The sequence below is a fragment of the Balaenoptera borealis genome (genome assembly GCF_965194805.1).
Source record: "Balaenoptera borealis genome assembly, chromosome: 14".
In the NCBI taxonomy this organism is placed as follows: Eukaryota; Metazoa; Chordata; class Mammalia; order Artiodactyla; family Balaenopteridae; genus Balaenoptera; species Balaenoptera borealis.
In genome coordinates this window covers 27,039,787-27,153,220 of record NC_138875.1, presented here as the reverse complement: position 1 = coordinate 27,153,220, position 113,434 = coordinate 27,039,787, and the positions used below count along the sequence as shown (strand labels likewise).

The 113,434-nt window shown below is 51.2% G+C and overlaps 1 protein-coding gene across 4 annotated transcripts; it reads left to right on the top strand.

Moving 5' to 3' along the window:
• Window positions 1–4,471: 4,471 nt before the first annotated feature.
• ARK2C (arkadia (RNF111) C-terminal like ring finger ubiquitin ligase 2C) lies at window positions 4,472–112,945 on the top strand. Of its 4 annotated transcripts, none has more exons than XM_082354649.1 (8): window positions 4,472–4,745; window positions 92,554–92,869; window positions 94,546–94,656; window positions 98,976–99,165; window positions 100,887–100,934; window positions 101,245–101,340; window positions 106,075–106,181; window positions 106,702–112,945. In XM_082354649.1, exons 1-8 carry the CDS (start codon window positions 4,685–4,687, stop codon window positions 106,817–106,819), a joined length of 1,047 nt encoding a protein of 348 aa, XP_082210775.1. In that variant the 5' UTR covers window positions 4,472–4,684; the 3' UTR covers window positions 106,820–112,945. The 4 variants fall into 4 exon arrangements, with proteins under 4 accessions (XP_082210775.1, XP_082210774.1, XP_082210776.1 ...); XM_082354648.1 differs by having other exon boundaries at window positions 100,830–100,934; XM_082354647.1 differs by having other exon boundaries at window positions 4,597–4,745; window positions 99,036–99,165; window positions 100,830–100,934.
• Window positions 112,946–113,434: the final 489 nt, after the last annotated feature.

Sequence of the window (113,434 nt, the reverse complement as noted above, 5' to 3'; positions counted from 1 at the left end):
ACTTCCATCTGACTCACTGTCATGCCTGGTTAAGCCCCACTTGGATCCCTTTCTTTTCTTGTGTTTATGTCCAGATCCCCCCACTGATCGTCAGTGCCGGGGGCCATGCCTCTGTCCCCAGCAGGCTGCATCTAGCTAGACCTCCTGCCTTGTTCGGCACAGGAGCTGTTGTGACACCAATCATGGGGGTGCATTGATTGAGGCACTGCTGTTGTGCACAGATTTTGAAAGCTGTGTCTACCTGTTGCCAACACAACCTGGAGAAGAGCAGGAATCTGGTCATCAGTCTTGGAAAATTTTTGATGTCTACGTGACTGAAGAGGTGGATTTGTTTTCATTTGTTGACTAAACGGCAGTGGTGGTCATAACCCAGATCTGATATTGGGCTTCAAAGGAGTAGTTCTTGAAACAGATGCTTCTGGGCTCCAGAAACATGATGCTCTATAGAACCCTTTCTGCAGGTGGCCAGAGTGGAAACGAGAGAGTGAGGAATCAAAGTGTGGGTCAAGGTTCAAAGTGACAGTGCTATTTCTACTTTATAGAGTCAAGTTTCTCCATTTTGGATCAGGAATTATAGATTGACCTTCACTTTTCATTTTTAATATTTCTTCTTGAGTCTTACATGCTAAGCCTGCAAACATGCTCTAGGTATTGATTTTGGCAGTGGGTGGGAAGAACATAGAAAGAAAAAACCACGATGAATGAAATATTTCTATAAATCTCTCTATTCTTAGGAACCTGCTTTACTGTACTTTTGTGGACTTTATGTAATGGGAGGGGGAGTGAAAACAGTCATCCCAGCATAATGGGAAGAAAATGGGAAGTAGGACAGTACTAGGCTGTATGCTGGGAAAAATGGATTCTGGTTGTAACTCAGCCTTGAATTGTTCTGACCTTGTTCATAAGCCCACTTCTGAGCCTCAGTTTCCTCATCTGTATAACAAGGAGATGGACAAGACAATAATCAAGTTTCATTCTTGGAGACACTACTGTATCTATGCTTCTAGAATTCTCTATTATTTACAGAATCCATACCTATCTTCTCCTTTGATCCTCACAATAAACCTTTAATGCGGGTTATTATTACCCATATTAGACAGATGGGTGCATTGAGGCTGAGAGATGGTAGGTTTCATTACAAATGAAGCTTGTCTTCCTGACGCACAGTGATTCCTTCTTAGCAGGAGACGTAGGCCTGTGAGGGAATGTTGGTATATTGGTGAATGGCGGCATCTGCCTGTTATGTTTCTCTGATGTGTGAATATGCAGGTATGAAGGGTATGGTTAGTAGGTGGATTTCCCTAGTTATAGTGCTGGTCTGTTCCTTGATGATTGCTTTCGTCTGATGGATGTTCCATGTTATGGTACAATGTCCACTAAACACATTAACTAGGCACTCATAAATAACAACAGGAGGGCAAGAGGTAGTGGGCAAGGAGAGATGGACAAGTAAAGGGGAAAGAACTAAGGGCTGAAGAGCTAGGCACCATTCTATGTTCTCTACAAGTATTAACTTACTTGGTCCTCACATCAATCCTATGAGGAAGGTTGCTATAATCATGCTCATTTTACAGCTATTGAAACTAAGGCCTGGAGAAGTTAAATAACTTATCCAAGCTAGTAAGTGGCAGAGCCAGAATGTGAAGCCAGGCAATCTGATTTTGGAGTGTGTACCCAAACTACTCTGCTGTCAAGGTCAGATTGGGCAGTCTTAGCCTTTGTGAGCTGCTCTGGTATAAAGTAAAATAAAGAATGCCCACCCAGGGAGATTGGGATTGACATATATACACTAATATGTATAAAATAGATAACTAATAAGGACCTGCTGTATAAAAAATAAATAAAATAAAATTCAAAAATTAAAAAAAAAAAAAAAAGAATGTCCACCCAGGGACTTCCCTGGCGGTCCAGTGGTAGAGAATCCGCCTTCCAATGCAGGGGACACAGGTTCGATCCCTGGTCAGGGAACTAAGATCCCACATGCCGCGGGGCAACTAAGCCCACGCGCATCAACTAGAGAGAGAAAACCCGCGCTCCACAACTAGAGAGACAGAGAAGCCTGCGCTCCGTGAGGAAAGATCCTGCACGCTACAATGAAGATCCCGCATACCACAACTAAGACCTGACGCAGCCAAAAATAAATAAAATTTAAAAAATAATTAACTAAATGTTGAAAAAAAAAAAGAATGCCCACCCAAAGCTAGCCAGGTTGCAGAGGAATTGGCACACTATATATTGCTGGTAGCATTGACAATGAGTTTTATAAAGCTTTTAAAATGTGTGGCAGGCAGCTTTTAAAAGTTTTCCATACTTGTCTATTTAATAATGCCAGCCAATCCTAGAGGTTTATTCGAAGTTATAGTTCAACAAAAGCAACAAGCTAGAGGCATGAGAAAGTTCATTGTATGATTTGCAGTAATGGAAAACTGGGAGCAAATTAAGTGCCCAAGAACAGAATATGATTAAGTAATTTCACAGTACATTCACTTGTTGGAATACTATGAAAACATTTAAAATGAAAATTAGGAAGAATTATGTAGAAGGATGGGAAAATGTTTCTGATAAAATGTTAAGTCTAAAAAGCAGGGTAAAAAATATGCAGATTATGATGACAAAACTCATATATAAGCATACTGGCAAAGCCTGAAACAGAACGGGAAAAAACTCTGGTAGTTAGGTGTTTAAGTTCTTTTCATTTAAAAGATTTTTCATTAGTGGTGGCATTATGTTTATTCGATAGATAATGAAGAAAGGAAAGAGCTGGGCAGGAGTGGGTTGACAGGATTGTCAAAAGTGGGGCCTGGAACTGTTGGTGTGTTCTTCCAGTTGCCTTCATCCTTGAGTTCTCTGAAGGCAGCAGAGGTGTTCGGGGTGGGGAAGAGGTCTCAGGGATATGCGTGCACTGGGATCCTGCCCTGCTGTGCCCACTGGGAATATGGTAGGTGTCTCGGCAAAGCCAATCTGCAGTGTTCCCTTTGCTGTCTTCTTCTTCCCCTGACCTCACTTCTCCCATTCTTCATTCTTCAAGTTGCACTTAAAAGTCACTTTTCTGGAGTCAACTCCTACTGCCCTCCCTACCTCCCACCTACTCAGCTAGGTGCTCCTCCTAGCTGTCCCCTTTCCCAGCACCCTATGCTGATACCCATCTCTTCCATTTCTGAGGCCCCTCTGGGCTGCAAGCGTTGGGGCCTCAAACACAACACAAGGTGTATTCACTGAATGGGCCACCTTTTCCTTATCTCAAAAATGGAGGCAGGTTTGGTTGATTAGATTTTTTCCAGCTCCGCATACTGCAATTTTACCATCTAGTTTTCCCAGACTCATTAAATAAAGGAGCCACTGAAGGCAAGTCTCGGTGTAGGAAATGTCCTCTGTCTTTCTGCGTGTGGAGACCAAGCAGACCCTGGTCTTGCTGAGGACTGTGAGCCTGGTCTGAGGGTCGTGCTGGGATTTTCACAGCAGGTGGGCTAAGTGTGTAGGAACTAGGTCTTAGCAGTCCACCTGACAACTGGGCTGCGGGATGAAGGCTCTTTGCTTCTGTCTTGCTTGTACCTGGCAGGCCAGTCACAGGCCACGCGAGACACAGTGGCTGTGCCTCCACGTGTGAATCTGAGGAGCTTCCTAGCCCTGATGTCATATATGTGCCTGTGGGCTGTGGAAGTGGGCGTGTCTGTGCACATGGCTAGTTGTGCCTGTGTCCGAGTGGGGAGAATGGTGGTCGAATGGTTTTCTGGGTGAGCGTGCCTCTATAGAACGTGTGCACACACCTCAGTGTATGAGCGGTTTTCAATTCGGCAAATAAATGTTGTGAGCTTTGTGCTCTGCAGAAGCAACAAAGCGGTGCGAAGGCAAGGAGCCTGGGAGTGTACATATCTGCATTGTGTGTCCTCTCTGTGTGACTTTCGGAATGCGTTCTTGGCACGTGTTTGGTTAACAAGGCTTTCGGTGTGTGCAGGTCTGTGTGGCAGTGCCTGGGTCCCGTGTGCCGCGCTTGCTCTCTTTCCAGCTCCACTTGTGCCCGCAGTCGGGCTCTGCACGTGTGCCAGCCTCCATGCGCACGTCCCCGAGTGACCCGGGAGCGCTGTGCAAGGACCTCCGGGTCGTGTGCACTTGGAGCGCTCGAGCCTGTCTCTCCTGACGCACGAAGGCACCTTCACATGTCTGGGTGCACGCCGCCCGTGTCTGTGTGCTGGGCGCTCCACGCGCGCGCGTTCCGGCCTGCGGGCGACCAGGGACCCGCGCGGGGCTCCACGCGACCCGCGGGGCTGACCCCCTTCCCGCGCCCGGCCACGGGCCACCGCGATTGGCCGCCCGCTCCGTCTCAGCCGTCACCCCTCCTTCCCTCCCCCCGCCACCCGCGCTCCCGCGGTCCCCGCTGTCCCCCGCGGTTCCGGCGAGGCCGCGCCGCGCTGCGCTCCGCTCCCATTGGCTGCGCGCGCCTTTGTGTGGCGGCAGCTGCGGCCCCAGCGCCTTTGAATGTCGAGAGGGGCCGGGAAGGGAGCCTTTCCATGGGCCATCTGTCTCCCCGCCAGCCGCCGCCCCACCGCCGCCCGCGCCCCGCGCTCCGCCTCCCGCCCCGGCGGCTCCCGCAGCCCCGCCGCCGCCCGCGCCCGCGCCCCGGAGCCGCGCCACAAAGGGCCCGCGCGCAGCCGCCGCCGCCGCCGCCGCCGCGCGAGGAGCCAGGATGGTCCTGGTCCACGTCGGCTATTTCGTGCTTCCAGTGTTTGGCTCTGTGCGAAACAGAGGTATCGCTTTTTCCTTTCGGGGTCCGCTTCGGAGCGTGGATCGCCGCGGGCACCGGGGTGGGGGCGGGCGCCGAGGGCGGCGGAGGGCTCAGGGCACACCCGCGAGGACGCGGGGCGAGCGGTGGCTTCTCCCCTCTCCCTTTTGGGGGGACCCCCAGTGTGGAGGTGGCTGCCCTCGTGGGAGCTTTTGCAGTGAAGTTAGGATTTGGCGATTTGAGTCCCTCCCTCCCTCCCTCCCCAGCCCCACTATTTATTCTTTGCGGCGGACCGGTTCCCCCAAATCATAGCCCCTTCCCCCAATACCTAGCCCTGTGTGATCGAAGGACGGAGAGAGATACAGGACTGCGTGTGTGCGCGCGCGTGTGTGTTTGTGTGTGTAAGCGTACTTGGCTTCCTGTGATTTTTTTTTTGAGGTGTGTGTGTGTTTCGTGTCATTTTTGTTTGTGTTTCTCCATCATTTGGTCGTTGATACCGATGGCTGGTTAGCTGGGACCTGGCATCTGCATCTCCCATCTGCCCTATGCCATGCCCCAGCCCCCGCATTCTCGTGGGCACTTGCACGATTTCCCGTCCCATCTTTTCCTCCCCTTTAACCCTTTTTGTGTATCGCCCTTGTGCTACCCCTCCCACCCCATGGTCTTTGTATGACAGTTGCATTTATGGGTTCAAGATGCTCTGTGTGTGTGTGTGTGTGTGTATGTGTGTGTGCAAGTGTGTGCGCGCCTCGGAGAGTCAGACGTGCACTGCTGTGCACCACTGGGCCGGGCCAGAGCGGGGTGCCGGCCCTTGGCTGTTGCACTGTGTGTGAGGATGAGGTGGGACGCTGCCCCCAAGCCAGGCCTTTGCCCCGGGCAGGCGTTGACAAAGCAGCAGGCCGGCGCCGGCTTTGTTTTTAACTGTGATATATGGGGTGTGTTTGCACGGTCCCCTGCCCCACATCCCCTTTCCCTTACATTCTGCTACAACAATAGCTTGATTTTCCCCTCTTCTCCTCCCTTCACATTTCTTCCATTTTCTTTTAATCAGAAACTCCCACCTCCCAAAGCAAATCCGAGATGCATTTAGATTCATTATTATTATTTTTTCTTTTTGTACTCTGCCTCTGGACTCACATTTCTCTTCTTGGAAATGTTTCTGCTATCCTCTCCCACTCCACGTCTGCTTAAATCCCTGCTGGCTGAGGCCCTCCCCCACTCCCCCTCCCTCAAGCTCAGAATGATGTCTTCCCTTTGCGGCCAGGGCTGCTCCACCAAGTCAGAGTGGGGGGTGGCGTCGCAAGCCGGCGCTTTAGTGCGCCCCAGGGGCCCGACTGGGTAAGAGAATGAAAGCCCAGCCCTCCTTCTTTCAGCCCAGCTGTCCCCAGCCCCAGCCTCTCCCCAGAACCTAAAAGGCAAGATTGGCCCCCTTAGGCCTGTTTGAACCACAGTTTTTTCGTGTGATGATAGAATGATGACATTCTGCATTTATCAAATCTTTTTTTTTCTTCATTGTGTAGCTCAGTGAATGGTCAACTCGCTGCTGTGTGCGCTGTGACCCTTCTGCCTCCGCATTTAGCTGTATTGTGACACCCCTCTTAACCATCTCCTGTCTCCATCTGAGGAAGGCATTGCTATTTAAGCGGCAGTATCCCCTATCTCAGGCCAGCCTAGCAGTGGGGGGTGGTGGTGGAGTGGGTGTGTGAAGAATAGGAATGGGGGGGCTGGGTGAGATCTCCCTTGAAATGCCAACCCCTCCCCCAATACACAATTATATCTTATTACTTGGCATTTCCTCTTAAAACGGGTGTGGAACATTACACTAGGCAGAAATTCAAAAATGATTAAGAAGGATGTTGAGCCTGAAAGTATAATTATCCTGATTAAATCATTATCATCCTCATTAATACCACCAATCTCTAAATACCATTGCAGGATGCTGATTCCATGTTTTGAAATTCAAATTGCTCAGCTGCCTTTAAATTTTATTTTTAATACATCCCCCCTCAAAAAAAAAAAAAACACCCAAGAAAACAAATTCTGCCAGTCAGTCAAAGTTTACTTCCATGGCAAACACGCCCATAGGAAATTCAAGGGCTGAGGTTTAATTGGGCTGTGAGTAAAATTTAGCACAATGTGGTAAGAATTCATGACCTTCCGATAGAGGATACTAATGCTTAACTCAACAAGGTCCTAAACCACAATCTTCTTGTAAAACTATTAGAGAGCTTGCCAGCTTAAATCTGTTCCTTTTAGTTTCCATTGTAGTAGTATAGGATGTAGGCCATTTCAGAATAGATGTAGAGAAATAACCATTTTTGTATCTCATCTTGTTTAGCCGAGTACATTGCACTGTAAATCCCTGTTAAGTGGATTCCTTTTGCCTTGGCTTGGAGGCTGTAGCACCCCATTTCCCACTTATCTGGGTGGCCATCAGCTAGCTTCCTGGTAGCACCCAGGCATAAGTGAAGAGATTACAATTAGTCAGAGGCAAAAAATAATAAATACAGATGTGAAAAATTTTGATGAAATGACAGTTGCTGCTACCCTGAAAATTTGGTGTAGCAAGGTCCTTGACTTAAGGGGGAGCCATAGCCATGGTGTCTTAATTGTTTAATTGTACAATGTCAAGAGCATCTTTGGACATCCGCCCTGGCCCTCAGAGCTGCCCCTTTAACAGCCGGCTCCCTTCTGCTGCCTTGCTGGCCAGACCTGCTTGAAAACTGAAACAAAACAGCAGCAATAAAGAATAAGGCCCCTACTTCGAGGGCCCTTCCAAAATAAAGTCCCAAGTGGCCTCCCCAGATTGCCATTTGGCAATCTGAAAAGAAAGAGAAGAGAAAAAAGAAAAGAAAAGAAAAAGGATCCCCAGCAAAATGGTTTTCCATTAAACAGGGATAGCGTGTTCTGCTGTGCTGAATTACTTCCTGTTCTTATTTTGTGGGTAATTTTTTCTGTATCAAATATCCTTTCGGTTGTGTATCTTTTTCACCTTTTCTTGTACTAAAACTAAAGCATGATCTGTATTTTTTTACATCCCCCAGTTGACAATGTACAGCGCTCGGTTAGAGATGTTACCCTGCTGAAACGTACTGTGCTCGTGTAGCCCGGGCCATCTGCTCATTGTACGCTGCTTTTGTTCTGTTGCCCTTCCGAAGCATGGTGGGCCCAGCCTTTTTTTTTTTGTATCGTGTGCATGACGACATTGTTACACACAGAATCCACTAATACTAATATACAATCTCTCAATAAAGAACTAGTTTCCTATATTAACCTAGTGTGCTTTTTCTCTTGCTGTTTTCCCATTTATTGTTGTATCCTGCTGTTTAGATTTTCCCCCTTGCTTTTCTATCCCCACCCTCACCCACCCACCCACCCACCCACCACTCCCACCTCCCATTGTAAGATTTGAGTGAATGCCTTCTGGTTTTTTTTTTTTTTAACTTTTGTTTTGTTTTGTTTTGTTTTGTGGTACAGATATGGTGACTTTAATCTCATCTAGTCCATATCTTTCTACAGTAGATGTCTGGGGCAATGCGGGGGTGGGTCAGTTGTCCTGTCACACCAAAATAGCTCTACTGCATAGAAGGAACTCCTATCTTTGGCTACCTGTGTACCCACCCAATAGCCTCCACATTTCATCTCAGTTTCCAAGTTACATGGGCACTCAGTTTATGATGCTGGTGAAGAGATGGGGCTGTAACACTTAGGTTGAGAAAAGGGATACTGTTCTTAACTAGCAATCTTGTAGCATTTCAGACTCGCCTGAAAAACCCATTTTCAGTTGTGTTTTAACTTTTCTTTTTACTGTTTTATTGATTTACTGTCCTTATAAGTCATGCTGGGGGTGACATGTTACATGCAGTTGAAGCCATGATCTGGAATTTTAAAGTACCCTCTTCTGTGTGCATATTTAAATTGTTGGGACCTGTGATGTAAGTTTTACATTGAGATCCTGCATAAGGAAGATGTTTGAAACAGAAACCAACTCAGACCACTCCCACCTTCATCCCAGGGCCAGCAGCCTGACCTGTTACTGTAGGAATAAGAGGGTCTGTGCCCTCTGTAGGCTGTGAGCCAGTTAAAGCTGATTACAGCCTAGTTTCCTGACAGCTGCCTCATCTGTGGCTGTAGTGCCCGTCCTGAGAAAGAAAGCCAGGTCTCTGCCATTGTCAGAGTGTGTTGGGGAGATCAGGAGGGAAGTCATGACCTTACCCCAAATTGAATTGGAAGAAGAGCCCTTAAAATATGTCTTTTTTCCATAATTATATTTGAGGAGCCAGTGGAGAGGTATTTTTTTCCCCAGAGTGGAACCCAAATTCAAGCATTTGTCAATTACACCTATTCAATTTCAGCTCAGAACAAGCCTTGACAAATGAGGCGTTTTAGTCACCATGGAAATTAGTTGATTAAAGAAATTCACGGTTCCTTCAAAGGGTCATCGTTCTGGAGCCGCTCCTCCTTGGGCCAACGTGCTTCCTCCTCGCTCCTGTGGGCTGTCTCCTGGCCCGCCTCTGCCCCCTGCCAGCGTTCCTTTCCCAGGCAGGCGCACCCCTGCCTGACCACAGCGCTTCCTTGCCTTCTTTGTGGCTTGGTGCGGCTCTCCTCTCCCCCCATGGCTGCCCTTTCTGCTCTGGCCCTTTGTTCTCATGCTCTCTCCAGCCCAGAAGGGAAAGCTGAGCTGATTTACTGTGACACATGGACACACATGCAAGTTCCCAGCAGAGGCTCATGCTGTAGTTTTTGTAAGAAGGGATATGCAAGTCTTCAAGGATTTTGTTTCTCCCCCTCCTTCTTCTCCTCTCCTTCTCATTTTATTTTGGTTTTAATGAAATGTTTAATTTTGTTCCTAGTTTGAGAAAGCAAAATAAACCATCTTCTAACCAACCTCAACAATAAGGAAAACTACCCCAAATCAGGTGATTGCTGTCATTTTTGTCCTAGAGAGCAGTAGTTCTTTAGATTGCTATTAAGCAACTCTAAGATTTTATTTCTTTAAGTGAATGTTATGTATGTTGGAATTATTTGGTCAATACGTTTTGAGGATGGTTTAGTAACCTAGTAATAACAAAGAAAGTTAGTGAGTTAGTGGGAAGTCATGTTTTAGCAATTTATCAAATGCATACTATGTTTTCATCCAGATTGTCAGAATAAACATATTTATCTGAAGGAGCCTTTTCCTCTGACTGGATGATCCAGTCATTACAAAGCCATTGTACTTTATATCTACTCTCTCAGCCAACAGATGTGTACCTGTTGTAATAAAGTTTAACTCTAAAAGATTTTGGAAAAGTCTTCTGCTCCATAGATCCTACACCGAACTTTGTAATAAGATGGAACATAGTTCTTGTTTATGGCTTTTCCTTTTGAATAAGAGAACTTCTTTCCTGAAACTAGCACCAGATAAGGTCCACCTAATTGAGGAGCTTACTTGAATAATAGTTTCTCATAAATCAGCAAATACTATTAATCACTCAAGGTTAGGGGAAAAGACCACCAAGAGTCTCCATGCCCTAATATGCTGATAACAGAGACTGGGCCACCTCTCACCTCTCTTCCTTTCGTAATTTGCTCACTTCCTGCCCTACCCACTATGTCCTTCCCATCTTTAAATAAGCAGCCTGGGGTGTCCATTGGAAACCTTAATGCTTTTCTGGGCTAGGGAAGCAACAGCTCTGTGCTGGATCCAAGTGCAATGTGAAACCCCTTTCCTGGCCAGGAGACACAGGCCCTTGACTCCGACTCAGGGAGTGACTTTGGGTGTCTCAGTCCTAGCTGACCACGGTTGCTCAAATGTGCAAGACACTTGTGCCTTGGTTTCTCTTTGAATCTAAATAGCTCTCTAAAAATTCCTGGCTTAACATAATATGAATGTGAATTAGTTTTTGTTAGTATGGTATGGTTTGGCCACAGATGAACCAATATATTTCTAAGAGAATCAGAGGGGAAAGCTTACCTTAGAGAGGCTCAGATTTTCTGGATGATTTAAAAACTAAAAGCGAACATTCAGAACCCCACAGCTGAACCACTTGCAATGCCTGTATTTTCATGTATTCAGTCATTCATTCATTCACTGACTCACTTCTTTGTTCATTTAGTTAATGAGTGTTCATTGAATTCCTACTTGGGGCCAAGTGAAGCAGTGTAGGACCTGGGTGCCTGCCCTCCTGAGGCTTATGCTGAGGCTGGAAGATGAATGCTTAGGAAACCAGACGCTGAGATGTTCTGTGCCACAGCACCCAAACGGATGGCAAGAACGTCCTGACTTGAGGTGGGAGGAGCTTGGAGCAGTCCAGTGGTCGAGTCCTACGCCAGTCTTGACTGGGAAGGGTGAACTTAGGCCGCTGCTCTGAGCATCATCTAAACAATGCCTATCATTATACCTACCTGATAGGGTGTGTGGTGTGCAGACTTTTCAAAGGCACCTGGCACAGAGCGGGTGCCTAGGGCATGCTAGGTGGCTGCCCCCGTCCCCCCACACCTGTAGGAATTTACTGGCCAAGGGATCAAATAAAGTCAGGGATGACTTGCTGAGGAAGTGGGGTTGAGATGTGCCTCAAAGGTTGGTATGTATACAGGAGGAAGAGGAGCGAGAGCTCCAGGTGGGGACCGGAATGGAGTGAGACTTTGGCCAAGGCCAAGTGGCTCTGCTGATTTGCCAAGAACAGAAAGTGCTTATGAGGAGGGGTGTGTGTGTGTGTGTGTCTGTGTGTGTGTGTGTGTCTCGGGGTATGTGTGCAGACCTGTTGCCTTGCACATCTTCGGGAGGCACTGGGACCATTGTCCTGTCTTTGAATGGTTCTCCTGAGAGCACAACTCCAGGGGATAAGCAACATGAGGTTGGGAGAATAAGGGAGAAAAGGCTGGAAGATGTTTTGAAGTCAGTTTCTGAAGACCTTTGGAAGCTCCGGCAGAGTTTGGACTTGCTCCTTTAGCCACTGGGGGCTGTCTGGGGAGAGTGGTGCTTCAACAACTTCTTATTCTGGCAACTGATGACAGGGCGTGAGCCCAGGGGGCTGAGCCGGGGAGGAGGCCGTGGTGGGCATCCAGGGCTGTTGGAAGCCCAAACCAGGGCTCCGGGGGAGGAGGGCTTGCAAGAGGGGCCTTCCCATTGGAGGAAGTGAGCAGAACTGAGTCAATGGGGAGGGGCTCAGGGGCGGGAGTTCTGGGGGTGCCTGGGAAAATGTAAGACCATGAAGACAAACAGGGAAGATGGGAGGAACAGTCAATTTGGGGGATAGGTTAGTTCAGCGTGCAGATAAATAGAATTTGAGGTGCAGAAAGTGGCAGAGGGAAGGGGACCATGGCAGTGTCCTGGGATTTGAGACTTTTAGTACCCGGATGGAGTAGAAAATTAATTTTGATGATAAAAATGTATCATATTTACATGACACACCCTCAAAAAACTCTCCCTCCGTGCCTTATTTGGCTATACAGATACATCTTTAGTTATGCAGGTCACACTTTCAGCAACCTCTCTGCCGACACTGACCCCCTCAGGGAGCTGTGCCCCCATATCTCAGTTTGAACAACTTTTATCAAACTTCACCCTTCTTGAGCAGAGAGAACCCCAAGGCCGGCAGGTGGCAGGATCACTGCCTCCACAGTTTTGCAGAAAAGGTCGGCCCTCCCCACGTGAGGAGGATAGCAGAGTCGGGGAGAAGGATGGGGCAGGGGTTTGGCAGCTGGGGACAAGGGCAGGGCGTGAGAGGGGGGGCCCGGGCTCCGACTTCAGGATTCGTCCTGTCTGCAGAGAGTGGATTTTCCCTAATTCAAAGCTCTTTCTCTTCTGTTATCTTATTTCCTCCTCAACACAGCCCGGGAGGAGGTAATTGGGGGCCAGAGGAGGCAACTGAGGCCAAGGGTGGGGAAAGTCCATCCCTGCCCGCCCCCAGCTAGGAAATGGCTGAGCCAGAAGTGGATGCCAGGTGACTAGCCGGCCGGCTGTGGTTCCCTGCACTGCCTCCATGGCCTGTACACTGTTAGGAAACCTCTGGAAACCAAGACAAGCATTGGAAAGGAATCCCTGCTTTTCCTCCATGTCTGGGGGCATCAATTTGTCCGCATTGGGAGAGGTCTCTGTCCAGCTCGCAGACGACCATGCTGTGAGGCACGTCAAGTCCCCAACCTCGAGCTCTCCTCCTGGAAGGGGAGGCTGAGAGCCAGGGAAGGTGCATAGTGGACCAGAGAGACCCCTGGGTAGGAATGAGCAGGGCCTGGAACTCCGTGGTGAGTCCTTCAGCCTGCAGACTCTGGCTCGGAGGAGGCCTGGCCGGCTTAACTGGGGGGCACTCTGCTCTGATTGCCACCTAAATAACCAGGTGTTGCCCTTTGAGGACTTTGGCTCCCAAGTCATGAGCACATTTCCCAAGCTTCCTTAGGTCATTGCGATGCCTTCGCAGATTCTGTCTGTGTTATATCATCAGGTAGTAGAATCACATTTTGGAAAGTTTAGAAAATAGACCAAAAGGAAAAAAATCTCTTAGGAGTCCACCTCTCTGTGATCACTTTAGTGAAAGGCCTTCCACATTTTTGTTCATACTCATATACGTCTTTTTTGTAGAGCTGTAAACAGTAATATATGCTTCTGCATTCTCCAGTTTTTCACATTTAACATATCGAAAGCCTTTTCATGTTTTGCTAAGCTGTTTTCACCAGCATCACTTTGAATGGCTTCACCATATTCCAGTTGAATGGTGGCTCTGCGTTCGGGCTTGGTGGTTTGTGAGGCACCCAATGGCCCTGGGTCACGGGCCACTCCTGCTGGTCTACCTGTGACCTCCCGCGGGCTGATGTTTGGCCACTGGAGGGTAGGGGGTTAGTGGAATCTGACAGCTTCCAGGCCTCTCTGCTCACCATCAGCCCCTTCCATCAATGGGCCCAAAGAGGCGGAAGGAAGGGCAGGAAAGAGGGTGTGGGGAAGGAAGATTTGGATAAATTCTTCTGAGATCTGGGTTCTGGTCTTTGTTCTGCTACAAATGTCCACTGTGATCTTGAGCAAGTCTGCTTCCTTCATGGGGTCTCAGTTCCCCCATCGGTCAAATGGGGACGATGGGTCCATTGTTTCTGCCTTACAGGACTTGTCACGTGAAGTAATACACATGAAAAGAAGGAAGAAGCCAGCCAGAGACAACAGTAACAATAATGGCCCATTATTCAGGAGGTAGTGCTCAGACAGGCTGTGCAGGACGGTGGGCGCAGCCCTGCTTTGAGGCTGCCCTGCCAGTAACCCCCCGTGTGACATGCTGGCGAGTCTGACTGCTCTGGGTCTGTACCTCCTATCTGCCAAAGGAGATAATTGCCCCTAATTGCCCCTTCCTGCTCTAAAAAACTGTGATTTCCTCTTGATGGGAATAACTTACATTTCCATTGTCTTTCGGCCTTTTCACTGGGCAGCAGCCATGAAGTTTGGTGCTCAGTAGACAGGCACCTGCCCTCCCACCGGCCGCCCTAGGAGGGACAGAGGGGCAGCAGGGACTCCCGGCCGTGAGCTCTCCCCCTGGGAGTCCTGAGCCTGGGCTCCATCCTGCTTCCTGGGCTGCTGCTCTCGTTCGGCTCGTGAGCAGGAACTTCCCTGGGGTGTCGTTGCTTCCTCCCGCCATCCTTTCCTTTAAACCTCCCCCTGAGGTGTGCCACTTCGGGGCAGCAGGGGGGTCAGCCCTCCGGGAAGTCGCCCACGTGGAAGGGCTCAGCTGCGCCTCCCAGGAGGTGGGGACGCAGTGGAGTGGAGGAGAGGAAGTGGCGGCTGCTGACTCAGCACCAGCCTGCGGGAGGAGAGGGGGTGGAGGAGCTCTCCGAGGCTGGGAGGAAGTGAGGACTCAGCCAGCACCTGTCTCAAGGAAGGGCAGGAAGCTTTGGAGCAGCTGCTGTTCCTTCTCTGGGGCTGCGAGTGGGAGAGAAGGGGGTGGAGGCCCGCTCAGGGCTCCCCGTCCCCCCACAGCCTGTTTGCTTGGCTCCAGCGCTCCTCCCCGCATCTGCCAGGGCCGCCAGGCCACCCCCTCCCCATTGCTCAGGGGCCCCTCCATGCTGCCTGCCCCCAGGACCATCGTGCTGCCTCCTACAACAACGACTCTGAGGGTGCTAATGGGTGACTGTGGCCACCCGGCCGGGGCAGGGGGCACCGGGCTTCCCTCCGCCGAGGGGTGGCCCTTCCCGCGGGGCCCTCAGTCTCCCTGGCACTCCCTGGAAGGGGAGCTGGCCTGGGCGGGCCTACTCCTCCTCCAGCACGGCCCTGCCGCCCAGAGCTGAGAGGTCCAATTCTGGGGATGGGGAGGCGGTGATGGAAAGACCTGGGTCCACGGGCCGGTTCCCTCCCTCGAGGCTCCCTGAACTGCTGGTCACCCCTGGCCCAGCGGCGTGTGCGCCTCACTTGGTACTGAGGGAGGGAGCCAGAAGAGGTAGCTGGACAGGACTTTGGCCCTGGTTCAGTTGGTGGTGGCCAGAGCCCCTCTTGGACACCAGGGTGGGTAGGCCCAACCTTGGCTTCACCTTTGGTGGACTCAAGTCCCTCGGGGCATAGGAGGGAGTCAGGCATGAAGAGGAGTTCAGTCAGCTGGTCCACAGGGAAGCTGGGCCTGGGAGGCGGCTCCTGCCTGACTGCTTTTGGCTGAGGAGAAACTGAGGCTCCCAGGCAGCGGTGCCAGGAAGCAGGGTGGCCACAGAGCCACAGCCGGAGCTGGAGGGGGAGGGGAAGGTAGGTAGTAGGAGGCCCCGAGAGGGAGCTTGGGCCCTCTGGCACCTGCGGAATCCAGCCTTCTCCCCACCGGGAGGAATGGGGCTGCAGGAGGCGGGAGGGGAAGAGAGGTCATGTGGGCCTAAAAGGAGCAACAGCCATGAGCCCCCACCTGAGCAGGTGAGCTGGGAGTGTGATGGCGTAGGCGGAGGAGGAGCCCAGACATGAACCTGGGACGGTGTTTGCCCAGCCCATCCCCATCCCATCCTGAAGGGTCCCCCCCAGCCCAAGCTTCCCGCAGGAGAGAGGCGGAGGAAAGAAGGAGTGAGAAGGATAGAGGGTAGGAGGAGGAAGTTAGAGACGCACTGTCTCGTCACTGAGCCTCGCTTCTCAGCAGGAAGCACCCATCTCTTGGGTACTTACTAAGTCTGTGCCGGTGCCTGCAGAGTCCTGCCTTGTGTTCGCATGGGTGGGTGGGCCTGGCTTGCCCACCAGACTAGACGGGAGACTGGACAGGTGTGCAACGGACAAAGGGCAGAACCCTTGACTTGGGTCAAAAAAAGGGCCTTGCCACACCACAGAATAAACACAGGGTGGTTTTCAGTTTTCTTACTAAATTTGGATAAAAGGAGATCTTTATATTAAACTAAGCAAGGAACTCTTATGCCACCAGTTACAAATTTTGCATGGACTTTTGAGTGAAAACATAGGACTTTAATGACATATTGCATTCACGCACTCCAGGCCAGTCCATACCCCTACGGCTGGGGGGCTGGGGTCGTTTCACACCCCTCTGACATTTGGGCCCTCCTGGGGAAGAGTGTGAGGGGCGCTCCTGGGTAATCCAAGGCCTCCTCTTTGCAGAAGTGGGAACCCAAGCCTGTCCAGAGGCTGGAGTAGCTAAGCCAGCTCCCAAGGGGCCTGGTCAGGACTGGGACCCGGGCCGCTTGACCCCGAGGGCCAGCGCTCTTCTCGGGTCTTGACTCTAGGCCAGCTGGAGGCAGCCCAAGCTCCAGTAACTCCAGCAGGATGGCCAAGGGGCATTTTGTGGGGGACAGGACTGGGCAAGGCTGAAGACAGCATGGGGTTTAACTGGGCAGAGGGAGAAAGGTGGCATTTCAACATGGTGGCCGATTCACATATACTCCTAGTCTGCAGAGCCAAGGCCAGGAGTGGGAGCCACGGTCTGAGAGGAGAGGGCAGCAGACGGAGACAACCCCATGAACTGGCGTGGGAGGAGGGCCTTCCTGTGGGGGACACTCAGCAGAGGGCTGTCCATGATACTGTAAGGACTCTTTTTTTTTTTTTTTTTACAGTGATAAAATATACATAGCATAAAAGTTGCCATTTTAACCATTTTATAGTGTACACTTCAGTGACATTGAGTACATCCATCATGTTGTGCCACCATTACCACTCTGTACTTCCAAAACTTTTTCATTACCCCCAACAGAAACTCAGGGCCCCCTTGACCTTGAGGCCTGTTCCCAGGCAGGGCCAAGCTGTGCTTGCTGGGCCCCCTCCAGGACGGTGGGGGAGATTAAGCGGTAGCAAGGAAAGCACAGGTTTTGGCCTCAGGGAGGGTTCAAGCCTGGGCTTGCCACCTACTTTGGGTGACTTTGGACCTCTCTGAGCCTCAGTCTCTTCATCAGAAAAAAATGGAGATAATTGCTATTAATACTAGTGTCATGGGGAGGTGAGGGAGAAAGAGAGTTATGATGCATTTAAAGTACAGGCACAGGGACCTCCGGGAAGTGCTTAGCAAAAGGTGGTCATTCTCAGCTCCTCACTCACCCCGTCCCCTCTGAACACACATCCCTGTTTGTTTGGGCCTGGAACAGTCTAAGGGGTCCAAAGGGAGTGCAAAGGGAACAGACAAGAACTGGCATGTTTCAGCTTCACTGGGTAAGCAGTTACTGAGACTCTACTTTGGGCTGTGAGCAACCGAGGCACAGATAGCGTCTGGCCCACAACCTAGCTGGGGAGACCCCCGAGCACCCCTGGAGTGGGGTGGAGAATGCAGATTGGGCTACACTGAGGGCCAGGCCGATGGTCATGCTGGCTGGAAAGTGTGGCCCAGCCTGGAGCAGCTGGCCAGGGTTGGTGCCCGGGTTGGGAAGTCACTGAGGCCTGGTAAGTCAGGAGGGCCTCCTGGAGAAGACAGAACTGGAGCTGCTCCCCAAGGAGGGAGTGATCTGCAGCTTGCTGCCTGGGGGAGCTATCAGGTCTGCCCGCCCCCTGCCCCTCTCCCACATAGGCCCAGATCTGATCCAAGAGGTGAATGTTCAGAGTCCTGTGGCTGTTACCTTGTCTGATTTTTCTTTTTCTTTTCTGGAGCATTGGGCCCTCTCATTTCATTGTCATCCCACCCACGCTAGTCCCCTTCTTCCCTGCTCTCCCCCAGCCCCAGCCATTTCCCCTGTAATCCCCTGCCTCCTCCCACCCCTTTGCCTAGCTGGACTGCCTGAGTGCTCCCATGGGTCCACGTGCCACCCCTTGGGAGGGCCACACAGAGTGGGATGCTGCCTGGAGGAGCTGAGGGTTTGTGGCCTCCTCTGAAGTGGGCAACCCTCTCAGGCACTGGTTCTTCTCCCTGCAGAACTGGGTACTATTCTCACCTGCCAGGCTGAGTGAGAGTCAAATGAGACGGTGGATAGAGAGCACCCACCATGACACCTGGCACAGAGCACGGGGCTACGCTTATTGTTATACGCGGCTACCTGCTAGGTAGTTGCCACTTACAGGATCCCCTGACTGCTCCTAGGAGGCGCTTTGAATTTGGTAAGGGGAACAAAGCGTAGGGGAAAAACTTCGCTGAGTCTCAGTGTTCTCATCTGTAAAATTGGGACAATCCTAGTAACCCCTGCAACAGGGTTATAATGAGGCTCAGATTTGATCTCTGACCACACAGATGTGTACCTTGTGTCGGCCTTCGACCAGGTGCCCTGCCAGGCACTGGAGGCACGACGACAATAACAACAACATGAGTATCAGCAAATGCTCACATAGCACTTGCTCTGTGCCAGGCGCTCTCCTAAGCACTTTAACTGCCCTAGGGGTGTCGTCCCGTGGGAAACAGACCCTTGAACAATCAAGAAAGTGTGGTTCAAGGTACATGCTGTGTGCTCTCTCAGGAGGAGCTCAGGCTGAGCTGAGTCTTAAAAGATGCGTGGGGCTGACCAGGGGGAGTTGGGGGGCAGGGTGTTGCAGGCAGAGGGGCTGCAGGGCACAAGGACTGCAAGGCATAGGGCGGGCTGAGGAGCAGAGTACTGCAGAGGGGACGTGGGAGGAGGCTAATGTCCTGTGGGGCAGCTGGGCCCTTGTCACTCCGAATTGTCACCATATCAGCGTTGCCTGCTAATCAGCATTGCTGGTGGCTGATTGGCCTTTGTCAAGAATGAAGTGCACACGGTCTACGCGGAGCTCTGGAATGTCCGGTATGAAATAAGGGCTGAGGGTGAGACCTGGGCGATGCCTTTGAAGGTCCAGAAAACAAGATGGAATCCTGACAGACCCCCAGAATAATAATAATGGGGCATAATAATAATAATAATAATAATAATAATAATGTTATCATGGTCTACTGCTGAGATGGAGCAGTTCAGAGGAGGGGAAGGGGAGGGGAACGTGGTATCTGGGAGACCTGGAAAATGTGGGGATTGAGCTGACCCTTGACGCAGGGGTCTGGGGCAGCATTTCCGAACACACTGTCCAGCCAAATCCTGGGACCTCTTGAGCTGTTAAAAGCTGTTTATGCAAAAGGGTTATGTGTTGCAACAATTTGAAAAAATGCTACACACTATACCCCTGTCTTATGTCTATTAGCTTATTAAAGGCTCTGATAAGTCCTGTCATAAAGAACCCCCTTTTGGTTCTGCTTCAGTAGCATTTCCCCAAACTATCTGAACACAGAACTCTGTGTGTGTGTCTGTGTGTGTGTGTGTGTGTGTGTGTGTGTGTGTGTGTCTGTGTGTGTGTGTGTGGGTGTGACTCCTAGAAATATGTCTTGAACGTGGAGCACAGTTTGGCAAATGCTGGCCTGGGAGCCAGGTCATCTAGCTCAAGACTGGCTAAAAGCAACTCCTTTTACTGAGGGGAAATGGAGACTGAGAAAAAGGCTGCAAATGATGGCTCATCAGTAGGTGACTGCTTGTCTCAAAGTACCCACCCCCTCCAGCCCAGTCTTCCTCCCGGGAGTGCCATCCTTACCTACTCGAGAGAACACTCTAAGATCAGAAGGTCAGTGGGGAGCCGGTCACTCACTCCCAGTGCCACCCTTGCAGGCTAGCCGGGGAAGCTCTGCCAGCAGCCAGGGAGCCGAGGTGGCCCCGGAGGGAGCACCTGGCCACTGGAGGGACTTGTACCCCACTCTGCTCAAGACTTCCTCCCACCTTCTTATATTTATGACCTTGCCCAGGTTCCTCGGGTTGGGCTTTCTCCCTACCCACCTGTGAGCCCCTGTTCTCCGGAACCCACAGCTGCGTTTGACACACTGCACACGACCCGTCTAGCACGTGACGTGCACATAATAGTGCACCTGGATGCTCAGGCTGACACATGCCCATCTGTACACAGTCCCTGAGTCATACACATTTACACACTCGCACACAGGCCACACACCTGCGTGACGTCAGCAGTCCACTCATCGACACTCATAAATATCTGTACACACAGAACATTACACAGTCACATGCACAGGTGACAATAGATGCACACAGCCACTTGCTGCTCACACATGTGAGTATACACGGCGACACCATGATACCCACGCACGTTATCTCTGGAGATACAACTTAAATGTCCACTTCCCCTTCTTTCCACTGACATGTCTCCTGAACCCCATGAGGTGGACACCATCACTGGATTCACACAATTAATATTCCAACAAGCCTTAAGCCAGGATAACGCCACCGGGCTTGCGCATGGCCACGTGCCCCAGCAGAGCCTGTGGCCCCCAGTTGTCACCGTCCTCAGGGCTCCACTGTCTCCATGAGCCCTTGTTGTGGCCTGGGAGGGGCAGTGGCCTGTGTGGGCTACTGAGGGGGGCACCCCTGATTTGCCGTGGTCTCTGCTATAGCTGCCTGGTGATGGATGAGACAAACATCGCCCAGCTCCTTTGGGATGCTATGTGGCCTGGTGGGCTTTGTGGAGGAGGTGGGCCTAGAGCTGGTGTTGAAGGCTGAGGTCCCAGTGAGTAAGAAGTGAGAAAGGGGAGGGCACCCAGGTGGGAGGCCGCGTGAGGGGCGCGGGGAGGACTGAGCACGGCTGGTGGCCCCTCAACCCTGAGAACCCTGGCAGCGGTTATGAGGACAGTTTGGGCAGAGGTGGAAGAAGAAGCAGTGGGGCCAGGAAACGGCCAGCAGCCCTGCTCGGCTGGGGTTTCCACCCGCCACCCTGGGTGCTGGTCCTGACACCTGGGAGACTCCTCAGCCGGTGCTCAGCCTCTGCGCAGGTGGCTGGGGGAATTAAACAGACCGTGCGGTATGAATGGTGCTGCCCTGTTTTATAAAGTGCCCTAACAAGCTGGCGAGCCGGGCACACTCAGTCTTATTTACGGCTGCTATTATTTCTCTGACATTGAGATTAATTTGACGACAGCTGATCATAAGCTCTTCTATCATCAGATGGGCCCACTACCTGGGAGGAGAGGAGGGCTGGATTTAATTTGTGAATAGTGTGCTGGGTTCTCCTGTTCCTGGAGTGTGTGTGGGAGTCTCAGCCATAAATCACGGAAGGCACCAGCAGCGCTGAGCCCAGAGGCCCGGGAGCTGCCCGATCCGGCCACGTGCTGGAGAGGGATGTCCCGGCAGGTGGGCGGGTCTGTAGACCCATGGAGCCTGGCGGGATGCACACCGTCCGTGCTGCGAGAGAGATCTGGGGCGTCACCTGGCCAAGCAGCCTTCAAACTCTAGAGTCTACACCAAGTAAGAATCATCTGGAACTTTGTTAAAACACAGATTTTTCCAGCCCTACAGAGTCACCACCTCTGGGGGGTGGGGCTTTTGACTTTCCCAAGTCTGGAGTTTTCTCAGAGGAGGCCTGCCTCGGTAGGCCTTGGCCTGTGAACAGGCTAAGTGGCCCCTCCAGGTTCCCCCTGCTCCAGGCGTGGCTTCCCTTCCCTGGGTGTCTGACGAGAAAGACACAGGAGAAGGGCTGGCAAAAAATAGGCCCTGAGTGGAGAGCTAAGACGTTGGGTCTTGAGCAGAATGGTAAAGTCGGCAAAGCCTGTCTCCTTCCTGCCATGGAGCCCCCAGCACTGTCACGCCTCAGCTGTGAGCCCCTCCTGCCGGGCAGGAGAGAAGCATCAGCTCATGAACGTCATGCTGGGGCTTACAGACACCATCTCTCTGTCTTCTTATGTTGATCTTTGGGTTACCCTTTATTAAACCCCATTGAGAGATGAGAAAACCCAGGCAAGGTATGAGGTGGTTTTAAATTTCATGGCCTAGAAACTGAGGCTGGGACACCTGGTCCCTTCTATGACCCGAGGCAGTATTCCTACCCCGGGGGCAGGGCTGCACACACCAGACTTTGCATCCCTCGGCAGACAGTGAATCTACGGGGTGTGTGGGGACAGGGTCCATGAGAACTCGAGGTGTTAAAGAGGTGCCCCCGCTCCCGAGCAGTCTTCCTCTCCGATGGGGGCTACATTCCTTGGGGCCCCTGGGCCCAATGCAACAGATCTTTTTCCACTCGTGGCCTGGCAGACTCTGTCACTGCAGGTCGGTGGGGGACATGGTTGTGGGGCAGGAGGGCCTGACTCACACACATGGCCCCTGACTTGCCTTGATGGAAGTCAGTGGCCCATGGGCAGCGACCTTGCCCCTTGCCTTTCCTTGCATTTCCTCAGCCTGTCCCAGGATGCCAGCCTGTGTCCTCTGCCTCCCAGGCCCTGGCCTTTCCTTCCCACCACTGACTCTCCTCTTGGCAGCCTTTGCAGGACTCTGCTAGGCACTTTTGAGAATCCTTCAGGCCAAGCATCCCTGGTTCCTCCAGTGCCTTTGGTTCCATCCAGATGCTGACTTTGATGAACTCCAGCTGGTCAAAGTCCATAAAATGAGAAAGAAGCCAGTATGGACTCCATCAGATGCCCTCCCTTCGTTGAAAAATCTATGCTTCCATTAACGCAGCCTAAGTTTGCATCAGATGTTTTGAGTACACGTCACCCTATTATTGAGCTTAATTCATGCAGACCTGAACTCTTGAATCTGATAACACCTGTTTGGAGACACTTATGTTTTCACCTAGTGGAGTCGGTTTATTTGGTAGGGTTTAGTTTGGCCCTGGTGCCAGAGACTCAAAATAAAGGTGGCTTAAAGGGGGTACCAACTATCTCAATCAGCCTGGAGTTAGTGGTCCTGGGCAGGTGCTGATGTCAGGGACACAGGCATCTCTTCTCTTCTTGCTCCACCCTCCCTGGGGTATGGCCCTTTTCTGCGTGTCCAGGACAGGTCACCCTATGTCCACTTTCTAAGCAGCAGGATGGAGGAAGAAGAGAAAGGGCAGGAAGAGAATGATATATTGCCGCCTGGCACCTCCACTTGTATCCCATTGGCCAGAACTTGGTCTCATGACCACACATGGCTGCAAAGGAGGCTGGGAAATGTAGTTTTTATTCTGGAAGGCCATGTGCCCAGCTAAATTTGAGGGTTCTATTACCATAGAAGGAGAAAACAGATGTTGGGAGACAGCTCATCACCTCTGCCTCAGTTGGTTCTTAGTACCCACAGATGAAGCCTTACATTGATCCTATTTAAAGACTGTCCTATGAGAGAAACTTATGGTCTCACAAGCAAACTCCTTGCCTATGGAAATTAAAAAGAGATTGTCTGTGTCCACTCCTCTCAGTTGAGTGTTGCGGTGGATGGGGCTAACATGCCCGCCATGGCTTCACCTAACAGGCAAGGACCAGACATCAAGACAGGAAGTGAGAAGCCACTGTCCAGGTTGGTGTCAAACCACTGACCTGTGTTGATAGGATGTGCTCATTCATTTATTTACAAATTCTCCTCATTGCCCTGGTGACTAGGTTGCCTTTTCCATCTTGTCCACAAGAATACAGTAGAATGTGTGAGCTAAGAAGGAGGTCATAACTGTGAGTGCCCAGCCAGGGGTGTGGTGTACAGACCCTCAACAGAAGCTGTGTGTCCTCAGGCAAGGTATGTAACCTCTTGGAACTTTGTTTTCTCATCTGAGAAATGGGGATGTAACCATGACCTGCCCCTGGTTGTGGGCGAGATTCAGTGAGAGTCCACAGGTAGCACCGGCGCAACGTCTGGAGCAGGAATGGAAGCTGCCACAGCAGCGGGGTGGCCTGGGGGTCAAGAGCATAGGCTCCAGGTCAGGCTGCTGGGAGCGAGTGAGGCTTAGTACTCTCCGGAGAGGTTGTTTTTGTGAGGATTATGTGGGGAACGGACAGCGTTAGCACAGTGCCTGGCAAGGGGTGGGCACTCTGTGAATGCTAGTTTGTTCCCTGTCCTCTTCTCTGATGCCATGGGCAAAGGGTATCACCCCATTCCCCCCCAGATGGTGGGTGGAGGCAGGGGGAGGACTCTGAGAATCAGAGCAGAAGTGACGGGCCAAGGAGACACGAGCTGCTGGCAGGCAGAGACCCAGGACTCTGGCCCCTCAGGCCAGGATGGTGCCCACCGCCCCAGGCTCCTACCTCAGGTCCTCCCCGAGGGAGGGTGAGGGAAAGGAGGTTTGAGTTCCGGAAGCAGCAACCGGACACGGATATCCCATGTCGAGGGCCCACAGACCTGGGGGCCTGGCTGGACCCTGTCCACCAAGACCCAGCTCTCAGGGTTTTTACTGGAAGCCTGGAAAGGCAGGGCTGGAAGGGACCCCAGAGAGATCCACCCCTTCCAACCAGCCCCATTTTGCAAAAACAGATACCCAGAGAGAGGAGGGTACGTGGCCAAGGGCACCCAGCCAGGGTGGAGACCCATGCCCCCCCCCCCCCACTCACTCCTGGACCAGGAGGGCAGGGGCCACAAAGCTCCATGTCTCCCACTTTCTTTCTCTTCTCTTCTTTCTGCTCCCAGTTGTGAATCAGGTCATTCCTTCCCAGTGCAGTCCTCGTGTCCAGTCTGTGGGAGGCCAGGGAGGGTCAGGCATGTTAGCAGAGGCACCTGCAGGGGCCAGGGACGACCTCTTAAGGGAGCAGCTGCGATGTGGAGGGAGCGTCGCAGGGTCAGGGATGGGGCTTGGGCTCCGATGCCAGTCCCGAGGGTCACTGGTGTGTGCTGAGGGCGAGAGTGGGCAAATGGGACCCGCTGCCAAGGTTAGGGTGGAGATTAACCCACATAAGTTTGTAGACTATGCGGGGCCATTCAGATGCGAGGTTCCGTTCACTCAGGCTGAAAAGATGAGGTTCTCATACACAAAGCAGAGGACGGGAAGGGCTGATGAGGGAGTGCAGGCATCCAAATCCAACAGTGCTATTGACAATACAGGGTCTACTTATATCTTAGAGGCCAAACAGGAGAAATCTTTACAAGCATCTCAATAATTGGTTACGATATTTCCAGGGCGTTTGCCTGACGCTTCAGGGTTTCACAGAACACACCACTACAATCAGTCAGTAAGCTCTAAGGTGCATTTGTACATTTGTACATTTCCCGTCTCTGAAATTGGGATGTGATTTTTCTAGATGCCCGTGCGTCCCAGTTTAATTGCCTTTTAAAAATCTTTTGGGGGTTCATAAAGTGATGGTGCACTGTGCAATTGATGGCCTCTTAGAATTGAAATTTAGCATTCTTTTTAATGTTTCCATTCACAAAGCTTTGGGGGCCACAGCTAAGTCTGTAAAACCCTCAAAGGCAAACTTCAGTGCCAAATTTGTGATTCACGAGATCTCGGTTTCTTTCTCACCACAAACATCCCCCTTTATCTTGTTTTTAACATTTCACGACCCCTCACATCCAAGGACTCAGGAGGATAAACACATCCCGGAGGACCAGAAAGCAGCGAATCCGGAGATAGGAGTCCTGGGACCTCTCTGAGCTTTGTTAAGCTCTCTGGGGGCCTTGGGCTCCTTGCTGGTCCAAGGGGAAGAGCATCCTTTCTGCTTCACTCTTCAGGGGCTGGTGAGGACCTCAGGGAAACTTTCTGTCTAAAAAGCTTTGCAAAGGACAGACGTGCCCTACAGTTAATATTCTAGAAAAAATGCTAACTTCCTTAACCTTCCCTCTCTCCCCAAACCAGCTGTCCAAGCCCTCTTCCTGTGCCTATCTGAGGACCACCAATCTTCTAGACACACAGGTGACCCTTCTGGAATGCTGACCCCTCCTCCTCCCACTCCTCCAGCAGCTGCAGTCTCCCAATGCCCTGGGATGTCCCTTCCTAGGGCCTCTGCCGCCCTTGCATTCGGTGCCTGCCTGGCCTCCCCGCTCCCTCTCTCCTCCCCGCCCCCACCCCGTGTACTCAGCTGCCCCCTCAAGACCTTCCCTAAGCCCAGCTTTGTACACAGGATCCAAAGCCTTGCATGGCCCCACTGTTCCTGCAGGACCCCTGTACCTAAATGCCCAGTACAGCCCCACCGCATGGGGGTATCTGACTGCCATGGATGGTAAGGACGTGATGAGGATGACACAGAAGGACCTCTGTGCCGGTGGAGGCATGGCCAAGTGATGGGGGCTGCTGAGTCAAGGCCACGGGCTGGTCCTTGGCAGGGTTTTCATGGCCCTTGGCTCTAGGCCAGGATGAGGTTGGCTCAATGCCGGTCCAAATCTCTACCATTCCTCTCTCATTCTCTCCTTTATCTATTACTTAAATATTTATTAAGCCCCTACTCTGTGCCAGGAACTGCTGAGCCAGGATTCAGACCCAGGCAGGGGACCCCAGAGTCTGTGCCGAAGTTGAAAAAAATTGCTTTATCTTCCTTCCTTTCATTTGTTTGTTTATTCATTCACTCATCCCACAAATGTTGATTGAATGGCCCACCCTGTTCCAGGTATGTTCCAGGCACTGAGGACACAACAGTGAACAAGACAGTCAGGACCCCTCCTCTGGATTTAGGGAGCTTACATTCTTGTGGGGGACGACGGCAGACAGCAAATATGTAAGCAGGTAAACAGACAGCCTGTAGGAGGTGACAGGGGCTAGGGTGCAAAATAGCACAGGGTAAGGGGGCCAGTGATGCTGGGGCGGGGGTGGGGGAGAGGCAGGAGGTGCTCACTTTATGTCCACACTCAGGAAGAACCCTGTTGTCATTGCCATGCTTACCAGAGCCCGAAACTTGAGGGCAGTGAGAGAGGGAACCCAGAGGATGTAACGGGGTGAATCTTGCCTCCCTTGTTATGGGTGGGGTTGGCTGCTTCCTGCCTCCTGATCAGGACAGGGTGCCCACACTGCTGGTACCTGCTCCGTACCAGGCACCCTAGCAGCACAGTCCTCACGCCTGGGAGGTAGAGACTGTCATTACCCCTATTTTACAGATGGGGAAGCTGAGGCAAAGAGAGGTCACCCAAGGTAACACAGCTGGTAGGGGTGGAGCCAGGATTCAGACCCAGGCAGGGGACCCCAGGGTCTGACCTATGACTACTCTGCTACACTGGCCGCTGTATATCTGTGTCCCACCCCTGGACCCAGTGGTTCTCTGAGCCCTGGGGCCAGACAGCTGCCTCCCCCACCCTCATCCCTCGGCAGGGGTGCTGACTGGTGGGTGTGGCACCCGGCATGGCGTTCCAAACCTTTCTCAGTGCACGTCTTGCTGTGGCTCTTACACATGAGGAAACTGAGGCCCAGAGAGGGGAACTGACTTGCTCAAACCATATACTAATTAATGACCAAAGAGGTTCAAGGACTCTCTCCCTCATTCTCCTCCCTTTGTTTGATTTCTTTGCCCGGAAGCTTCAGGGCTCGTGGCAGGGGCATGGTTGGGGGTGGGAGGAGGTGGAAGCACAATGGGTCTGTCCATATTCTGGGGACCATCTCTGAGGACAAAGTGTGTGCGTGGATGTGCATGCACGTGTCTTTGTGTGCATGTGTGGGCACGTGTGTGTATCGGTGCGTGCACATTCTGTGTATGAAGGTGTGTGCACATGCGTGCACATGTGTGTATATTCAGATTCCACCAAGGACTCCCATGAATCAAATCCGAGACACGGGCAGTTGAGGGTTGAGAGGGCACCCGGGGTCTCAGCAACCCCTTCCAGGGCTCTGCCACACCCCAGGCATTGCCACACTCAATGGCATTGCCATCTGCTCTTCTCACTGTGTCAGCTCTCCGCCCCCTGACTCCCTGCCTCTGTTCTACACCTTGGTCACATCCAGTCATGGTGCAGGTGTCCGAGGTTTTACACTCAGGGAAAACTGAGACCCTGAAAGATTAGAGGGTTCCTTCAGAGCCCCTCGGAAAGGCAACATTCTTTGCCTTTGAGCTGCAGTGTTGACTTTGAGTAGTTCTCTTATCTGTCATTAGGGTTACCTGGGGAGCTTGCAAAGATCCATATTCCCAGCCCCCCAGGCAGAGCTAACTTTCTGAAATAGGAATCTACATCTATAAAAATACGGATTTGTGAATTTTAAATACAAGCTAAATACAAGCTGGTTGTTTTGCCATTAAAGAGGAAAGACACGCATGTGGGGAAAGTGTAAGCAGCGTGGAAGACTCATCGCCGAACTCCCGCTCCCCGACCTCGCCTTTGTCCCCAGGCCCCTCCCCAGAGGCAATGAGTGTAATGCTTACCTTTGATATAGTAGCAAGCGCTGCACTAGACGTCACACATGCACACATGTACTGTGTTGAACAGAACCTGTATGTCCCTGCCTTCACGGAGCTTTATGGTCTAGTGGAGGCGACTGGGAATAAACAAATGACCCACAAATACATGCATAATCATAAAGTGTGACAAGGACTAGGCATGATCAGAATGGGGTGTTGGGGGCAGAATAGCAGGAACAACCTCATTTTGGTGGGTTGTGCTGGAGGAGGTGGTGGGATGGAATGAGGCTTCCCGATCTCCTGTCCAGAATCTCAGGGGATTCTGAAGGAACCCTCGGTGGGGCTGGCCAGGGCGGGGCCGGGGGAGGCGGGGAGGCTCTCAGGACCCTCTCCACTCACTTCTCACTTGATGTCTGGGGTACAGAGAGGAGCAAGACCCCTCCCGACATTTGGGAGTCACCATCCATTTAGGGAGACAGGACATCACCCATGATAAGGATTGTATTGGTTTCCTAAGGCGGTCGTGACACATAAATGGGGGGCTTGAAACAATAGAGATTTATTGCCTCACAGTTCTGGAGGCTGAGAGACTGAAATCAAGGTGTTGGCAGGGCCGTGCTTCCTCTGAAGGCTCTGGGGAAGGATCTTTCCTTTCCAGCTTCCGGTGGTTGCTTGCAATCCTTGCCTTGCAGACCCATCACTCCAATCTCTGCCTCTGTCATCATGTGGTGCTCTTCCTGTGTGTCTCTCTGTCTCCACGTGGCCTTTTTATAAGGACATCAGTCATTGGATTAGGACCCACACTAATCCAGGATGACCTCATCTTAACTGGGTCACATCTGCAAAGACCGTATTTCCAAATAAGGTGCCGGGGGTTGGGACTTCAACGTATTTTTTTGTGGGACACAACTCAATCCACAACAAGGATGAGACACGTAGGCCCAGGGAGCGGGACAGCCTGTGAGGGCTGCAAGGATTCAGGGAAGGTCTCCAGGGTCTGAGGGTCCAGGTACATGGGGGGGAGGACTGAGAATGAACAAGTGAATGAGTAAAAGACTGCAGAAGCAGGAATGCACAAAGCACACACAGCCATAGGGAAGAGGCTCCCAGGACCTGCTCAGAGCTGCCTTCTAGAACTGTGAGTTCAGCAAGATGAGGCCACCAGCTATAGTCTTCAGCGCATCCTAAAGGGAACCCATTTGTTTCTCCCCTAGAGGAAGTGATCGGGGCCCTGGGTGTCCTCAGGCTTCCTCTGTGACCTTCCTTCCCCCTGGCTCTGGCTTTCAGGTGTGGTGGCTGCAGAAAGAGGAGTGACTGCCACCTGGTCTCCTGGGATGAGCTAACACATGTCCGCAAAGCTCAGAGCCTCTGGCCCTTGATGACATGCTCCAAACACCCAAGGCTGTCTGTTCCTCTCATTCTTACGCCCACACCAACCAGCTTCTTTTTCCATCCCTTTTCTTTTCTTTTTTTTAAAAAATTAATTTATTTTATTTTTTTTTTTTGGCTGCATTGGGTCTTCGTTGCTGCGTGCGGGCTTTCTCTAGTTGCAGCGAGCGGGGGTTACTCTTTGTTGCAGTGCGTGTGCTTCTCATTGCGGTGGCTTCTCTTGCTGCGGAGCATGGGCTCTAGGCTCGCAGGCTCCAGTAGCTGTGGCACGCAGGCTCAGTAGTTGTGGCTCGTGGGCTCAAGAGTGCAGGCTCAGTAGTTGTTGTGCAGAGGCTTAGTTGCTTCATGGCATGTGGGATCTTCACAGACCAGGGATCGAACCCGTGTCCCCTGCTTTGGCAGGTGGGTTCTTAACCACTGCACCACGAGGGAAGTCCTCCATCCCTTTTATTCTCACACTGAGGGAGAAACCTGTGTGTGGGCTGACCCCCACCCTATTGCCATTGTATCCCCAGTGTCTAGAGAGGGTCTGCTCGGAGCACATATGCAAGAGATATTCTTTGACTTAAAGAAAGACCACAATGAGATGAGAGCATCCTGATAGTCACACGCTTAGATCTTGTCCCTGCAGAGACCCAGCTCCCCCAGCCCTTCACACACACTGCTGTGCCAGGAGGACTGCACCCAGGTCCTGCCACTGCCACTGAGCTGAGCTGATGCTTGGGAGAGGCACCTCCCCTTCCTGGGCCTCAGTAGCCCTCCTTGTAGTATGGAGGTGGTAGTACCCACTTCTCAGGGCTTACATGTGAATAGCTGTCACGAAGCTAGAATTGAGCAATTTATTTCAGCCCGACCATCTGCACTTCTGCTTTGTAATCTGAGCCCTATGCCAGGCTGGGTAATGCAGGGTGGACCAGGCAGGCTGCACCCTGCCTGCAGAGGGGATGCATCATGTGTAAGGAGTTCACAAAATGAGAAACACTACAAGGAGGTGTGGTGCAGGGAGCTCTGAGAAGGCATGACTAGGATTTCAGCTGGCTCAAGGGTCAGTGGAGTCCTCCTGAGGAAGTAGCCTGTGAAGAGGAGTTAGCCAGGCAGAGAGTGGGAGAAGAATTCTCAGCAGAGGGAATAGCATCTTGGAAGCTAGAGCTCACGGCCTGTCCTAGAAATAGAGAGCAGTCTGGTGTGGTTGGAACAAAGAGAGCAAAGAGTATGTGAGAATTGAGGCCAGAGAGACCAGATGGACTCCAGTGGAAGGGCTATTGTATTAGTTAGCATTCTATTTGGTTTAGTATATACAGTTTATTTATTTCTCTCACTTGTCTAAAAGAAGTCTGGCAGGAATAATCCAGGGCTGGTGTGTTGCCCCATAGTGTCAGGGACCCAGACTCTTTCTAATTGCTCTGCCATTCTTGACTTCCATTCCCAAAGTCACTCATAGCCCAACACAGCTGCTAAAGCTCCAGCCTTTGTGTCTGCATTCCAGCAAATACTAAGGAGGAAGGGATGGGGATGATTTCTCAAATTAAGGCACTTCCTAGAAGTTGCACACGCCATTTCCATTTAAATCCTATTGGACAGATTTTAGTCATGTAGTCACACTTAGCCTCAAGGGAAACTGGGGAAGTGTCTTTATTCCAGACAGCCATGGGCCAGCTAAGTATGAGGGGCTCTATTGTTATGGAAAGAGAGGCAGTTGGCTATTGGGGATAACTCATGGCCTCCACCATAGTCACCATGTTTAGTATTTCAGTTGATGAGGGCACTCTAGGTCCAGAATATCACAAGATGCATCATGAATCCATGTGCTGGCTCCACTGAGGGGCTTCCACCTCACTCCTCCAAATAGAGCCTTCCTCCCTCCCACCAACATGCTTCATCAGAGCGATCCTCCTCTCCTCCATGGGCCGCGCTCTCCACCGTGGGTGCTGAAGCTGTGGGAAGTCTTCACTGCTGCAAGAATGGGAGGAGGAGGGACCGTGTGTTTGTGACTAGTCCTGGAGGAACAGAAGCTGTTCTACAGACAGTGGACTAGGTTGGTGGTCAGACCAACTGGAAAAATGGTCTTCCTGCTTCGGTGGGAGCCCCGGGTTCCTTGGGAAAATACAAGTGGAGTTCCAAACAACTCGTTTACAAACTCTTGAGACCAGGTGGCTTGTGTCCTTTTCTCGAAGACATTTCCATGGCAATCTCTGCTTTCCAGCCTGGCCTTCCTCTTCTCTCTTTTGGGACCAAAGAGCCAGGCGGCACCAGGCAGCAGCAGGCAGCACCAGGCAAAAGGTCCCTGCGTTGGGAAGGTTGTCAGGGCTCCCCTGGGGGCAGGAGGCGGGGGTGCGGTGGGAGAAGACCGCCTTGCCCGCTGGGCTGCCTCTCCCAGACACACGAGGTGAGGTGTGGAATTCCGCGGGGGTGGTGCCAGGCAGGGTCAGGCACGAGAGCACTCAGGCTGGGAGGGAGCTGTCCAGCCTTGGGGTGTTCAAGCTGCGCTTGGGGACCCGTGGGGACTGTGGAGCTGTAGAGGAGGGCTGTGGAGGAGCTCAGGGGCTGGGCTTCGGCCCCGTAGCAGGCGACTTCCCATCAGCTTTCAAAGTGGGCTCCCACAGACGTTTCGTTTGAAGGAAGGTCTCTGTAACTAGAGAACGTTGGACGCTGGCCGGCCGCGCAGTGAGCAGCTGATGGGAACAGGGCAGGAAGAGGACAGCAACTCGCCCGAGATCCACGTCACTCGCTGAGGCCCCACAGTAGAGCGGCGGCCTGGGTGCCAGGCCTGAGCCTCTGCAGGTGCGAGCGGGGAGGCTCTGGAGGCCGCTGTCCTCCGCCCCAGCTGGCTCATGTGGGAACCAATTTCTGACCTTCCCCAGGCCTCAGTCTTGTGCACCAGTGAATGAGGGGGTTGGGTGAGATGCTCTTGAAGATCCTTTTCAGCTCAAATTTCCACGATCCTATTATCTACTTCATGCCCCGTTTCCCCACTTAAAGAAATTAAGAAATAGGGCAGCACTGAAGATAATAGCTCATTTATGGCCCCGAAGGATTTCAAAGGAGTTTACAGTGTGCGAGCAAAATGCCGCTCAAGTTCAGCTGTGGTTGGCCTGCCCTCGGCCCCGCTCCCACCCTCTCCCCGCTTGGAAATGGGGGTGTGGAGGGGAGGCCACAGACTCTTGGTCCAAGGTGACAAGGGGGTCAGGGGTCAGTGGCTTCCCCTCCAAGGCCATTCTTTTCTCCACCAGGCCGTGCTGTGCACCCTGTAAGCCCTTGGGATGGATTCTTGAGGAGGCCAGGTTTTCCCGTCAAGTTTTTGTGAAAAAATTGGTTTCTACCCACAATTTTTTAGGCCTGGGTTTTCTTAACTTAGAGCCAGTTGGGCGAGTCCCTTAGGGCGCTCCTAAAAGGAATAACAGAATTTCCCCACGAAGCTTGCCTTCCAGGAGTGGGCGGGGGCTGGTGTGAGTGGAGGGTCGCTCTGGCCTGCAGGGGCTTGGCCCACTCACTCGGACAGCCTGCGGCTCCGTCCTCTGTCTCTTCCTTGTGACTCGTGTTCTGTTCTTGAAAACCCTGAACGCAGCCCAGAAGCAGCCCAGGTAGTGGTGGTACAGCCACGCCTCACTCATGTGAACCAGGGAGAGCCTCAAAGCTTTGCTGCTTACAGACACAGGGTCACGTGGCCTTGGCCAATGAAACTTTGGGAACTTGCTTCGGTGAACAAATAAGAGGGATCTGTGATAACCACACCAAGTTCAATGGTACATAAGTCGGTGTGTTCGAAGTGCTTGACAAGTTCTTTCCGATAGTCCCCCTCCGGTCCTTTTCCTTAAATTACCAAAGCTCAGCACATCAGAGCCCAAAGGACTTCAGAGAGCTTTTTGCCCAGCTCCTGCATTTCACAGAGGTGGAGACTGAGTCTCGAAGGGGAAAATCACAGGATGAGATAAGTAGCAAAGGGAAGGCCAGACCCCAGGGCTCTTGTGCGGAGCCCACAGAGATCTTTCCACACCTGCAGAAAGAGCACAGAGTTAAACCGAGGTCGGCCTCTACTGCACCCAGGATGGGGTTCGCGAGGACCTGGGCTTTGCCCAATTGTTCATTGTATCCCCAGTGCCTGGCCCAGGGCTGACATAGAGCTAGTGCTCAATAAGTATTCGTTGACCAAATAAATAGGAATTACAACACATTCTACATCAGCAGGGTTTAAATAGATGTGGCTTTGCTGTGCTGTCAGCCAGGAAAATCCCTCATCCTCTGGGCTTTGAATGTGGCCCCGAAGATGAGCACTCTTAATTCTTCTATCTCCTTTGGCCACAGAGGAAGCAAAGGCCAAGTCTTCTATCCTAGCAGAAAAGGTGGCTCTTTTCTAGGTGTTAAAAAGATTGAAAGGAACACACTGCAGTCCCCTAGCCAGATCTTCTCTTTGCAAAGTTTTCACGGGAACCGTGCCAACCCTGAAGTGGTGCCTTTGCCTGGCTTCTCTCAGCGCCTTAGCTGCTCCCCGACTTGAGGCACCCATGAATCAGGGTTCACCTTTGCTCTCTGGGTCCCTGATTCATGTGGGGAGACCAGGAGGTCAAGTTGAAGCCCAGCCCTCTTTGGGGGTGAGGAGCGGGTCAAGGAGTTATGCCTTTCATTGCCACGATGAGCTGACCTTGAGGGCAGGGAACATGCCTCTGTGTATTGAGTCTCCTTGGACTTTCTGAGCAGAGTTGAAGAGGTCACATGAAGTAGCTGAGGCCACCAGTGAGAGGGTGACCTCTAGGCTCACCTCTCAGAGGGCCTGAGGCCCAGGCTCTTCTCCATGAACCGCTTCCCTAAGGACAAGAGATCTTTCAGGACCTTCGTGTGCTCTCCACCCTGTACCCATGAACTTCTTCCCCAACCAGAAGTTTGTTTGGTCAAAAATCCTCAAGAATTACCCAAAGTGTGTTTTGGCGTGGTCTAGGAAAGCTTCAGAGAAAAAGCTGCAAGGACATAGAACACACACTCTAAAGTGACCTCAGGGAAGATCACTTTTTGGGGTCCCTAGAGGGCCCTTGGAGATGCCCCCTCACGCATAGGTGAGGTGAACACCCAGGCCTGTGATTTCAGGTCATCTCCACCCCTCATTGTAAGACGTCCTCCTCCATCTACTGCTTGGTGCCTAGATTTTAGGATTGGTTTACAATTGGATTTTGTTTTCTTCAGAATAGGCCAAAGGAGAGGCTGGAGGTACCATGGAGTCTCCTTTGGTGGTTTCAAAAGGTTGCACTTGGCTCCCTCTGACAACCTGAGCTGGCTGGGGGGCCCCCAGGAGCATAGAAACACCAGAAGAACAAAGGCCAATGGATCCCTCTTTGCACCTCCTCATTGGGCCGCAGGCTGGAGGCTCAGGGGACTCATTGGTTTCCTGGGCCTTCAGGGTGCTTCAGGAGTTGAGAAAGAGCCCTGGTCAGGATTCAGGAGAGCTGGGCCCTCTGGTCCCTGCTACGTCCCTCCCTGGCTCTTGGGGGTCTGTTTCTGTCTCTGACAAGAGAAGGGTGGCTGGGTTGGGGGTCTCTGGGACTCCCCTTGCTTCCAATGCCTTGCAAGTCTCTAGTTCTTCCAGGTACTCCTGCTTTATCACCTTCCCCTGCTTCTCCTGCCGTGTTGTCTCCAGGCAGTTTCCTGCCTTCTTGTCAGAGGAGAGGGAGGGGAATTTCTCTTTGGAACCAGACCTGGGTGAGAGGGGAAGGGGCTTGGATAACAGGTGGCCTGAGCCTAGGCCTTGAGGCTCCAATGTGGACTCTTCCAGAACCCGTCTCCTGTCTGTGTTACCCACCCCACACCCCTGACTCAGGGTCACGTAGGGTCAAGAGTCCAGGGGTTCTGTTTTGGGATGACCGATGTCTGTCTCCAGAAGTCTCTTGAGGAGACTTTTCTATGCTAAGTGAACACATGTAGTTGTCTCTTCACAAGGATGTGGGCCCTTGATATGCAGGGCTCCAAGCTTAAAATCTGGCTGGATAACTTCTCTTTTGTGACCTCGGATATCTCACTTCACCCTGGGCTTCCACAACCTCATTCAGTAACGGGGAGCTCTAACTCCATGGCTAGATTTTCCTGAGAGTGCAGGGTGTGAGCAAGGGATAGACACAATGGCAAAAGAGGTATAAAGCAAGGGGGTCGCCCTGAAGGAAGTCAAAATCATTTGCAAAGGAAATGTCATACCTTGTGACCAAACAAAGGGGGATCAGTACACATTGGGGTCTAACTAAGAGATAACTCTTGTGACAAAGACTTAAGGCCTCTGGAAGATTAGGGGGGATGAGCTGGGAACAACTGACAGTGTTACCACCTCCTGCTCCCCAGGCCCAGCCCAGCCTGGAGGACATCAGGTTCTTCCCAAGTGCCCCTCAGACGCTGTAGTTCATTTTATAAGAAACCCCTGAGAGCTTGGTGAGGGTGATGGAGAGTTGCTGCCTGGTTTCCTTACGCTCTGAGTAAATGGAGTACCCAGCAATGCCTTCTGGGGGAGAACTTGATAGCACAGTGATATCATTGATATCAATGATATGTTGACAGCACAATGGTTATTAAACCCTGGAGTCCTGACTGGGAAGAAGAGTCAGATTTCTGAAAAGCTTCTAGACTGGGAGAAAGGTATTTCTTTCTGCAAGGGTTAAAGTGCAGCTCTGCCTTGAGACTGTTCTCTACCTTTCCTAGTCCTGAGATTAGGTCAAATTCATTCATTCACTCATGTATTCATTTACTTACACACACATGGATTGTCCACTATCTGTCAGGCGCTGTGCTAAGGGCAAGGGAAACAAGAGCAAACAAAGCCGTCTTGGAGAGTGAAAATGCAAGTCTAGCAGAAGGCTTTCTGTGTCCTGCTGGAGAGAATGGATTTGCTGGAACTGGCTTAGGGCCCAGTCCTCCTGTTGGGCTTCTGGGATTCACACCAAGAGGAAATTCATCATATACTTAATTTCCAAGAAAAAGGAAATAAATCACCAAGCAAAACAACATTGTGGGCCTTATACAGCAAACACAACAGGAAGACACTGGGGTTGGGTGGATGAAAGACTCCTTCCAGGCTGCCCTGCTGGGGGATGTAGAATCTCTCCTTACAGATGCCGAGTTTTGGGGATTTTCCAAGGATCTTTTGGGATTTAGCTTCTTATTCGACTGATTCAACCCTCTCCAGATGTACAGTAGGCCAGATGACCCCTGAGGTCTCCATCTGCTTTAAAATTCAGCAATTCGGGGATTTTCAGGATCTGAGCTCAAATTGAAGGATTGTATTAATGTTCAGCTCGGGTGGTGGGGAACAACTTGTCCAGAGTAGTGACCTGGAAAGGAAGTGGGCTCCTGCTTAGAAGAAAAGTGGCTCTCTGCTCCATGCATCTGAGTCAAAGCTTTATGCTGATCCTCTCTGAGGTCTTGGTTCTTGAATGACAGATAGGTCTACTGGACCCATAATTCGGCAGTTTCAATGAAAATGTGGCCCCCAAACTGGGCCTTAAAACTTACGTTGCATAAACCTTCCAGCAAGGAGCAAGATGTGTTTGTACAACCTTTGGCAACACACTCTACCCAAATGGCCTTGGTTTTTCCCCCACCAGCAGCCTGTGACTTTGTGCTTCAGTCATTACCAGACCCCAGCTCCACTGAATAGCAGATCAGAGGTAGGCTTCTCAAGCCTTCTTGAGCATCAGCTTGTCGTCAGTGCTTTAAACAAAGCAGACTGCTGGGCTCTCTTGGTATCTATTGCAGCTGGTCTGGGCGGGGCAGGCATCTGTATATTTTAACCAACTCCCTACTTGATTTTGATGCCTGGTTAGGGTTGAGAACTTGGGGCTTGCAAGTCTCCAATTGTGGTCCCCTCAGCAGTGCTCTCACCAGGGGAGCACGTTGAACATGCAGGTTCCTGGGCCCCCTCCCCAGAGCTACTGAACGAGAATCTACATGGTAATTTGGATGCACACAAATGGTGGAGAACCACCGCGCCAGGCCCTGTCTGCTCCCCTGGACCTCTATGCACCCTTGTGCTTGTGCAAAGAAATCCTTCCCAGCTGAAGTTTATTGGAAGTTCACTGAGGGTTCATCACTGGAGATGTAGGTTATGCCTGTCTGGTGTTGGCTGAGACTGATTTGGGGCATGAGGTCCTGAACAGAGAATAGATAATGTTGGTTAGATCATTCGCTCTCCCCAATCTGCCTCCTTTCTCCCCCATACCCTGCCCAAATCACCACCTAAACCCCAGGGCCACTGGGTGGGAAACCGAGACTTTTGGGACAGGACCTAGTCATGGGATAGAGGAGCAGGGAGAAGCCCATGAGTGTCCCCAGCTTCCTTGGGGTCCAGGGGGACCCGGGTCACCTTGGTCACAGTTTGGTGCGAACTTTGTCCCTGGTGCCCTCGGCTGTCCAGGAGAAGACAGCTGACCTTCTCCTGAGGTGACTTGGGTCTGCAGGCCTGTTCCCTTCAGGACAACTCCATGGAGCTGAGTCTTTTCAGGCACACAGGGGTCATGAAGCGCTAACCATGGACCAAGGCCTGGCTATGAATAAAGAAGCAGTCAGCCTCTGCTGAGAGTCTAGTACAGTCTGGAGCAAGAATGCTTGGGTTCAAACCCCAGCTCTGCCGTTCACCAGCCGAATGACCTTGGGCGAGTCACTGAACCTCTTTGAACCTCCATGTCCTCATGTTTGTTTACTCATGTCCATTCAACCAATAGCTGTTTATTAAATACCTACTCACAGTGAGCTGGACTTGGCCACATGTCATTTCTGAGAACTGGGTACAGAGCCCTGGACAGGCCATGTCAGGAGGTGTCCTGGGGAATAGGTAGAGTTTTTCTAGGGTAGAACAAGGGAGTGTCTACGCAGGAGTGCGCCATGGGGGCAGTGCTGGTGGGCTGGGAGTTGGCTGGCAGGTCCTCGCCGGCTGGACTGTCTGCCATGTCCAGGGGTGCTCTAGAACCCTCCAGGCCTTGCGTGGGGTCCTTCAGAGCACGCTGATCAGGGTGACAGCATAGTTTTCCGGAGGGAGCCTGGCTGGAGAATGGGGAGCTAAGTTTAATGCTGACCCCACTACTCTCTTGCTGTGTATCCCTAGGCAAGTCATTTCATTTCTTCATGCCCCAGTGCTGGGAGCCATAAGCCTGCCACGGTCCCTCCCAGAAGCCCAGGTGGGGACCCAGAAAAATAGTGCACAGGACACTATACTAGAAAGCATGCTCTTTGACCTCAAGAGTATCGTAGTCATCTCCACCATCCCTGTGTGGGCCACTTGTGTGAGCTCACTCTCATTCACCCCACATTCTAGCTTGTTTTGTCCTGGAGGAGAGGGTCACCAGCTATTGAACTAGCCCATGTCACCATGGCAACAGGAAGACAGAGCCTTGGGAGGGGCCAGCCTGAGGGGTTAGGGGTCTCCTGTTAGGACTTGGTGGAGGGGAGACAGGGCTGGGGAGCGAGACATCTCTTGCTCTGGCGATAGGAACCAAGGGCTCTGCTGCCTCTGGCTGAGCTGTTTTATCCATACTTGTTAAAACCTGAAAGGGACAAAATCTGTGTGTTTCCTTTATTCTAACCACACTGCAGTGCTGTTATGTAAGGACTGCGTGGTGTCCAGGAAGCCTTGGGGCACAGAGAAAAGGAGATTTCTCACCTCTGCAACCTCCACCTCTCCCTTCTTTTCCCATAGCCTCCCAACTGCACCACCAGCTCTCGTGTGTGTGTGTGTGTGTGTGCATGTGTGTGTGTGTGTGCATGCGTGTGTGTGTGTAGGAGGATGTGCCTTCTCATCACAAACACTAGACTGAGCAGAAGAGCCCTCTGCCACTCACTGGGGCCCTGCAAGGCTGTGGTCTCCTCTAGGGGCCTCCAGGGCCGTGAGCTTGATGCCAAGGCTCTGGGTCTGGTGCGGCGAGTGCTCAGTCTCGGGGGATGGGGAAGCCAGCCAGAGCCTGGGGATAATAGCAGCTCTCATTTCCTCAGAGCTTCAGCCGAGCTTTCTAAGCTTCCATTATTACTCCTTCATCCTGACAAGCACCTGTGAAGACGGCTGGCCCACTAGGCAGGTGAGGAAAGTGAGGCCCAGGGGGCCTGAGGGACCGTGGGGAGTGGCCAGTGGGGGGCTCTGTCCAGGCCTCCTGACTCGGCAGCGGCCCATCCTGTCGTGGCTGGGAGGACTGGCCGAACTGGTTGCGTGCCACAGAGCTTGTCACCGCAGAGTTGTTTCTTGCTGTTGATGACTCAGTTGACAGTGACGTGACAAAAGAGAGCACAGTGCCGGGGACACGGAGGGCTTAATAAACCACTGCTGGTGCCGAAGATGGGGCTGAGCACTCCTGCAGTGGCTCATGGGCTCCAGGACCGCCTGCGGTGACCGCCCGAGCAGACACCTGCGTACCCAGCCCTCTGGGTTCTTCCCCGGACTGGACCCTCCTCGGGATCCAGGCCGTAGGAGGAGTTGTCATCTGCATCACGCATGTGGGAAGCTGGGCTCAGCCCCCAGCCCCGTGGCCTTGAACGCCCCTGGCAGCTGCCTGCTTTCCTGAAGCAGACGGACAGTTGCGCCCACAAAAGGGATGTGTGGTGCCCGTGCTGCGGTTCCCATGGCAAACTCAGGCCCCTCACGTTTCTAATTACTCCTGGTGTGCTTTTCTCCCCTCCGTGTGAGCATGGCCAGGCTGGGGCATTCTTGTCGTCCTGGTCCCCCTCCTCCCCTCCCCACCAAGTGTCCCCGGATGGAGCCCTTCTCACAAACAAGGAAACTGGGGCTCAGGCAGCTTGTGCACCAGCCAGGCAGCTTTTTAAAAATTGTTGTATTTTAATTAATTAATTAGCTAATTAATTATTTTTATTGTGGTAAAATACACATAATATAGAATTTACCATCTTAACCAGTTTAAGTGCACGGTTCAGTGGCATTAAGTAGTCATGTGTTGTGCAACCATCACCACATCCGTCTCCAGAAGTTTTTCATCTTCCCAAACCAAAACTGTTCCCAATAAACACTAACTCCCAGCCCCTTCTCCCCCAGCCCTAGCTACCTCTATTCTACTTTCTGTCCCTATGAGTCTGTCTACCGAGGAATCTCGCATAAGTGGAATCGTACAGTATTTGTCTTTTTGTGACTGGCTTCTTTCACTTAATGTCTTCAAGTTTCCTCCATGTTTTACCATGTGTCAGAATTTCCTTCCCCAGACAGGAAAAGGAAGTTTTATGCCTTTTCTTTTGCTCTAATTCTTTGGTTTTTAAACAAACAAAGAAACAAAGCAATGGAATCTTCCCCCAGCTATTTTCTTTCCCAAACAAAATCTTACCTGGAGACCTAGTAAATAAGGCACACAAAGCAGAGGTGATCTGGCTGAACAAGGGGGAGAACAGGGGACCTTACAGCCTGACCTTGGCATCCCTGAAGATCCTTTCCGGGAGCTCCCGGGCACACCACAGGGCTTCTGCCCCTGCTGGACCTGCATGTCCCAGACAGGGGGTGACAATTTGATTGACGGTGGGCCCACATGCTGGCACTGGGGACCTGGACTCCCTCCTGCCTCCTCTGCTTTCCTCCTAACTGCCTCTCCATGTCTCTGGGCCAGGACCCCAGGACTCTTCCAACACAAGTGAAGAACCAGAGAAAGTTAAAGACCTCGTTTGCCTGGGGGATTTGGAGTTCCTTCTTGCAAACCTCCCCGGGCTGGGTTTATCTGCATCTGTCTGTCTGAGTCTCCTCCGGGACCTGATGGAAGCCCCTTGCCTCCCCTCCCCTCCGACCCCCACTCACATCTTGTATCTTCCCATTTCTCCCTGCCCTCAGAGTCTTCGAGCTCCTTCCAGGCTGCCGCGGCCCCATTCTGTTCTGCTCCCACTGGCCTCATCTAGATATTGGCTCTAGACAGTTCCTTTCCTCTTCCCCAAATATTACGTGTCCTGAGTTCCATTTCCTTAGCATCTTGTGAGTATTAATTAACTGCAGTATTAACTGCAATATTAGTTGCTGCATGAATTTAAGCGCTCTGGGGAGTTCTACATTTGTCAGATGACTGTTGGTTCCCTGCAGTTTTATGTGAGGTCCAGAGCACGCAGAATTTCAGACCCCATGAGAGGCAAGGTGGGGGCAATATTTTGGGATAGCAGCAGCACGTGGAGTAGAATGAATACAGTTTGGACATCCCGAAATCCATCACGGCAACCAGTGACTCTGCTACATCATACGGCTGTGTATGGGTCACCTACTACTCTCCAGGTCCTGGGCTAAGTGCAGGGGTAACAACCAAACAGGCTTAGACTCTGCCCTCAGTGAGAGTGTGGTTTGGGGCAAGTTACTTCATTTCCTTTTGCTTCTGTTTCCTTACCTGTAAAATGGGGTGGTAATCTCTCCTAGGGTTGTACGGGGATTAAGTGAGATGGAGCGTGTGGAGTGCTTTGGAGGGACGGGCACAGTCTGTCACAGCCATGGTCACTCTGAGTATCACCCTTGCCTGTGGCTGAGGGGACTACAGGCTCCTGTATGCACTGCTGTTAGGCCCCTGGCTTCAAACGGCAAAGCTGTCACCTGCGCTTCGTATCCACTTTGTCCTTTCTAAAATGAACATACAATAGGGATGGAACTGATATTAGCTGGGTACCTTCTCTGTGTCAGAATCTCTGTGAGGCAAGCATTAGCATGCCGAACGTAGCGACAAGGATACTGAGGTTCGGGGTGGTTCAGAGCATACCCAGGACAGCGTGGTCAGGACGTGACAAAGGCCACAGTCAGGCCCAGGCTGCCCAGTATTGAACTTTGTTCCTGGCAGGTGAAGAGGAGGAGCACAGGCATGAAGGAAACAGTAGATGCAGCCCCTTGGAGGGGAGGGTCTTTTGAAGCTTCCCAGTTGGGGGACCTCACCTGTGCACTGGAATATTAGACCAGAATTTGTGGAATGTTGCAGAATCATGGCCCTGTGACTTGAAAAGGAATTTCTTTTGAGGCTTCAATCCAGTTCATCTGAAGTAATTCAGCAAGCACCAGTTAAGAATCTTTTAAGCGCAGGGATTGGGAGAGACTCAAAGATGCGCAACCTACTCCTGCCCCTACGAGCATCTAGGCTACTGGAAGGAGGCGGCAGGACACTGGATATGCTCTAAGAGAAGTTCAAGTGTGGCCATTGCATCCGAAGTTCAAGTCAGCATGTGATCTGACAATGGATTATTTTAAACTGTGAATATATTTATAGGGACAATCTTAAGAAGATACAGACTGTATCACATTTTATTACATCTTTAGTAGATAACTTTTAATGGAAAGAAGAATGTTTCATAAAACTGAGACTGGAAATTTGACTTATAGTTTATGTCGTCCCTGCCTCCCTCCTTCCCTCTCTCCTTCCTTCTCTCTTTCCCTCCCTCCCTCCCCTTCAACAGGTATTTATTGGAACTTGCTATATGCTAGACACACAATGAATGGTATATTTAGGTTGTGATGTTCAGGACACCATGTCTAGGGCAAAAGGTACAAGAAGGTGCGACTTGGCATGGTCAGGCCTCTGTGAGGAAGATCTGGGGCAGGAGGACTGCTAGTAGGTGATGGTGGGCTGCATTAGGGAGGTGGCACAGGAATGGAGAGGCAGAGTGGGTTCAAGAGGCTTTTGGGAAGAGGGTGGTGGGTCTTGGCAGCTGATGAATCTCAGTAGTTGAGAGATGAGGCCAGTGGAAGATGGCCTTGGGGTTTCATTTTAGCTAACTGCTTTCCCAGGTCCCAGTGCAGACTTCATTAATGCTCCAAGGGGCTCCCAGCCATTTATCAATTTGTATTGAGGGAGCAAGTTTGAGGGTGCGGTGTTTGAAAGTGAGATAAGGACTCCACACACTCCCTTGGGCCACCTAGCTCTAGTCTACACAGTACCACACAACAGTTTCTCCCTTTGCCCATACTACAGATGAGAAAACTGAGGCTGGGTGTCTGCAGAAGGCCACATAGCAGTTAGGGTCAGCGCCAGGCCTAGCAGTCAGGCTCCTGGGGCACACCCTGTAGAACATTCATCCCTCTGAACATGTTCTGTGGGAGGGGTAAGGGTGAAAATTGTGACCTTTTGCACCTCTTTCTCTAAATCACCACCCAGACTGGAAAGCTTTCAGGGAGCCTGGGGGGAAGCTCTGAGGTGTCTTTGCTGCCGGGTGCCTAACTTCCCTCCCCATCCCCTTCCCCTAGCACTGCTCAGGTGGATAAACAGCTGAAACTAACCATATGTCAAGTGGAGGTGACACCATGCACCTCAGATTGGGACTTGAACCCATGTGCTGGGACTCGAATCCAACCTAAACCCAGATTGGGACTTGAACCCACACGGCTGGGACTTGAACCCAGCCAAAACCCTGACTGGGACTTGAGCTCATGTGGCTGGGACTCGAACCTGGCCAAAACCCATGGTCTTTCAACTGAGATCACACACCTGGTTTCAGGACTTAATGAAGCTCAGGTTCTTGATGTCTCACTGCAGAAAGAATTCAGTGAGAGACAAAGTGATGGGTAAGAAGTGGATTTATTTAGAGAGAAACACACTCCACAGACAGAGTGTGGGCCATCTCAGAAGGTGAGAAAGGCACCAGGGTATGGGGTTGTCAGTTTTTATAGGGATGGGTAATTTCATAGGCTAATGAGTGGGAGGAGTATTCCAGCTATTTTGGGAAGGGGTGGGGATTTCCAGGAATTGGGCCACCACCCACATTTTGATCCTTATGGTCAGCCTTGGAACTGTCATGGTGCCTGTGGGTGTGTCATTTAGCTTGCTGATGTGTTATAGTGAGCATATACTGAGGCTCAAGGTCTAGTGGAAGTCAACTTGTCTGCCATCTTGGACCCATTTGGTTCTAATCAATTTATGTCATGTCCTCGGGCTACATCATTCTTTCAAAGGTTGTGCCCTGCCTCCTTCCGTCCTGTTTCAGAGGGACCCTGGTGCCTGTACGAGGCTCACTTGCTCCTAATCAGGACTGGAGTGGGGAGGGGAGCGGGGCGCCAAAGGGCAGCAGCAGCATCTGGTCCCCAGGACCCATGGGCGTGGCGGAGGCGGTGAAGGAAAGAGGAGGCTTTGGGGCCTCACATCCCTGCTGGAAGCCCAGTCCCCCCGCCCTACCCTGTGATAAGGGGGACCTGGAAATGCAAAGGCCCTGGCGAGTCACTCGGCCAAGGAAAACCCTCTTATCTTCCTTCTGGGGGGCATCTAGTCCAGACGATTTTAAGCTTGTTGACCCCACTTGTTCCCACTTTGACAAACACAATACCCTCTCCTTTAAACTTAACTTGAAATTTGAGAGAACAAATCAGTCTCATAGGACAAAGTGCTGGTTTCTTTTCAGGGCTGATACCTCATCCCTCCAGATTCTGAGAGGCCTCTTCTTATTTATGTCCCATAACACCTCTCCCCCCCCCACAATAATCCATTTTACATGTGAGGGAATGAAACTAGAGAGGTTGAGTGACCTGCCTGAGGTCACACAGTAATTTGGCCTCTGGGCCTGGACAACAGCACTGCTCTTCATCTTCTCCTGAGCCGTCTCTTTTCACCAGGCCCCCAGGGCAGGGTTCCTCCTTTAGGCCACCTTCCAGATTCTTCTCCTTGCCCAGTGTCCTCCCTGTTAACTGCAAAGGTCTGGCCTTTCTAGGGGTGGCCACAGTTGATCAGCCACCCTGGGGAGCTAATGAGCTTTCTGAACCTACAGGATATAACTCAGGACACAGAAGGGGAGGAGGAGCTTGATGCAAAGGGTCTGTTTCAGGGTTGCTTCAAGATGGTGCCCTGTGAGTAGCTACTGAGCAAACTGCAGAAGGGGCTGTTCTGCCCCAGGGGTCCTTGGCCCACGGGGAAGTTCCTGCCACTGATGCCAAAACCTCAGTTTCTGTGCACTAATGCCAAATCGAGTATTGGAGACAGAGTTTTGGGTGAAGTAGAAAAAGGTAGCTTTATTGCTTTTTGCCAGGTAAAGGGGGACACAGTGGGCTCCTGCCCTCAAAAACTGTGTCCCAGCCCAGGAAGATTTGGTGAGGAGTTTTATAACAATAGTTCAAGGGTGGGGTTGCTGATAAAATTAGGGTGTGCGCAGGGCCTGCACCCCTTTATTCTGGTAATCTTTTGATGAGCTTCTCTGGTTCCTTTAATCTGGCCTCATATGGTCTTCTCTGGAATGAAGAATGCTGACATCTTCCATTTGTTGGGGGTTTTAGTTCTGTAAGACCTTAAAGATATTGTTATGTGTATCTCTTTAGGGGGAATCAGGACCCTGCTCCAAGGCTGCACTATTGTGTCTTGGGTGTTCCTCCCTTGTCTCTGCATCCCCTCCCTTCCCTGATCAGCAACTGTTTGAATCTGCCCTTTGGAACTCAGGGAAGATCATGGAGTCTAGAGTCTGTTCCCTACAAACAAGAAACGGGGGCCAGAAAGGCTTCCGTGCCCAGGAGCCCCACAGGGTCCTGCTTGGTTTCACCTCTAAGTCTGCTTGCTGACCTCATCTCAAATGGAACTGGAATGTGAGGGAAGAAGAGATAAGGGTCCAAAGGCGAAGGCCACGCCCACCCTGAAATTCCTCCTGACCACTGATCTCAAATTCTCTTCATCCAGGATCTGTGCTTGCTACAGCTTTTTAAAAATAGCTCGATCCCAGCCACCCCTTCCCTGCAGGGGGCAGAGTGGAAGGGCCTTGAACCTCACCTCTCTCTCCACCCCACACCTCTGGGCCTCAGTTTCCCCCCCTGTAAAATAGAAGAGTGGGGCTGGAGGGTGTCTCCACTGCCTTCAGCTCTACCGGTCCCTCACTCAGTGAGTCCCAAGGAGATGAAGAGGCCATCATCGGAAGTATGGGAAACGCTCAAGGGACCTGTGTGCATGCGCACCTGCCCTTGGGCAGGGCTGCCCTTGGGCAGGGCTCTGGTGTCAGGGTTCCCCTCCTGACCAACCTGTGGCCAATCTGGTGCTGCCAGGGATGGGACTGGAGGTGGGCCCCGGAGGAGCATGTCCCCTGGGCAGCCTTCCTTCTTCCCCCGCTGACCGGGGTAGGGCTGAGCAGGGACATCCACTGGACAAGGCCCAAAAGACCTTGCCTCAGGTTTCACTGAGAGGGAAGGAAACGTAGTGATGACGGTGACAGCCACACATCACGACCAGTAGCAGTGTCATCCTGTTGACGGACACTGCATGGAGCGTACACCTGCCAGGCTCAGTTCTCAGAGCTTTACCACTGTGAACTCTGGCCCCAGGGGACTGTCATTCCTCAGGCCGGATGCTTCTGAACGTGCTGCCCGTTGCTGGGTGCTGGCGAATCTCCTGTGGGTGGGAGCTGGGAGTTGGTGACTTCTGAGGTCCCCCACTCCACGCATCTGGGGTCCTGGAGCTCTGAACCCCGCCTGGTACCTGGGGCTAGTGCTTGTGAGTGGTGCCCACTAGCTAAGGGGAAACAGAGGCTGGAAGGCAGAGCTGTCTCCTGGGTCAGGTCCCCATCACACTCCCTCCAGCCCTCCTCCCCGAAGAATCAGAGAAAGCCCAGAGCCAGGCCCTTGGTGGAGAAGGAAGGAAAGGGACAGAGTGAGATTTACACAGAACATAACCCAGCCAGCTTGGATTTCTTTCTCTCTGAAACAACTTGTAGAGAACATCTTTGACTCTTGGGTTTCTCTGGCCATGTGTGGGAGTGTGGTGAAGCCTTGGGCTTGACACGTCACTGGGTCTCAGTCTCCCCGTCTGTAAAAAGGGGACAGTACTATCACTCTGCCCTCCCCATAGAATGCGAGGAGGGAGGCCAAGCTGGTCAGAAGTCACTGCCAGGCCAGGCATGTGTTCTGCCGTCCACAGCTGCCGCCAGGTTTCCATCCACACCTGGCTGCTCTGGCTTTTGTCTCTGAGGAGACAGGCTCTTCCATCTCAGGCTACAAGGGCAGGGCCAGCCCCGGGAACCAGTGACCTGTGTCAGGCAATGCTGTGCTTCTCTGCCCCTCCCTCCTTCCCCCGGCTGCCCCTCGCCCAGAGCTCCCTGGGCTCTGACTGCATCAAGGTTTGGCCCCTCTCAGGGTCCTCCCAGTTCCAGAGAGGCCTCCTGGAGGGGAAAAATATCCTTTAAGACTCTCAGGAACAAAACTCTTGTGGTGGAATTTTGGGTGCCACCGGTGAGAAGGAGTTTTTGGAGAAATGCGCTTTTCTCCGGCTCAGCCGCAGGTTCAGCTCAGGCTCCGGCAGTGCCTCGCCTTCCCTCAGGCCTCGCGGCTGAGGTGCTCCCGAAGGGCCCTGTAGCTCAGCTTCCGAGGCCCTGGGAAACAGCTGTCGCGATCGTGCAGGCCTCCTCAGCGCAGCCTCAGTCTGTGCAGCCGGCCGGCTCTGGGAGGGCTGGTTTTGAAATAAGAGGCTGCGAGGATTTCAAAGGCAAGTTTTGGCATCTGAGCAGTTGGGTCCCTGGTATCACGGATCCTTCCTGGACTGCTATCTTCCCCTCCTCCTGGGAGGGGCAGGCCCCAGGGGGGCAGAGGTCCCTCAGGCCACAGCTGGAGAGGAAGTCAGACGCTGCAGTCGTCAGGGCCTCACCCCGCAGGCTCTGTCTGGCTTCAGATTTACTGCACAGCTCAGAGCCCTGGGCTGGGTCCCTGCTGGGGTTGGGTGTCTGCAAAGCTGTGGCTTTTCAAGATGACATGAGAATTTTTTTTTTTTTCAAAGAGGAATTCCAGCCCTTGTATGTCATTTTAAAATTAATACATTCACCTGGTGTCAGTCTCTTGTTTCCCCATTGTTTATTTCGCCTACTGCTGAAGGTAAGATCCTACCCACCCGTGAATCCCGGCAGGCTCTGCGGACAGTTGCATATCTTAAGTTTCCAGCGTTTCCAGCCACCCTCCATCTATAGTCCATCTCCTCTGATGCCACCACAGCCCTGGGAGGTATGATTTCCTCTGTGTGCAGGGAAAGGAAGAGGCTCATGGAGCTTCAGTGCTGGTCAGCGGACCCGGGCAGAGCCTGACATATCTCACTCTCCCCGCCCCAGGTCTGGAAACTCACGCACACTCTCACCTGCTGGGCCAGCTTGGCCGGGGCAGGGGACACAACCCGTGCCCTCCTTCCTCTCACTGTGCTGGGCCAGGTTCAGGCCAGGCTGGGATAGGAGCGGTGGGTGAGACAGACTCGGGCCGGACGATGGCTGCCCAAGAGGGAGACACGGTCAGACGCCGTCCAGCTTTGGGAGGCAGTTGGTGTTGGGGGCTGAGGACAGAGGGTCAGCCCAAGATAACGTCGAAATCAAATTTACAAAATGTTAAAAACATAATTCTCCTACAAATATACAGTGAGCATGAGCCAAAGATTTATTCAAGTCATTAATGAGGGAACCAGCAGGGTGGTACACATACACACATGACATATACACACACATGTTAACGGGAGAAAAAAGAAGGCTGAAATAATATCTCTACATTAGAGATAAAACTGGTATTCTCCATGGGACAAAAATCGTTTGCACCCATATCAGGTTCCTAATGGTAATGTCTAACTTTACAGTGATAAGACCACCAATAGTAAGTAGTTAAGTCAAATAAAGTTATATTTCCCTAGAAAGCCAGATGACTCTTAGGCAGACCTATTAGACAGTGCTCTAGTATGACTTTGAAAGGACGCACAGTCTTCTTTTTGCTGTATTTCAAAATTTTGGATATTTTTCCTTTACGGCAGACAGAAACAGAAGGTAAAACTGAGGGATTGCAGCCAGAGAAAGCCCAAGACAGAGATGGCATGGCAGGTTTTTACCGTCCAGGGTTTTTACCCTTTTTTTGGACCCAGCCCCACTCTTCCTCCATCTAGAACCCCACTCTGGTTATTAGAACAACCTAGGCATTTTATGATGGACATGAGTCTCGGGAGACTGGGGATGCCAAGAGCTCACTTGGGGCTCCCATAGGTGCCCAGTCTCCCCAGGGACCTGCAGGCTGGTGTGTATGTGCGTATGTGTGGGATTCCACTTCCTTTCATCACAGAGACTTTCTCCTTCAGGGCTGTGCCCAGAACTGGGGCTTGAGGACCTCTTCTTTCTTGGTCCCTATTTTCCATCCTCTCCCAAATCCATTGCTCTTTCTTTGAATTTTTCCCACGGACATATTACCCTTCCTCCCCCCGCCCCACCACAGAGACCCACACATAACACCTCCTATATAAGTAGACACAATCATGCCCTGTGAGGCAGCACAACCTCCAGCAGAGAGGCGGCCTACCTCTGCCTTCTACTTCTTTCCACTTGGGACCAAGTCTAGCCCATTCTGCACCTTTGCATGAATTAGAAAATGGCTCCCCCACTGCTGGCAGTTGCAGCGGGTGCCAGGGCACACATGGCTGCTTCAGCCCCACTCACCCCCTCGCAGGACATCTCTGTGCCTGGTACAGATGGCACGTCTACATATAGTGACCCCACTCCCTCCTCCTCGGAGACTTCCAGAGTAGTCTCCAGGGCTCCCTTCACCTTCTTGGTTGGTGCACCTTTTGAAGTCCCAACAGGGAGATAGTCCAACCCACACTGGCATATGTTCCCTGAGATCCTGCTCACCACACTGGTGCCAGCTCTGTTCTCTTAGGCTGGAGACTGTGGTTGCCCGGGTGATGTGATGTCAGGGACCAGGAGAGCCCACCCTACCCCACCAATTACAGTTTCTTCCTGAACTCGAAATTAAATTGCACAGAAATGAGAGTAACATGGTGTGTTTTCTTGGGAGATGAAAGAGGTGACGTATCTTCACAATTGGGTGTAAATGACTGCTGACAGACTGTCTGGTCTGGAGGGCTCTAAGAAGATTCTGTGCATGTGCGTGTGTGTGTGTGTGTGTGTGTGTGTGTGTGTGTGTGTGCGCAGGGAGGGGTCTGCAGAGGAAGTGCTGTACAAGGACATTGAGACTGAGACTGGGATTTTTCCATGTTGGCTCTGCTGACCCTACTGGACCCTACTGCCCCTAGAGCCTCTAGATCCCCAGATTTAGAGAACTGCTCCTCTCTGATGATGGCTGGAAGGAAGACGAGCCTTGTTTTAAAATGCACAGAGAGAACACCTAAATACAAGTCCCACAGCCCCTCAGGGGAACGTGTCAGCTCTCACCCTCTGGCGTGTGAGCCGAGCACCCATCACCTCCTCCTAGAGCTTCTCCGCTGCCACCCAACCCCCAGCCTCTCGCTCCACTCTTGCAGTTTTGGCAGGACCTCCTGGAGGTAATTAGTTAATAAATCAGTGTTTGCTTTCCTCTTGGAAAAGTGATTTTTTTCCCCCCTCTGTAAGTAATAAGTGTTTCAGCTGATCCCAGCGAGGAGTCTGGGGCTGGAGGAGTTGCTGTTATTAACACGTGCCAAGAAGACTGTAATATTGTCTCTATAACATGAGCGGATGGGGCTAGATGACCTCGTGGTGGTGTCTGCCAGCTCCAACACTCTGGCTCACTGGACCCCCCTCCTTCACAGGAGGGAGCTTCCCTGCCATCTGGGCCTGCCTCTCAGTTGTTTTGCCAAAAAGAGGTGTTGGGGTCTACCCACAGCCTTGTGGGGCCTTGGCAGCAAATGTCTGGGCCCATCAGTTCAAGGGGAAAGTTCTCATGGGTGAGAAGGAAATGGGTAACCATGGTGCCAGGGTTTTTCCTCCTTCTCCTGGCTGCCTCAGTGCCCACACTGGCGAAACAACTGAAATAAAAGGCTTTCCCATCCTTGTATGAGGATCTGGAGACTCTGACACCCTAGCTACTCTTAAAAGTATTGATGAGCCTTATCATCATAATTACCATCACCTCTGGCATTTGTGTAATCTGATAGTCTACCAAGTAGCACCACCATAGGTAGTCATCCTATTAGAGGCACAAACTCCCACTAGGATGGGGTTGTGGCAGATGTAACCATCATTGTTTAATAGGAAGCAGTAGCTCAGAGAGGTTAATAGTTAATATCAGTTTTCTTCTAGGGCCAGTAAGTACTGGGGCCTGCACTAGAATTCAGGTCTCTTTCTATGGTATCTTATGCCTTGATCTCAGGTCCATCCACCTTCCATCCATCCATCCAACCATCCATCCATCCAGCCAACCACCTAACCATCCATCCATCCATCCATCCATCCACTCAAAGATAATTACAAAAAGCCCATTTCATGCCAAGCATGTAGTAGTGGTAGAGTAGTAAACAAAAACAGACCTGCTCCCTGCCCCTAGTTGCTGCCAGTTAAGTGCAGATTCTCTTCTCTGTAGATAGAAAGATCCAGGGTGTGGAGTGAGAGTCTGGACATGAAGCTCTCAGAGGAAGATGTTGTTTCCCTTCCTACATTTCATCCTTCCTTCTGTCCACAGCAGATTGGATTTAGGTCATTTTGGGAGCCCTCCAGCTTCTGATTTCTAGAACCTTTGGCAGGTGAGCAGGGTTTGGGTGGTAGAGGAGCAGCTAAACGCTAACAGAGAGAAAGAAAGACACTGATGTTTATGGGCACCACTGGGCGCTGGCCCGGACCAGGCACTCTGCAGACACAGCTTATTTCTCACCACCTCCTTGAGAGTGGACCAGTCAGGGAGACAGTGGTACTTGGTGGTCTCCTGCAGTGATATCCTGCCTTGTTAGCATAGGGCCCCGGTCTGGCCAGCTCAGCAGACAGATTTCCTGATGCCCTGTGGTTCTCACCTTCAGTGTCCAGCCGAGGCACATGTGAAAAAAGACATAACCAGGAGCCATCTCTAGAGAGTCCCATGGTGGGCGTGAGAGGTTAACACAAACCCCTGTGTTAAAATAAGCCGCTCCCCTGACCCCAATGCCGTACTTCCAGTGCAGCGTTCCCGGGCCACGTGGGGATGGGAAGACAGCTTTCCTCAGGACAGTCGACATCTTTGGAAGCGAATCCAGTATGAAAACAGCAGTTAGCTCTGGGACAGGGAATCTGTACAGAACTTGAAGGATTCCAGGACTTGTAGGGGAGAAATTTGTCCAAATTTCAGTGCCAAAGTCCCCTTGAGGCTGTACAAAACGTGGAAACTCCTTGCTTCCAATTCCACTTGAGTGCAGGTCTAGAAGGTGGGCAGTGAGGACAGCATCACAGAACCGGGGGTGGTCCGGAGCCGAGCACGCGGGTCGATGGGCCGTGCAAGGGTCCACCAGTGGGAGCAGACAGAAACCCAGGCAACTTCCACTGAGGCAGCCAAGGCTGAGGGATAGCCTTCCACTCTCCAGTCCTCCTATCAAGGACTTCTGAAGCCCCAGGCTCAGGGCCCCAAAAGCAGACTCTTGAAGCCGAAGGTGACCTTAGGTGTTGTCTAGTTACAGGGACAGCCAATGTGGGGCACGCAGGATGCCAGCCTGTCTCCGGGACAGGGGGCAGATATCTTAATTGACCATGGCAGCTTTCCCCCCAAGCCTGGAGGCAGCGTCAGAATTCTTCTTAACCCAGCACTGCAGGCCAGGACGTTCTAAGATCCTAGCTGGCATGTGAGTTCCATACAAGCCTCTTTGCCATTCTCCATCTAGATTAAGTCCCCCACTTGACACATGAAGAACATGCGGCCGGGGGAGGGAGAGAGGCTTGTTCAGTGGTTAATAGAATTATTGCTGGGAGGTGAAAGGAAGTAGCCGCGTAGCAAGGTGGCCTTGTTGAGGGGTGCTTGGCTCCTGGCTTGGTAAGTTTGACATATCCTGTGTGTATCCCATCACAGTTTACCACTCACTGTTATATTACAGGCTTGGACCTTTTTAAACCCACTGCTTTCTAGATGCATTTAGTCCTGGGACCCTCTTGTGTCATAGAAACCTCTCAATCCTGCAGAACAGTTTGTTTCTGAAACACACTTTGGGACCTGCAGGATGAGCAGAAAGAAATGAGGCGGCGAGACGCCCACACTCTGCTTTCAGGGTCTGCCTCAGCCGTGATGGAGGGCATGGGAAGCAGGGGTTGGGTGCTACGCAAACCTGCCCTTGGTCGGGGTCTGTGTGGTCCTTGGCCTTTATGGCTTCTTTGCACTCTGGTGATTTAGGCTTCTCAGGTGGGGAGTGTGTGTGCGTGTGGGGGGCGTGGCAGGGGCATGAACGAGCCTATCAAATCCTAGCCAACAAGAAAAAGCAGCTCTTTTGGAAGGTGGTTTTAGGGAAAAAAAGAAAGTTCCATTTCCCAGAGTGAGGAGTAAACCTAGAGAACTCCAAGAGACGTGTTTGTGTGGAGAGGTAGGTATGAGTGAAAATTTAACACCCCACTCAGGGTGGTCAAAAACAGATCTAAGAACACAGGGGCGAAAAAAAGAAAAAAAAAAGATATAGAACACTGAAACAGCTATCATGGAGCTCATGTACTTAACTCTGGGGCTCAGTTTCTTGGATTTCTTTCGTAGTTTATATAGTTTATAGTCCACAATGGATTGGAAACAACCAATGGGAAGAGGGAAGACAGGCTCGGGGAAGGAATGGGGACAGAGTTATCCCGTCTCATTACTCACCGTTAGGTGATTCTGACCCCAAGGAAATAGGGAGGGGTACATTGCATTTAGTCACTGTTTAAGGAGCTGGGAAAGCTAAGTGTGTGAGTATTTAGGAAAGGTTTCCATACTAAATGACGGGGATTAAATGGATAAGTTTCTGTTACGGGGAAAATTCACTTATGTGAATCTTTCTCAACAAGGCTGATAAACGAAACATCACTGAAAGTTCTAAACACTCTAGATAAATTCCTATGGGTCACATTAAGAGACAGACACATCGTACGTTATAAGAAACAAAGCATGTCGGAGTCATCGGGATCAAGCCGTGTGTTTTGTAGGCACAGAAGCGGGGGGCAGGGAGCCACCCAGTCAGAGGTGCTCAGTTGCTGGAGGCAGGAATAGCCTGAGGCTCCCCTGTCTCCCTCAGCCAATAAGCCCCTCAACCTTCCCTCGCATCTCCAGACCCTGTGACTCACTTTCCCCTTCCTGCCCCACCCTCACCTCCCCAGGGTGGAGCTGGCACAGGAATGGGGCCTTGTGGGGCTTCGGGGGTCTCTCCGGGAAACGACTGCATCAGCCGTCACTCGTCTGACAGCAGATGACAGCGGTTGGAGATGGGTCACTGCCTCTGTGTCCTCAGGTGGTGTGGCTGGTTTCATAGAAGCTCTGGCACGTATATTCTATTTTCAGTGGAACTCGAATGTAAAGCATGTGGACCTCAAGCTTTCTGTGAAACGAACACTAACCCTTCTCTGAGTGCTGGAAATAGGCCAGTTTCTTCTCTTCTTCCCCCCACCCCACCCCCGTACAGGACAACGAGTCCATCTGCACCATCCATGGGCGCTGATGGCGTGTGGAAGTGAAGACTAAGGAGGAACAAAGGGAACACGGGGAGAGCGGAGCTCGGAATTGCAGACTGGCCTGTTGCTCCACTTCTGAGCTGGGAGCCCTGGGGCTTGGTAGTTAATTTCCCTCACCTGTAGGAGGGGGACGTGGATGCCTCACAGGGCCACAAGAATCAACGGAGACAATGAACGTGAATCATTTAGGAAGCCTTCAGTGAACGGGAGGGATTTTTCTACTAAAGGGGATCTTCATTGACTTGAACCGCCACCATGTATGAAAGCGTCCCTGAAACTCTTGAAAGCAATGAGCACGATGGAAATACTTCCCGTTTCATGATGGTCTGAAAGTGTGCTGGACTGGGTTGGAATCCAGCTCAGCTTTCACCAGCTGGTGGCTGCGCATGGGGGCTCCTAGCTCACAGGGCTGAGGACGATACGGTGTCGGTCAAGCCTCCCTAAATGGGGGCCACCGCTTCTCTGTTCATTTTTTCCAGTTTACTCTTCACAACTGCTTCCTCGGGGGTTGTATTCACGCAAATTGTCTTGTTTAGTCTTGAGGCAGCGCCGTCATGAACTTGCAGCCTGTCTGTGGTCCATCAGTGGGAAGGACATCGCGGCTCAGGGAGGAGCACAGAGCCTGGCTCCCGCACTCTCTCACTTCAAGGTGGACACGGCACCAAGAAAGGGCCCTGGGTTATGAATTCTGGTATTTGTCTAGAGGATATGCCCACAGTATCATCCTGACAGCATCTGGTTAAGTTTGAGAGAGCTTCTCTGTATGAATCCTCCCAGCTCTTATTCTGGGCGGCGGAGGGCAGTCCTGGGTGACAGGGCTGGGCCACGGCCTGGGAAGTTGACCAGGCTGCACCTGACCAGGTGACATCTTCCTCCTTGTCAACAGCTGCCTGAACGGGGTCTTCTGGAGGGTGGACCCCAGGCTGTACTGTTACCCCTCCCTTTCTCCCTCCCTCCCAGGGCTTTAGAAACCCAGTCTTCAGTGCTGGGAGGCTTTCTCCTCTTTCCTCCACAGCCTCATGCTCTGCCTGGGCCGGGGCCCCCTCCTCTGCCCTCCAGGCAGGACTAGACCTGGACCCTAGGGTTTAACTCATCAAAGTGTGAGGTCTCAGACCTGTTGTCTCTTCACTCCCAATGCTTCTTAAACCTTGATGTATCCTCCAGGTTCTAGAACCTTCTACCCAGGGAAGCCATGTCCCAATCCCCAGGGGCATTAGCTACTGTGCAGAGGTCAGTAGGGAGACAGATGGTCCAGTAAGTAGAAAGGACCATGGAGTCACGGTGTGGGGAGCCTGGAAGTCACGAGAACTCATCTTGCCCACACGGGCTCTGGAGTCTGCAGACCAGGGTTCAAAGCCTGTCTTTGCTTCTTACTAGCTGTGTAGTTACTTAACCCCTCTGAATCTTGGTTGATATGAGGCTTGGAAGAGATCAGGTGCCCACTGCCTGGCAGGGATCCAGGTGGCTCCAGTGGGGCTGGGTGCTGGGAAGCAGGGAGAGCTTGTCTCAGGAGCCCCAGCCTTCCTCTTTGGCTTCCTGCTGCCTGGGGAGGCGGGGTACACTCCCTGCTACAAACCAGACCCTCACTGATTTCCTTCCTCCAGAAAGGTGCACATGACTAGGGGTGGTGAGACAGATGGGGGCCCTCCTACAGAGAACAGAATTTAAGCAGGGTGAAAACATGAACCTAAAGTGATCAAGTTCGTGCCTGCTTTCACTGTGGAAGCACAGTCTGTCTGGGGCACCTGCGAGAGCCCTGGCCTGGCCATCGAAGTCGTGTCCCAGCCCCTGCACTAGCTCACAACCCAAGACTGAGACAGCGCTCCTGCCAGCCTGCCAGGTGTTCCTGACATTGGATTGTTCACTCCTGGGAAGGCCATGCCTCTCCCGCCTCCCTCCCAAATAGTCTGCTGACTGATACCCAAGTGATCCTCCAAGACCTTTGATTATGTGGGTAGTGGAGGAGGTTTCTGAGAGACTCATATCGATCAAATGGAACGCAGTTTCAGCTGGTTTGAAGTGTATTCATAACAAGCTAACTACCTTGGTGGGTTTTTCCTACTTACTTCTAATTTGGGTTTAATAGGCCTCTCCACAACCTACCCTAAATCCAAACAAACAGGAATCCAAGGAGGCAGGGCGGTCCCTTCACGTCCCCGGTACTGCACACGGACAACCATGCGTCCTAATAAATGGCCCCATGGTTGTTTCTGCAGGACCAAAGGCCTCTGAATCAACAATGGAAGATTCCAGTGTATTTTATTATAGGCTAGTTCTTTGAAAACAAGCCCCTAGTAGAGGATGCAGGGTAACTTTGTGAACTTGCAACCTTCAATTAACATGAACTTTCATATATGTGTGGCTTTGTGCCAAATGTGCTACAAATCCCACGCAAAGCCTCCCTTACCCTGTGGAGATGGCTACCTTCGGGCCATAGTATCTTAACTGCCAGAAACTCAGAAATGTCATTTCCCCTGTTGGAACTCAAGCTGACACTTAATATTGGTCAAGACTAGCTAGACTCCCGTTTTACAGACCTTTAGGGCAGATGGGCTCAGAGATGGAAGGTGGGCCGGCTACTATCAGCACCCAGTTTGCTATTGCTTTTACCTGAACCTCCCAGGAAGGGTGCAGGGGTCCTGGAGCCCCACTTCTCCAGAGGTCTGTGTGACGATCTCCACTGCTGCCGGCTTGCCCTGTGCCCGGGGTTTCTCCACTTTGGCACTCTTGACGTTTGGGTCTGGATAATTCTTTACTGTGGGGGCCATCCTGGCCTCTCTCCACTAGATGTCAGTAGCAGCACCTGTCCGCCCCACGCCCACTCCCTGCCCCGCCCCACTTTGTGACAACCAAAAATACCTCCCGATATTGCTGAATGTCCCCTGAGGGGCTAAATCGCCCCCACTTGAGAACTGCTGCTTTACACGGGTCATCTCATGTAATCCTTACAGCAGTCCTTTGAGGAGCCAACTTTATCATCATCCCCACTTTACAGATGAATTCTCCGAGGCTGAGTGAGTTAAGTAACTTATCTGCAGTTAGTAAATGGCAGAGCCGGGTCTCAAACCCGAGTCTGTCTGACACCAAAGTCCATGATTTTACCCTGATTCCTGCCGCAGAGGATGACATCTAGGTCACACACTGAAGCTCCAAGGAGCCCTGGATCTCACCAGGTGTTCACCTGGGGACATGCCCAAGCTGGGGTTTTCAGAGAAGTGAGCTAGTAGGCAGCACTCAATGCAAGGGTCCCAGCCCTGAATTCTCTGAATTCTCTGAGGCTGTCCGGGGCCAGGTGGGGATGGGAAGTAGCTGGGAGGTAAACCTGCTTTCCGTCTGCAGCAGGTTGGCTGGAGGGGTTTGTACTGATATCTAGAGTCACAGTCTGTTGCGTACTGTCACCCAACACCCAGTGGCTGAGAACATAATCATTTATTGTAGCTCACGATTCTCCGGGACACCTGAATAGTTCGCCTGGCCTCGTGGCAGCTCAGCGGGGCTCACGCGTGTGTGGTTTCCCGCTCTTTGGCTGGGTTGTCTCGGCTTTGTTCTCTGCCGTCTCATCATCCAGCAGGTTAGCTCAGGCTTGCAAGCACCTGAGAGAGAGAGACAGAGAGAGGAAACGTGCAAGGTTCTCTGAGGCCCAAGCTTGGAACTGGAACGGCCACTTTTGCTGCCTTCTGTTGGCCAAAACAAGTCACAAAGCCAGCCCAGATTCTAGAATGAGGAAATCTAGAATTTCCTCTTATTGGGAGCGGCTGCAATGTCACACTGTGAGGGAGTGGAGATGGGGAGGGGCAGCTGAGGCCGTCTTTGTCTTCCTCCTCTCCTGGTGCTCAGCTGGCATCTGGCTGGCTTCCGGCTGGCATCCGGCTCAGTCTCTGCAGGCCCAGGCCCATTAGTGAGAGAGGGAGGGGAATGCTAGCAGGTTCAGGCTTCTGCAGAGATTCTAGGTGCCTGGATGCACTTCTCAGGATGGTGAGCTCCTTGGGGATATGGACTTTGTTCACCCCTGAGTTCAAAGAATCTAGCATGTACCTGGCACACAGTAGGTTCTCAGCTAATACTTGTTAAATATGAAATTAATTCAGTGACTTTTCCTCAACTCAATTCAACATAACTTGATTTCACTGGTCTTTATTAAGTACCTACTACCTCTTGAGCTCAACCCTGCTTAATCCAAGAGAGTCAGAAGGCTGTCCAGTTCTCAGCCTGGCCGTTAGGACCATGACCAAAGGTCGGCATGATTGATGGGGGATCCAGAGAAGGGATCCAGACGGCCTTAGAAGCGCTGCCTTTGCAAACCGCACCCTTGTGACAGCCTGGGCCATCCAAGCAAGGGCGTGGTGGATGCCAGGGGTTCTGGAAGCTCTTCCCAGTCTTGGCACCATGTGGATCGGGTGGATTTTCTGCTGCTTTTCCAAAAGGCTCAGTTTAGTCAAATCCAACAGGTGTCTCAGCAGCCTGCTGGCTTCCCTTTTCCTTTGAAAGCCTGAGAGCTCTGGGAGGGAAATCTGAGACTGTAATTGAGATTCCCTGCAATGCTGTCTGTGTAAGGCTGGCTGGGAGAGGAGAAGCCTTTCAAAACACCAGGTTGTTAGAAACAGGAAGCTGCCTTCTGCCAGGAGTCACGGAGGTTCGCCTCAGAGGTGTCCTTCCTTCCTGCCCTCCGGCTTGGAAGAGGAGGGAACGGACGTTAATTAGAGGTCATCCCTCTCCCTCATCTCTACCTTCAGCCTTTCCCAAGGTCAGGAGTGGGGCCTGTGGGTGGGAGGTCAAGTGGGACTACTTCCAGATCAGAGAATAATCAGACCAGTGTGTGTGGTTTCTCAGTGGTGACCAAGAGCAGAGATCACCATGTCAGACTTAGGGAGGGGTGTGTGGAGTGTGTGTGTATGGAGTGTGTCTGTGTGTGTGTGTGTGGTCATGGTGAGGAGGGAGTGTGTGTGTGTGTGTGTGTGTGGTCATGGGAAGGAGGCAGTGTGTGTGGAGTGTGTGTGTGTGTGCGTCATGGGGAGGAGGCAGTTTGTGTGGAGTGCGTGTGTGTGTGGGCATGTGGACGAGGCCTTGTGTGTGTGGAGTGTGTGTGTGGTCATGGGGAAAAGGCACTGTGTGTGGAGTGTGTGTGTGTGTGTGGTTATGGGGAAGAGGCAGTGTCTGTGTGTGTGTGTGTTCATTGGAACGAGATAGTGTGTGTGTGTATGGTCATGAGGAGGAGGCAGTATATGTGTGTGTGTGTGTGTGTGTGGTCATGGGGAAGAGGCTGTTTGTGTGTGTGTGTGTGTGTGTGTCATGGGGAGGTGGAACATGTGTGTATGCGGTCCTAGGGAGGAGGAAGTGTGTGTGGAGTGTGTGTGTGTGTGTTCACGGGAAGGAGGCATTTTGTGTGGACTTTGTGTGTGTGGTCATGGGGAGCAAGCAGTGTGTGTGTGTCATGTGGATGAGGCAGTGTGTGAGTGTGTGGTCATGGGGAAGAGGCGTTATGTGTGGAGTGTGTGTGTGTGTCAAGGGGAGGAGGGTGTGTGTGTGTGTGTGTATGCGTTGTGTGTCTGTGGTCATGGGGAGGAGTCAGTGTGTGAGTGTGTGTGTCGCCATGGGGATGAGGCAGGGTGTGTGTGCGTGTGTGTGTGTGGTCATGGGAATGAGGCAGTGTTTGTGTGTCTGTGTGTGTGGACATGGGGTGGAGACAGTGTGTTTGGAGTGTGTGTGTGTGAGTGTGTGGTCATGGGGAGGAGGCAGTGTGAGTGTGCATGTGGTCATGGGGAGGTGGTAGTGAGTGGGGAGTTGTGTGTGTGTGTGAGTGTGTGGTCATGGGGAGGAGGCAGTGTGAGTGTGCATGTGGTCATGGGGAGGTGGTAGTGAGTGGGGAGTTGTGTGTGTGTGTGTGTGTGTGTGTGTGTGTGTGGTCCTGGGGAGGAGCCATTGTGTGTGGAGTGTGTGTGTGTGTGTGATGGGGAGGAGGTTGTGTGTGTGTGTGTGTGTGTCATGAGTAGAACGCACTGTGTGTAGAGTGTTTGTGTGTGGTTATGGGGAGGAGGAAGTGTGTGTGTTTGTGTGTGTGGTCATTGGGAGGATGCAACGTGTGTGGATGTGTGTGTGTGTGTTGTCAAGTGTAGGAGGCAGTGTGTGTGTGTGGTCACGTGGAGGAGGGTGTGTGTGTGTGTTTGGTCATGGGTGGAAGCATTGTGTGTGTGTATGGTTATAGGAAGGTGGCAGTGTTTGTGTGTATGTATCATGGAGAGGAGGCAGTGTGTGTGTGGGAGGGTGTCATGAAGAGGAGGATGTGTGTGTGTGTGTGTGTGTGGTCATGGGGATGAGGCAGTGGGTGTGGAGTGTGTGTGTGTGTGTTCATGGGGAGTATATGTAGTGTGTGTGGAGTGGGTGCATGTGTGTGTGTGGTCAAGGGGAAGAGGCAGTTTGTGTGTGTGTTTGCGTCTGGTCATGGGAAGGAGGCAGTGTGTGTGTGTGTGTGTGTGTGTGTGTGGTCATGGGGAGGAGGCAGTGTGTGTGTGTGTGTGTGTGTGTGTGTGCGTGTGGTCATGGGGAGGAGGCTGTGTGTGTGTGTGTGTGTGTGTGTGTGTGTCGGTGGGCCATGGGGAGGAGGGTGTGTGTTTGTGTGTATATGTGGTCATGGGGGGAGGCAGTGTGTGTGTGAGTGTGGTAATGGTGAGGGGGCAGTGTGTGTGGAGTGTGTGTGTGTGTGTCATCATGGGGAGGGGGCAGTGTGTGTGGTAATGAGGAGTATGAAGTGTGAGTGTGTGTGTGTCTGTGTGGTCATGGGGAGGAGGAAGTGTGTGTGGAGTGTTTGTGTGTCTGGTCATGGGAGGAGGCAGTGTGTGTGGTCATGAGGAGTAGGGTGTGTGTGTGTCTAGTCCTGGGGAGGATGTGATGTGTGTGTGTGTGTGTGTTGTCACGGGGATGAGGCAGTGTGTGTGTGTGGGGGGGGTCATGGGGAGGAGTGTGTGTGTGTGTGTGGTAATGGGGAGGAGGAAGTGTGTGTGTGTGGTCATTGGGAGGACGCAATGTGTGTGGATGTATGTGTGTGTGTTGTCAAGGGTAGGAGGCAGTGTGTGTGTGGTCATGGGGAGGAGGGTGTGTGTGTGTGTGTGTTGTCACGGGGATGAGGCAGTGTGTGTGTTTGTGTGGGTCATGGGGAGGAGTGTGTGTGTGTGTGATGGGGAGGAGGCAGTGTGTGTGGAGTGTGTGTGTGTGTTTGTGTGTCATAGGGAGGAGGTTGGGTGGGGAGGAAGGAGGCAGGTAGAGGGAAGAACAAATACCAGGAGACCCGGTATCATTTGTTAAGTGCCTATCTGGTGGCCTGATCCTTTGCCAGAAGCTGTGGATGGTCCAGCAGAATAAACCCAGCCGCCTGCCCCCAAGGTGCCCATCACTGTTGAGGCCATGAATCTGGCACAGGGGAGACCACTGGCCAGCCATGATGGACAGTGTCCCACGAAGTGTCAGATGGTGTGGCCGGGACTTCGGGGTAGGAGGGGCACAGAGGAGGGATGTCAGGGAAAGTTTGAGGAAGAGGATGGTTTGGGCTGGATTGGCACTGTGCGCTTGGTGGGCCTTGAATTGCAGGGGGTCCACCTGCTGTTGAACTGAGAGCCCACAGTGCAGCCCCCAGGGGCTCTATGGAGACTAGTGGCCTTAAAGCTGCCGCCATCAAGGGGTCTGCTGCCTGAGACAGGAGAGGCCGAATATCCTGAATGCTGTGACTCCTCCCTCCTCCACTCAGCGCTCCTGGGTGGGTGGCTGCTTCCTGTCCTTTCTCTCTCTGGCTTCTGTCCTTCCTGCTTGGAGCCCCATCTCACAGGAGACATGTCACCAACATCTAGTAGCCGCACAGGACACACGCGTAGGGCAGTGGGCCTGAAACGGCACGTGCTAAAGCAGCTCCAGCGACTTCTTGTTGAGGCGTGGGCTCCTGGGAATGGCTCCAGAGATGCTGGCTCAGCAAACCTGCCACGGGGCCTGGGAACCTGCATTTAACAAAGTCCCCAGGAGGACCTGAGAAACTGCTTTGGTGTTTTATGATTGTGCAATACCTTCAACTACAGGGTTTTCCTAGAATTGTCTGCTGCCCTATGGGGTTGGCTGAGTAGGGATACCTGTGCCCATTTTCTGGATGGGAACAGTGGAGCCCGAGAGGAGAAGCACTGCCCAGTGTCACACAGGCAGTAAATAGGTAGTGGAACTCGGGTGCACTTTTCCATCAAACACCCCCACTAGACTGGATCAGGCAGTGAGGCCTCCTGGGAATGTGTACACTTGAACGGGGGTTGGGGGGGGCGGTGGGCAGGGAAGGGAAGGCATGTGACTCCCTGGGGAGACCTGTTTTATCTGATTAACTAATGTGGATGGGTAGGCGTTGATAGGAAGGAAGAGAAGGGGGCAGCAATGAAAGGCAGGGTCAACTGACAATGACAGTGTCCAGTGTGGCCTGCGGCCTGTCCTGGAGGCAGGTATTGGCTTCTTCCTCTCTTACCTCCGGGAGGGCCACCAGAGTCCCTGGAGTCGTAGACTGTTCAAATGGAAGGCATCTCATTTTATAGGTGAGGATGTGGAGATGCAGAGCAGGGAGTTAACTCACCCGAGGCCACGCCCTGGTTAACGACACCTCAGGACACGTGCTCAGATTCTGTGTTTCAGATTCAACAGCCACTCATCCAGCGTCGGGGTCCAGGCCCCACTCTTATTCTTCTCACCGGTCTCTGACTGTTACTCTCATTTTCTCTCGAATTCCCTGATACTGACCCCTCACATTCTACGCTGTGTTTGGCTTTTCCAAAGCACTTTTGTGTACACCTTCTTGGAAGGTTATCGGGACACGCAACCTCACTCCGTTTTACATGTAAAGAAACTGAGGCTTATAGGGTTAGTGAGGAGCAGATATAGGCCCAGACTCAGTGTTCTGGTCTTCAGGCCCCTGGAATGCTGGGCACTATGGCTCTTAGACAGGGCACCCCCAAGCTCAGATGGGACCCTCATCCCACTGCTTACCCTCAGCTGGCTTCATTTCTTGTGGTTGGATGTCCTGGCCTTGCTCTTTAGCTCCAGCCCTGACTTTTGAGAATGGGCCGGATATTTCTCCCCTCTCATCAGCTTCTCAGCTTCTCTCCTCTGAGCCTTTTACTCTGACCACGTCTTTGTACTTGGGCTTGGCCAGTGTCTGCATGGAGGGCAGAGACGTGATTGCTCACGTCCCTGGGTCCCTCAGAAGAGGGATGGGCCACCCAGCAGGTTCCTGGCAAATAGCTCTGACTTTATTAAGGACTCTGCCAGCTTCTTCCTGGCCTGCTAAAGGAGTGCTTGTACGGCCTCCATCCCTCTCTGACTCAGATCAAATGGGGACCTTCGGTCTGTTGATGGGCAATTTGTTAGATTGTGGACCCACAGAAATAGGGAAAACATCGCCTGTATGGTGTTGTTCCTAGGCAGTTGGAACACCGCGCCTATTCGCGTGGTCCGCAGCTGTACGGAACACCCCTGTGTCTGTTAGTGTGGCGGCCTGGGTCTGCCAGGGCTGCTGTCGTCTCCCTCAGTCTGAACACAGCCCAGGTTGTGCCAGCTTGTCAGCAGCCCTGTCACTATGCTTGTGAGGCTAAATCCTGCCCCTCCACCATTTGCATTTTTCCCTCTTTGGTCTTCTGTTAGAATAAAATATGCTGGTTAGGGGCTCAGGATTAGGCTTGGAGACATTTGCAATCCCCACCCCACCCCGGGATTATTGGGGAGAGCGGGTTTTGGATGGGTAGGTGGAAGATGTGTGTGTGGGGGGAATGGGCTATAGGGAGGCTGAAGCCGTTAGAGGCAAAGCTTGTCACCATCAAAGCTAAGCCTTGTACTGGAAATGCTGGAAGGTCAGACATCCCCACAAGGCAAGGAGGGGCGTACTGTGTAGGCTGAGAGTCCCAGTGCCATGGGACATGAGCCTAGAACCCAGGGGAAGGCAAGGGCGCAGGAAGACTGGGCCTAGGCCCCCAGGGGCCTGCTCGGTCCTGCTCAGAGGCGAGGGCAAAGCCTGCTACCAGGCCCTGTCTGAGAGCGAGGACCCGGGAAGTCGGTCCATTTCCCAGGGAGCCACTTCAGCTGCCACAGCAGCCCAGGCCTGGCCTGGGGCCTCCCAGTTGCTCTATAGGCCACACAAAACTCAGCAGATCAGCAGATTCCAGCCGAGGTGGTCCAAGGCCACCATGAAGCAGCGTTCCTCCCCCGCCGCCACTTCTCCAACCACCGGGGGTCACTCAAGGACATTTTTTCCTTATTGTGGAATTTTCCAGATCTCAGTGTCCCTTAATTAAGAATGAAGGTTCTTTGTATTTAAATTCTATAATGGATCCAAGAGCACGAGAGCAAAAAGGACCTAAGCAAGTGCCTCATCCCCTTCTGAATGAGAAAGTGACTGGCCCGGGGTCGCCGTGTTACTCAGTGCAGCAGGGCCTGGCCCACACCTGGGTCAGATGACAGTGAAGGCACACGTGAAGGGAGCTGGGTCTCACCCCGTCCTCTGCCCTTCCCACTAAACCCTCTTTAACAAATGTCAGCCACCAGCAGGGCTGCCCTTTAAGTGACAAATCATGGCATCAGCCTAGTGGAGCTTCCTGGCACCTGGGACCTTAGAGTTGAGGAGGCCTTGGAGGTGTTGCCTCCTATGGTCCTCAAATAGGGCAAGAAGACCCATGCAGGGTCCAGGAGTCCAGCTGATGACAAGCGTCTCCTGCCAAAGTGGGGGGCTTTACACTGTGGGAGCAGCCATCTGCTTTTATTTACTCTATGCTGGGTGTGGTGGGGGGGGCTCTCAGTAAGATCTATTCACACAGAAAAGAAATCGGAAACCATAAATCTGATGCAAACTCAGAAAACCTCTTCTTGCTACCCAACAAGAGGCTTTGGGCTGAACTTTGTCTTGGAAAGGTCTCCCACATCATGTGTGAGGCAATCCAGTCTTCCCTCTTCCATTAAAAAAAAAAAAGACAATACACTGAACATATTTAAACTGTACAATCTGATGGGTTTGGACATATGTATATACCTGTGAAATCATCTCTTCCCTGTTGGTTAGCTCTTCTTGATCACTTATTAATTCATTTATTAGATCAGGTACTTATTGAGCATGTAGTATATGCTATGGGCTGCTAAACAATTTTACATTCAGTTGGAACCTGCCTTCCTCTAAATTCTACTCTACAACCCCAGCTTCACTAGGGTTGCCAGATAAAATACAGGGTGTTCAGTTAAATTAGAATCACAGACAAACAACGAATGGATTTTTAAATAAGTATGTCCCCAATATTGCATTTTTATACTAAAAAATCATTCATTGTTTATCTGAAATTCTGATTTAACTAAGTAGCCTGTATTTTTGTTTGCTAACTGGCAACCCTAAGCTCTACCCACTTGAGCTGTATAGAATTCACGTGTTCTCTGTCCTGGGACAGCCCTTCTGGTGTTTGAAGATGGGTCCCAGTGCTCCCACGTGCTTTGAACCTTCCTGGTGTTCAGAGTGCTGGAGAGCGCTTGCTCTGGTCTCAGTGCCATGAGTCTAATTATTGATATTAAGATTGTGTGACCCTTTTCCAGTCAAGTCCCATGGCTCCTGTTGAGCTCGTCACACTCAAAAACTCATGGCTCATGTTTACTTTGGTGCCATCAGGCAGGCCTCCCCTTCAGCCCTCAGGCAGAGGTTTTGAACAAAGCCTTGGCTTCTCCATCTATGCCGATGAGATTTCATCTTGTTGGTTTATTCATGCTTCTAGGCCATTGGCATGTCATGGAAACATAGGTCTGTCACCTAGCAAAAGTTCCATCCCTCCCAGGTTAGAATATATTCATACCTGATAAATCTGACCGTAGATCTTCAGTCAAGTAACTGGTGGAAATGTGGACAGACCAAGCCTAAGCACAGATGCCCAAGGCGTGCCCTGGAGAGAGCCCTCCCGTCCCCTCCTCCTCCCCTCTTCCCTTCCTGCAGGTTGACAATAACGCTCATTGGACCAACTCGTCTTAGTGTAGTATCTATTACCCACATGACATTTCCTATTTTTATCTACAAACATTTCATAACAGTCTAATTCAATTTTCTCGCTCATTCATTTCAGTGGATACTTATTGCACGCTTCCTTGTGCAATCTGTCAGATGCCTGGTGAAAATCAGATCCATTACACTCTGGTGTTCTTCATCTCCCAGCCCAGGTGACCCCATCACAAAAGCTCATTCTTTAGGGAACTTGCTGGTCCCTGGTGATTATCAGTCCCCTCTTGCTCCCCCTTCCCTTTTTAAGTCATCACAAACCATTTTAAAATCCATTAAAAATGTGTCAAGGTGTTTTATATTCTAATTTAAAATTTCTGGATTTCATCTTTTTTCCTTGTGGGAAAATTTAAACACAATTTACAGTCTGAAACGTCTGCCCCTCTGCTGCGATTCTTGTTTCCTCAAAAATTGCACAGTAGTTCTGGGGTCCCATTGGCAAGTTCCTTGTTTGTGCTGCGCTGTAATTTAATGTAGTTGGAAGATGTAGTTCAGTGAATGGGCTGAGTGGCTCCCTTACTCTTTTGAACTTAATCCAATGAATTCTCACTAATTTGATGGATGTAGGTCAAGGACAGGAGAAAGGGTGGTGAAAGGAGAGTAACAGATATTAAACACTTACTTTGTGTCAGACATGCAATGCGTTCAGTATTCATTATATCATTTCACTCTCACCAAACTTGATGAAGTAGAGTCCCATTTTTGAGTTGGAGAAACTGAGGCTGAGAAGTTCAGAGACATTAAAGGAGGTGCTCAAGGTCACACAGCTGGGATGGCTATGTGATACATGCAGAATTCACATCTGGCTTTGTTTAGCTTCAAATCTGTGTTCTTTCTACCGTCCTGCAGAGCTAAGCTTTACTTTAAGTCTAATATGGCAAAACCCATTTTTTTGGGGGCGGGATGAGGTTCATCATAGAATTCCTTCTGATGTAAGAGCTGATTCATCACATGAGTTTGTCGTTTTGGAACCCATCTACTGTGTATAGCATGGCGGACTGGGTTGCTGCTCTCTGGGACACAGAAATTGAGTGACTTGTTGAGTGTCCCGTGATGGACTTTTTAGCTGAGAGGTGAGGTCGCCTTCAGCTCCGAGGTTCCCCAGCAGTAGGAGTGCCTGTGGCCAGGGACACAGTCGGAGCAGCTGCTGGGAGGCGCGGAGCTCTGCGAGCCGATGGGCTGACTCCTGGAAGGCGGCCTGGCTGGAGTGTGCATGGCAGTGGAGGCCCGAGGGGCAGAGGGGCCAGCGAGGGCCAGAGTAGTGGTCCAGGCGGGGACAACGAGAGCAGCAGACACAGCTGAGGCTGTGGGAGGGGGCCAGTAGTTGTAGAGGCGATGGGAACCACGGAAGTGGGTGAGGGAGTGGACGGAAAGGGTGGAGGAGAGAGAGTCAGGGAGAGACCATTGGAAGGTTCCCAGGACCCAGCCATGGGTCCCGGTGAGTTCTGTACGCCCCCAGGGCAGAGCAACAGGTGGGAAGGAAGGGAAAACAATTTGATTTGGATGAATTGAGTCTGAAGTGTACATGGGAAACCCAGACAAAGAGCTTCTTACGGTCTGGGCTGGTGGGAGAGATTCTGGGTTTACTGTTGTGAGGGCGGATGTTTCGTACAGTTATTTGTGTGCACGACCTTCCCTGCAATAAACTTCCCTGCAGAACCGATGTTCCCTTCCTGCCTCCCAGGTGAGCTGCTCCCTGGGGCTGTGCACATGTGTGCACCCTTGTACACACATCCACACACAGAACACATGCGCTCACATATGTGTACATAGCCATACACCCTTACACACTCACCCCCACACACCCACACATTTGTGCCTCTTTACACACTCAGCCCACACTTTTCTCACACATTCACACACACAGTGTACACCCTTGCACACATCCACACCCACTTTCCTCTCAGACACACTTACACACTCCCATTGTACACACACACACACGAGCACACACACGTATCGTGTACACCCTCACTCACTCATGCACTCCTGCAATCCATTTACACACCCATCATCCTGACACACTCACCCTCACTCCTTCACTTGCCCACATTCGTGCACTCCCTCGCACACGGCTGCCCTTACTCATCCCCACCCCCACCCACGAGCTGCTCCGGCTGCGTTCAGCCGGCCCCTCCTCGTCCTCCTGGGGGCGGCTGCCATCAGGACACTGAATGCCGGCCTCCACAGTCAGGGGGCCCCACTTGGGGTGGCTCCCCCCCGCAACTGCCACCAACCCCGCGGGTTCTTGGCTAGGGTGCTGGCTGGGGCTGGCTGACTGAGGCCGATCCCCTGAGGGACTTGCAGCCCTTCTGTCCTTCCTGATTCCAGGCTTCCAGGAAACACGAGACAGAGTGTCCTTGGAGTGGAACCAAGGGTCGGAACGAGAGTTTGTCATGAGCCTCTTGTCTGGCTCGTTGGACATGAGAAGCCTGACTTGCCTGGGTCACCCTGCCCTTGGTGGCAGGTTAGGGACTAGAGCACCAAGATCTGGGGCAGGGGGCTCTCAGTGCGCCCTGGCTGACAAGGGTGACCAGAGGAGGATCAGAGGTGAGCCCAAGTTTTGAGATTGGCCACAGGGCACCCCGTCGGCAACGAGGTCACATGTCGGGGGCTCTTATGCTCCTGTCCTGTCCCATGGGAGTTGCCTCCCTGGGGCAGGGCATGGCTGGCACCCGGGCTTGGACAGCTCCAGGCGCTGGCTTGCCCAGCCCGGAATCCTGATGCTGATGGGGACACCCGGGGGTAGGGTAGGCAGAGCGGGGCTGTCTTTCCTGACATCATCCTCGTTCTGTCCCCAAACAGCCTAGTTTCCCTTTAAAAATGACTATTTATGGAGCTCTTATTTAAGAGTTATCTAAAACCTTCTAGAACTTTTCTTTTGCCCCTGCCTCTACCACCTCTTGGGGGGACATGAGGACTATAAATTGCATCCTACCGCATACAGTTGGGCTTCCTTTGATTTGCTTGAATTACCCTGTGCTTGAGATCTATTTGAAGTACGGGGATCGGTGACAAGGGCTGATGCCTCCCTTTCCAGGGCACATGCGACCTTCACCCCGCAGGGTGGGAGACCAGCTCTGGCCCAGGCATCGGCGGCAGACCCACCCAGCCCTTTGGAGGTACAAGCCCCCACCCCCCTCCCCAAGTCAATCTCCTGACATCCCCGCCAAGCTCTGCGGCCGACAGCTGGCGTGGGGATTAGCTTTTTCTTGCTTGCTCACCTGTGCTTCCTCTTTAGTATATATTGTCTTTATTATTATTATATGGCTTTATTTCTTCTGCCATTATAAAATCATGTAACAATAAATTTGGAAAATATCATTCCTAATCCCATCATTCAACAGGACCATGCCTAACCTGTTGGCACTTCCCTCTAGATTTTCTCTCTGGGCAGATGAGGTCTTGTTTAGTTTAGTTTTGTTTTTTAAGTTGAAGGTTAATCCCTTATATTGCAGATGCCATTTCCAGACCTGCGGCTCTAGCCATGGCTTACATGGGGGAAAAAAATGAATCACAGCTGCTATTCATAGCTGGATTTTTAAAATTAAGAGCAGGAAAGCACTTGCTGGGAGCTGGCACTGGGCTTGATGCCTTGAGGCATGTCAGGTTATTTCTGCCTGGAAGGAGCATACATTCCACTTGAAGTGATAAGATCCATGTGGGGGGTGGAGTTGGAAGTTGGTTGACATCACAGGTATTGTGTCATCACAAATGTCACAGGCTGCTTGGGAGATCCTTGCCTACTGAGAAGCACAGAGATTGATGGTGTCTTCAGGAATCCAGGGTGGTGAAGGCCCAGTGGGGTGGGCAGAGAAGCCCTTCTGGAAGAGGCGGGGTTGTGGCTGAGTTTTGAAGTCTTTGCAGATGGATGTTCAGGGAGGGGTTGTATTTCAGACTGGGGAAACAGCCTGGGGAGATGTTTGGAGGTGAGAAAGCGCCAGCATGTCTGGAGGCCTGGAAGTAGCTGGGCAGGCAGGGGTAGTAGGCTGGAGGCAGATGTGAAGGGTAGCATCTGCCCTGGAAGGAGTAGGGAACCATGGAGGTGCCTGATAAAGATGCTGCCACAGAGGCTGCTGATTCAGGGGAAGGTGGGCAGGAGGAATGTCAGGTCTGCTTTAAGGAACAGTGAAGAGGCCGCAGGAGATGGAGGGGGGATCTGCCAAGGAGCAGCCTTGCCTTGCCATCCCTGGCCCAACCTCCCTCCTACCCAGAGCCAGAGCTGATCTTGGGCCAATGTGACTGGCATCTATAATGACAGCCTGGAGTGTAGAACACCTATAGAAGTGGAACACTCAGCACACAGACCGACTTCCTAGGTTCAAATTCCAGGTCTATCCCATTAAAGCCCACCAACCAAGACCACCAAGAATATACCCGTAGCCAAACAAAGTCAGGCGTATTAGCCTGATGCAGCAAGGGAGAGCATACACCATGGGAAACTGCGGGGCACCTCAAAAGGGGGCCTTAAAGAAGGGGCGCTTATGGAGTTTGGGGGCTGGAGTTAATTATAGCACGGTCTTGGTCAGAGTTGCTAAACTAGGGCCTTGCTGGAACAGTCAGAAGTCATATCTTTAGAACACACAAGCCTATTTGGAATTGCTGTCAGATCAGTTTGTCTGTGGTCTTATCTTGGAACATATGGGTGTGAATGAGCTGGTGTCAAAAGAATTTGAGCTTAGATAGTCTGTGCTGTGCCATTTAACTGTTTTATGAGTCACTGCACAGGCCTTTTTGCAAATTGTGGTTTCTGTTTCAAGTCTCAGTTCTCTACTTACTGCCTAGATGCCCTCAGGGCCATTTCCTACTTCAAGTTTGTCTGTGGGCACGTTATGTGCCCTTGCTCTACCTAGGTTTCCTCACTGAGTAAGAGGGGATAATAACAGTAGCTACACCATGGAGTCCTGAGGATTACAGGAATCAATATGTGTAAAGCATCTGACAGTGCCTGGCACACAGTGGGTCCAATATAAATGTGAGCCATCATTATAACCACAAGCCTTTGAGATTGAGAAAAAGAATGTTGATGGCTCCACTGCCCCAAAAGAAAAGATAGCCTGCAAGGTTTTTTTCCACTTAAGGGGGGAAAAAAGGACACGTTGATACGAGATACTTTGACCGAACAGGATGGTGTTCTCGGGAGCAGCCGCCACAATCTAGAATAAACAATCTTCTTTGACTGGTGTCATCTTCTGAGAAGGTGGGAAGGCAGGGCATCAAAGGATGCTTTGAGGTTTGGGGCACATCTACAGGGAAAAGGGGTGACACACTCTTCCTTGGTTTAGTCAAGGACAGAAAAGGAGGGAAGGGACTAAGGCACTGACACTACAAGTTTGGATTTCATAGAGAAAGACTAGTTTGACTCTGGGTCGTTAAGTATCGGGGTGGGGAGGCTAAGAGGCTGTGGACTCCTGGCCACATCTGAGTAGGGTGGAAATTGTGGTGCAGTGGCGGGACTTCTGTACTGGGCGTCAGGTGGCCTGGGTTCCAGCACAGAACTGCTTCTAGTAGCCCAGGGGTGGCTTTCTGCAACTCATTCCTCACCCTGTGTCTTAGCCTTCCCATTAAGTGAAGGATTTGGAGGGCCTTTCAGAGTCTTTGCTTTCTTCACTTCAAGGCATCCTGGAGATCATGGTCCTTCTTTCTCATGACTGTACAATGTTCCCTGAACACACGGTTCACTATTGATGGACATTTGGTTGTTTCAGTCTTTTGCACTTCTTATGAGAAATGGTGCACATTTTGTGTATAAAGCATACATAGCTTTATATGTATGTGTTTACCTGTAGGATACCAGGTGGAGTTACCTGCTGACAAGGGTTGTGCATTTGTGATTTTCATGGCCATTGCCAAATAACTCTCCACAAAGGTTGCACCAAATTAGAATCCTACTGCCAAGTTGTGGGCCCTGCCATTTCACTGATGTGGCGAGTGTGGTGGGCGGGAGGTCTTGACGATCCCTCCAATACACCTTCCACCTCTAAGGTTACATGGCAGGGTCCTGCTCTGCTTCTGCTGCATTTCTTAAGGCACCAAAAGCTTAGCTGGGCTTGGTTTCATGCTCCTCTCCTTGCACCATGCTTTTCTGCTCTCCAGCTGGTCCCAGTGAAAGAGAGAGAGAGAATGAGAATGATTGAATGAGAGAGAGTTCTAGGTGCTCAATGTCTCACCTGTGAGATGCCAGCAACTGTCGTCATTCCAACTTCTGTGTCCACACACCTGGCTCCCCACAGTCAGGGTGGAGGTGGAGGAGGAGCCGGCCAGCCGGCTGTGTGTGTTATGGTGAAGGTCAGAGCCCCTTAGGCCATGAGACTGAAGGGCGAACTCATGGTCCAGTGTCCTGCATACCGCCTTCAGGATCAGGATCATCATTCATCAGCTTCACGAGACTCCTGATTCTTGGTGGAATTTTAACTTTGGGAGGTGTTGGGGCCTAGATCTTGCTTGTGACCTGGAGCCCTGCCTGGAAACACTCAAAGCTGTCACCGATAACCATCCATGGGCTTAGCTCGAGGGAGGGCCTCCCTGACAGACAAACAAGTGGAAATCCATCACAGAGGAAGTGTAAACAGACCCAGAGAGTGGAAGTGCCACTGTCCCCCAGTTTTCATCACTGACGTGGCACATGGTGAACTCGCTTTCTGCATCCTTTCTTCAATTGTCCAGGCTAATAAAAGCGGTCAGCAAGTAATCCCTTGATTTTCTACATGTGCCTTTGTAATGTTTACAGGACCCCCCGGGGTCCTCTCCATACACACTCATTAATTAAACATCTCCTGGGCACCAGTGTGTGCCAGGTGCTGGCTGTGTGTAGGTGGCAGATGACCAAGACCCTGCCTCTACCCTGGGGAAGTTGCTAAGACAAGGCTCCTTGTGACAAAAATGGGGTGGAAAGTGACAAGTGTCATAGACAAGACATGCAACACATGCCTGATGGTTCCAGGCACCCTCCTCCCCAACTTAGTGACAGCTCTCTTACTTTGCCTTCCCCAAGCGTCCAATAATTTCGAGAGTTTAAGGAAGGGAGAGAACCAGAGTAGAAAGGAGAGGACCACTCCATGGAGAAGGTGGGGTGAGGCCTGGCAGGAGAGAGCCGCAGCTCTAGCATTTGCTGGTTTAACAGGGTCACTGGCAAGTTGCTTTGGGCTGGGTGAGTTTGAAAGATGTAGTGACATTGGCTGGAGAAAAGAAAGAGACACATTTCCTAGAGGGCCCTGTATTAGGCCTTTGCTGATGAGGTGATGCCATGCGGCCATGATTAATAGGACACGTATTTCTGGGTCAGTTGATTATTTCTCACCCTTGCAGTAAGAGGGGTTGCATGGAGTCATTTGCATTTTCCTCGCAAATCCCCTTTACTACTGATCCATTCATTTCAACACAGCTTTGTTAAGTACCGACTGTGTGCCAGCAATGAACTAGACCGTGGAAGTCTTGCCTCATGGAGTTGACATTCTATGTGTGTCTTCAACTCTGAGCAAGTACCTATCCCGGGGAGGGTCACTTGTATCTTCGAGAGGGATTCCGAAGGGGTGGAGCTCTACTGGTGGAATCTCAGGCATGGGTCAGATATTTAGGACTGTTCACCCAATGTGAACAAAAGTTGGAGGGTGTTCAAGGAAACCAGATTCAATCAAGTAGCTGGATGTGCCCTAATGATGACCTTGGGCTGGGCCATGTGTGTATGTGACCTTTGCCTCTCCTTGGTCCCTTTCTCCTGGACCCTTGGATGCCCTTTGGGAGGGGAGGGTCTAGGGCACCATGGTGTCCAGCACCCTGGAGTGGCACCCAGGATGCCAGCCTCCCTGGGCTAAAAGCCTCTTGTCAGCAGAGTAATTGGATCTGACTTGCAGCAGGCAGGAAGCAGAGGTATTCAAGTCAGTCGTGCTATTTTTAAACGCCCTCTCTTCCCCAAGTGCAGATCTCAAGCTCAGCAGGAGAGGACGGCTCATCTCATCTCAGAGCCTTGGGAATCAAAGCGCAGTCCCTGCCCCCAAGCTTGAGTCTCCCCACCCCCATCCTTCAAAATCAGATCTCACACTGGGCAACTGTCCATGAACCCTGCCACGACCGCGTGTCCTGGTTGGGGAAAGTGTGGACTCCAGGGGCCTCAGGGTTGTGGAGACACATCCTGGTTTGGGCTGACTGTTCAGCTGGCAGGAGACAAGCCAGCAACCCTGGTCTCTTGGTTGCCTGGCAGCCTCGGAGACTCACCACTGAGCTTGCTGGCAAACATGTCCCTGCCTGTCTGCCACTGTCTTTGCCTCTCAGGAGCAGCTCATAGCTGCCTGTCAGGCTCTGAAGACAGCGGGAGTCAGAGCAGAGAGCAGGCACCCTCCTGCCAAACCTCCCTCTGGGAGCTGATGCAGCTCAGGGTGTGGAGAGGGCCCCCGGGAGGCCGGCGCTCAGTCATGCTGCCCGGGAGGCTGCCTCGTTTGTCTGCTGCTTCTCACTCGCCGCGCTCCTCTCCCCAGCTCCCCCAGCTGCGGGGTCTCTGAGACACACGTTGGCTGTGAAACGTTCCCTCTCCAGGGGAGGCAGGGCAGACAGGAATGGCAATTGCCAAAGGGCCTGACCACCCCGCACTCTCGGAGGAGGACAGGCCACCTCTGCAGGAGCTGTCGTGGAAGTGGAGACGCTGCCAGCAACCAACATGGAGTGCACGCCTTCCATGCTCCAGACGTCACACCTGTGGGCCAGGTGTCACTGTGCCCTGTTACAGATGAGGCCACAGAAGCCCAAAGGGTAGCCCCTGGCCAAGGTCACCGGCAGGTCCTCCCTGTCCCTGACAAGTATTCTCAACTCCCCGACTCCCCACAGAATCCCTGAGGCCTTGGGCCGCTTCAAATGAGGGATGCCTCACGTTCAATACCTCCCTCTCTCTCAGAAGCTGGAGGTGTTCCTGGCCTTCCCGCCTTAGCCAGGCGGAGCTAGGCTCCTTGGCGCTCTGCTAGAGCTTGCTGCTTCGGGGGACAGGTCTTGAACTCAGTTTTCAAAATTGTTTGGTTAAAACATTGCAAGCTGGGAAGCCTGCCAAGGCCTCTTCTCTCCCGAGTGGAATTAGAATAAGGCAGCTGCCTGACCCTGTCCAACGGCCCTGATTCCCAAGTTCACACCCCAAGCACCTTTTGTAAAGCAACGTCACCGGAACCCAGCCTTAACCTGAAGTAGATATGTGGTGACATCCGAGGGGCCCTGGAAAGACCCTTTCCACCACAGAGTACACCTGCTGTGGGTGTCAGGCCTGAACTCACGGCTACAGGGCCTCCCCACGCTTTCTCAGCAGATCTGAGTTGTAGTTTCAGATCGGGGGTGGTGGTCGCTCTGTGGAACAGAGAAGCTCCACAGAACTGAGCCCAAATCCACCTTGCGTCAGCCCTGCCACCTGGGAGGTGTGACAGCAAGGTGTTTACTTTCTTTGCACTTCAGCCTGCTTGTCTTTTAAGTGGGGAGAGACAAAGAGTTGAAATTTGGGGAGAGGAATGGGAGACAGTTGTGGGAGGTCCTGGGAACCTGGGATGAAGGAGGGGGAGGATGAGAAAGGGGGGCAGAACAACCCTGAAGATTGACCACCTTTCCTATTTTGCTATATGGACATTTTTTTATTATTTTATTTTTAAAACTACTCTGTATTTTAACAACCACAAAATACATACACGTCGTACAAAGCTCATATGGCACAAAATGATGTATGCAAACAGATAAAACCCCCCATTCCCCTCCCTCTTCTGCCCTCAGCCACCCAAGGTTTCTCCTCGTGGGGAACCACCGTTGCCAGGCCTCATGGATCCTTCCAGAAATCATCTGAGTATTTGCTTTTGCTGCACATGTGCTGAAATCTAAACCACACAATGTAATTCAAACTGTTACAGCATCCTCAGGTTCTTCCCATCTATGTGCTTGTTGTAACATCTTTGATACTAGGCCTCATTATGTGTAAGTCACTTTACAATTTTCAAGGTGTTTTACCCCACTGTATCTCAAATGAATCCAGGACAATCCTGGAGGTAGAGATGGCAATATCCTTATGCCCATTTTGCAGGTTGGGAAGTGGAGATTCAGAGAGGCTAGGCTACTTGCCTGAGGCCACACAGCGGGTGAGTGATTAAGACCCATTTAAACGTAACTTGCCTTTCCCTTAAGGGAAAATACTTCACTCCCCCATATTGTGTTGGGTATAGAGCAGGTATTTAACAAAAAATAATTGACCTGGTAAACCTGGACTGTGTGTAGGCACTGCCAACAGGCAGGCCTGACTAATCCCAGCAGGCCATGGGGCAGGTTGTGGATACATGTGTACACTCACATACACTCAACACCCACACGCCTCCCCCCCGACTCGGGAAGGGCACATAGCATGTGGAGTCCCTTGCCCTGGCGGAGAGGGAGAGGTGCATTGGTAGCTGGGGAGGGTCTCTTGAGAGGCCATGTTAGGTTTGGTGGGGGCCAGCTTGCCTCCAATAAACATCTTCATTTCATCCACCACAGCCTTACAAATGGGGACTGTGGATGGGATCAGGGCTTGACTGGAGCTACAAGTCCCATGAGGCCTCTAAAGAACCTGGCGACTGGCCTTTATTCTCGGCTCTTGGATACCCTGCTAGCTTCAGAGGACAGCTGGAGCCCCAGAGATGCAGGCTGGTGCAGTTTCAGGGCCTGGGAGAGACCCCGTGTCTCTTCAAAGTGCCCCCACCCCAGGCCTGGATGACCTCGGCCAGAGATTGACATCGGCTAAATGCCCATGGGAGACCTAACCTAAAATTACCAGCAATTTGCCTAAGGAGCCCCCCTCCCCGCCTCCTCAGTGTATCTGGCCCTTTATTGAGAACATACTTTGATGGTGCTGACAGTGAAAGAAAGACAGGTTTGGAATCAGAAAACCAGGCTCCAAACTCCCAGCCCTGGGCCAAATGATGTGGGGTGAGTCTGCCTAACCCTCTGAGCCTCAGTTCCTTCATCTCTAAAATGGGGATAGTGTCATAATTCACCGAGCTGGATGGTTGTGGGGCTGGCTGCATCTGGGAAATGCTTTGTAAGAGGTGACATGATGCACCGGCATTACTGAGACCATCACAGAGGCACCCGTGTGGGGTTCCTGAGGGACCTGGAGCACCTGGGGTGGAGGAAAGACAAGCAGGGAAGCAGAAAACAGTGCCTGAAGCCCTGGAAAAGGACACCAGCCCTGGGTGGAAAGTCAGAACACCCAGTGCTGCACCAGCTGGCTACTCAGGGCTGGGGATTGTCCTCAGCCCTTTTGACTTTGCTGTTGGCATTTCCCCCGCTAATTAACATGTCATGGGGGTGGAGAGAAAGAAAAACTCAAAACAATTGATTTGTTATTTGCTAGCACATCTGGGAAAAGGCTGGGTGTGGGAGGTCAAAACAGGCTAGAAATCAGTGCTTCACGTTCTCAAGGAAACACACGGATCTGTGGGTTTCAATTCTCTGTTGCTATCGCTGATGAAAGCTCTAGGAAATCGAGGTTCAACTGCAAACTCTGGACAGAGTAGAAGGCGGGTGGCGGGGAGGAGGAGAAGCATTTAAAGCTCTTCTGGCTTTGTCAGGAGAAGGGTAAATCGGGGACCTGGCTGGTGCTTAGGGAGCTGATTAATAAGTCGTCTATCGAATGAATCCATCCATCCATCCATTCATCCATCCATTCACCAAGTGTGCACTGAGCACCCAGATTCCATCTAGCCCTTTCCTGAGGGTGCTCTCAGTGTTGCAGGGAGAGAAGACAAGGCTTTTGCTCTGTAAGCATCCAGACTCACATCCAAAACAATCACAGCATAATAAAAAATTGAGTCTCCACCTCAATAAATGGCAACATCGTCTGTATCAGTTTGCATTTTTCTGCGTGAAAACCATTCCAAAGCTTGGCTTTAAGACAACAACCATCTATTCAGCTCACAATTTAGTGGGTTGGGCTCAGCTGGGAGTTCTTTTGGTCTTATAGGGTTCACTTATATTTTTACGATCAGCTGGGACAGACTGCTCTGAGATGGCCTCAGCTGGGAACTTATCTCTGCTTCACATGCTCGTTCATCCTCCAGTGGGTTAGCCTGGGCTTGGTCATATGGGAGTCTGAATGAGAGTGGAAATGGCAAGGTCTTTTGAGGCCCAGGCTCAGAACTGGCATGATGCCACTTCCACTACATTGGTCAAAATCAGTCATATGGCGAAGCCCAGATTCAAGAGGTGGGGAAATAGATTCCGCCTCTTGGTGGGAGGGGCTACAAAGTCACCTTGCAAGGGGTGTGCATACCAGGAGGGAAGGATTGGGGCCACTTTTGCAAACTGTTAACACACCATCCTTCTCGTTGCTCAGGACAAAAGATCTGGAGTCCTTGTCCTCTGTCTATCATGTTCCATGTCCAATCCATCCAAATCTGGTCACCTCTACCCTTGACATATGTTTTGGATGTGACTGCCTCTTTTTCTCTCTGCCCCATTCCCACCCTCGTCCAAGGAACAATCATCTCTTTCTTGGTCTCTGTTTCTGCCCTTTTGTCCCTGTAGCCTGTTCTCAATATGGTGGCCAGAGGGAGTCAAATTTTTTCACTTCTCTGCTCAGACACCCTCCTTTGGCTTCTAATCTCACTCAGAGTAAAAGCCAACATCTTATAATGGCCAATGAGGTCCTGCATGATCTCAATATTTATTGAGCTCCCAATATTTATCTCACCTAAATTCCTACCACTCTCCCCTATCTCACTCTGCTTCAACCACACTGGCCTTCAAATGCCGGGCACACTCTCACCACAGGGTCTTTGCACCTGCAGTTCTGTCTGCCTGGAAAACTCTTCTCCTGATATCTTCATGCTCCTTCAGCTCTTTATGGAAAAGTCACCTTCTCAGTGAAGGCTCATCTTGCCATCCTGTCTAAAAATTAACCCCCCGCCTACTCATCCTCCTTCCCTGTCGGTTTTCTCCCTAGCTCTTATCATCATCAATAAATGACATATTTTCTTTTATACCTACTTACTGTCTAGACCAGCACTGTCCAATGGAAATACAATGTAAGAAATATAAAATTTAAAATTTTCTAACAGTTACATTTTAAAAAGTATGGAAGTTATTTTAATAATATACATTATTTAATTCAATATATCCCAAACTTATCATTTCAACATATAAGTCATTTGCAAAGTTTTTAGTATTTTTTACATTTTTTTGTTGGTACTAAACCTTTGAAGTCTGGTGCTTATTTTACACTGACAGCCTTTATCAATTTGGACTAGCCACATTTCACGGGGTGAACTTTCACACGTGGTGACCACACAGGGCAGTGCAGGACGAGATCACAGTCCCATGAGGGCACACGTTTTTGACTGTTATTCACGGCTAATCCCAGCATTAGAACAGTGCCTGGCAAGTGATAGGCATGCAGCAAATATTTGGTGAGTGGATAAGTCAAGTTTAAAGTCAAATGCAATTGGCCAATCAAATGCATGTGGCCAGACAGCATTAGACCCAGAAAAGACCTGTTGTCTGGCTGTCTTCATCCTTAGGGCTGCAGGGGCAGAGCTGTGAAGGAGATAAAGTCAGTCTTTCTCTCCCAGCTTTGCCACCTAACTCAGCATCTCCATGACTTTTCCATTCTTTCTGGACAGAGAGAAAGCCTTGCAAGTTCATCCACACCCAACATTAAGGACTTAATGTGATACCCTCTTGGGGACGTTTGCATCTTAAAAGCAGGAGTGAGAGAGAGTAATGCTTAATCCAAAGCAATGACTCCCTCCTGGAGAATTTTTGCCTCCAGTGGGAATGTTATTACCGGCCCATGACTACCTCTCGTGTCCTAAGTTCACCCCAGGAGCGGCAGGCCAGCCAGGGTGCTTCCGTTGACAGGGAGGTCTTGGGTGGTGGTTGGTTGCTGGGTGCCCTGGCCACTGGCCTCTGGCTGCGATTTCACTGTAGACCGTGCCTGGGGCTTGATGGGGAGAGGGGGGACTTGGAAGAAGTAGGTCTTCCCTGAGCCTGTTCCTTGCAGCCAGCCCAGTGGAGGGTGAGAAGCGCTTGTCCTCTGTAAGGCACTTCCACAGCTGGCATCTTATAGTCACCCTGTCAGGTGGCCAGGTGAGCCACTATGCACTCATTTTGCATATCAGAAAGCTCAGTGAAGAGCTAGGAAGTGAAGTGCCTCAGCTGCTCTCCTGAGGCACAGTCTTGGCCTGTGGGGACTCTTGGTCCAACTGGGGGGACCTGGTCAAAGGGACATTGGCCTGGGGTGATACCTACGCAGGACACCAGGCGATGAGCCGAGTGGACATGGGCACAGCCAGACATGGCCTGCCTGGGGTAGGGGGCGGTCATGCTGGTGGAAGCAGATGCCATCACAGGCCAAGCCAGGGCCAACAGAGTCCCCTGAGGTGATCCGAGAGGGGCCTTTGCTGTTTTCGGCATCTGGGGCCTGCTAGTTCTGAGATGGTGACAGCACGGTCTTTTCCAGGCATCGTCTCCCTCCTGCGCTCCTGTCTCTTCCCTCTCTCCCTTTAGACGTCCCCCTTCCTGTTCTCTCCTACAGCCACTCTCCTGCCTTCCTTTCTCCTCTCTCATATATTTCAACCAACGTCCTCCCTCACTCCCTCCTCCCCCCCCTCTGTCACACACACACACCCACACACACACCGCATCCCAGGGTGCCAGACCGAGGTGCCCATGGGCAGTAACAGTTGGGAATCTAATTTAATTCCCTCTGGCTCACTCTGAAAGCAGGTACACCCCACCCGCTGGAGGAATTTAATTTCAGGGCACGGGGAGGCCGGGAGCCCCCCACACCCTGTGCCTAGACTCACTGGCTGTCATCTGAAATCCCACCATTAGGACTTCATGATGTGGCCTTGCTAAAACATGACTGCTCCTGGGGAAAGCCATCGTTGCACGTCTGTCATTGCCCATCACAGTGAGCGGGCCCTGAGAGCCAGGCTGGCAGCAGGGCGGAGGAGGCACAGGAGAACACGGAGTCAGAAGGAACAGAACTCTCCTTGGGGAAACGGGAGACCGAGGAATGATGTTACCCTCAGTCCTGCCCACAATAGTCCTAGGGCTGGGACTTTGTGTGGGTGTAACCTGTGTGCTGCAAACCTCAATAGAGTCCTAGTCGAAGTGGCTTTCTGAACTTGGTCTGCCTATTTTGGATACCAGGCAATGCTAATGGGAGATGGGCCCAGGTAGCCGCCCTGACACTTCTTGAAAGTTGTTGAGGCTTGGGTTTTTTTTTTTTTTTTTTTAATTTACTTGAGTCGTTATCAAGAATATTAGAAGATTATCTAAACTCATGACCTAGGACGAACTACATATGGTTTACAAGAAAGCTAACCAGTGCCGTCAACAGTGCAGACCCCTCCCTCCTTGGTCAGGAATGGCAGGAGGCTTTCTGTTCTGGGGTTGAAAGCACTTCTTCTTCTGGGTTCGTTGGTTGTAATTCACACTGACCAGCTGGTGTGCTGGGTCACCCCAGTCCACGTTGGATTTGCAACTGGATCCCTAGACTCGCTGACAGAATTCCCAGTCTTTCTGTCTGCAGCGTCTCCCACATCAGTCTTTCTACGTTACACTTTACCTCCTGAGTCACATTTGTTCCTCTGCTACCATGAAACCCCCCAGTGCTGAAATGCTGGGAGGCAGCTGTTTTGCACACTCCCAAGGCTTTTAGCAAGATGCTACTTCCTACATGTTCAACAGTTCATTTCCCTCCTTCCCTCCCTCCCTCCCCCCTTCCTTCCTTCCTTCCTTCCTTCCATGAGTTCTTACTACGTATTAAGATCTGTGCCAAGCTCTAGGAATACAGGTGCATGAGATAGAGCCAGGTCCTGCCCTCATGGGGTGAGGTCTTCTGACCATAGATACCCTCTACAAAATGCCCTTTTATGACTATAGTGGGAATGTTTTCATAGAGCTCCTTGGCATTAGATAGAAAAAAGGATCTTCTGGGATGGAAGATGCCGAGAAGACTGCCCCATTACCTACAGGCGCTTTCCTCTTGTGTAATTGCATCCTGTCTCTAGCTGACCTCCCGCTCCTGGGCTCCCTTCCCTTATCCCTGGTTTGCAACCACAACTGGAGAACTGGTCCTTTGCTGCTTGCTGGAAGTTTGCTGTTTCATTGTCTCATGCCCATGAGCAAGTAGGCTTCCTTAGGATGGGAAGTTCCCTCCCAACCGTGCTTTGAGAGCCAGGAATTCAGTTCCTCAGAAGAAGCTGAGCTTTTCATTAGAGATCAAAGGCTGGCCCCGGGGAAGCATTCACAAAGCGGCTGTAAAGAATCCCTCTGGTCATATCACTTCCTTTCTAGGCCGTTTGTTCCCATTGGTCAGGGAACCAAACTACGCAGAGGGAGGAAAGCAGACCTCTGGCAGCCAAGAAACTGAGCCAGGGAATAGGCTTCTTTGGGGTGATCAACTGGAGCAAAAGAGGTTAATTCGATTTACCTGGAGTAAGGAAGGAAGCCAGAAAGAACAGTCTAGGAAGCTGGGTTCTGGGCAGATGACCCACTTTCCATATTCTTCATCTCTGATTTCTCTGGGTTGCACTCAAGTAGTTAGCTCACGAGGTATACCCCAGCCCCTGGTCCTGCCATTCAGACATCCCACAATTTGCCCCCTCCTCCATCTTTCCTGTACCACCTCTCTAACCATCTGGCATCTGAGTGGTTCACAAAGGATGCATTACCTAGCAACATGAAACTTGAACGTGTCCCAAGCTGGAGAAGTTGGTGGGGGCTGCTGGGAGGCTCAGAATATGCAGGAAACAAAGTTCTGAGCGGTATCAGTGCAGACGGAAGAGGAGGCTCCTGGGGCCATGTTGAGTAGAAGAGGGAGTCTGTCTTTGGACGCCTGCCTGTGGGTTGCTTCTCCTCCTTGCGTCTGCAGGCTTGGGCCCTGAGTACTCCGGTGTGCTCTCTGCTTGCTGCCATGTTCCTTCCTCCTTTCCCCATCACCCAGACCAGCCTTTCTGTGCTTTCAAAGACCAGTTTGGCCTAACTATGCTCAGGCAGGGGGTAGATGTTGCAGTGAATTTGCATCATCTCATGGTGGGCACAGAAGGGACCCTGGAGGTGCTCCGGGCCATCTCCCCCTCCAGTGTTCACACTTCTCTGCTGGCAGCTAGCCAGCCTCTGCATGGACACGACCAGTGATGAGGAACCTTGGAGGACAAAGTGAATTCTAAGAAATGTCTTCCTATGTTGACCCAGATCTACCAGAAAGAGCTAATCCCTTTGCCTGCAGCTATTATCTGACCCTGAGTCTCCTCTTTGCTGCTCACACCCAGATTCTTCAGCTGTTCCTCCTCTTAGACAACTCAAGTCCCCTCCCAACCTTGGTCTCCTCATCAGACTCCAGTTTATCCCCGTCCATGTTAACACAAGGTGCCCAGAATTTGTGCCAAGACCCCAGAATTTTCCTCCGTCCCCCTTTATCAGTTAAACCCTATGAATTGTATGATCTAAAGCTTTTCACAGGATTTCCAGGGACCCTGCAGGAGTTGCCTGTGACAGGAGCACCCAATGGGCTGGAAAGACCTTGGTCTACTGCATTAAAGTTGGGGCTTGTCCTTGGCATTTTCTCAGGCCAGGGAAGAGGCCTGGGGCTGCTGGTCAATGTGGACTGGGCCGAACCTATGCGACGTCAGCCACCACGGCCATTTCCCAGCACCTCTCACAGCAGAGGTTCAGACTGCTTCCCCACGGGCACCAGCAGCTGGTCCCTCGTTATCTCATGGTTACTAGGAAGGAAAGGCTTCCTCCTGGGGGAGCTTGGGATGGAGATGGGCATGGGGAGGGGAGGTGGGACCACCAGGGCCTGGGCGGTCGGGTTCCTCTCTCTGGGGTAGCATGTGTGGTTGGGTGTGGGCATATGAGGAGCTGGGCGCTGGGCAGGGCGACTCTGAAATGCGGCACAAGGTGGAGCACACTGCACTGGGACTCAGGAGGCCTGGACTCCAGTCCCAACTCGGCCATAACGACCTGGGAGCCCTCGGACAAGCCACCCCCCATTTTCCAGCCTCCTCGGGGTTCTCATCCTGTAGATCAAAGGCTGTATGATCTCTTAGCCTCATTTAGCTTGAATATTCGATAATTCCATGAAGAACTGTATTTCCTTGCTAGCTAATAATCTAATACTTAACTTTTCCAAGATAACGAAGGTCTTTTTTCTCTTTTTTCCTTCCTTCTTCCTTTCTTCCCTCTCTTCTTCACGCCTCCCTGTCTCTTTCTCTTTCCTTCTCTCACTTTCTTGCATTCTCTCTCCCTCCCTTCTTGGAAGTTTCCTTAATCCTTCTAAGAACAAAGGACATTTACTGCATGGTATTTGTCCTGAAATCACTCACTTTACAGCTGATTATTGGAGATAAAATTTGTCCAGAAATAAAATGCCAAGTATAATAGGCAAATGCCACAAATCTGATGGAGAGAAGAGTTTCATCCGCTGGGAGATTCCATCCCAGAGTTAACATCTGCCCTGGGTGGTCTAGGTTGGACAGAATGCAACAGCCCTGGGAGGTAGGGTATGGGGCCAGGGGGCAGGTAAGACCCCTGGGGGTCCAGGAGAGGTGAGAGGGAAGGTCACAGGGAGCAGTGAGAGAGAGAGGCCAGAAGGGGCGTGTGCAAGGGATGGAACACTCAGAACTGGCTTTAGGATGATGTGACAGCCATTGGAAGATGGATTTAGAAGTTCAGCACCGGTCTACTCTGCCTCTCCCTGCTTTGAGCTCAGTTCCGGTGCTGGACATGGGACAGAATACACAGGCTTGTCCCAACAGGAGGGGGGGCAGGAGACCTGGGTCTGGCCTGGCCTGTTGGGGGACTCCGGGGGCAGTCACAACACTCAGTGCGCAAGGTCTTCCTGTGCTTCTTACTTGGCTTCCCCGCGAGCAAGAGGAGAGGCCAGGCCAGAAGATGCCTGTGGCCCCTTCAGCGGAGAGATGTTAGCAGGTGTGTAGCATCAGGTGCATCATTGTGGGTCATGGTCTCGGAAACTGAGGCCCAGAGAAGTCCAGTGTCCTGTCTGGTCTGACAGCGAGGGGAGGCACCCAGGCCTCTAAGACGGAGCCCTTACACCGGGTGACTCTGCCTGGCTCTGAAAGCCTCTTTGGTAGCAGAGGCCTTCCTCCCAGGCCTCTTGTGGGCAGAAATCTGCTTTCAAAAAACTCGTTTTCTTTGTTGCTTGAGAGCTGGCTTTTCAGAGAGTAGTAGACTCTGACTCCAGCCCAGCTTCAAGGAAGTGCTCAGCAGAGACAAATATCAGCCTCCTGTCCCTGCTGGCTGGCTGCCCTCCATCCCGGGGCCTTTGGGAGGGGCTCTCTTTGGCCCTCCCCTCCCTTGTGACTCTGCTGTGGGCCCCGCCCTCCTGTTCTGCCCCCACCTCTAAGGGAGAGTGATGCGGGTCAATGACCTGAGGACAGCGGGAATCTGACGCCTGAGAACTGGCCTGGGGAGGACAGGACCTGCCAGATTCCCTGGAGATGCGGAAAGGTTTGGTTCCCATCCTATTCTCCCAGGGTCCTGCATCCCTGGGAGGAGTGGGGGACGTTCGGCCTGGTTGGCCCGTGGGTCTGCAACCTTGTCCCTGAGGCCCCCGCTGGCAGAAGGCAGTTACCTGGGGCACTGGGGTGGGAGGCAGGCCCCCCCTGATCCTTGCCCCCAGCACTGCCTGCTCTTCCCCTTCCCTCTTCACCTGAGGGTTTGAAGGCAGTGCCTCTCAGCCCTGGAGTCTAAAGGATGAAAGCCGCGTTACCTTGAGGTGACCAAGTTGGTGCAGATTAGAATACAGCTAGAATATTCCTCCAGCTCAGGATGCTGCCTGCTTCGGAGAAGCCTATCAGGCCACATGGCTCTGCTGTCTCCACCGACGTTTCTGGCTTTCTGACTTGTTGGCCTGGCTCCTCTCAGCTCCCACCCAGGCCCAGCTCTGAGGCTCCTCTGGCCCCCTTGTCTCCATCCCCGTTGTCCCCAGGAAACCTGGACCGGCCCAGAGTGTCCTCTGGGTGTCCAGGCCCTGTTCCTGCCCTGCTCTCCTCCTCAGCAGGGCCCCTCACTTTATCAAGCCTTCTAGTTCCCTGGCTCTGCCCCTCCCTCCCATTGACAATTGGCTTTCAGGAAAGACCTCAGTTCAAATCTCTGCTCTGTCATTTATCAGATGAGTGTCAATGAACCTTCCAGAGACTCGAGACCTCTGTCACTGTCATCTCCACCCACCTTGCCCATAGCCTTTGGCCCGCACGTCCTCCGCTTCTCTTTTACCTTCCCTTCCTCATGGGGCTGTGTGGTTTCTGCTGTTCCGCCCCCTCTCCAGCTGCCAGCCTCTCTGGCTCCCTGCCCATGAGGCACGAATCAGCCACCAGCTCTTGTGGAGCGCCTGCGTGTGCCAGGTGGCCGTCAGGCAAGCCCCCGCACAGTGGCCTCCCCCTGCCCCAGCCCTGCCTTGCCTTGCTCAGGCCCCCGGGGGGCACCCCTGCTTGAAGGTGCTGCCAGCTAGCTCTCGGGGGTCCTCCCAGCTAGCTCTCAGGGGGGTCCTATAGCATCAATTTCCAGAATTCTAAGGTGCACATGTTTTTCTACACATTTCTGAAACTAATTTGTGTCTTACACTTGCTGTGTTTCTTTAATGTGGTGTTTTTTAAAAAATGTAACCCCTCTTTCTCCTCACTCCCTAAGAATGCTATTTAGTTCATGATGAATCCTCCAATTGATGGCATTTCAGTCCTGGGGAAATAAGATAAATGGATAATATATTCAAGGACACCTGGAGATTATTTTTTTAACCCAAAGGAGTAACTCTAATGGGAAAAATTGTAGGTTGTTTGTTGATGGGGGCATTTGGGGATGTGTTACTCAGCTGTCACTGGTCCCTGGGTTGTCATGGGCCCGACTAGTCTACCCTGAGAACTTCACTCCTCTGGTCTTAGAGACCGAATACTGCAGCTGCTACTTTCACAGACCCTACAGCACACAGGGTTGGGGAGAGTCAGGGGCCCCAGAACGGATGTCTCCTGCCTTTAATGCCCTTCTGAGCAGAGCTGATGAGACTGAGAACCCTCTGGGGATGGAGATGACAGGGGAGAGGGGCACAAAGTCCCAGAACAGAAGTCAAAGGACTTTTGCAGGTAGAAATTGCCTGAAATATTATGAGACATATAGATCCTTTTGTTCACTTTTCTCTTGCTGTCCATCCAGGAGAGAGGCCAGCTGTTCTCACTGCCCAGTGCAGCAGTTGAAGGACACAGGTTACAGGAGAGTGGAAACCTCTCCAGGGTGGCGGTCGGTCCTCTCCCTAATGGGCCTCCATAGAAACCGGAAGGGCCCCCCTCACGGGGTGGGCGCCCTCCTGGCAGGAGGGGCTTGTGGGAGGGAGGCAGCTGCTGTTCCTGGTGGTGGGAGAGGCTTCACCAGCCCCGAGGGGGGAGGACGCTGGCCTGCTCTGCCTGCCCAGCCCTTGTGCACTGCAGCTTTAAAACCTGGAGCTCACCGGGGCCTACTTGCCACTCTCTTTCCCTCTCTATTTCAAATCAGTTTGCCTTCAGCCAGCCCCAGTGCATCAGTCCCCTCGAGCCACTGCTTTTCCCTCGGTCCCTCCAGCAGTCAGCCAACCAGGTATTTGCTGAGTGCCAGCTCCAGGGAGGTGCGTGGGGATCCAGAAACAGCAAGACAGGAAGCTCAGCCAGCTGGGGGCGGTGAGTGTGAAGAAACAGCTCAAGGTAGCTACTGCCAGGTGCCAAATGAGTGGTAGTGACAGGGCCTTCTACAGGAATGCAGAGGAGGAAGGCGTCCCTGGGGGCTGGCAGGCAGGGGAGGCATTTCTTGAGTTGCTGAGAGATGACCTTTAAAGACAGGGAAGGCAGCAACCAGCATGAGCAATGGCCCCGGGGTGGGAATGTGCATGGAGTGTCTGGAGATTTGATGTCTGGAGTGTCTGGAGATTTGATGTCAGGGAGGGCTTGGGCGGTGGGGATCAGGGGGATGGAGCTTGAGGATCAGGCTAAGGGGTGTGCGTCTCACCAGTAAGCAATGGGGACTCCCCCTCCGAAGGCAGACCAGTTAGCAAACTTGGCTAAAATTCTTTGCTCTATGTATGGAGTTGGTCTTTTCCTTTTGGAGCTGCGTTGTCCAACACGGAAGCCACTAACCACAAGTGGCTCTCCGAACTAAGGTGTGTTGTAAGTGCCAGATGTACACTGGATTTTGAAGACTTAATATGAAAAAAAACCTAATGTAAAATATCTCAATATTTTTTTATATTGAGTACATGTTGAAACAATATTTTGGATATACTGAGTTATATAACATATACTATTAAAATTAAATTCACCTGTCTCTTTTTACTTCTTTAAAGGTGGCTACTAGAAAATTTACAATTACATATGTGGCTCACATTGTAATTTAATAGACAGTGCTGGATTGGAGTCTTTACAATATCCTTTTTTTTTTAAACCCCATTCCCTTCCTCTGCAGTCATGCCTGTCTTTCACTGTGTTAGCTTTCGACAGCTCTCCTTTCCCTTCTTGCCCTCCTTCCTTTGGTCATGCGGACCTTCTCCTCCTTTTTTAAGGTATGATAGATGGTGGTGAGGGAGAAGGGGGAATCCAGAGACTGCTTGCTCAGGCTACAGCCCCTGGACTCATGGAAGCCAGAATTCACCAGGCAGAGGAGGCCCTACTGATCTGGAATGCTTGTGGGAATTAAGGTTCTAGATCATTCTTTTCTGGCTCACTTGCAGTGAGCCAGAAATACATTTTATTTCCATTTTGTTTTGCAAATATTTATTTTTAAAAGATTAAAAAAAATCTATCAATGACATGCATGTCATTTACAAAGTCAGATAGCTCCAATATAAGACACATTTAGTAAAACAGCAGTTGTCTGCCCCTTGCCCTCCCCACCCTAGTCCCACCACTAGAAGCTCAATATTTCCAACTCTTCTTCAAGTATTTACTTCCTGAAATACATAAATTACTAAGTAAACTTCTCAATAAATTATTTTACTGCTCTTTGTTAATTTTTCAATTTTGACGTTGTCTATTTTCTTCTTATTATGGCAGAAATGTCCTTTTCTGTTCTAAAATAGTTTATTAATGCTTGTTGTATTATTAATATATAAATATTGTTCACTGCTGAACCAAGTAGTATGTAATAATTACACTTTCTGAACAACTTTTTCTCTTCCTAGAGGTAATAAGTGCCTGCTTTCTGTGACATTTTTACAAATTCTTACCAAATGCTCTACAAAATTGGAAAATTCCTTCAAATACTATTTTCATGTGGCCACATCTGATGGTAATGTTATATTTTTGATCCACCCCCCAGCTACCCCTCAGAGCGCCCTCCCTCCTCCCCACCTTGAAATGATTGCTGGAGGCCCTGTACAGCCACGTGCTTGGGAAAGCCCCCTCTTTCAGGGGTCACCCCCTATTTCTTTGCTCCTTTCTTTTGGTTTGCATCAGTAGTTCTTTGAGAAAGGGTGTGAGAAGATTAATTTTTTTGAGACCCTCCATGGTTGAAAATGGCCTTATTCTACTCTCATGCCTGATTGTTTGGCTGGGCACAGAATTCTAGATTGAAAATCTTCCCCCGACACAACTTTGGCACCTTGAAAGCAGTTGCTCTACTGTTTTCAAGCTTCCAATGTTGCTCTTGAAAAATCTGGTGCTATCCTGCTTCCAGACCCTTCGAATGGGACCAGTTTGCTTTCTCTCTGGAAGGTGTCAGAATCATCTCTCTGCCCCACTGCTTGGACATTTCCCAGGGAGATGCCTTGGTGTGTGGTTCTTCTCCCCCCCCTCCATTTTGCTGGGCACTCAGAGGGCCTTTTCTATCTAGAAACTGACCGGCAGTTCTGGGAAATACTTTAAATAATTTTTTTCCATAATTTTCTCCATTCTTTCTTTCTTACTAGAAAACTGTGGAATCGTCTGACAGCATCCTTCAACGTTGGCATCTTTTTCCTCAACTCCTTGTTTTCTTGTTCTGCTTCCTGGGAAATCTCCCCAGCGTTATCTTCCAACCCTTCTGCTGAATTTCAGATTTCACCTCTCATATTTTTAATTTCCAAGAGCTCTCTTGTTTTTTCATCGCTCCTTTTAAAGGAGCTTGTTGTTGTCTCATGGATCCAACATCATTTTTCTGAGGATATTAATTAAAGTGTTTTGAAGTTTATTTTTTTCGGATCCTTGCATTACTTCTGTTCCTCTGAGTTTATTTTCTTTTTCTTTTTCTTTTTTTTTTTAATTTAGTGTATTCTTTCTCTCTTTTCACTTTGTAATCTTCCTCAAGAGACTGGTCATCCTTGGCCTTCTGTTCATATTGAAGAGTAGGTCGCTAATAACTTCCAGAATCTGTGTGTGTGTGTGTGTGTGTGTGTGTGTGTGTGTGTGTGTGTATGGATATGGACCTTTCAACTTATGGGCTTTATTATGGAGTCGCCAGCTGGGGACTCAACCATTTTACGGGGTACTCCCAACCAGAAGGAACTGTAGAGCTATTTCTGGGGCCAGTTTCCAGCCTGGGGCTGTGGGGTGTGTAGGGGAGGGGCACCTGAGTGGCAGCACCCTCTGAACCAAGTGGCAGAAGGGAGCAGGGGATTCCAAAGTTCCATGTATAAGGCTTTCACTTAACCCCCCCTGTTTGAGCACGGTGCTGGACCCCTGTCCTCCTCTACTGGAGGCTTTCTGGCTCAGTTTCCCTGCAAAATGCCAGGGCGAGGGAGCGGCCATCACTGCCCTGCATGGGAGAGGGGAGATGCCCTGGGCAGAATTGCTCCTCATACAGACTGGCCACCAGCCTCCCTGTTCTCAGCGCCGCCATCTCTCCTGCCACCACGGGAGTTGTCCTGACCCTTCCAGCACGTGTGGCAAGATCTGTCCGCTTCTCGTTGACTACGCCTTCATTAGGTGCTTGGTTTCCAATTCCTCAGCTCTGCTAATTCCTCCATCTGCTTTCCACCTTCCAAAAATCTGTTGACATTTGTTGCCTGCTGATGTCACCTCTCCTGTTCTCTCTGTCCTTGTCTGTTTATTTTCTCTTTATGCCTTTGCTCTCATTTCAGTGGGGTTTGGGAAGGAGCAGATATATGTTGAACCTGCCATATTTAGCAGGAAGCCTCTGTAAAGCTTCCTGAGGTGCCAAGTCCACTTCCTTCCTTATTAAAGGACTCCAGCGCTGAGAGCTGGATCTTTGCTTATGGAAAATTTGTAAGGCTTTGTCATCATCAAGGTCAATGTTATTTAGAAGGTAGTGGAGACTAGATTAAATGCAGCGTAAGCCCAGCTTATTGCTGGAAATCTTTGCTTTTAAATAAATTATAACAAATTATTTCATTATTACTTAAAAATTTTGTGGGATTAGTTTTTTTATTTTTCTTAAAATTGCATGGAAAACAACTTCTGGTTGTTTTCTCTTTGGAAATTTGGGCTCCCTGTCGGCTGGGTCCTGGTTAGCCAAGTCTTCAGTAAAGTTCAGAGCTTGACTAGGCTGGACTAAATTTTCTCTAGGCATCTATTTAAAAAGGTAGTAGGGTCAATAAGGTTGCATGGGAGAAATTCAAGAAAGCCAAACTGCCTCCAAGGACCTTAAAATTCCTTTAACAAGTGTGTTAATTTAAAAGAGGATTCTTATCTATTTATTAAACAAAATACTCACCCCCCCCCCCCCAACACATACTGCACAGAGCCTTTACTAGGGAGCACCGATGATCATTTGTATACAAAAATGATGACACTGTGTGTTCTAATGAAGGTCTCGAGTTTCACCAGCTGCAGCTTGGGGGTAGGGGGAGACGGGGTCTGTGGGAGAGGGGAGCAGGGCTGGTCCTCATGGAGTCTTTGTCATTGCTTCTCCAGGTGCCCCCTTTCAAAGGTCTCAGCATCCTCACGCTACCTCCTGCCGCCACTTCCATCTGGGCCCCCCCCAGCCGCAGCAGCTCGCTCCCGACTTCCCCCTGGCCCACCCGGTGCAGTCGCAGCCGGGCCTCAGCGCCCACATGGCCCCGGCCCACCAGCACAGCGGCGCCCTGCACCAGTCGCTGACCCCGCTGCCCACCCTGCAGTTCCAGGACGTCACAGGTCCCTCCTTCCTACCTCAGGCCCTGCACCAGCAATACCTCCTGCAGCAGCAGCTCCTGGAAGCCCAGCACCGCAGGCTCCTCTCGCACCCCAGGTGTGTGTGCTACCTGGGCGGGGGCGGGGGCGGGGGCGGGGCGGGGCGGGGGCGGGGGCGGGGCGGGGCGGGGCCGGGGCGGGGCCCAGCGCTGGACCCCTGGCTTCTGCCCTGCCAGGCTTGGCCAGCAGTCAGTCACCAAATGAGTCTCTGTGTAGGAGGCAGCTTTTGCTCCACTTAGAGGCATTTGTTTCGGGCAGTGAGCTCTGCCTTAACCTGATACGGGTTCCCTCTGTTGCTAGTGCGTGTCCCTGTCATATCGCCCAGGTAACTGGTCAGGAGCTGGGTAAGTGGTGGGCTAGGATGCTCACAGTGGACTTTTCAACGCTGTGGGAGACTAGACTAGGGGACCCCTCACGTCCCCTCAAACTTCATGGCCACCAGATTCTAATATTGGAGGTCCCTAAGGGATACATCAGGACAGGGCTGGGTCCGCCCTGCCCTCAAAGAGCCCACCGTCTGGTTGGAGAGACCAGCTATGAAACAAGTGCAGAGTAAAATGAGACAATACTAATCAAATGGGGCTGAAGTAGCTGTGGGATCCTGGGCAAGTCACTTCACCTCTCTGAGCCTCAATTGTTAAGAGAAGGAGCTGTACAAGTTAAGTGGTTCTCAAACATTTTTGTCTCAGGACCCTTTTTACACTCTGAAAAGTTACTGAGGATTACAGCAAGCTTCTGTTTATGTGGGTTATGACTATTGATACTTACCCTATTAGAAATTAAAACTGAGAAATTTAAAAATACTTATTAATTCATTTAAAAATAACAATAACAAAGTTATATGTTAACACCAATATTGTTTTTCAAAAAATAGCTGTAAATCTAAATCAGTGAAAAGAGTGACTTTTTAAAAATACATATTTACAAATCTTTTTCATGCCTGGCTTAATAGAAGATGGCTGTGTTCTCAAGTCTTCTTCTGCACTCAAATGTGGCAGAATCTCATGTCATGTAGTTTCTAGAAAATTGCACTGTTCACTTGTGAGAGAATGAGTGTGAAAAAGCAAATAACATGATAGTATTATTATGAAAATCATTTTGACCTCGCAAACCCCATGAAGGGGTCTCAGGGACTGCCAGGGGTGCTTGGAGCACACTTTGAGCACCTCTGGACTTGATGATCTTTAAGGCCCCAAGCGTCCATGTCTATAGAGGTTGGGGTGCCTGGGACAGAAGGTGAGTGCTGTAGGAGGTCAGAGGAAGGAGAGGTCACCATGATCTGGAGTGTTCAGGGAGGCCTTCCTGGAGGAGGTGGCTTTGCCCTGGGTCATGAAAACTGGGAAGAGTGTGGAGAGGGTGGAGGAGAGGAGAAGAGCATGGTGGGAGCAGAGGGGGTGCACAGAGGTGGGAGAGCCTACAGGAGGCCGGTCTGTGTGTCCTGAATACATCCCACCAAGGACAGAGGGGAGTAGTAGGAGAAGGAGCAGAGGAGCCAAAGAGACTGGGTGAGACAGCTGACCTGCAGCAGTCACACCCAGGGAGAGGCTCAGTATAGTGGGCAGCCCAGAGACAGCAGGAATTTCTGAGTCATTGGCTGCTGCCCAGGAAGCTTCCTTGGAGTTTGGGAAGAGGGCTGAAGGCCACTGCTCCATACGTGGGCTGTGGGCTGGGGCTGCTGAGCACTCCTGCCTGGGCAGCCGTGACACCTGCATTCCTCCTTCCCTTCCGGTGCAGGCGGAGTCAGGAGCGAGTGTCTGTCCACCCTCACCGCCTCCACCCCAGCTTCGACTTCGGCCACCAACTACAGACACCTCAGCCCAGGTATTTGGCTGAGGGCACTGACTGGTGAGTGGGGTCCCTGGGGGAGGGAGGGAGGAGGGTCTTGTTTGACCCATGGAGTTCCTGTTTCCTTCACTTCAATGATGCCGGAGTCCTAGTCTTCAGGCCCCAGCTTTTGCCCTGTCCACCCTCAGGGCCAGATGGCCCCCCAAGGTCCTGGTTTCAGCAATGAGCTCAGATGTGGCTAGGTGCCATCATGTGCCCAGCCTTGGGCTCAGTGCTCATGGTACTGCAGGGGAGGAGGGGACAGGAATGCAAAGCATTTCCCAAGCTCAGGGAGTGCTGTGAACCAGTGGTCCCTGGGAGGGGGCGGAAAGGAGAGTCTCAGGAGCTAGCATGGTCAGGGAAGGCTTCCTGGAGGGGATGGGACTTGAGGAGTCCAGAGGGAAGTGCCAGGGCAAAACAGGCTCATGGAGATAGAGCCAGCTGGGTTGGAGGCAAGGACTGGGGAGATTGGCTGGGGAGAGGTTGAGGGTTTGGTTGTGGTGTCTTTGTAGGCAGTGGGCCCCTGTGAAGTCTTCCCACAGTCTCCTGCACTCAGGACAGAGGTCTTTGTTGCCCTGGGATGCAGTATTGCTTTGTTTTGGATACTTGGTCCCACCCTACTCACAGGTTCTAGCTCAGGGGAGGGCTGACCTAAACTAGGGTTGGATCTAAACACCTGAACACTTGAAAAAGATGTGTAGTTCACTAAAGTATTTAGAGGTAAAGAGCATCATGCCTGCAACTTATTTTTAAATAGTTTAGGGAAAAAAATCCACAGAGAACTCTGTGTGTGTGTTTGTATGTATGGATGTATACATGGAGAGAGAGAAGGAAATAGAAATGCAGCAAGGTAGTAAAATTTTAACACTTGGGGAATCTGAGTGAAGAGTATCCAGGAATTTTTTGCAACTTTGAGGTAAAAAAGTGTGTGTGTGTGTGTGTGTGTGTGTGTGTGTGTGTGTGTGTGTTTTAAAGAATGTAAAAACAAACAAAAAACCTCAACGGAAAGGGATGGGCTATTTAAAAAACAGACGTGCATTAGTGTCATTACTCAGCCATTTAGTCAGGCAAACTGGTGTGGGCAAGGGTTGCTTTGGAAGCAGCCTAGGACTGGACACCCAGGAATGATTCAAAAGGGTAGTTCTGGTTGACTGGACGCTTAAAGGCGCTTCTAGGTGCAGGAAATTGTTGCTTTAACAGGTTCCGTGTCTCCAGCCCTTGGTAGTTCTCAGGTTTTCTCTGTTAGATTTACCGTTCTCCTAAAAGATAGATTGCACCACGGCCAGCTTCAGCCCAGCCTTTTTCTAATTAGCAGATTCAAATTAGGAAGATTTAATCGTTGTTTGGATGAAATTCTGTCCCTCAGCAGGCAAGTCAATCCAGTTTAATTCTCTTCAGCACACAGAGCACCTGGGGTCCTTGTGTACGGCTGAGGGATCTGAGCAAGGTCCAGCGTGGCAAGTGGGAGGGGATGGGAGACACGGTGAGGGGGCTGCTGCTGAGATGCAGGAGGGGTGGTGCGGGTTAGGCCGCCAGCTTGCTTTATTTGGCCAAATCTCCTGTGCTCCTCACTCATTTCTGTCGCTCTGCATTCCTGATCCCTGCTTGCCTGGAGAAACATAGAGGCTGGGGCCCTGAGAGGCTGGCCTGTGCCCCAGCAGGGGATGCTGGGAGGCCCCTGGGCTGAGTCCTGCCCGGGTCCACCCTGGGCCCTTTCTGCCTGGCCTGTCCCCACTTCCCAAATAGGAGGCCTTTTCTCCTCCCTGTAATCAGCTCTGCTCCAGCAAGGGCCAGCCAAGTGGTGACGAGGGGCTTTTCATCCCACCCCTCTTTTCCAGGGAGGCCTCTTCTGCCAGGAGATGTGAGGTCTGGAAATTAGATGACAGGAAATGCATTATAGGAGGGGCTGCTCTCACCCTCTGCAAGGATCCCTGGGAGGGAGGAGGTGGGGAGTGTGTCTGCGCACCCCCCTTTCCTTTAGAGAATCATCAGAAACCACTGACTTCTGCCCTAGTCATTCCAGGAATTGGCATGCCCCAATAGCTCTCGGCCAGCCCCAGGCCTGAGGCTGCCTGGCCCTCCCCGCCTTACTTTAGGAGATTCTAGCCCTACCCAAGCAGCTGCTCTCACTGAGCATCCTGGCCTGGGGGTGTGTGGGAGCAGCAGGCCTTGGGGGATAAATCCCCCCCAATCCCCCCTTTCTGGCCTGGGCCCGATAACTTGACCCTGACCTTGAGCCCTGCTCCAGTGTGTCCGTCCTCATCGTGCTCCTCTGACTCAGTCTTGGCTTCACAGTTCTGACTCTGCCCCCAGTGCAGATGGCAGCCCTCTCGGCCACCCAGCCCTAGCCCTGCCTGGGCACCTGGGAGAGGGGGGGTAGGGGTGAGAGCTTCCTACCGTCCTTCCCCTGCAAGCAGCTTGGCCTCAGCAAAGGAGCCCTGTTCGAGGATCCTGGGTTTGGGAAGGGATTTTTGATGAGAAGATAAAAGGGAATCCCAGAGCCCACTCAGGCCCAACCTGGGCAGATCACCCCTCTCATCTGAGGGCTGAGGTGCCTTTTGCTTCTCCACGCAGCATTCCTAGAATTGGAGGGATTCTGTTCCCAGTTCCTTGGGACTTTGTTTTTGGTAGAATTCCCTGAACATCTCTCTGCTACTTTGAATCTGTTGGATTCCCTGGGACTGCTGGGCAGGTGCTAAGAGTCAGAGTTTCTGCCACGTGAGGTGCCCCGGGGAACTCCTTTCCCCGAGGCAGGTCATGGGGTGAGCCCAGGCGAGGATCGGAAACCCTGGAGCCCCTAACTGGCTAGCCCGGGGCCATGGATTAGGCACTGGCCTTCTTCAGGCCTCCGCTGGGCCTGCAAAAGTGAGGGGCTGGACTAAGAGAATTTCTGAGTTTGCTTCCAACTGGCTCCAAGAGTTACCTCATGTCCCAAGTGACGGACTCATCCAGAGTTGTTCCAGGGATGTGGGCTAATATAGAGAGGAAATGTAGGAATATATATATGTCATGATGTATAGACATCACACCTGGAAGCAGAAATTCCTTTAATGCTCCTCATATTAAAAAAAAATGTATTTGTTGAATCAGGCTTTTTCTCCTGTAGTTTCCCCTCATCTGGATTTTGCTGGTTACGCTCTGGAGGTGTCACCTCAGACGCCCCTTGGTTTGCTAAACTCACTCTACACTGGCATGCAGGTTGCAACTTGAGCAGATTCAGCTTCAGCTTGCATTTTTTGGCAAAAAACACTTCATACGAGGTGCTATGTTCTTCCAGCAGATAGCTGGCTGTCTCTCCTGTGTGATATTAGTAGCAATTGATAATCTTCTCCCAGATCCTTTATTTCTTTAGGGGATGAAAGAAGGTGACAAATAATTGTCATTCCTTATTCATTTATTAGCTAGAAAACTTTCATAAAGAGCAATTTTCCTTCATCCACGATTTGGTTACCCTGAAGTACAGTTAACAGAGGAAAGGCAGGATAAATGCTTGGTTCTTCCCTTTTATTTATTAGTTTTCAAAATGAAGCATTGGTTCCCTAGCATCCTTCAAAGGGGACCAGCTTTCTTTAGCATCATTTCATTCTCATGGATTGGAACCTATATGATGTATTTCAGTCTATTGCAGTTACACTCATTGATACAAAATGCCCAAACTCTGCCAGTGGGAGCCTCTCCAGGATGGTTCCCGAGTCCTTTTGACTTGACCTTGATAACTTCCTTGCTTTTAGTTATGACAAGATGTTTCAATCTGATGGTTCCCGAATCCTTTTGACTTGACCTTGATAACTTCCTTGCTTTTAGTTATGACAAGATGTTTCAATCTCATTTTGCACATTTTTTTTTTTTTCTGTCTCAGACTGGAACTTAGCCATTTTCCAAGGAACACTGGATCCTTTTCAGTTGATTGATTTTTAAGTGAAATGAGTTTCCTGTATGGTGAGGAGCAGGGGCGGTGGTCCAGGAGAGCTTTCCTGCCTCACAGCTGCAGGTCCCTCTCCTATGATTTTCTCAAAGTGGTAAAAGTATGGCCTCTTCCCCCCTCCACTTTATCTGGAGCTGTCATTCCTTTGCTCTGTATCCGTAATCGGCTTATTTGGATTCCTCTTTCAGCATTTCTCTCAGGGATGGGCTTTGTCTTGGGAGGGAGCTTTGGTGCACTAGTCTCAAGTAGTATGAGGCCCAGACTATTCTAGTTCCTTCGATCTAGCAGAGCCCTTCCTTCTCTGAGTCTCGGTTCCCTACGCCATAAAGAGAGGGGCAGGGCTAGGCGAGACTGAATCCCTTGCAGCTCTGGCAGTTTGTGACTCTGATTCTACTCGACGGGCTTGATGTCTGAGGTCCCTTCTGCAACCCGATGGCCGGATCACCTGTGCTTCACCGTGGCTGTGTCCCTGCAGGGATCTCAGTGTGGACACCGGCTTGAGTCCCGCTCAGTTCCAGGTGCGGCCCATGCCTCAGCACTATCAGCATTACCTAGCGACTCCTCGAATGCACCACTTTCCCCGAAACTCCTCCTCCACGCAGATGGTGAGTGAGAGGCTCTGCCAGGAAATTGACTCCCTTGCTGCCTGTTGGTGCCAATGGTGGGCTGAGGCCTGTGGCTCCCTTGTGTCCTGCCCGGCTGTGTCCTGAGCACAGGCAGGTCAGCCGCTCCCCTCCCCTCCCAGCTCCTATTCCCAACTGGGCTTGCAGGCGAAAGAAAGCAAAGCTGCTGGACCAGAAGCCAGCGCTGCTGAAAGGAGGTGGGGCATTGGGGGTGGAGCAAGGGGCCCTGTGGCAGGCCCCGGTCTGGGGGGGTGGGGGATGGAGTGAGGGAGGGTGGGGGGAAGGCTCAGGGCTAAGAGCAAGTAGCGTAGTCCCTGGACCCCATGTGGCCTCATTTAGTTAATTTATTGGGTCAGCTTCTCCCGGGGCTTTGGTTTTACTTATCCGTGAAATGGGATGAAGATGCCTGGTGTGGGGAACACAAGAGACCCCAGAAGTGGCCCCTGGGGCTGCCTGCTGATCTGGTGCTGCCTTGTGCAGAGGGCCGGCCTTCAGCGCTGCAGGGTGAGGCGACTGTGGGAGGATCCGGTTGGGTTTGGGGCCTTTACATACCTGGTATCCCCCCGAGCTGTGTGGAATGAAGGTGAAGATAGTCCACTAAAGCAGCGAAAGGCTGATTGAAAATCTTATTTCCAGACAGCTTCTTCATGCTGCTGCCCTAGAGCATAATTCGGCCCTTCCAGCCCTTGCCTTTGCCCTTTAACCACTCAGCACCTCAGTCTCCTCATTTGTAAAATGAGAGGCTTGGATGAATACTCCCAGAAGCCTTGTCAGCTCGGAAGTTCTAAGGTTCGCCTTATGAGGCACCATCTCCCAAGAATAAAAGCTAGTGGTTATTGAGCACTCACTGCATACCAGCCACTGTTCTAATCACTGGCCTCGCAAAAACACCACACAGAAGGTTTTATCCCTGTTTTACAGATTGGCAAACTGAGGCATAGAAAGATTAAGTCCAGGATCGTGCAGGAGTAAGCTGAGGAGGTCTGACTCACAGCTGGAGACAGGGTGAGGGTCAGGGTGAGGCGAGTGAGGCAGGGCCGTGCAAGGAAAGGATCAGATCCTGTTTTTATTTAAAATTTTGATAATTTGTTCATTATGGATTTTTTGCATTAATTTTGATTTAAAAATACTACATTAAAGTATTATTTATCTTGGTTACCGAGTCATTCCGTGTCTTCTTAAATTTTGTGCCCTCACTTGCCCCACCCTGTTCTGGGCAGTACAGAGCAGAGGGGAAGGGAGTGAACTTTGCCATCCGACTGCCTGGGTTTGAAACCACGGTTCTGTCACTTACTTCATCCGTTTGTGTCTCACTTATCCTATCAGCAAAATGGGAATAGCAATTGCACCCAGGTTACAGATCAGGTGAGATGATTCAATTAATCGTTTGAAGGGCTTAACAGTTCCTGCCATGAAATAAATGCCCAGTCAGGCTAGTTGTTACTTTACTGATTTTGTCATTCTTTCTGGGGCTGGTTCGGCCCAGGCTTGGTTCTTGATGAGGAGAGGGGGACACAGGAGGAGGAAACACAGCGCTTCCGAACACCGCAACATCTCAGGGGTGTGCTGATTGGCTACGGGAGGGGGAGTCAGAAGCTGGGCTCTTGGAGCCTGGAATCCTGTCTGAGGTGTTTTCTCCCCAACAGGTCGTCCATGAAATCCGAAACTACCCTTACCCTCAGCTTCACTTCCTTGCTCTCCAGGGACTGAACGCCAGCAGACACACCTCCGCTGTGCGGGAGAGCTATGAGGTACGCCCCGCCCCTCTGTCTGGGGACCCTCCCGTCAGCCTGGCTCCCGCTGGGTTGGTGGAGATGCCACTGTCCCCTCCTTCCCCGGCTGGTGGGGAGGGCATGGGTGGTAGGCGTAGCCTCAGGGTTGAGAGTAGGAGAGAGAAAAAGAGAGTGAGTAGAGATCTCGCAGTCTTTGAGCATCTGACAAGTTCTTCCCGACGACGTGAATGCTTTGCAGAAGTCTGTCAGTGCCCCTCCTCCTTATCATGAGTGCATGTGCGTGTTTGCACGTGCAGAATGCACACATCCACATGTTCTCTCTTTGTAGGAGCTGCTGCAGCTCGAGGACAGGTTGGGAAATGTGACTCGGGGAGCTGTACAGAACACCATTGAGAGGTTCACCTTCCCCCACAAGTACAAGAAGGTGAGCCAACCAGCAGGTCAGCCTGCATAGTTGGGGTTGGGGTGGGGACGATCTAGTTGACCCTGGCCCAGCTTTCCACCGAGAGGCACGGTCCGAAATCTAGAAGCTTTTGCTCTGGCTAGATGCTCTGAAGCTCTGCTACCTTCCCAGGGTCTTCTCCCTTGCTTCTGCCAGGTGTGACCAGGAAGGGAGCTGGGTATGTGTGTGTGCATGTGGACTTGTGAATGGGTGTACAGGCAGATGAATGTTTGTATCTGAATGAGGAGGGCCAAGGGAGCACCTGCACTGAAGGCTAGATTTGCCTTAGAAAAGATTCCAAGTCCAGTCTCGCATGTGGACAAACAGGCGGCTAAGGCTTCAGAGAGTAGGTTTCCAGTCCTCAGTGAGCGTCAGGTTCACGTGGGCTGCTTTTAAAGCCACAGATTCACAGGCTCTACCCTAAGCCTGTGGAGGAAGACTCTCCAGGGTTATTGCTCAAGACTCTGGAGTAGGATTGGAGCCCAGGAATTGGAGTTAAATTATAAAAAAATTCAAATAAATAAGAAATTTGGAAGTAACCAATCTGTCTTTCAATAAGTAAATGGGTAAGTAAACTTTGGTAGACCCATACTATGGAATATTATTCCATGATTTAAAAAAATAAGCTATTAAGCCATGAATAGATGTGATGCAGAAAATATGTTTTAAATGCATATTACTAAGTGAAAGAAGCTGACTTGAAAAGGCTGCATACTGTATGATTCCAAATACACAGCTTTCTAGAAAAGGTAAGAGTAGACAGTAAAAAGATCCATTGTTGCCAGGGGCTTTAGGAGAGGGATAGGCAAATGAATAGGTGGATGATAGGAGACTTTTAGGGCAGTGAAACTATTTTTTTATGCTACTGTAATGGTGGACACGACATGACATTATGTATTTGTTAAACCCTTAGAACCCTAATGTAAATTAATGGACTTTATTAATAATGATGTATCACTCTTGGTGCATCAGTTGTAACAAATGTACCACACTAGTGCAAGATATTAATAGGGCAAACTCTGTGAGTTTTGAGAGGGGAAGAGAGGGAACACGCTGTATTTTCTGCTCAGTTTTCGAATAAACTAACACTGCTCTATGAAATAAAGTCTGCTATGAAAACAGGTAAATAAATACTTTTTAAAATTTAGGAATTAAAAGCTTGACAAGCACTGAGAAACTTGGAGCAGGAAAATGCTCCCGGTGGTCAAGCCGGAGCCCATCTTCACCCCCTCAGGAGGCCATAGGCTGCAGTGGTTGTGAGCACTAGATGTTGGAAACAGACGGGGCCAGTTTTGAATTTCAGTTTTACTACTGTCTTTGGGCTGCTATAACAAAATACCTTCTACTTGGTGGCTTAAACAACAGACATTTATTTCTGACAGTTTTGGAGGCTGGGAAGTCCAAGACCAAGGCACTGGCAGATTTGGTTCTTGGTGAGGGCTCTCTTCCAGGCTGGCAGACAGCTGACTTCTTGCTGTGTCCTCACATGGCAGAGAGGAAGCTCTGGTGTCTTTTCCCCTTCTTATAAGGGCACCAATCCCAACATGGGGGACCTACCTTCATGACCTCACCTAGACCTAATTACCCCCCAGAGGCCCCATCTCCATCATATTGGGAGGGGTGGTTAGGGCTTCAACATATGAATTTGGGGGAGGGGGACAAACATTCAGTCCCTAACCACCACTTATAGCTATGTAACTCTGGACAACTTACTTGGCTTTTCTGGCCCTTCCCTTGCCCTTCTTCATGCAAAATGGGAAAGATATGTTAGTAGCTGCCATAGGGGGACTCTGGGGATTCAGTGGGACAGTGCGTATACACGGCTTAGCACAGTGCCCAGTACCTGGTGAGTGCTCAGGAGTAGGGAGCTGCTCTCGCCTTGATTCTAGGCTTGCCCAGGTACCCATGGTGTCAATGTCAAAGACATGAACCTTGGTCTATGCAGCTCCTCATGGAGGCACTGGATTTATCCATCAGTGATTCCAATCAACATTTACTGACACATCTATTATGTGTCAGTCATGGATAGTATGTTAATAGAGGAAACAACAGTATTTCAGTAATTAAGCGTGTCATCTGCATGGAGAAAATGATCATTCTCTGGAGGGAGAGCTTGAAGCTTCTGGAGAAGGACGTGGAAGGGAGTGAGGTGCGTTCAGGAGCCCGGGAAGAACTTCTACCTTCCTGACCAGGGTGGGCTCACTCTTGCCAGAGATGCACACTTCAGCTGTCATTACTTCAACAGGCCGAGAGGAGATAAGGAAAAGAACTAATGCTAAAAATGAAAAGGGAAAATGGACTGAACCAATGAGATAAAGAGTTGAGCTAAAAAAATTATGAGAATAAAAGGAGACTTAGGGGAATAAAATATTATAAAAACAGGAATAAGAAGAATTAAAAATGCAAAATGATAACATTTAAGATCCCCCAAAATATAAAAAAAATTAAAAAATTTAAACTGAGAGTAAAATAATATAAAACAAAAAAGGATATTTTAAAATAGCAATGATACGATAAGAATAAATAAAAATATAGCCAAAAAGAAAATATAAAAAAACAAGAATTAGGAAAAGATATGAAAATTACATACAAAATTAATGTCAATAACATCAAAGTGAAAATGGAATGTTAATGAAAATGAGAAGGTAAGGGCAAAAGGGACAGTTCCCACATAAGGTTCTGTGTGGGAACCTTTAAAATACATACTAAATTAAAAATGCTGAAGAAACTTATAGTTAAAATAAAAGTTACATAGATAATGAAAAGAGAAGACAAAAACTGGAAGACCTAAAAGATTAAAAATACAAAGGAAGAAATAGAATAAGATTTGAAAAGAGACAATATAGTTTAAAGAAATATAGATTAGATATAGTAAAACAAGGTAGGACTATTAAGTTAAAATTATTAACTATAAAAAGGAAATCCTGGGGCTTCCCTGCTGGTGCAGTGGTTGAGAATCTGCCTGCCAATGCATGGGACACGGGTTCGAGCCCTGGTCTGGGAGGATCCCACATGCCACGGAGCGACTGGGTCCGTGAGCCACAATTGCTGGGCCTGTGCTCCGCAACAAGAGAGGCCGCGATAATGAGAGGCCCGCGCACCGCGATGAAGAGTGGCCCCCACTCGCCACAACTAGAGAAAGCCTTCACACAGAAACGAAGACCCAGCACAGCCATAAATAAATAAATAAATAAAATTTAAAAAAAAGGAAATCCTGAATAATGATGGGAGAAAACAATAGAAAATAGTCTCAATGGTATTTTTTATGGAACTCCCTTTTCTCAAAGGGCCAACTAAAAGAAGGCCACTCCGCCAGCAAACAGAGCTGGGTTCTTAGGCAGGCAGATCATCATGACTCCATTCACACTCCAAACCCATGACAATTATATGGGACTATGGATGTAATTCTGATTTTCTGGTTAAGGGTAAACTTATTGCAGTGGGGTGTATAGGGCACAGGGAGGCTGAGAGCAGAAGGTATAGATTTTCTTGTATGTTCTAATGAGGTTACACAATTCCCCAGACTACTTCAGACTCCGGAGCTGCGGACCAGGGACCAGACTGGGGAGACCTGGCATTTAGGCCTGGCCCGAAGGTCATAGTCACTCTCTGGGTGGTCTTTATCTTGTAACTCTTCAGATTTCTCTTGGCAAAATGACCTTTAAGTCTGCTTATCCCTGAAGAGGGGAGAAAAGGTTTAGTTTTCCTCCCGTGGGTATTATCAGAATGTTTCACTGCATAGCATGGAGATGGGAACAAGAAAGTGGGCTGATTCCATTCACTGATTAGATTCCTTCCTCCCCAGAATATTTTTTTAAGCACCAATGATGTGCCTTGTACTTGACCAAGTGTGGGGCAGTATCTAAAGAAGGGTGAGCCATGGTCCACACCATCTAAGAACCTGGAACTTTCTACATAGTAGTTAACTATCTTCAAATAATTAGCACAGAATTTAAAACAGGACAATTAAAGTCAACAATTATAAACAGAGTGCTTGCATGATGTCTAACATGGTATTAGAACTAGTGCTTACCTTTTTTAAAAATTAATACCTTTTTAAAAAAATTATAGGAGGTAATGCCCAGTGGAGGAGATCTGCCTTCATCTAGTAATGAATGAATAAGTGAATAGACATTAGTTGAGAGAAAGAGAGGAAGGAAGGAAGGAAGGAAGGGAGGGAGGGAGGGAGGTAGGAAGGAAGGGAAAGAAGAATGAATGGATGGAAGGATGGATGGACGGATGGATAGATGAAGCATGCTGAACCTGAAAGTGGAGGGAGAAGTCTGGAGGCAAGGATATAGGCTGGTAAGGATGTAAGGAGGAGTGGACAGCATGAGGGGACTAGAGAAGAGGAAGCTGTTTATGCACAAGCCATAGTTTTCCAAAGATGGGTTCATTAGGTACTCAATTCCTTTCTAAACTCTATGCCTCTAGGACAGTATAAAGTTTATACCTGGGACATAAATTGCCTGGAACCACAAAAACTGCTTGGGCCCTTGCTCTGCTCCACTCCTGCACTCTGTATCCTGAAGCAAGGAGGGGGCATGGGGAGGAGGCAGGGAGGAGGGTCTGGGAAGCGCACAGAAGTCTGGGTGTTACTTCAGAACTTAAAAAGCGACTGACTCACAGGGAAAAGAGGCTGAAAGGGAGGGGGAGGCTGTGGATGAAAGACAGGGGCCACCAGGTGAGTTGGTGCTCTTCCTCTGCTTCACACAGCGAAGACCCCAGGACAGCAAGGGCAAGAAGGAAGAGGGGGAGGAGTCGGACACAGATGAGAAATGCACCATCTGTCTGTCTCTGCTGGAAGATGGAGAAGATGTGAGGTAGGAGCCCCGCCTTTTGAGTCCCCCCTCTTCCTTCATGGGGATTGGTGATTAGTCCTGCACCGTGTGTCAGGGGTGCTTGTTGGCCTGTGCACGTGTGTGAACGTGCCAAGTGTGCACAGTGTGCTCTGTGGTTGTCCTAGGAAGGACAACCTAGGAAGGTGGGGTGTGGAACATTCTAGATGTGTGGTGCCCATGGGGTGGACTCCCGGACACAAAGCTAGGAGAACAGAGAGACATTTGGCCTGAATGGATCTCAGACAAAGTCCTGGCTTCATTTCAGGTTGATCTGGAGGACCAGGAGGAGGAGGGCCTTGGGGCTTTCCTTCCTGTCATGAATTCCCATCCCAGCCACAGCCTCACTCCATGGCAGAGCCCCCAAAACCTTGTTTGGCCGGTCGCCCAGTGGTCCTGGGAGTGAGTCTCCTGGTTCCCCGAGCAGTCAGTGTCCCTTGGCTCCTGGCACAGCCCGGGGCCCTTCTCCTTGACCATTCCTCCGACTTACCCTCCTCTCTTGCAGGCGCCTACCCTGTATGCATCTCTTTCACCAACTGTGTGTGGACCAGTGGCTCGCCATGAGCAAGAAATGCCCCATCTGCCGAGTGGACATTGAGACACAACTGGGAGCTGACAGCTGAGGGAGGAATTAGCCAGTGGACGCCCCATTTTCCTTCACCAGGTCCCCCCACGGCCATAGCCCTTGCAGCCAAACTTTGCCTTCTGAGCCATTTGATGTAGAGGATAAGCCTGCAAGCACATTTTGTGGAAAGAGGAGTTGGTGGTATCCGTGTCTGAGGAAAGGAGGGGGTGGGGGAAGCCCACCTGTCCAGAGTGGTGACTGCCCCGTCCGTCCGTCCATGTCCATCCGCCTGCTTTGCGGGAGGGAGGGAGCTGGCAGTGCCCGGAGCAGGGGTGGGAAGGGGGGGCCCATGCTGCTGAGAATCTACATGTGATCCTGCAGGTCCTAGCTGATAGCCCGGCCCCTCAATCCTGTCCTTTGAAGGATTGTATATATACCTCTTGACCACGTAGAAACCATGTAGGGGTCTCTAGCTAATTCTGTGGATGGCAGCCAGAGCATGTTAGCTTAAGAAAAATGTCGTGTGTGGTGCTCTAGTCATCTGTGGTGGACATGTCGCTGTTACCGAATCCGCACCAAATAGTTCTCATTGAGTTTCTTGTTTTGGTGCCTGACTGAACCAACCAACGACAGCCCGAATCTTCCCGTCTTTACGAGAGAAAAGGAAAAAGTAATCAAAGGTGAAGAAAAAAGCCAAATCCTGTTTACGGTGAAAAAGGATGATTTTTTTTCACCCAGGTTGGGAGGCGGGAGGGGGTTCTCGTTTTGTTTTTGTTTTCTCTTGGCTTTTGTTTTTCTCATGTTTACAGTGCACGGAGCGTGGAGGGGCGTCCAGGAAAGAGGAGGACTGGAAAAGGAGCAGATGGGGACTTAGATGGGCCCCTGAGGGGCTCAGCCGGGGTTGGGAAGGCAGCATTTGAGTAGGCGAAGGGGAGAAGTCTGTCTTGAAGGAGGGCTCCCCACTTCCAGAGCCCATCTACTTAGCTCCAACCATCCCCCCCTCCCCCCAGTTCCACACTGAACCAGGAGGCGTCAGCTTTCAGCTAGAGCTGCCCCAGGTTCCTCGGAGCCAGGATACCCCTGCTCACGCCAGCTTCTTCCTTTCGGCTGTGCTTATGCCCTGTCACAAAGAGGCAATTTGGCCACTGCCTCTCTAATGCAAAAAATCAACCAGATGCTAAAGATAAAGTAGCATAGGTGATGGACACCTGGTCTTGGCCAAAGTGCTCTCAGCTAGCACGCAAGGGCTGAGGTCAAACACCGTGGACCTCGAGGAGGATCTTGAGCTTCCTTTGGAATGTCTCAAATCCTGATGGAGTCCCTCAGAGATGTCCCTGGCCCAGAGACCACCTTGGCTGGGTTTGGGAGGCCCTGCGTTCCTAGCCTCTGGCTCTTTCTCTGACTCTTTGATAACCTTTCTTTCTCTGTGCCTCAGTTTCCTTCTCCTTACAGTGGGGAGAAACAACAGTGCATCCCCATTTCCACCTCTTCTACCTCACCTAGATGTTGTGAGGATTAACACTCTCTGCCCAACGCATTCTGTGCTCTCTCCTGGGAACCTCCTTGGGGTTTAGGGATGGGGGTGGTGGGAGACAAGACCTGGAAGTTCCAAGTGACACCGTACAGTGTGTTTTTCTGAACCACTCCCTAATTTTTCTGAATCTCAAAGGGAGCAGAGAGATGGGAGGACAAGAGAATGGAGATGTGAAAGTCCACCAAATTCCAACCCCAACCCAACTTTCTTTGTCCATCTGTGGAAAACACCAGCTCAGCTAGAATTCTGCTCTCTTCCTTTGCCCCTCCTGCTCACTGCTTCTCTCTCTCATTTGCACTGCCCTCAAAGCCTCCCCCTCCCCTCACCCCTTGCCCCAGTCTCAATGCCTTTATATCAATAAGAGAAGACTAAGGGGAACAGGATACTTATATATGAAGAAATTCCATAAGGTTAAGAAAATTTGAGTCTGCATTGTTGCTACAAAGGGTGAAACCAGGGCCAATGGGTAAAAATGATGTGGAGGCACATTTTGGCTTGAGGTAGAACCTTCTAGCACACGTGGAGCTGTCAGGTGGAGGGATGGCTGCTCTGGACCCCTGCAGGCAGAGAGTGGGGGTCATGGCTTCTGGAAGGAGGGTGACTCAAGGATCTCACTCAGACCAAGAGCATCTGTACAGAGTACCTGCCAGTGCAGGTGCTGGAGGAGACAACAGCCAGGGAGACGGCATCCCCGGCCCCCAGGAGCTTAGAGTCCGGTTGAGGAACCAAGGCGATAGTGCACAAAGGGTGACTAGTCTGATCCAAGGTTAATGGCACGAGCATTATACTGTCCCATTCAGTGGTTCCAGCGTGTGAACAGCGTCTCCAGGGCCAACGGCTGGAGAGCCCATGAGTGGGAAAGTACTTGTCGGGATTTTGGAGAGAGCTAGTTACCAGCAGCCCCGGGAAGCTGGGAACTCTCCCTGCCCTGCTTTGACCCAGAGGTAGGCAGGGCGGTCCAGGGAAGGTCACTCCCCGCTTAGTCTCAGTTCTTCGTTCTCCTCTCCCAGGCTGGCTTGGAAGGCCAGCAGGTGGTGGGTTGGTGGGGAGGCTGGAGGGAATGGGAGCTGGTGTCTGGCTTCCGTCTTGGCTCTTGACTGACAAAGTGGGCAGCTCTAGAACCTGCCTCCTTCTCTCTGGGCCTCAGTTTCCTCAGCTGCACACAAAGAGGTTGGATTGGATGCTTGCTAAATTTCCTTCCAACAATCACATTCTCTGATCCTCCCTAACAGCAACACATTTTTCAAGGTGGGAGAGCTGTGTGCCCACCAAGCTGTTGACAACAACCTTCCCCGAAGGCACTAACGCCTGTATCATAGGCTGAGAGTGGGATGGGTCCCCTCCTCCCCCCAGTTCTCTGCAGGCTCCCTGAGTGCCCCAGGCTAACGTTAGGCAGTGACTGGGGTGAAGGTCACCCAGAGGGGAGAGGTCAGCTCTGACTTTGGGGGAAGATCCCGGAGCTCCCCATGCCCATCTCTCTGGGGCCCTCCTACCTTGCAGGTGGGCACCTCCCAGCCCCCGGCTTCCTCAGCCGGCAGCCAGGCCGGGTGAGAAGAGAGGAGAGGGGTCTGTGCTTCTCCTCCCTCGAGGCCCCCTCCCCCCAACGTCCGGGAGCCTGGGAAGACTGGAGAAGAGGCAGGCTTCGGCCTCAGCCCCCTGCCATCCTCCTTCCGCTCAACTCAAGGGACTCAGACCCTTTCTTGACTGAGACGCATGAGTGCCTTCTGGGGCGAGAGCTGCCCCAGGATTCCAGTTGGGCCTCCAGCCGCAGCGCAGCCCTGGCCGCAGCGGGTCGCCAAGGACGCCAATCTTCGAAACCCACAAACCCAGGCCACCTGGCGCGGCGGGGGCGGAGCCTGGGCTCCTCCTCCAGCTGGGCCCCCGGCCCAGCCCTCGCCCCCTACCCGTGGCGGGACTCAAGCTCCTCTTCTGCAAATGTTTCCAGCCTCCGTGCAAGTATTCTTAACTCTTTACGCCTAATGAACAAGCACAGTTTTTTCAACGGTGAAGAAAAAGCACCAGATTTTTTTTTCCTGAAGAAATCCCCCAAGCCCCCGCCTACCGGCGGGACAGACACTCCCCGTGTGGGGCTGTAGCAACGTCTGTCAGGTCCCCCCCCTCGTGTTTCATCTCCTGCGCGCGCGTAGAGCAAATGCTAGAGCGATTTCAGCTGATAGAAAAACAAAAATGAAAAAAAAAAAAAACACAAAAAACAAAAAACATGGCACGTTGCTAGTTTACAGGGTTTTGTGAGTTTAAATGCCTTATATTTAACAATCATAATTTATGACTAACTTGTAGATATCGTGGGTTCTTATTTAATTATTTTTATAGTTGTTTTGCATTTTTAATTATAATTTATTTATTTAGAAAGGATACTAATTTTTTTTATTACTCCTATTACCTCATTTTGGCGTTGTTTCTGGGAGTGGAATGCTTTGCATGCATTGGTACGACGACAAACAACTACGAATACAAAAAAAAAAAAAACTTAAATAAAATTCCGCGAACTTTATTTCGTCCAGACTATCAGGGTGTGTGATTGCAAGCTGTCCTACTGTGGTGCTGGCCTCTTTGGATACATTCCATACGAAATGCAAACCTTTGATTCTGTATGCTGTGATCCTAGTGAAAAACTCCAATATAGTGACTGTATTTAGCACATATATAAATATAATTTGCACTCGTCAGCAGACTGGGGTAAGCCTTTCACTTGCTATCCTTGTCCCTTCTCCCCAACCCCCCATCATTAACCTGTTTTTTTTCTCCTTCTCCCCGTTTCCACACCTCAGGCCACCCTGCCCCCATCCTCTGAGGAAGGTCCGGGGGCACTCTCTCCACCTGGGCTGCAAATCTCTCTGGTTCCAGAACTGGGCCCTTTGGACATTACCAGCAGGAGCGTCTGAGGGTCAAAAGCCTGATTTATTAGAACAAGCTCTGAACCGGGGGTCAGGAGGCTTGGGTTTTCAGCAGCTCTTCTGCAAACTTCCCCGTGACCTTGAGCAAGTCACTTGGACTCCCTGAGTCTCAGTTTTCTGGGCTGGGGTGAGGAAGGTGAACTGGAGGGTTTCTCTAGGGTCCCTCAGACTTGGATAGAATATGACACAGAGCCGGTGGGAGCCCACCACGCTGTGCTCCCTCATCCTCTTAGGAGAGAAGAAAGGGAGGGTGCAGGGAAGGAGGGAAGGAGAGGTGAGGAGAGGAAGAGAGTGGACTGAGAATTTATCCAGCGGATTTGCTCAAAGGAGAAACCTGGAAGGGTGTCTGTCCTTTTACATGCAGCAAGATGGGTGGACACATCCCTGGACATATGCTTTCACAAGGTTTAGTGGTCATTTGGAGAGTGAGCTGAAATCCGTGTCTTGTTAGATATGGGGACGGGGTTGGCAGACTATAAGCCCCAGACTATGGTGTTTGGGATTGGCACCCCCATCCTACCCTCTCCAGGAGGCTTTGTTGTTGAGGCATCGCCCTTGACAGCAGATTGGGGCACAGATTTTGGACCCATGGTCTCTCCTCCCAGCATCTCCTCCGCCCTCTGCCATTGCTCCAAGGGGGCTGTGGGCAGGAGGGGCTGCTGTGGAGAACGGGTGTGGGCCTCCAATCTCACTGCTCCCCAGGAGGAGTGGGAGGGGAGAGTTTGAGGAAGCAGTAGCTTCAAAGCCTGGCACAGCGGTGAGCCCAGCAGTTTTTGAGCCAAAGGGAAAGAGGAGGTCCCTGTCTCCAGGGGCAGCCTCTGAGCTGCTCCGACTCTGCATGTCAGCCTCGTCCCGCCTCGCCTCCTCCCGTTTCTTTCCAGCTCATCCTTCCCTCTTGCCTCTTGACATCACTGCCTTTGCGTGGTGGAGAAATCCACCCTCCACATGAGGCCCCTGGGATGGTGCTGATTGGGAAGGGAGCGGAGGCCCAGATTCACCACGCTGCCTGGCCAGGCTTGTAAGAGTGGCTGGGCCGTGCAGGGTGCCTAAGCCCCAACTTTGCTCTGGCTGGACTGTGGGTCCCATTCCCTGGGCTTCCGGCCTGCTGCCTGCCCAGCTTCCCCTCTGCCTCCACCCTGGAGCCGTGCTTACCTGCTTTCTGTGAAGGCAGCCTGTGGAGTTGCCCACTGGGGCATAACCACCACACTGCCGGGCCTGGCGGACGCTGCCCCTTGGCAGGGGGCCTGGCGGATGCTGCCCCTTGGCAGGGCTCCTGGACAGACATGCCTTATGCTGCTCTGTGGGGTCGGAGTGGGAAGTGCCCTTTGCCCTGGCTGGCCTGTCCCCCGCCCTTCCTCACCCCCGCCTTCCCCTTCCCCAGCCCCACCCCTGGCCTTGGCAGTGGCTCATTTCTCAGCCATGGAGCCAGCGACACCAGGCCCTCGAGGGGGTAATTTGGTTGCCCCTGGTAAGTGAAAGGATTATCCTCAGTGTTGATTGTCCTTTTTTGTAATCCTCCTGCTGTTCTGTTCTGTTGTGCTGTGCAACATTTTGCTACATAGACTATTTTATAGCAGAAAGCTAGAAGAATATTTATTATGAATATTAAAGCAATAGTGCATCAATGAAAAGGCGGAGACATTAGGAATTGTGTAAATGCTTAGATTCACTTTTGGTGGATTTTTTGTACTTTATTTATAACTAATAAAAATGAACTGCATTGCTAACTACACCTCACTCGTGGAGGGTGCTTATTTCTGTGCACACCCAGGAAACGTCCAGAGAAAGCCGATCACAGACCTGTGTTCATCCAGGACACGCGGCAGTGTCTGTTGTCTCCTTATCCTCTCCCTGTCCTTCACCTGTTTCCCTTCTCCCCCCCCCCCACCTTCAGCCTCCCCACTTCTCCCCCTCCCAACTCCCTTCCTCTCCCTCCTCCTCCTCTCTTATCTATTATTTTCTTTTACCTCTTTATCTCTCAAAGAATCTGTTCTATTCTGTGAAGAATCATCTCATTAACCTGTTTCCTGAACTTTAGTTTATGGATTTTAAAGCGGAAAGTTCCCATTTTTGATCAATTTCAAATGTAACCTCTTGTGTTTTGAACTGGAGGCTCCTCAGTTTCTCCACAGGAGAGAAGGAATTTGATTTTTGAAAGTTGGAGTGGATTTTTTATTCCTTCCTAAGAGCCCAAAGTCAGACACTCTTTGCGGTGTCTAGA

Excerpts from the sequence above, each read along its gene's own strand:
- ARK2C (XM_082354648.1), top strand. The coding sequence starts at position 4,685 with ATGGTCCTGGTCCACGTCGGCTATTTCGTGCTTCCAGTGTTTGGCTCT. Across the intron at positions 92,870-94,545 it reads AGGCTCCTCTCGCACCCCAG|GCGGAGTCAGGAGCGAGTGT; the intron begins GTGTGTGTGCTA and ends CTTCCGGTGCAG. Across the intron at positions 99,166-100,829 it reads ACTCCTCCTCCACGCAGATG|GTCGTCCATGAAATCCGAAA; the intron begins GTGAGTGAGAGG and ends TCTCCCCAACAG.